This window comes from Dermacentor silvarum, chromosome 5 (genome assembly GCF_013339745.2).
Source record: "Dermacentor silvarum isolate Dsil-2018 chromosome 5, BIME_Dsil_1.4, whole genome shotgun sequence".
Classification (NCBI taxonomy): Eukaryota; Metazoa; Arthropoda; class Arachnida; order Ixodida; family Ixodidae; genus Dermacentor; species Dermacentor silvarum.
Genome location: NC_051158.1, coordinates 133,241,712 through 133,385,890, shown reverse-complemented (window position 1 = coordinate 133,385,890; position 144,179 = coordinate 133,241,712). Strand labels below are relative to the sequence as shown.

The window sequence follows — 144,179 nt, the reverse complement described above, 5'->3', positions numbered from 1 at the left end:
ACCGGGAGTAGAGGTGACGATACAATTATACAAACAAAGAAAGAAAAAACGTTGACAGCGCGCACTTTAACCTGAAATTTAAATGTGAAGTCATCATCATCATCATCATCAGCCTATATTTATGTCCACTGCAGGACGAAGGCCTCTCCCTGCGATCTCCAATTACCCCTGTCTTGCGCTAGCGTATTCCAACTTGCGCCTGCGAATTTCCTAACCTCATCATCCCACCTGACTTTCTGCCGTCCTCGACTGCGCTTCCCTTCTCTTGGTATCCATTCTGTAACCCTAGTGGTCCACCGGTTATCCATCCTACGCATTACATGGCCTGCCCAGCTCCATTTCTTCCGCTTAATGTAAACTAGAATATCGTCTACCCCCGTTTGTTCTCTGATCCACACCGCTCTCTTCCTGTCTCTTAACGTTACTCCTAAGATTTTTCGTTCCATTGCTCTTTGTGCGGTCCTTAACTTGTTCTCGAGCTTCTTTGTTAACCTCCAAGTTTCTGCCCCGTATGTTAGCACCGGTGAAGTAACTCCCTCTAAACTTCTCCCAGCAGCAGCGACTGCTATTTTTACATGGCTTGCGGAAGTGTGGGGCCACCGCTGTGTCGTCTGCTCCAAAACTTTCGAATACTACATAGCCCCCTATGGGCAACCAGCGCTGAAACTTCACCTGCCAGCCGCAGCGCCCTAACATACAGCGAGCGGTAGAAACAGTTTTCAGCAGCACATGCTGTGATTTCGCGTTATCAATTCCACCGCTCATCTTGAGGTACAGGGTCGTCCACTCTTAGTGCGAACACGGCGCCGCGTGGCCGCGCTCCGCGGAGCGCCAGCGCACATGGCGCGGTCGCGCATCGAAGCTAAGCGGCGCAAGCGCACAGGGGCTCGGAGGCGGGGCTTCGTGTCGTCTGCTAGAGCGCGCGAGCGAGCCGTGTTTGTGCCGCCTGTTGTCTGCTAAAGCACAGCGCGCTCGCGCACTTTAGCAGACGACACGAAGCACCGCCTCCAAGCCCCTGTGCGCCTGCGCCGCTTAGCTTCGATGCGCGGCCGCGCCATGTGCGCTGGCGCTCCGGGGAGTGCGGCCACGCGACGCCGTGTTCGTACTAAGATCGGACGACCCTGTACATGTGTCCAAGTTTTGGCCTGACTGGTACCCGCGTGCTAGAACGTATCAGCGCAAGCGCTTTCTCCACCGCGCATCAGGTATGGCCGTATGGCCACAGCTTGGCTCGATGCATAGAACGAAAGCAAACGTTGATACAGGCGCGCGTCTGCTATCATCCAAAATGTCGTACCATTTTCGGGGATCCCCTATTGGATGGTGTCAGCATATTTCAGCTGCACACCCAAACTGCCGTAGCGCCTCCTGGCCAGCGCTGGTTCCCCATACACACAGCCAGCATCAGTGCTGCTACCATAAAATGTTCCAGCACCGCGCACGTAAGTGCACCGCTATATGCAGCTGGTCAAGACACAAGACGAGATCACCTCCGGCTAACTACTTTAAAGGGCGACACACCAGTAATATACGTCCGCCCGTTTGGTTGCTCTCATCGCTTCTCTCGACCGTGACCACAGGTTCGTTCGGTTGTCCCTGGTGCCATTAGGTATACGAGCCGTCCATTACAGAGGGTGTGTGGCAATTCTGCCCAGCATCGGAGGCAGCCTACGTAGATAGCTAAGGCCACAGATTCGAGGCCAAATAATGGAACGCGTTCCGAACCGCCTGGAAGACCTATCGAAGACATTCTGCGGAATTCTTGTGCGCATACGACCTTGCGGTGGAGTTTCCAAGCGTCCAGATCAGCCCCCATATCTGTTTGTTTTTTTCACAGGAAAGTAGCCTGCATCGTTTTTTTACTTTAATGCTGTCTTCGCGAAGCTGTCTTCTTTGACGCCTTCGTGAATATTGGAAGGAGACTTAAGATGTCCGCTGCCCGCGTAGCCATCTACTTTGCCGTCTACGCGAGTGTTGGAGCACAGTCATATATCGAATGCTCGAGGACGAACTAGTCTTCGGTGCTCTTTTCCGGCTCCGCCGCGACTTTTTGCCAGTAGCGACTGACCATCACAACCCGAACGACACTTTCATTGCCTTCAGCACTCTACCAAAGTACTCCGACGGTTCTACCTGATGCACTCGGCGACCGCGACATCTTCGTACATCCGGACCTAGCGTCAGCCAAGCGCGTTTTGCACCAACGGGACGCAGTCAAGGCACCCCTGACTCCTGCCTATCGATCAGACAGGCCCTTTCACGTCATCAGCCGTACTGTCAAGTCAGCTACCGTCTTCCAGAATGGCCGAGAGGAGATTGTCAATCTATGTCGCCTGAAGACCACTTTTATCAAGGTGCCCTACAACGACCTGCCTCTCAATACTGGCCTCAAGCAGGAGCAGAGGACATCACACCACCTCGTCGAAAACTGCATTTCGACATATCGTCTAGGCGATGATGATGATTTATTGGCATCCCCTTTGAAACGGGGCGGCGACAAATAGTCACCTAGCCTGCTTGATTTAATCAGGTATACTATACATGTTCTTTATCTAACATTTTTGTATACCTCTCATTATTTTTATTTTTCAAAAATTTACCTTGTACCGCTGCCTATGATATTAAGAGATCAGGTCGTATCCATATTTCCCTGCTTTTTTTCCACCAGTACTCCAATCGTCTCTTGCTGATCTCTACGGCTGATCTGTTTATGTTTCCTTCCACTTTAAACCCAAGCGCTTCTGGGAGTTGCACTTTACCTACGGTTCTCGCTGGGTGGATCCCGTCGCATTCCATTAGGATGTGCTGAGTGGTCTCTGGATCTTTACTGCAGCATACACATGTCTCATCTAGTTCCGAATATTTGTTCCGATATGTTTTCGTCCTTAGGAAACCGGCTCGAGCCTCAAATAGCAAGGCACTGCCCTTTGTGTTATCGTACAGATTTTCCCTTCTAATTTCTTTCTTCTCATTCTTGTAAATCTCCATTGTCCTTTTCGTTTCCATTCTTTAAATCCAATTCACGGTCTCTATTTCTCTCACTTTCTTTCTGATGACCCCTGGTTGTCTATTTACAGTTTCGATTATCCTGTACTTGGTTGCCAACTTCCTTGACCTCTTCCTCCATTCTGTGTCCACGCTTTTCATGTAGAGATACTTGTGCACTTTAGCCGCAGCAGGCGGGGGGAACGCCCTCTGTTGGTGGATTGAGGAGACGCACATATCGGCCTGCATTACAAGACGAGGAAAATACCCGTGCGCGGGCTGTGACGTGCTCGTGTGCACAATCCGCCTTTTTTCACGGCCCGACGGCGCATGCGCCCTGCCCTGGCGGATTAGTCGCGAAACGTTTTGGAAGGGTCGCGCGCGCGGCCGTGCGGCCCCATCTGGGGGAAACGTCCCCCGAAAAAAAAAAAAAGAACGCTCGGACGCGCGCTACTGACAACTCGTGCCATGTACCGCGTGGAAACTCCACTGGTAGCTCGACGTCAGTGCAGTACTAAAAGTGTGCGTAGCGTAAGACTGGCTTCGGTACTGCGACGGGCTTTCTTGTCGACGGCACCGAGAAAATCACCGTGCCTATACCATCGTTCGACCGAAACCCGCGCGATAGGCCGTCGAACCGATAACGCGATAGCCGCAACGCCTTCGTTGGTATATATAAATAATCGCGCTCAAAGTGAGTCAAAACGTGCCTACGAAGTTGAAAGGTTGAAATGCGCAAGGCTTCGACCCTCTCAAGCCGTGCACATGAAGTTTGAGCCAATGTTGATTTCAGCGAAGCTTAGGCCTGGATCCGTCGAGTTCATGCACCCGCTACCGGCGGACCTGTACTGAAAAGTAAGCAAGTTAGGACGAAGGAAACTGCTTTTATACTTCAGTTCTGGCCTTAGCGATTTGAAATAAACTACTCTTGGCTTCGCACGGCGCCTACACAATAATCTGCAAGCAGCGACACAGCGCTGTGCCCAACGGCTGTGCCAACATGTGTAGGTCACCATTCCCGTAGGCTGCCGCTCGTATTCGCAACGTAGATGGGTCGGTTTGTACGTGTTGGTATGCTCACGCATTTCTTAATTCCTGAGATATACGGTTTATCTCTGCGTCAAATGCGAAACAAGAGACGTACGGTGCATTCGGTACAGCAGCATAAACAGCCGCCTCGCTCAGTTATATACCAACGGTGTCAGCGATGGCATCCGCGTTTTTGCGGGAGAACAACAAGGCCTTTAAATGGGCGCTTATGTGAGCACATTTTTCTCTAATAATGCTTTATGACACGCGCACACTAAGTATGATGAAGTTAAAGAAAAGCGAGAATCACTAATAAATTAACAGCCCGATATTTGTAACTGGATCACAGTCGCCGTTGAGTAGCTCAGGCGCTCATACTGACTCGTCTCACGGTGGAATAACGCGGCTCATATGAGCAGGTATGTGTGTTTTATTGCACCGTTTTGACATTTTTTTTCATATCAGCGATGCACCTTTTGCTAATTTTTCACGCTAACGACGATCTGTGGCTGTAGATGTCGATGTAAACAAGCGCACCGCTTTGCTAAATCCGACGCGGAAGAATGCGCGGTCGAAAACTTCGTATTTATGCAAAATGTCTAAAGAATGTGCAAAAAGACTTGAATGAAAAGTGAGGTGCAAGTGCAGGAGTCAGCAACAATAAACTCCAAAGCAGCCGCGCCGGCAGAGGGTACTCAGCGTATCTTTATAGGCCACACTATAAACAAAACAGCGCTATCACGCCTGCTCACCCTATATATATATATATATATATATATATATATATATATATATATATATAGTTGGTGAGTGCTACATGGCTTCCAGGAACGACATGCTGCCCCGCAGGAGCCATTAATAATTATTCTCGATCTACGAAATGCACAGCCGATGCGCACTCAACAAGGGCGCAGGTTCACAAATCAACCGGCGAAAACCCCGGCACCCTACGAAAACGTTTCGGGTGGCGTGCGGCAGAGGGCAGCACAGGAAAATGAAAAAGGCGGATTGGGCCTGCAGAACGCTTTCGGGCTACCAGACGAGCTTACTCTTGAAGTACGTTAGCATTTCTGTGTCGACTCACTGGGGAAAAACGTCGCTGACGCGTGACGCTTTCACTGCATAAGGAAAAATGTTGTAATAATAAAAATAAATCAACGTAGATCAACGTTGGCTTTGGTGACTTTCAAACCTACGACCCCATGCTCAGAAGCCGGATGTCTTAACCAAGGGAAAAAAATGGGGCTCACGCACACGCATGCAGAAGGTGACTATATCTCAACTATGTGAATGCGTTTTACCGGTGGTACGGAACAAATGTAAAAGGACAACACCTTCTATGAAGGCCTTGTTGAAATATTTCATGATGGTGGAATAAAAGTCATATTATTGACCCCATGTACAGCCGACTTAGCGCCTTGTAAACATCAGAAAAATTCCGGCTTTGCAGAATTTATGGCCAAACGTGCCACATCCACGATGCGTTTCGGTGGTTGTGGTTTGTGCCTATCGTTGGCGCGTTCCTTGACTGGCCGAAATTCCACAGATCTCTGAGGGCTCCTTTGTATTGTCGTTTGTACTGGTCGGACCAAGTGTCCTAACACTGATAATGACACCGGGCTGTGTGGAGATAAGCAAGTGGCACAATCCTTACGCATACTTGGAAAACTCCCAGAGGAGCTTCAGCGTGTATTTTTACTGGTGTGTCGGCCTTATAATTACGCGCGCTTCGTGACAGTGTGTCCTCACTCCCCGTGCTCAAGCGCCCAATGGTGCCGCAAGGGCATCAGCGTTGCATTGTTTCCGCAATTCGATCCCTGGAGGACACTTAAGCTTAGCCTTTAAGAGTGGAACGCGATAGCTTTCAAAGATCCCCGAATGCTTGTCAGGCGTCCCGGCAACTGCTGCTTTCTTTTTTCTCCACCTTCTGCGCACCGCTGCCGTTTTACGCTCCCTACGTTGTCGAGGAGGCGAGCGCCATCTGGATGGTGTGTTTGCAAGTAACCTACCCAGGCGCACCGCTGTTGTTATGGTAGAAATGATGTAAAAGTGGTTTGTGTTTGAGTTTCCTCGTAACAGAATTATTTATGTTTTCTCGTACATTCAAATTACAGTCTGTTGCTATCATGTCTGCAGGTTGTGATTAAGTCGTACTTTACCATTTATTGTAAGGGATTTTACATTGAGAAATTCAATTTTTATTTACTCGTTCGTTGAGCAACGCGGAGGGCCTGCGCGGTCGGGGTTGTTCGGGATGATTTCTCAACCACCGACGCTGGCGTGCCCGCGCCGACACCAGATTTTCTGCGACACGGGGCCCTAACGCTATTGCGATAAAACAGCGTACACCAGTGAACGCTATAGCACATGCTATCTCTGGATGACCGTTGATACGAAACAAAACCTCGTATGCATACACGGCCGCACACTGAGTGGGCAGAATGCACTCCACTTCCTCACCCACGAGCGTTTCCAGACTGCTGTCCTTCTCCAACTGCAATATGAACAAATTTAAATACAAATTGATAGCGCACCGATTGCGCTCAAATTATGGTAGCTTGATGTGGGCCGCGTACGGTTTAACATGCAAGGCATAAATAAAGGTCCATAGTTTGGTATCGTGGTTCCTCTAAACGTGCACCTATTTAGGAGGGACGACTACATTGGCGTCCTAGACAGCAAAACCGCAGCTAAACATCGCCGAAATTAACAGAAGTTAAGGTGTGGCTAGTACTATAAATAGGGTTACATAAAACACAATTGCCCAATACTGAGCTACCTTGTAGTGCTGTCAACGAAATCTAATTGATTAATGCGCTAACAAATGATGCATATACGAAGGTTGGTCTCTTGCTTCTGGCCATTAATGGTACTTTATCTCATGAAAACCCTGATATATATATATATATATATATATATATATAATTTGAAACGATTCTCGTTACGTTCAAGAGAATAGGGCGAAAAGTACCGGTTGATGCGACAGAGATGGACAGGCAGTCACTGGCCAAACCTTTGTGGCAGTTTACTGGGCAATTCAAGCATCGAAGGAGTCCGTTCGGACCACTCATTTCTCCACTGCGGGTTGAGCGTTTCGTCGACTTTGTATGGTGTGAAAGTCTTCTTTATTAGCGATAAAATGCGGAAGTTTGGCAATGAAGAGAGCCAGCTACAGGCTCATCGGCGTGCCACAAACGTTTTGCGGTGCATACGTGCGGTAAAAAAGTGTCAATGGGACAGAAATGCGGCAGGATACAGGAAGTATCCAAATAATACAGTAGAACTGCTAGCTTTGCCAAATACACCGAGCGCATGAAAAAGAACTTAGCAGTGACGCGGGCGATAAAAACTCGCTTCTGCAGTGAAGCGCGCGCTTTGCCACTAATGAGATGTGCCTTGTTTTCGAGAAACTTGGCAGCTGTAAATCGCTGCCAGGTGGTCTCCACGCTTTTGCTCCTCATCACTCAGGCACTTACAAGGCCTCTGCCTGGAGGCGTCGTAGAGAATCCAAGGGCGAAGCAACAAAAAAGAAAAAAGAAAAACAAAGAAGAAACTGGCAAGTGAGGGGAGGTAATGCCAGCTCAGCTGCGCAGGCAGCTCCACGACGCCATCGCCAAGTCGAGAGCCCACCGAATGTGTATAACGCTCGTCCAATTAGGGAAGCGAAAAGCAATTTGCTGACTTCCCCTTTGTCAATAGCTTTTTTTGTGTGAAGTTGTGGACGAGCTTGGCACGTGCGTGATCCCTTATTGCTTTAGCCTGCTCATTCTGTTTTTGATGATGAGTGTGTGACCGTTATTCATGGGGCGATCAATAGAAAACAAGTGGTAGTTTTGTCAGGTGCAGTGATCTTCAAAGATTGGGTTTACATTTATTTGGCTCAAAATAGGTGATTTAGCGTAGAAAGCGGAGCGGCATTCTTGCCTTCTTCAATTTTGTGGCTGAACGCGTCGCCAGCAAGTTGATACGACGGCTTTGGTTTTAGTGCGATCACGTTTTATTGGAGCCCACTATTGCTCCAAAATATTTTTCGGCATTTAATGGGTTGCATCTTTGCGTTCTTTAGAATGTTACGTTCTCTTTGCCGATTATGTATTCACTAGTACCAAGCCCGAGGTGGCCGAATCTCATGAGGTCACGGTGAGCGAACACAGGAATTTGAAGCAATTTTCTCGCTTTTAGTATTTTCCGGCGTACCAAGATTCGAATCACATAAACATGTACTTTTCTTATATTTAAAAAGCACAATTTAAAAACGGACCTGAATAATCCCCTTTTGTGTCTCTTTGAGTGAACCCGTTTTGCGAAGTATGCTTCGGAGATGTAATTTCAACCCTAGCGTCACGTCCTGCAACACTCTTGCCGATGCGAGTAGCAATACATCTTACTACAATCTGGCGCAATGCACGTGACGCTTACGGCGATAACATTTATATGTCCAGTAATGCGACATGCAGTGTTTTCGGCACCAGGTACGGTAGTGACTCCATCTTTTTTTAAAGAGACATTCCTGCCTAAAAGGACCACATTCTGATACAAAGCTCATCCTTCACAGTGTCTTTCCCACGGCGACGCCCACTGTTGTCGGTACAGAGAACCGCTGTTTACTAACGGTTTAAAATAAATTTTAAGGCCTTACGTCCCACAATCGCGATCTGAATATGAGGCACGCCACAGTGGGGGACGTCGAGATTAATTTTTACCACTTGCGTTTCTTTGCGTGCATGCATTGCACGGCATACGTCTGGGTTTGCATTCCTCCCCAAACAAAATGCAGCCGCCGCAACCGTTATCGAACCCGTGACGTCGTGCTGTGCAGCGCAGCGTACTAACGTTTCGCTGTGGTGCACCGTTCACCAGACTAAACACGAGAGCTGCCCATGAAGTTGGCCACAAAAGAAAGCAAGATCTTTGGAAAATAATTTTTTTTTCACTTCAAGCTATGTTAATATTAGAAATCGTTCGGGAAACCTTTCATTATAATTTAGTTTTAATTTGTATTTATGTATTCTGAGGTACTCTTTCCTTTTCCAGTTCGCATTTTGATATCTTCTCCTTCGAACTCGGTAAGATTTAGAGTGTCTTCATTTCAGCTGTTAGATACGTGACCTTACCGCAGTTTTACGTGCGTGCTCTCCCAGATGTAATACAGTATAACAATACCACACAGCGGGACAGGCCGAGAAAGACTGCTACATAACATAAAAATTAATAATGAGGCTGAAAAAGAAATGTTCGTGTTTATTTCTGTGTAAAAAATTGTTACTAGGTCAGCATCATCATCAGCCTATTTTTACGTGTTTATTTATTTATTTGGTAACTGTCAGGACCGTTGAGGCGTTACAGATAGGAGGGGTAAATATTTATACAAATCACGAAATAAGGTGAGTTTTAACATAGGTGATGAAGAAGCGCAGATTTCAAAGCTTGGGGTTCAGGAATGGAGAGGATGCAGGCGGGCAGGTCGTTCTATAGAGTCTGAGCTGGTCGTGGGGAAGAAATAATAAAAATACTGGTTAGTTCTGCACCTTCGAATGCTTACTTTGATGGATGGTCAATGCGGGATGATACGTAATTTGGAGCAGTGAAGAGATTTTGTTTCAATGATTTGTGTGCGCAATATATTTTTGTGAAAAGCGGAAAGCCTACAACGATGACGCCGCACGGAAAGATCCGGAAGGTATAGGGCTCTTTTCACAAGTGTGACAGTAGATGTAGAGAGTGGTTAGTCAAAATAAAACAAGCTGAACAAGCCACAGAAAAATTGGTGCATTTGGGAACCTGAGAACAATTTTGTTAAGACAGTCATGACAGCACCACCTAGATAGCACAGGCCTACGCACTCCGATCTATGACGTTATGGTACCTGGCCCGAAATTTCCATTGCAAATGCTGGCGTGACGAAAGCGGTGACGTCAAAATTGCTGTTGCTTACGCGGAAGCATCCCCGTTAGATTCTATGGCAGTCGGGCCAGGTAGCATGACGTCATGCATCGGGGTGCCTAGGCCTTGTGGTATCTAGGTGGCGTTGGTCATGAAGGTCATCACAAAAACTGCTTACTGATAGGGGTGATCGGTAACACATACAAAATACGGTCTCTTTATGGTTGATCTTAATACACGTGCACGGGATTCTAGCGCCGAGTGTATCAAAACGTCATAAGAACACAAGTCATCCTCAACAGCGATAAAGATCCCGCCACCCGAGCGCCCGAACCAATGTTGCCTATAAGCATAGTTCAGAATCATGAATTGTGCCTGACAACCAAGGGCGCGATCTTGTACGCGTTCCAAAATGGAACGGAGGTGGTCCGTTCCATTTTGGAATGCGTACAAGATCGCACCCCAAGTTTCAGTAATTTAGACCACATCGGCACCACACATGTCCATCAGAGAAGACAGGGCGTCGCATTTGTTCAAGATGCTTCTAATGTGCATGAACAGGAAACTAAGATCACGAGGACGTTCTGCGTCAACGGCCACTGATCCATAAGGACCAGCAGCAGACGAGTTTGAACAGCCTGCTGCGTCATTGACACTTGTCACGGTTGTCAAGGTGGGCTCAATTTCGCACACGCAATCAGTTTGTAAACAATAAACATAGTATTTTTTGTTCAGATATAGTTTGTTATAGCGCAAGTTATAAATTATCCGGTGCCTTTTCCGAATTCTGGAAGCCTTTTCCGAGATAGTCTGGTCGCTTTAAAGATATCTTCTTGCACATAAACGCGGGTCCTTTTTAGCTTTGACTTTTTCGATAAGATGTCTTTTGTCTTGGCAAAAATAAATTGGACAATTATTGGTAGGCATTTGCCTGTGACGAAAGGTCCCATTCTATGTGCTCGAGAGATGGCCTCCTCATTGAGCTCAAAGGAGAGGGAATCTGCCAAAATTGATCGAACTTATTGCTCAGATTGGGCCCAAGTCTCGGTTTATTCGTCAAGTCCATAAAAAATTTAATTGTCTTGGTGTGACCTGTCTTCACACTCATCGAGACGAAACTGGATCTTGGCAGTCTCGCCTTGAACAGCTTCCGCAATTACGCGGCTGAATTCAGCAGAATCGTGAAGCCCTTCCTTCGCGTCTACTCTATTCGCAATTGCTGCTGGCCTCGCGGTGATATCAGAAACACGTCCCTCGAAGTTCTTTTGGCTAGCTTTCACTTCGTTAAGTGTCGATATTACTTCTACATGACGTGATTCCATTCTACATGCGAGCGTTTTGATTGCCGCTAATGTTTCGCTGTTAGCGTCCTGCGCATTTTCCTGAGGGCCAGTGTTGAGTTCAACGTCCCCCGACATGAAAAACAACATCATTACATTCATGCTATCAACAGCAGATATTGACAGAACATGTGGGCATGGAATAAGCAGCAGGCACCGCTTACTTGTACGTTTACAATATGGGGAATAAGGTTGACCAACCTGGGCAACGAGAAGGAACGGTTTTAGAAGCGGCTGCATCCTTGCTGCTCTACCAGACCCACTTGCGCGCGCTTACGAGGGCAGGCAATTTAAAGGCGGTGTCGCTGTGGGCCCTGTCGATGCAGTTGTCTTGTACTGGTACTGGTACTGGACAGAGCACTGGTACTGCCCCAGTGTAGGAATAGTACACTGCAGGATGAAGACCTCTCCCTGCTATCTCCAATGAGTCCTGTCTTGCGGTAACTGGTTACAACTTGCGCCTGCAAATATCCTTATTTTATGACCCACACCTAGTTGCCTAGTTTTCTGCCGTCCTCGAGTGTTACTAGGTAAAGTTTTATAAAGCTGCCTGGTATTGCGATTCACTATAAGGGAAATAGCCGTTATTGCGAAGATGAACAAAGTATATAAGTTAAGATAAATCGTTTCCCGTCTTAGCTTCATAAGAACTGTCGAAATAGCTTTTGAGAAGGCATAACACGCATGCTCTTGAAGCGTCAGAACTATAGGTTTGTGTTTTGGCGACACTGCACATGGTATATGAGAAAAAAGTTGATTGGAGCGGTCTCTCGATTACTCTGTTCATTGTCACGTCTCGCCTTTCCATCGCGCTGTCGAAAAAATTACCTTCAAAAAGCGAATCGGAGCCTTTGTTTGTGGAAGCTTCACTGCATACCTCGTTAGCTTTGTGGCTAAGCTGAGAAGCGCTGGATGGAAATAGGTGTTGTAAAGCACAAGAGGCGGCGCCATCACGTGGCTCAACGTCGTATTAAAAAGAGGTCGTGACAATTCAGAATGATTTTATCATAACCCTGTTATCATTTCACAGCATTTCAGCCACTATTGACAAAAGAACAACGCTCGTGGTTGTCGAGAGAGCATGCGCTGCGTCTGCCCTGCATGCTTTGCATGTACGCGGCGTTTTCTTTTTATAGGTCAAACATCATCATCATCGGCATTTATTCGTGTCCGCTGCAGGACGATGGTTTCTCCCTGCGATCTCCAATTACCACTATCTTCGGCTAGCTGATTCTGACTTGCACCGGCAAATTTCCTAACTTCATCCCACCTTGTTTTCTGCCGTCCTCGACTGCCCTAGCCATATGCAACGAAACTGTACACGCGTACGCGGCATCATCATCAGCATTGGCTCGCACGTCGTCGTCTTCTTACGCAGCTGGCTCCTTGGCGCCCCGCGGGGTGTGCTCGTACTCGTGCTAAGCACGCGCTCGTGCCACTGCTCGCGCGATCGTCGTCGTCGTCTTCATCCGTCGGTTGGGGAATGAGATTAAAGGATTCCAGAGGAGCGTGGGAAAAACAAGAATAAAATTAATATGAAATGCGCAAGTGGACGTGATACTAATATTTACAGGTAAGATGGCAGATAACTTAGGCTTTTCTATAAGAAATGGTGAATCTTTAAAGCTTTTCTGGTTAGGCCCACTTCTGACAGGTATTTGAACAATAAATCCAAAACCCACCGCTGTTTTGAAGGGCCGGGCATTGGATCTAAGATGCTGGGTAACGTTAACGGATCGTGGCAAATCATGCCCATTTGTTGCTCAAAAAATTGTCTGTCGTCGAGGTACGTGGGGCATTCTAGTAATATGTGCTCTATTGTCTCTAAGTTACCACAGTAGGGGTTAGTGGTACGCCCTAAGCGGTACAGATAATTGTTCGTGTATGCCATGTTCAATGGAAGACGATGGTACAATGTCTCTAAGTGTCGAGGAAGTGGTCGTGGAATTTTCCATCTCATTTCTGGGTCAATATGACGCAGAAAGTTATGTTGTTAAAAAAATTAAATAATCGGTTTTACGGGCCAATACCACGATCTGATTATGAGGCACGCCGTAGTGGGGGACTCCGGAAACTTTGAACCCCTGGGGTTACTTAACGTGCACCTAAATATAAGTACACGGGTCTTTTCCCATTTCGCCCCAATTGAAATGCGGCCGCCGTGGTCGGGATTCGATCCCACGACCTCGTGATCAGCAGCCCAACACCACAGCCACTGAGCAACCACGACGGGTGAAGGTATGTTGTTGAAGCGCCAGATTCCAAAGGCGGTCTTTTTCTTGGTAGACATATTTCTTGTCATGTTTGAAGCGTCGGCATTGGTAAAAAATGTTCTTCTGAAATTCTGGTATTTGAGTTTATTTCGGGCAGCTTCATCCACGTTTTTAAGAATAACCAGGTATCCACTGGAACTTGATGCAATGCCCAGCAATCTTAGCCTTGTTGTGAAGATAAGCAATGTCAAATGTTGCAGGTTGGTTATTACGTAGAATTTCACTTTGTGGGGATGCGCGACTCACACGCGTCTCCCGTAATCCGGCTTCACCGCGTGGCTAAGTGCCGGCGGAGGTCGCGGTGGTTGCGGCGCATTGCGAGAGATGGCGCGAGTGTCGCGATGCTAACGCCACCGAACAGCGGGGTGACTTGGGAGAAAAGGGTGAAAGGGGCTTCCTCTTTGGCTTGGGATCGGCGACCAACGCGCACGAACGCTTCGTGCGTGCGCCGGCCCGCTTCGCGGGACCGTCTCGCGAGGCCAAGAGCAGGACACCGGTATGGACGAACTCTGATCGTTCGAACGCGCCACTGTTCGCGTGACCGTACACGTGAACGACTAGGCGATGGTGTCACAGCATGGGGCGAACGTATTCGCTCGCTATCGGGTCGTGGTGAGTCGGACTTCCTTGATTTGTGGCGCGCCCATGTGAATGTTCTATTGGTTGTAATTGGGCTAGTGTGCATTGGTGTATGAAAGGTGCAATAAATGTCCTTGTGATTGATTACATTACTGTATTGTCGTTCCTTTGTCCCAAGAGCACATGTGAGACCCCACAACTTCTCTTCTGTCATCATAATGGGCACGTCGCGTTTACGGGGTATGAGCCATTGCTTAAGGGGCCATTCATTGTATGCATTGCTTAAGGGTACGAGTCATTCATTGTCTTACGTGATGGAGAGATATCATTTTGAAGCAATTTAATTTCGAAGAATCGCAAGCGGCAATGGCGGGCGAATGCTGCGAACTACGCCGCCGAGCAAACTCGATACATCGAACGCAAGATGCAACAGCGACGAGCAGAGAATCGTACACCGCAACGGAAGGAAAAGTTGCACGAAAGGGAAGGAAAAGTAGTAAGAAAGATAAGGACAATTAGTACGAAAGGGAAGGAAAAGCAGTAGGAAAAGGAAGGAAAAGGAAGGAAAAGTAGCAGGTTAGGTACAAACACGACAAGCTTCGCTTACCCCCCTTTTCTCGATAGAGGAAGGGCTGGTGATTATTTTTATTCTTTTGATGAAAGGGCAGCTTTCGTCAGCGGCTTTTGCGGGAGGGCATATAATGTCAACAAAACAGTTCAAAGTGAATTTAGTAGACTAAATAAAAAGCCCGCTTATTGACGACCTCCAGCATAAATGCATGTGTATGGGGCATTAACATCCGGATCGGTTGCAGGACGTACCTCAAGGCATGTATTCGGAAGATAAGGCACGACATGCTGCGACGATGCGGATCTCTAACCACGTCAACACTAAAATTTGGCCCGGATATTCATCGGTACCATCGCATGTAGGTTGCCGGAACGCTGCGTATTCTTCCTCTATATTGTGACCGAACAAGAATTGCCCACGGTGTTTGCAGTTTCAGCGAGTTTTATAAGGCTACGATACGAATCGGCCCAGTATGCGGGGTGAACATTTTGAGCTCCACAAATTTTTAAAATTGCATGTTGCAGATACCATAATTCTTTCCCTTGAGTTGGATTATTCAGAGAGACGGACATTACTTGAACAAAAAATTCATACACATATTCAACTAATTAAAGAACATAACTATTTAACTTCTTAATTACATTACATTACGGCACATATGGATATTTACGAATTGTTGCAGTTGAGTTTACGAGGCGTATCCACTTGGAACGGATATCCAGAATGACGCCAGTTTGGAAGCATGCGCTATAAATGCCGCCGTAAAAAGTCACTGTTCTTCTTACTTTTTTTAAAGAAAACGCTCTTTCATGCATTGAAGTACAAGAGTAATTGGAACGCCCATGTATTGAGTCCCGCACATTGGGAAATATTATCTCGTAACGAGTGTCCTCCTGAAAATTAATTTCAAGTGAATACGTCTTGCAAACTCAGCTGCTGCAATTCGTAAATTGCAATATGTGCCGTGAAGCAATTAAGAAGTTATTTAGTGAATGTTTGTTAAATATGTGTATGTATGTTTCGATTTCTCATGCTAGTAATGTCCACCTCTTTAATAATTCTCTGAAAGACAAAATTGCGCTAAGAGCCACAGTCAATTCTTTTTAATTGCGGGAACCTAACAATGATGGCTATTCTTCTTTCTGGGGTTTTATGTGCCGAAACCAGTTCTGATTGTCAGAAACGCCGTAGTGAAGGGCTCCGGATTCATTTTGACCACCTCGGCTTCTTTAACGTGCACTACAACGCAAGCACACGGGCGTTTTTGCATTTAGCCTCCATCGAAATGTGGCCGCCGCAGCTGGAATTCGATCCCGCGATCCCGTGCTCAGCAGCGCACCGCCTTAGCTGACTTAGCCACCGCGGCGGGTGATGGCTATTCGTCGTTGTGGCACGTAAAACCACAGAACATATAATTTTTATTAAGTGAAAAGCAAGCGCCAGGCACATGTACGACCTTTCAACACTGATAAATAAACACCGTCATTGTAGCCATCTAGCCTAAATATACTCCCATGCGTTCGGCTTGTGAATATTTTCTCGCCTGTAGTGTAGTAGGAATTTTCTGCCTCTACATGTACAGGGTGTCCCAGCTATCATGCAGCACGATTTAAAAAAAGAATAACGGTGTTATGCGAAGCAAACCTATTGCGCACTGTTTGCAGTACAGTGGGGTAGCTGCCAGTAAATTTTTCGTTAATGCGATTTAATTGGGTAATAGTACTTAATTATCTAACTCCAGAAGTACTGTTCTAATTACCAAACTGTGAATGAGAAAATTGTAGAGCAAAATGTAAAACCACCGATACAGCTTTCTGTTGCTCAATAAGTGCTACATAAATGTGTTTTTTCTAGTGTGAAAGAAGCTCGCGAATACACGCAGAATTGCCGCCCGACTGGCCGCTCGAAGCACATTGCGTGTATTCGCGGGCTTCATACACGCTCGAAAAAACACATTTGTGTAGCACGTATTGAGCAACAGGAAGCTGTATGGAGAGTTTTTCATGTTGCTCTACAATTTTCTCATTGACACTTTGATAATTAGGACAGTACTTCTCGAGTTAGATAATTATTTACAATTACTTAGTTAAATCTCAGTAAATAAAAAATTGCAGGCGGCTACTCCACTGTACTGGAAACAATACGCACTAGGTTTGCTTCGCGTAACGCCGTTCCTCTTTTTTTTTTATCGTGCTGCTAGATAGCTGGGACACCCTTTATAGTGCCTACATCTTTTCCTGCAAACACATTTGCTTTAACTTTTGTTGAAGTTCCGTCTCCACGGCCAGTGAGCAACAAATCATGGTAAAGGCTGCAGAGGCATTTTGCAGGTCCCATCAAAGGTTACCAAGTTTATGTGTTGGTTCACACTGAGACGATGTGAATTGAGGCCGTACCTTTGAAGACCGCCAAAGCGGTTACCACCATTCAAGTACTTCAGGGCATTTTCGCACGTTTTGGACTACCGCACTGTTTAATATAGGACAATGAACCACAGTTTTCAAGTGCCACCATGTCCCGTTTCTTGCAAGGAAGTCACGGGAAACACGTGAGAACAGCCCCATACCATCCGCAGTCGAATGGGTTGGCGGAACGGCCCGTGCGATCAATAAACGAGGGGCTTCGAAAGAATCAGTGCGGCACATTCCACGACTGACTAACAAAGTTTTTTTGTCGTTACAGAAGGACACCTGTGGAAGGCAGAAAACTGCCAGCATAACTGTTGTTGGGCTTTCGTCCCCGAACCAGGCTGACTGCTTCCTTCCCAGACGGAAAGGAGACGGCAGACAATGGTTCCAAGGAGCCGGCGCCAGGAGCAACAAAAGCACAAGCACAGTTTCTACCAGGAAGGCATGTATGGTCGCGCTAGCATCGGTTAGGCCAGAGGTGGTTATCGGCGACAAATCTAGTTCAAGGCAGTTCACCACCAGTTTCTATTTCTTGAATCCGCAAGAGACGATGCACATAAACTTGAAAGCATTGACAAAGCAATGCTCAAGTTATGTACTTCTTATAAACGGGAAAACAGATCAGTCGATGTTTAGACCTGCGGCGGTTTTACTTTCATATTCAATCACCATCGCTACATAGGGTTTGTACAAACAGTACAAGTTTAAGTGCTGGGCCGCGACAAGACATAACTCCCCAAAAGCGTTTTCGTAACATTTGGATGCTCAATGTATGCGATTGTCGGAAATGACACATTGGGTTTGTGCAGGCTTCTCGTCGCCTCAATTAAATTACTTAGACCGGAAGCGTCTAGTGCATCGGAAAATTTCTTGAACACCGTTTCACACATAGACATAAATTTAAGAATCATGGCTTTGATGAACGAGGTTCTTGTCGACCTACTTCTGCGTTCTGGGTCGCGAGGAAATCTAAGGCATATGTGTCGTTTTTTCGTTGAGCTGGGGCACAAAGGTGCGCAGCAAACGGGCATGACGGAGTGTATTTAGCAATAGAACTGTCACGAACTTTTCATATTACGTCCGCGAGACGGAAAAGTCAAATTAGCGAACACGTGGAAATTACAATCACCAGGCAACAGGACCGCGCCGCACTGACTAATGCACGCGCATGTACGGCCGCTTTAGCAGCTCCGGCACAATATGGCAGACGTGTGGTGCGGTCCTGGTCAAGGGGTGTCACCGCCCTGAACGGCGGGAGACGGCGCTGACGTCAAGGAAACGTTATGGAAACGTTATGGGTGATGTGCAAGCAAAATTTAAAGTTTGAGTTAGCTACAGTCTTTGCAATAAATTATGAGTTCAAGTGTCCAGAGCATTGTAGGTGGGCTTTGCACACACCGCACAATTTACCCTGCTGCCTTGGGAGAAACGTCATCGAAATCATTTTTATGAAAATGAGGGGAACTATCCTAATTAAGCACGTGTCGTCAAACGTGTGTCGGGCAATTACAGCATATGCGAAAAAACTCTTCAGGTAATACTTGCGGCCAAGGTTTTCAACGAGTTGAAAACCTTGGCAGCATTTTGAAGGTTGTTGTTTAATTACAAGAAACTTGCCAAATTTGTGGAACCGCTTAAAAGAAACAGTTTTACTTGAAATTGAAATGTCTAGAATGGTTATTGTGTGATTGATGGTGATTACCCATATACTTTGGTCCATCCAGTCATAGCCTGTGTGCGGAACTGCTACTGTCAGTGATGACTGTGTATGAAGCTCTTATTGTGTGTTTGTTGGCAAGTGCTGATGTTCTCTAGTTCACCCAGACATAGCCTGCGTGCGGAACTGCTACTGTCAGTGATGACTGTGTATGAAGCTGTTATTGAGTGTTTGATGGTAAGTGCGGATGTTCTCTAGTCCACCCAGTCACAGCCTGTGTGCGCAACTGTTACTCCCATTGATGACTATGTGTGCAGATGTTATTGTGTGTTTGATGGTGATTACCCATATTCTCTGGTCCACCCAGTCATAGCCTGTTTGCGGAACTGCTACTGTCAGTGATGACTGTATGAAGCTATTAGATTGTGTCACTGATGGCAAGTGTCCGTGTCTATGACCATGTATCTAATGTACAGCGACGTTGTTGTCTATCTCCCTTAGTCCTTTGTTGTTTTTTCAGGTCAGCTGTTCAAACTTGTGTTGGTTATGTATGTGAGTTTGTGTCCCTCAGCACAGCCCATAAAACTCCTAAAAAACATTACACTTGTCTGCTGTCAGTCTATTATACTCCACCATATAAAGAGACAAGGACACACACACTGCATTTGTTTTGTCATTCTGTGCAACAGACCTTACATAGTCGTCGGCTAGACGTTCGACCAGGGTTCCCCGGTGGGAAACCCGGCGGGGACCATGAGAGCGGTGCTGTACTCGGTGTAGCCGGCCACACAATTACGTTATGCACACAACATTAAAGCTGTGACATTTCGCGATTTCCTTTTTACTTACTGGTTCTTACACAGCTGGAGCCAGTTGTTGGCTCTGCCTCAGCTGGAGGGCTGTGGGCCAGTGGCTCTGGAGAGACCTGCAGTGCTCCTATATTGGTTGAAACAGTATATTCACTCATTTGTTAGAGAAGTAGTATTTACGCTCCATATAGCTGAAACAGTTTACGTAAAAAGGCAGCAGGCAAGAACAAAAGCTCACTTTCACGTGAAAGGCCGCTGGGTGTTGTGCCCACAGACACGTTGGTGGCAGTCACATCCACGGCGGGCTCCTTTATGTATGAGACACGAAGAAGCAGTATTGAAAAGATTGCCTGAAGATTGCCTCTGAATATGCAACTAACGCAGTGTTCTGACAAGAGAAAAAAAATCTAAATAAATTCTAGCAGTAAATCGTGTTCTACATTCCAGCACCGTACAAACACACACGCACAAAAATGGAGAAAATCTATATCTTTTATACCAGTGTCACACAGGCACTTTCGATCGTAGTCGAGCCCGATCGGGATAAAATTTCTCGATTGCTATTGTCTCGCTTCCGCAGAATGCACAAAAGACCCAATCGCTGTGTAGAATTTTTATCCTAATTGGGCTCGATCGCGATTGAAAGCGCCCTGCCTAACTCCGGTATAACATTGCCTACGCGATACCGTATGCACGACGCGATTGCCAAAAAACAATGCTGCCGCGTCACCGTCTTTTTGCTGCGTTTATCAATGGCTTATCTCGTCGACCGTCTGAAAAAAAAAACGGATCGCAGACCCCCGTTACCGTGGAGGTGCCCAAATAATTGCAAGATGCGGTCACGAAGGCCCGGCATGGCGGTCTCCACCCGTGCCGCTGCAATTACAAACAGCATTGTAAGCATCGCGAGCAACAAAACCACTCCTCGCACTCACCTTTGGTATGTGAACACTGCGGCGGCATCGCGACGAGACAGGAATATTTCCTTCCTCCAAAAGACCTGCCATTGTTCAGCAGTCTTTGTGGCCGGGACCTCAGCGTTTAAAAGGCCAGCAATTTCGTTCCACAATTGACGCTTGCGCACCACCGTATCTTTGGGCTCAGCACACATGATGCCCTCACGAGGAATCGGTGTCCCTCCATGAAGGCGAGCAACAATGCGCGTTAGTGTGCTAAAACGGGCAGGCCCAGTGTCACGTTCTTGTGGAACGACATTAAGGTACATCGCAAGCGAGCAGAGGAAACGAAACTTGCATAAGAATGGATAGTTGGGCGAGTCCTGTCTTCTTCCGCCTCCGTCAGTGTCTTCTTCGCGCTTATATCAAGAATATGAAACGAAACTTCGATGGCCAAATAAACTGCGCACTGCCGCCACTTTGTTTTGGCGTGTACGGTACCACCTAGCGGGCTAAAACAAAATATACGCCGCTTAAATTCGTTTTCCTCTCTCGTATAACACTTCCGGCGCTGATTATATGTTGCAAGAATAAGACTTTTTATATTGCACGTTTAATTATTAAAGCATTACAAATCGTCTGCACTTAATGTGTCGTCCCCAATCGAAGCCCAAATTGGCGACGCAAGCTTCCGGGGCTGCGCTCGCTTGTCTATTGGCTGTGCTTTCTCTCCCGTTCTCACAAATTTTGCGGACGGCCCACTTTGGGACGTAGCAGCCCGACCCAACGATCGGAAAGCGCGTTGTTTGCGCCATCGCGCCCTAGTTGTAGTAAGACCATCGTAGAATGCATTGTTCAGCTGTCTCTTGATGACAAAAGGTTATGTTAGTCCAACCTAATGGTTATTCGGTCATGGTGGATGAAACGACTAGGCGCGCTTCCGTCGGATGTCACGCAAGTTCAATTGCAGTACCCATCGTTTTAACGATTTGACAACCCTCTACGGAGTGCTTACAGGATTAAAGTAGAAAACTGTGCTAGTTGAAATGCTTGCATACTTGAAATTAGCGTTGAAGCTATGGTGTTGTCGTCGTTTCCACACCGACTTCAATTAAGGTGGTGCCGTGAGCAATGACAACGACGTTGCGGAATGCAACGCACCAAATGTCCAGTGACCTAAGCCCGTGCCAGTGACTTCTCCGGCGCGAGCTAGAAGATAAACCAACGTTGTCCTACTTCAGACTGTGTTTGTACAGCGTAAGCGTGCGAACGCCACGGCACTGAGTTAAAAATAACAACTCCTGGAACAAGAATGCGTCTCGTGTTCGCAGACTACGAAGCGGCTGCCGTTCAACTTTCGTTCATGCAGATCGCATCACAACCATCAAAGGCACCAGTGGTAAAACCTCAGTATTCTACCCTCATGTTCTATCAGTACGAACTACGCCGAGTCAAGTAGACTGTTCACGTGACTGACGTTTTGCGAGAGTTCAACGACACTATGGTCACCCGATACGCTCCGGAAGTCCGTGTTTTTTCAGTGAAATGTCACCGCTTTGGAGTGGTGTGTGGATTATTGCATGTGCTTTTATTAAAAAAAGAAGAAAAAAAACGCTTAACCTTCTTTCTAATCGGCCGCGCAACGCTTGAGACAGAGAAGCTGGACAATCGTAGCCCAGCATTTTCCGCAGGTGCGCACGAACTTTCATCTTATTACTCATGATGATGATAATTTCTTTTCGCGCGTCTCGGTCTTCCGGCTCTCATAGCCTTCGCCTCTCAGAGCACGAGCGTGTGAACGCAGCAGCTGTGGACGAAGACGATGACGCTTGAACGCAATCATATGTTTCGCATAAATGCATGTTCTGCAAGCGTGGCTGTATATATTTCAGTCTTAATTAATGGTGAAACTGTAACGGCAAATTTTATTTCGTTGCTGCCACAGCTCAGTCAAGAAGAATGCTCTGACGTTCATAGACACATAATTATCAAACAAGTGAAAGCAACCGTTCCTTCGCTAACTAAAGGCAAAACTCCTGGGCCTGGTGGCCTGAGTGCGAAATTTTATCAGTGCTTTTGCTTTGTATTGGCTCACTTTCTGCTTAATGTGTATGAAGAAGCTTACAGATTGAATACTCACCTGCCACGCTTATCAAGGGCACACAGTACTTATCCCAAAAAAGCAGTGATGCAACAAAATTACAGAAAGTTGAGGGATATCGCCCCATATCACTTTGCAACGTGGAGTATAAAATATTTGCTAAGATATTAATTAGCTAAGCTAAGCTATTAGCTAAGCTAATATAGGCTAGTCGCCTTCAAGAAGAAATTCGATCATTGGTAGGAGACCATCAAACATGTGGCATTAGAGAAAGATCAATGCAGACAAATATCCACGTTGCACGGTCTGTGCTAGAGTGTGTGGCAGAAAGTGCGGGTCAGGTTGCAATAGTTCAGGTTGATTTGGCAAAAGCATTTGATAAAGTAGGTCACTGCTTCTTGTTTAGTGCTTTAGAGCACATATACATTGGGTCTCTTCTTTTTAAAGACATCTCCATCTGTTATGCTTATGGCACAACAAGGCTAATAGTTAATAGTTTTCTATCTGAATCTATCTACCTCAGGGCATCGGTAAGGCAAGGTCGTCCGTTGTCTCCTTTATTGTTCGTTTTGTACTTGGAACCGCTCTGCGCACCAATTTTGAAGGATCATAGCTTTCACGGGTTCAAATTGTTATCCAATGAGGTCGGGGTACTTGCCTATGGAGATGACATGGCCTTCTTCTGCGCTGACTAGAAAAGTGTGGAGACTGCCCTTGCCATAACGCAGCAGTTTTGCTCAGCTTCTGGTGCAACAGTGAACTTTGAGAGGGGTTCAGGGTTTTGGTTCCGTCTATGGTGGACAATGCCAAATCACTTCGCAGGTATTCAGTGGAGGCAATACTTTAAGTACTTAGGTGTACCCCTCTCTCAATATAGCAATAGTAATCCACACTGGTCAGCGGAAGTTGCAGAAGTACAACGTAAGGTTAACAACTGGCAGGAGCGGCAGTTGTCCATATTTAGCCGAGCTGAAGCTTGCAATCTGTTTCTAGCAGCTTGACTTATGTATGTCCTGCAGGTGCTCACGACTTAGGTTGCAAGCTTTCAATCGTGTGTTTGATACCTCTGTATGGAGCTCACGTGTTGAAGTCATGCGGCGTGATAACTTTTTTCTTCCTCTTGATAGTGCTGGTCTTGGCCTAGTTCACCTTTTTGTTAGGAAACTTGTCTCCAAGTTATTCTTATTTCGTTATGTAAACAGTTCATTTCTAAGAGAGATGTTACAGCTACGATTAGCCAGTTACCTTCCAGAAATACTTGTGTCGTCATCTGTCAGAGATGCACCACCTGCTCCTTGGGGCTTTTTGAAAGAGGTTGTTGAAGGCTTTCACTTTCTTAAAGCTCGCTTTAGCATGTTTTTTTTTTTCACTGCATCCCTTAAAGGAATTTCTGCTGCACTAATAGACGCATTGTTTCCTGTTCCCTATTATTGTGCGCCTAATTGGGAATGTTACTACTAAGATGTACTTAAGCGTACCGGTCGAATGATCATTCCACCAGCGACCAAAACTTGTTTCTTTAACTTACATTCGGCAACCCTTCCTGTCAAAACCTTGTTAGAAAAAAGGGGCTGTTTTGTGCCGTGGTCTACAAGCTGCCGTTTGTGTCCACATGCTGAAACGATTGATCAATGTTTTGTCGATTGTATAGGGATGCCGTGTTCATCTGGGACATTCTCCAAAGAACACTTAAAAAGATTTAGACATCACAAAATACACAATTCGTTTCTTCCCTTTTAAAGGTACCTGTAACCCACTATATGGCATGTTCACAGTACTTGGTCTACATAGTCTTTGGCACAGTAGAATGTGTGACAGGCACGCTGAACCACAGCGAATCACTAGGTCGTTTTTTCGGGAATCTCCTGCCTACGTTCGTAGTGTGTACGCTGCTCAAGAAACAGCGCCGGACTGGATGCCTTTATTGGACACTTGCACATGCTTGCCTGACTTTTGAATGTGCCTGTAGCGCCTTGTTATTTCTTGTGTTGCTGAAGATTCTGCTCCCAAGTAATAAAGAAAAAAAGTGGCTGTATAGCCTAGTGGTTACGACGCTCGCCTTGGGACCGTGGGTACGCGGGCTCGAATCCCGCCTCGGCAAGGCAGTTTATTTTCTTTTATTTCTTCATAGTTCTTCGTAGAACCACGAACCACAAATTACAGCTGGCTTAAACAGCTTCGCTGCTAAAAAAACTTTGGCTAAGATGTATCGGTGGTGCAGCCGCAGTGCGGTGCGTGAAACACCTTGTGAGTGCAGCAGAGGGTGTATATGCACTAGGGGCGCATAAATTACGTATCCAAAAGAATAAGTTACATTTATTCACGTATTAGAAAGCTTACAAGCGTAACTCATGATACATCTAGTGGGTACCCTATGCTCTATATGCTCTAATCTTGCAAGCGTCATCGCTCCCTGTGGGTCCGGCGTGGTCTAAGATTTGGGCCCTAATATGCATCCTCGGTCGTGCTGCCCGCGTCTCCTCACGCCATTTCTGCATCCTGCGAGTCGAACGTGGGGCGCCATGACCTAGCCAGCGTGACATTTCTGTAAAAGATTGCACATTTGTAGGCCTTATAACTCCTGATGAGCACAGGTTTGAGTTTGATGAATTACACCTACTACACCTGAGTGCGATCTCTCAAACGCGACCACTGCCACTCAGATCGACAAAACTACTGCCGAGCTACGTCTCTCTGAATGCCGCGCGAGAGGCTAAATTAAGCTCCAGCTGTGATTGTCATTGAAACATGCATGCGTTATCGAGTAATAGTCCACTGCACAACGATGCCAAAGACGCGTGGATAGTACGGTTAATGAGACATAAGCTATAATAGTACAACATTTTTACGTTGCATGTGGTTTGAGCAAGCGACCCCTTCTTACTTATTTTAAAGACGTGTTACGTAAAACAAAAGTATGACCTCACGATTTCTTGTTATAATGACATCTGAGGACAAGGAGAAAACATTTCTTTTGATGCATAGATGAGCATTGTCATCGGATGGGTAGTGGGCCTAATGGAAGAATCAAAGGCAACGAAACTTAAATTCGCATGGACACTGCAAGCTGTCATTGAGAGAATTGAGCCTTCACTAATAACACGGTAAATTTTAACCTGAAAGCATTAAGGACCCTGTGTCACAGAAAATCCGGCGTCGGTGTCGGCGCAAGCCCCGGCGTTGTTGGCGGAAATAATCATGCCGGTCAACATCGCCCCGAACCACCCTGACCGGACAGGCTCTTCGCGTGGCGCAAGGCGTTAGTGAAAAAATTTGACTTTCTCAAAGCAAAGTCCTCCAATAAAATCGTAGAGTAGCGACTTAAACACAACTTACAGACGCGTCGGATTTTAATTTGAATATCAGAGCAAAAAGCCTGATAAGCAGCCAGGGATCTCTGAATGCTATCGTGTTCCACTGTTACAGGCGAAACTTAAGCGTCCTCCAAATTTTTATTCCACCGGAATAAAGCATAGGAAACTGGGCTGGTACTACATCAAACGAGAAGGCCGACAGCTTTCGATTGGATGACCCACTCACGTGAGAAAAAGGAGGCGACCGAGGCGCTGTGTATAAGAAACGCAGATTCAGAACAGCGTTAGTAACCACGCATGATGCACTTCGAATGCACTGCTGCACAGAATCTTCCCGCGAGCTGTACGAGAGAAGGTCAAGGATTGAGTAAGATACGGTAACCAGGTCAAGAAAGAATCCATGGGTTTAGAGAGGGGTGAGCATCTCGTGAAACAATGCGCGATAAAAAGGAAATATCACGCGACAGGAAAGCATAGAATGTTGTCGAAGAAACAAGAAATATGATAGATTTGCCAGATGCTTACAAAATGAAGTAACCAGGCGCCTCTGTTGGAAGTCGCGTAGTGTAAGAAAGAGGAGCACCACGATGAAACCATGCATCGAATTCTGGCCCGGCAACGCCACGCTGAATATGCGAAAGTTCATGCGCAGTGCGCCATCCGTCCAACACTGTATCCTATAGTTCTACGGAAGACAAAAAAAAACAAACAAAAAAAACGGGTTTCGAGTACCTTGAATACTGCGCACTGTATCGAACTTTCCTGAGTGAAAAAAAAAAAGAAGACTGCACGCAGGGCGGCTTTACGTTACAGATTCGGTGCCCGCAGGGCCTTTCTTCAAGCGGAGTGGTTGAGAGGGGAATCCCTCGCGCTTGAATTTTGTGTACTTTGGCCGCTTCGGGCACTGGACTTCCGCACAAGGTACGTTATGCGGTTCTCTTTCTTTAGAAGCGTTGCGCAAAGTAAGAAGACAAACTGCTTTGCCGCGTGGTTGCCGCCGCGTATTGGGAGGCTAATTTTACAAGACAGACGGTAAAACCGCTGTCCAATTTGTCCGCCTCGAATCGCCGCGACTGCCGCGGGTCTCTCCGTCCGCTGCTTCACACCTCGAAAGCCGCTTTAATACGACGACATCGCCAAGTGGGCTGCATTCCTAGCGCTCTCGCTTTTAAATCTCTTGTGCTCGCTCAGAAGAAAAGAGCCACGAAAGAATAGAAAAACAAACATGAAGGAAAGAAGATCGAGATACGACGGCCCGCGCAAACACGCGAGCCGACACGCCGCGCCGGTCGGTGGGACAGTGTGTCGTCGGCGTCTTTTCGCCGCGCGATGCCCTCTCAGGTCGGGGCGAGCGCGCGCACTGGTTTCACCTCCGGGGCGAGGGTGCGCATCCTCGTCGGCGTGGCGTAGCGCAGCGTCGTCGTCGTCGACGTTGCAGGGTCGCGCTTTCGCCGCTGCCCTCCGCGCGCGGGATCCTTGGGCGGGCGGCGGAGGATCCGCTTTCTCCGCGGACGGGAAATGACTGCAAAGGCGCCCAGAAAACGGTCGCTGCCTCTCTTGCTCCTCTCGAGGGCGATACTTGGCATTCCCTCCGATCCCAATCGGAACCGGTCGCCGGCGGCGGCAGACGAGCGCTTTCCGCCGCGGCAGCTTCACGCCGCCGTCGCACGCGAGAGGACGACATGCTGAACATCGTCGGCGCCAGCCTCACCGGTGAGTTTCCCGTGTAACTTCATACTGGCCCCATCACGCGCCCTGCGCTGGACGCGTTTCGCCGTGAAACGGATGGATGCTTCCAGGCGGATTACTCGACCGACGCGAGCCGTCAACGGCGGAAGAACGGCTGTGGTCTAGCGTGCTATAGCATCTACACGAGTGTGGCCAGAGGGTTACGAAGAGAGCACGCCTTCAGCTGGTGTTCGCAGGTGGAAATGATAGAGTAATACATATCTAACGGTTTACTAAGATAGACTAAAGACGTTCATCAATTCAATTTTCATTACTTGTGAGTGCTGTAAAACTCTTTACCACTGTCGGCTGCACAGTGGTCCTTGTCAACACCGGAAATACTAACATTGCCAATTTTGTCAGGCACTGGTTATTATGTGATACTACTAAAACCCAATAATGCCAAGGTATTGGTGAAAGTCTTATTGTTTATATAGCAATTCTTGAGACGAGGAGTGCAGCGGAAGGTAAAGGACAGCTGAAATTGAAAGGACTGGCTATTGAGTTATGAAAAGGGCCCAGGACATCTGTATCCTAAATGAAAGGGAGCCAGAACTTCGCATTGGCGGCAGGTTATTCACAAAATGAGGTTCATACTTTAACAGCAGAATTCAATTTATTTGTAGTTCTCGTGTGTCTATTCGGTTCTGCACATAATTCAGTGTAAGAAGTCCTGCAACGAACAAGCTGACAGAACACAAGCCTCACGTGGAGAGGAAATCGTAATTTATGAGTGGTTGCGGTAAACCACTGCAAGAATCAACATAGCACGCCGTATTCATGTTCACCCGAATTTTTTATAATTATTTTTCCCAGCTGTGTATTTCACGTTTTGGGCCAGGAGATGCAGACACATGCCATTTTCTTGTCGGAAGAACAGTGGCAACGGTGGTGTACATTTTTATTTCGGATAACATAAACGATGGTGTAGTTTCGTGTGGTACATTGGGTACGATCATGCCGGTATGCACTTTACATTTAGACTTGCAGTGACTACGTTCGCACGTCAGTCGCACCGGCGTATTGCCACGGCACAAGGACAGCCGAAAGCACGCGTGGGGGAGACAATATCAGGACTGGTCTTGGAGCTCGATGCGTACCAAAGCAACTTCGTGTGCGCCCTTGTTTGAATGTCGTTCCCACGCGTCCTTACGTTATCTTTGTTGTTTCGCCCCGCTGCTCTACAAACCGCATAAACTTCTCCATATTGTTCTTCTTCCTGCTTCCATATACCGGCACATGCCATCGAGAAGCGAAAGTCCCCGAACCACTGCAGTAACTTATCGAACGTTCTACCTGATTAAATCGCAAGAGGAAAACAAAAATGGATAAGAAAGAGGCCATCTTTGGTGCCGCATACTCCGTACGCTAAAGTTAAGCTCGGTTCAGCCTCTATTCTGTCGCGAAAGTCGACTTTCCCCTAAGCCCTTAAGGACGCTCGCATCGCGGGCAACCCGTGCATTTCCTATATCGTTCCATGGTTTATTGAGCCGAGCTAATCGGCGCGATCAGTGCTAGTAGGGGATACGGTCAGATTTCGGACAACCCCAAACCGTAATTCGACTAAACCAGACGAGCGGTAGACTGCGGCTGATGTTTCACAGTCCATAGGACTGCAGTATTCCGTTTCAGCATCTCGCCGCAGAGCTGAAATCATGAGCAATCGCTTTTGCTCAGACAGAACTGAAAGTTTCCGCAGGGAAAAATAAATTGCTTTAAAAAATACAAAGCTTTTTCTGCAAATTTAACCAGAGTAAACAAACGAAGACTTAAGAAACAAATATACAGAGGAGTGTGTTACTTGCGTCCTCGTTTATTGCCGCTGGTTAAATTGGCAGTAGCTCGCACTAACCGGCCCGAACTGAACTACTCCTCAAAGCGTTTTTGCCTTGAGTGTTGCTCCCTAATGTCGCAGGCTTTGTGCTCAAACATTACCGTGTCAGCTCATGTATGCTTAACCACAATTATGCCATAGTGAAAAAAAAAAAAAAAAAAAAACGCGACAGGCTGCCATTCAGACGTGTCTTTCTAGACAACAATAAGAGCCGCTCGTTGTTATTACATTATCAATCGTGCATGCCTTCTCATCGATTCATAGTGCGTCTTTTCTGATAACCTGAAATTTTCGCTATGCTGGATAAGGATACGAATGCGTGGTGCTAGCTCCGGACGAGACTATTAGTACTGGACGCGGCTTTGGGCAGGAGAATCGTAATTGCCATTGGAGGTCACTTCTTAGAGACAGTCTGCTTTGTGATTGTACACACTAAATGACCCTCTATCTGCCACATTTACCAGTCGCTGTATAAGGAAAACACTGATGCTTCGTACTGTGGAATTAAATTGTACAGAGCTGCGTGTTTCGTCCTATCACCAATGACATACGTGGTAGATTCTTGCACCAATGGGTGGGAACTACGAACTGTATGTATTTGACGGTTAGTGACATGAACAGACCTGAAGTAATTGCTTCGTTTACGCGTCGTTGTGGTTGAGATTCATTGACACATGCATGCATCTATTTATTTTAATATTAGCTATTCAGTTATTCTAATGTTAGCTATCCAGTTATAATAGAGAAATGGAGGATCATATAACACAAAAGATTCGGCCGAACTCATTCGTGATGACGATGGAAGTATGGCAATAGCGGGAGCGCGCCATGTAATAAGAGTGTGCTGCAGACGGGCTTCTCTCTCGCGCTTCCATGTGTACAATGTTTCTTAGGCAACGCATAGCCAGTGACATATCACTGTGTCCCAAGTTGGAGTTATAAAGAGGTTCATCGGAGATTTACCAATACTCAGTGGCACATGCGCACATGAACGGCCCACGTCTTAGACTGCACTGCCCACGGAATCGGCCGACATTTTCACACGGGACTACCTTCGGGATCATGACTTCAAGAGTACCAGAAAGCTGGAAGAATGCCAACATGGAAGAATGCCGGCAATCTATAAGAAGGGGACGTTAAAGAAATCGAGAGCTATAGGCAGATTAGCTTGCTTTCGGTAATGTATAAAATATTCAGTAAGGTAACTTTAAGTAGACTAAGGGCAATCCTTGACTTCAAATACCCAAGCGGACAGGCTGGCTTTATGAAGGGATGTTCTACAATGACTCACACCTATGTCGTCAACGAGGCAATTGAGAAGTGCGCGGAGTACAGCAGATCTTTCTATATCGGTATCATAGATTATGAAAAGGCATTTGATTCCGTAGAAATACTTGCAATCATGGTGGCATTGCGTAATCCAAGGGGAAAAGGATGCATACGTGAGTATCTTGACAAATATCTACAAAGACTCTACCACTACTTCAATTCTCCACAAGGAAAGTGGAGACACAATACTGCAACAAAAAAGAAATGGAAGGAGACACAATCCATCCATTGTTATTTACGGCAATGTTACACGTATTTAAGATGAATTGGAACAAATGATTGAGGGCCTTAACCGTGAAAGTGTAAAAGTAACGGTTGAAGATCATCATGCAGAAGACAAAGGGAATAAGAACAAGAACAAATGTAATGTTCAATAGCCCGGCTAGAAAAACAAGATTCCATGACCGCCAGTGAGCCTCTATAGTATTTTCGGAAGTACGTTTATCTAGGTCAGTTACTCGCACGGGACCCTGATCATAAGAACGAAATGCACAGGACAATAAAAGTGGGTTGGAGGGCATACAGCAGGCATTACGAAATCATGACCGGGATCGTATAGCAGTGTTGAAAAAAAAGAAGCTTCAATCATTCTATTTTACCGGTACTAAAAAAATGGGGCAGAAACTAGGAGATTAATAAAGAATCTTGAGAACAATAAAAAGACCGAACATGGAGTGATAAGACAAAAATTGTTAGGCGTAACGTTTAGAGACAGGAAGAGAGCGGTGTGGGTCAGAGAGCAAACGTTGATAGCCGATATGCTAGTTGACATTAGGAGGAAAGAAATGCCGCCGCACTGCGTAGGACGGATAACTTGTGGAGCATTAGAGTTACGAAATGGGTGCCAAGGGAAGGGAAGAGGTGGGGTGATGAAATTAGGAAAATTGCAAGCGCAACTTGGGAATCAGCTAGCACAACACCAGGGTAATTGGACATGGCTGGGAGAGGCCTTCGTCCAGCAATGGACGTAAAAATAGGCTGATGATGATGACAATATTTGGGATCGGCCCACATTTTTGGTTGGATAGCTATGTATAGCCGGTAAAAATTTGGTCTGTCAATGCAAAAAGGTGCTATTTGCATTATGTTCGCACTAGATTAGCATTATAACTACCACTACTGATACAGTGAATGACAGTTTCTCAGGGAAGATAAACAGCTGTTGAAGGTCAATATCCGGCTCTCTTAGACAACGGATGTCAGGGCTGACGCACACCTGCCTATGAAATTTCTGAAAAGCCGAAATTCAATACGTGCAAACTACAGTTGAGACATTATTTGGTGACTCATGTGTGGGCCTTTAAAGTACACCTGGTCCATGGTGATGATGATAATGTCACGACCTATTTCTCGTTTGGTGAGCTTTGAATTTTGCAACTCATTATATGGGTTGGCGTGGCACTTCCTATGATATAGTAGATCCACTCTGGTACCTTTGCTCATATCTAACCTTAATGGTAAGTTCCTCATCTGTTGTCAGCTGAACAATTGGGCATTATTGAGCCGATGATGTAGTGAAAGCCAATTCAAAATTTTCAGCGCAGCTTTCCGCCCTAGATAGACACTTTTACGGAACGAACTTGTTTTGGCGGAGTAGCCATGCAAGCCAGAACATCGCAAGTCGGTATTGGCAAGTCGGTATTGGCAAGTCGGTATTGGCAACGCAATGTTTTAGTAACAAGACCTCCTGCCTGAACGTTTTCTTTGAAGAAGGAAAGTAGCCGTGAGAAATATGCGCTCGTCTGTTATCTTTCCTTCTAGTACATATTTTCGCGCCTAAATCCACGCAAGGACAAAATATCCGTATTTCTATACATAACTCGTTGCCACTAATAGCACCTGGACAGCACAGTCATTTACCATCAAAATTGTTTTGTCATATTTAGGAAGCGTGTTAAAAAGATCTTTGCTGTTCCAAGGTTGTCACGAAGTACTTCCGGTAGGTATCTCATCATACATTGACCTCCCCCATATTTTCATCGTCCTAACTGGCCCTTACGGCGCAGTCGGCTTTGACGAGTCCTTGTGCGTGTAAGCCTCTCTTGTTCTGCGCGTCCGGAGACTTAGCTGGTTAGATGAACCACACTGTAGACTTAATGCCTTACCACCGTTCAACAAATGATTCGTGTTACAGCACAGTGGCGAGTGCCACTGGCAGTTTCACGTTCGGCGTTCAAGGATCATCATCCCAAGGCGCCGTTAACGACCGACGTCCGTAGTCGTTAGATGTCTCGCGCTGCCCGGATTCTTCCTGGGGGGCGGTTTTGTCCATCCATTACTGGTGGTTTTATTATGTGTTCCCATTCACGACGCCGAAGTAAGACGCCGGATAACTTTGTGTTTGCTGCCGTGGCAAGATCACGTAACCAATGAGAACTGCGACAAACGTGTGGCTTGGCCAAGTACTGCAGCGAATTCATAGCCTGACCGCTTTGTGAACAGGCTAATTTATTATTGGAATCAATTTAAAATCGTCTATTGAACTGAAACATCGTTTCAGTGATGTTGAAGAGAGATCCAGAATAACTTTTTTTATATTCATTACTTCGTTATATCAATAAATGCATGTACTGAACTATGAACTTGTTGTGTGCATCAAGGAGAAATTCACCTATTTCTTTGTAAACACTGTTTCGCAATGCCCCGTATTTTTTTTTTTTTTACAACAAGGTTTCCTCTAACCCTATAGTTCTGTCCCTACAAAAGAGGAGAAACTGGATATCGTTGCGCGATTTTTCGCAAACAGTTTGATCATTGGTTTGTGATGCTCTTTCGGTGACCTAATTTTATCTCATGGTAACGGCAATGTGACATTCTAGCCTTAAAGAGACATCGTGTTTTTTTGCTTAGTCTAAAATTATTTTCATCGCCACGTAATATCACTTTGTCGGCGTTAATGGTGTTTTATATGCTTTGCTGTGATCTCAATAGTTTCAACAGGAGTCGATTCTACTCATGTTTGTATGCGTAGAAGGTTAGGCGCCTACTCCTTATTATGTATGTCTGTATACACCCGCATCTCGATGTGAAGTTTCCAATATGTTTGAAGTGTGTATGTGGTCTGTTTCTTTCATTTTTAATGAATGTGAACACTTTTGATTGTTTCTGTAATTTCATTTTATATTGTTGCTCTATTAGCTTTTTTTTTCTGAGCTACAATTTTGGTATAACGGGCTGTTCAGCAACCAAGCATTCTCAGTTCCTAAGCATGAAACCATTGGGCAGCATTTCTTCTGCGAACGCAGCTAAAAAAAATGTTACTAATCACGCCTAGAAGCTTCGCATCTAATATAGTTGTGTTAAAGTTTAGAAGGTATTTCTAATTGCGCAAAGAAAAGGATAGATCAGCTATTCAAACAATGAACATGTTTATATAATGAGAGTTGTTAAGTAAATGTCGCGAGGAAGAAGCGAACTTATTTTAACAGATCTCGCAGACTGTGCTGGCACAACGCATTTATTCAACAGTTGTGAAATCGAAAACATGTTTTTACCTTAACAAATCAAACGCATATATTGCATCTGGGAAATTCCTGTTAGTTTACTCGCCCATTTTTCAAGCTACGCGTCGCTAAGGAACGAGCTTATCGAAAGAAAATACGTCGAACAACACCAAGCAAGGATAAAATCACGAATGCATTCGTAATAAGGTTTGCATTTACCATAGGTAATTAGGCTGTGAGAATGGACTCGCCGTCACTTAGAGTTGATACTGTAAAAAATAAATTAATACTGAAATGCAATTCACTACTCCATCAGGGGTGCAGGAGAGTGTTTAAAGAATCACTTTTCGGAACAGCGCCGCCCTGTCTAATGTTTTTTTTTATGGAAATCTTGGTTTCTGACTGCTTGCGCAGCGCAATTTATTGTACCCGTAGCAAACGTGCCGGCCTCGGCGATGACTTCTCCAATGGTGATATGTCAGCGCACGGTGTTGGTCAGGTGTGGAGGACGTTCAGTCGATTCATCACAGAGAAAAAAGATGGGGAGGCTGGATAGCTCTCGAAGCCAATAGAAACATGCAGAATGTTGCTGTATAGGCCTAAACGTAAGCGCAGAATTTAGAGACAGTAAAGCAAAAAAAAAACTAAGTGGAACTGTATCAGTGTGTTCCACATCTGCAATACAAAAAAAGCCAGTGTTACCGTTAAGTAACACTAGCTCTTTGTGTTATTGGCGTAGGGTAACACTGGCATAATAAGCTAGAAAAGAGGCCCAAACGTAATACTGATACCGCCGCCGCTTTGAAGATCCAGCACCATGTCACCTTGACGTCATCGATTTTTGACGCTGCTTAATTATTATTGGTCATTGGTAAATGCAGAATACATTTTAAGCAAGCCTAAGGCGGAAATTGGCTTGTTTCGAGAACTTTTTACTGAACCACAACCGCCCAAATGCGAGAAAATATTGAAGTTCCTCACATCACACTGGCGAACTTTTTTTTTTCGTAGCAAGTAAACTTTTACCACGAAATTAAAGTCTGGTTTTGAAACAATACTTTGCAATTCTATGAATGATTTTGAGTTTATCTTGAGCGTCCTTTTATGATACGCGATGCCTCGGAAGCGTCAGAGCACGTGGAGGTCACCTCCGAGCGGGACTCGGGCCCTCGTGTAACTGCCGACCAGGTTGGAGGTCGCGTCGTCGGCAGCGGCCTTCACCTCTCGCACCGGACAGACGGGAGAGAGAACGCACGACATGGCGGTCGCGGCGGCTCGCCTTGGAATAATTGTAATGAGCGGTCTGTGCGCACGGCGCAGTAAACGAGCGCGGCCGATGCCCCGGTGGGCGCAGCGGTCTTCCCGCCGCGGTGGAAGCCATCGCGTAAGCGGCGTGTTGCGAGCGGAAACTGCGCGGCCTTTCTAGGGCAATCCTACGCAGACCGGACCGCAACGATGATGCGCCTCGTAGGCCGCTCGGTGGGAAGCTGAATCGCGGGAGAGCCTTTATGACTGGATTTTATCGCAACAAGAGTACGCATAGATGAACGCAGAAGTTGAGCACGAGGTTTCTAAACGCCCGTCAAGGTGATCAGAGTAAGTTGAGTTGAGAGGCTGAAAGAATGGTGGTGTGCTCTATAGCAGTGGGATAAAGTACTACGAAGTTGCCTGGAGCGCAGTGTGAAAAGAGACCGTAGGGTTGAGCGAAGGCAAAATACTCGAGCGATCGTCAGCTCAAATTGAAATGATAGGGAATGTATAAAACAACAGTCTGTGACCACCTGATATAATTTCGAACATGAACCAACGAGGCCAACATCGCATTCAGCGAATTTAGTCACTCGCTCTGTACTAGTGGCAAGATTAGGTATCCCTCTGCAGAGCACGCATCCTTACGTTGATCAACTATTCACGTGTGTATTTTGTTGGCGTTTCACCATTTCTTGTGTTTTATTTTACACTTTTGCAACGAGTATCCTCATTGATTTGATAATCCCTCAAAAAATTTAGGGGCAGTTCAATAACTGCGCTATAAATCGCAAACACATTTCTACAGGATTATAAGTATAGTCATATTAGCCTTCCGCAAATGTGCGGCTCCTAATGCTTCATATGTTACAGGCACACGCATAGATTCATAGTACAGTAACCAAGCAGTTGCCTCAACTTGTGTGCAGGGCAAGGTGCTACGGGATATCCGGATCATTTTTACGCGCACACACGATGACCGGCAATATTCCAAGCACTTGTCAAGCCCTGTCACTTTCCGCAGTGCCGTCCCCGCATTGTTATCGCCAATCTTCCTTTGTACTGACAGTCTAAGAAACTCACAATAAACTCCAGAAGGACCAAGGCATCATTTTTTATACGCTCATTTCGAAACCTCCAAATTTGAATTAAGGCCAGCGAAACTCAACGCAAAGCGTATGGCTTGAGTTTCGACGTGTTGGAGCGAGCATTTGTGGGTCGTCCAGGAAACAGATTATTATCTAAGTAATTGATATACGAATTACCGTGTTACTTCAGAAACATTTAGTTGTTTCTTGTTAAAATGTGCTCTCCAGAGCCAGATATGAAGGTCAACAAGTCGTTCTAATTCTAGTCGATGTGGATTGCTGTTATGGCCTCTTGAGTTTAAAAAAGATGACGCACGAAAGTTTAAAATTATCGTAACTAATTATTAATTAAAATACAAGCCAATAGCCTTCTATCTGCAAAGCAGGTTCTGTAATGCTATGCAGATTTCTGGATATACTCCTTTCTTTATACTTAGGTGAATATCCTTTTGTCGATGTCTATCACTATATAAAAAACGCTGCAGATGTAGAAGTACAGGGTAGCCATCTCGTCTCAGCCTTCTTAACATCCCTGCCTTTCCCATATCGATTCTGTCTTTCTCTTCTGTGCCACTTATCACCGTTACTAATCGCAGAAATAAAGGGACTGCAACGATGGTTACAGGAGGTGACATCACCGTCTTTTATTCAACGTCTTTAATAAGGATGAGGGACCCGAATACCACATATGAAATAAACAAAACGAGTAGTGTAAACACATTTTCTATGCTGTATGGACGTGCTTATGTGTACTGCAGGTATACTCCACCAGCCCAGCTGCTGTATTACTTAGTCGCATCTACCGCCAATGCAACCCGACTGTGTTTGCACGACAAGTCCTGTCCACAGACAGCGTATATATGGCACGAAGTGTGCCTATACTATATACATTAGTTAGGGCGTGTTGTTTAGATATTACGAATGCTTCTGTCTTGTACTCGGTGTCTTGCATGACATGCCGCTACCGATTGCCCAGAAAGTCTATAGACCTTTTAGTAGAACAGACACGGAACTGTTAGATTATAAAATTTATTATTCTATTTCCCTCGCAATCTGTTGAATAAAACCGCCAGTTATCACTAAAGAGGAAATAACAATGAATTTTTACGACAGGCCTGAAAAGCTTCATACGATGCATTTTTCTGCGTTGTGTGTAGCACAAGTGTATGGAGTGATGACCGAGCCATCCTTTTATGATGGAGGGAAGGAGGTGCTCAACTAACCTTAGCGCAGAAATAGGCGCAGGTCAAAGGTCTTGCGACGGTGCTCTTTCGCTTCTTGCCCAAAACTGGTTTGTCCGCAAGAGTACGGCTAAAAGCGAGCGCATCTGTAGGTCGCAAGCGGCTCGCACGTGCAACAACTGCGGCCATTTACAGAGCACTGGAGTGACCGGTAGCCTGTAGAACTCGTTCGGCGTGAAGCACCTGCCTTCTTTATTTCTGTTCTTGTTCTCGAGCAGAGCATCTGGAGCAAGCTTTTCCGCATTTAGTGTAGGCTGCTGTTACGTATCTGCAACCGCGATCTGTCCGGTTGCTGCCCATGACCATATGGGTGCGCATTGTGCTATGTTGCATTCTGGTGTTATTGTATACGAAGAGGAAAATTGGCATCCACTCGACCATCGCACAAAGCTGCGAAGGAAGCCTTTTATGGGTCTCTCAGAAAGAAAGCTCTCCCATAAATGTGTGCATCGCACTTGAGCGCATGACAGCGGACCTTTTTGCATTTCAAGGGCACATGGTCAAGCACAAATAAAATTACGTAGATAAATAAGGATATAATGCATACACACATACATTCACATATACATACGTACATGCATACATACATACATACCTACATACCTACACGCATACATACATAGAAAGAACCCAAACTCTTATATGTGCATAAATATGATATTGTCCATAAAAAAACATGTGAGTCACCAGTGTGTATGCTGTCCAGAGGGCCCATGATGTCGCTGAAGGGCTTGGCCTGACAGTGCCAACGTGGGAGCGGCCCACCTCGGCTTAAGTCGAGCCTCCGGACCTCTTTAAATAAAGTTTACACACCAGTGTGTATCGGCATAATTTGTTAGCACCTGGGTTTCTGTAACAAGCTTAGAAAGCAGGGCGTACGAGCGTTCTTTTTTTTTTTGCTTTTGTCAAAATGCGGCCTTTAATCGTGCCTGTGAACTCGTGCTCCACAGCAGGATGCCATATTTGCTGCGCCAAGACGGGCTAGTTCACTACTGGAGTCTAAGAACAAGCGCAAAAAGACGCCGAAGAAATAAAAAGCGTAGAGTAATAAGTGAAAAATAAAAATAAATAAAAATGTGTCAGTTTAGTTTCTTTCAAACAATGTCCAGAGTATGTGTCGCACATATATGTCGCTTTTTTATGCTCGTCTGCGTTATTTCAGGCTGGTTTCCTTTAAACCCTCGCTGGTACTTGTGATTTGCTACGGTTGTCATCTGTTTCTTGGCGGACCTACGAATGAAAACCAAAATGCACCCCGGGCAGAAAAAGAACAGGTGTTTTGGTTCGGTCGCTGTTTTGTCGGGTTCTCAGACTTCCCCCTCCCCCTTTTTTGGGGGAGGGGGAGGGCATTACTTGTCTGGCAAAGGGCTTCACTTCGTCGGCCGGTGAACACGACATGGACCGAGGTTTTAGTGCGCCTGCTATCTTAAAAGTTGTGACACTGACGGACTCACCATGAATTCTGACAACTCTGTCTGACCCACTGTCTAGCGCAACCGCGGTGTAGCAGCAGAGTATACCGTATCTTGTTTGCGTATAATGCGTGTTCTATCCCATGGTGCTTCATGCCATGTTCGTCCAATAAATATTTTGACTCCTAACCGTCGTGTCCGCGTTGTCCAGTCCTCATAGGGTTTGCAGTTACTTTGTTGAATAGTCGGATATTTACCAACCGCTATTGTGGTCGGCGTTTATAGCAACGGAAGTTGTTGAGCGAAATGGTACACATTTTTGAATGCGAAAAGATGAGCATGAAGTACGACAAAACAAGAAAGACGACAGGACGACTGTCGCATAAGTTTCCTAGATTTTATGTCCCTCTTTCCTTTGTGTGCCCGCTCTTCTTGGTGCAATATAGGTATTGTCAGCATAAAAGGAACGAACGAAGCGAAAAACAAGACAGAAGCAAGCTGTTTGGTCCTCCTGACTTTTTGACCTCGCTATTTATTTGCCAAACATTGCGGTAGATTTTCAGTAATTCTATGAGTGGAAGTGTGTGCGGAACGCTCTTGATTTCTTCAAAAATGAGAAAACGAATCAAGCTGTAAGTTAGAAGCATGTACAAGGAATAACCTCCGTCGTTCGCGAACTATATCTGGAACAGCGCGAGAACTAACTTCTTAAACGCTAAACGGCGTCTGACTGCCAATCCAAACGAAAGAAAAAAAAAAAGAACAGTCGCTTGCTTGATTTTTTTAGAGGACAATGCTAAAGAACGCAAATTTTAAGTAAAACTGTGCGTCAATGCGAGGCTTGTGTGCCAGTGACGTTGAACAGGGCTCATAGAGTAAATGTGTACGCCCGCAACACTGGAACACTGGTGCCAATTGTTTGCCAGTGTGGCTTTTGGATTGACACTCGTGAAGTTTAGTCACAAAGTGAGAGATCACGCCAGTTGATATACATTGAACAAATTTACAATGCCTTTTGTGTCCGGTACTAATGCGTGCTGAACAAAAAAAATCGTGCTTCACAGGAACGTAAACCGACTATAGCCTTTTTGAGCAGTGCAAAAATAACAGAAACAACTGCCTTGCGAAAGGCGACATGAGGTAATTCAAAATAAATTTTTTGTTGGTCTTCTATTGCTCTAATAAACTGAACGTGCTGTAAGGTTTGTCAAGGAAGCGAGTTCTATCGACTAACTGGCAGCCAGCAATAAGCGTATTGACGCTTGTGGCCACAGAGCGAGATGGAGAAAGGGAAGAATATCATTGAATCGTGGCTATGTTTGCGTGACCAAGCACGCCCATCATGTTACTTCGGATGACAAGGGTGATGTTTCAAACACCGCATGTATACACAAAACGAATGCCTAAAACACACACAACGCACACAGTGACAAGATGTAATTATGAGTGTGAAGCCTGCACGAACTATTTTTTACGAATGACGACTCCACGCATACGCAATTTGCAAAGCAGTTATACGTCAACGATGTCCTCGTTGCTTTCTTCGTCCACTGTTTGTCCGTGAGCGGTTAGCTGTAAAAAGGAAACCGTAGCCTAAACTACGTTTTAAAATGCGAAGATGGTGCTTTGAATAAGTAGCAAGTGCATGTTGAAGCGCCAGTGACTATTTTAGGTAAAGTCAAACAAGGAAGTGAAAGGAGCCCGCGTTTAGGATTGCTCGAAAGGAAGTGGTGTCCTCAACAATGACAAGAGAAGTAATTTGCAGGAAAACGCTAATATATAAACTGCAACGAAGGGTAAAACTGTAAGCGGAGAATCGCGTCGGCGTAAGAGGACCGCGCAGTAAACTTTAACAAAAATGTAGTACGTAGCCACAAGAGCAAACCCATATGGGTCTTTGAAAGACCTGAGTACGCGTGCCCACGAGCTGATGATCTTGATCTTGCAACTAGGCGCCCATAAATAATCGGAGATGGCTATGTTGCTGTTATTATGTTTATGTTTCGCGATGACCTCGTAAAGAGATCGAGAACAAATATGTAATATATATATATATATATATATATATATATATATATATATATATATATATATATATATATATACGTGACGGTGCACAGATGGACCGTGCATGGAAATTGAGGAAGATGAAGAATAAAGGCAGTGTTCGGGCGACCATGTTGTTCTACGTCCGCAACCTCCTGCTCTCGTCATATATATATATATATATATATATATATATATATATATATATCAATTTGTTGAGTTGTTGCGACATAAATGCGCCGCCTCTTGTATTAGGCTACCCTTTCCGTCCTAAAATAGTGCGCAAAGGCTTCCCGCTTACTTTTCTGCCAGAACTGGATGGGCAGTCAACATTGTACGCTAGCTTGGCATGTGGTGCATGTGTTCAAAAACGAATAAAAAACGTGTTCAACCAGTTTGATGGTGGATAAGTTAACACCGCGAGATTCTTTCTCGATCTTTCTTTTTAGATGCAACTGGGTTAACCTTGTGAGAGCCAAGTGCTTTGCGTTAAAGATTGCGAGTGGCTCAAGGAAGAGTTCGTAAATGCAAGTGTTCACCTAGCATCACAATTTCTAAAAGCCTTGAGATGGAAATCACCTAGAATGGCGGCCAGACATGTCCGAATGACCAGGCTGATCTGGTTTTTCAACTCCGCTCTTAACGTCCGCGGACAAAAACAAGAATTACGATCAATGACTTTTGCAAGAAGCTTCAACTTGGGGGCCCGCAGATATCAAAGCTGTTTGCCTCGATTATACTGTTCAGGTCAGCAGTGCCCTTCACCTTTGAATTGTGACCTCGAGGGCACTGCCACTATAAAGCTGGATTCCTGACTCTTTCGAACGAGTTCGCTCACGTTGTGAAGTTTTATGTATTCTACTGTATACCATCTCCAGTGTAGTGTCATTTCTCGGCAGCAGCACAGTATTAGAGTGATGTAACTCCATTAACTACACCCATGATACAGGGAAAACACGGGGAATGCGGGAGATGGAAATTCAAGTCGATGAGCAACACGAGAACAAGGTAAGAGCAGGAGCCAACGTTTCGACAAGTGCTGAGGAGAGCATATGTCGCCTTGGAAAAGACAAGCCCATTCGTCGAAACGTTGGCTCCTGCTCTTACCTAATTCTCGTGTTGCTGATCATCCGTGATACAGGCTTTTCAAGCTCGAGCAATAGCTTCAAACCAGGAACATTGGTTGATTACGAGTCATATTGAGCAAAACAAGGATTGGGCACAACATAGAAAGGTTGCATGTAAAACAGAAAAAAAAGCTTATTACGAAAGGTCCACAAAAAAGGCAGAGGAGGGGAAGAGAAGGAAGTGTGTGCGTTCTTACACGTGCCTTTTTAAGAAAGTCAGAGGGTTGGCGAGCCCGCAGAGTGGACGGAGTATCTGCTTGTTTCCATTGAAAAAATACAGTGCTAATACCCGGAAGGATCATTTCCAACCTTTCACTGTAAAACAGCGTTTTAGATTGAAAGACGAAAGCGGATTCCCTACGCAAGAACGGTGGTGTTGGTAGAACCTAAGCAGTTTCATTATTCTGATAGCAATTATATGGACACTCCAAAGCGCATTTCTGCCGTCGTCGCCATCACCATGAGGTTCCTTATAAAGTATAAAGCATGTGCGATTGAAAGTGTGCGAGAGTGAGCCGGTGATCGCAGCCGGTGACCATCACCGTGGTTGTTTTCCACTGTTTTCATAGTTCAGGATAATCATCTTACATGAAGATAAGTGCACGCGAGAAATGTTAAAAGCAAAAGCCATATTGAGCGAAGGTTCCGCGTTTGCTTTTGCGGCATCTGTTTCACGGTCACAAAAAATACATGCTATTCAAATCCGCAGAAAGATTGTGAGAACAAGGTTGGTTTAGAATCTTACGTGATTTACATAAATAAAGTTGGCACATTTTTCTCTCAAAATAAATGCGAATTTGCGGGGTGCGATAATTACGCAGCTAAACCTTTCTGAGCCAAATCAAGTATGGAAGTGGCTTTAAATCGAGGTTCTCATGCCAACCACTATAATCTCAAGCCAAAGGTTACTTCCAAACAGCGCTCGCCTTGTAATACTGCAAATGTTCTGCATGACGAGGAACTTGCAGACACTAGCTGAAACTAGGGTCCCTTCTAGTCAGTTCGAGGGTACGATGATTACTCGAGGAAAAACAATTATATTTTCATGATCTGGGAGTGGGTAGGGGGAGGTGCAAATATTATGCGAGAGCAAGCATTGTGTGAGTAAATACGGTATGAACATGTGAACAATTCAAATCGCAATGAGGTGCAGTTGCTAGTGAGATACCGTACTTTCTTTGTGTATCTCACAAACGATTCGAGCCTTTTTAATGTACCTAAGAACGTGACCAAGACGCAGTACTCTTAAAGACTGTCGTTTTTGATTAATGCGATGCAGCGTACACTTTGCGTGCGTGAAGTAGCCACCAGCTACTTGAACAAAATAACAATCAGTAAACAGCGCTTTTGTGCAGAGCATTGGCTTTGTGCAGAAGCTTCCAGGAGTTATAGCCCGGTGATACAGGCAAATTTACTCGTACATTGAACGAACGCACTTCTTCGCATCGAGTGTAACATTGGCGGCACGGTGCTGCACGGGAAGTGTAATTTAAAACTGATTGTAGTGTCGATGGACAAAAAAATAGGCGGTACTTATGTTCAGCAATATTTGCGAAATAAGAAAAAAATTGTTTGTGACTCATCTGGAGAAATCACCATTCCACCACACACTTAAGCTCCGCGTTTGGAAGTTCTTAGGAGCAAAGTGTTAGCTGTTTTCTCTACAAATAACGCCAGGACGCTTATTTACATTTGAGATTGTAAAAGGGTAGTCTCGTTTAAATAGTGCAGGCCCAGCATTGAATGTTAATTTTTAATGCGTTAACATTACGAGTGTAAAAAGTCACTGGTCTGAAAGCGAGTTGGAGCTCGAAAAGGGATACAGAGAGCAGTGCAGCTGCGTATCCGCACTTGAGAGAAGGAAAGGGTGGCGGCGCTGAATCACCGTCGCTTCAGTCTGCTCCGGACTCCCTTCAGTTGTACTTCGCTCCTTGAAGAGGCAAGACATGTGTCGATTGAGCTCCAGAACAACACTTTTACTGCGATAGCAATTATATGGACACTTCAACCGGATTTCTGCCGTCGGCGTCGCCGTCGCCGTGAGGTTCCGTATAGATAAAATCTTCACCGCGCGTCGTATGCCCAAGCGGAAGCATGCGGGGACGCGCGCTATCACGGAGAGCGAACGCACTCAATCTCCCACGCGCAAGCAACGAAGTGGGAAGCCAGCGCCTTAGGGAGCGGGGGGGGGGGGCACTTTTACTCTGCCAACAACCGCGCTCGTCGCTTGACCGCACCGTCTCATATCTCTCCCACGCGCAAGCAAGGAAGCAGGAAGCCAGCGCAGGAGGGAGCGGGGGGGGGGGGGGGGGGCGCACTTCTACGCTGCCAACACCCGCGCTCGTCGCTCGTCCGCACCGTCTCTTATCTCCACATGACTCTGACCTTTATGCGCCGTGCATTCGCCGCTCAGTTTCCTTTGAAGCGATAGACCGCACGTACCTTCGCCCGCTGCAGCGTATGCTTGCTGCCAGCGTTTTGACAGTCGTTGTCTGCAGTCATTCAGTGTGATCTATTCGTGTTTGTTTGTGCGCGCTCACACCACGCTTGTTCATTCAGTTAGTAATAGTCGGGCCACATTTTCCAACGCACGCTACACATGTAATACTGCCCGGATTGGCAGTGCAGCGCTACAGGTGTGTCCCTTCGCACGCGCGCTGCCCACGGGAAGCGCTTCTCATCAACACCACCGTTTCACACGCGCCTTCTCTTGGTCATCGAGTCTCTCTTCATGTCGGTCTACTTACGCCGCAGCACACCTGCTTACTTAATCAGCTCATGTTTACTACAATTCATATTGCTACGAAAGCCGCTCACCTTACTTCGTATGACAATGCGGTGTTGCTATCACATTCATTGCTTCGCCCTTAGGGCGAAACTGTGACATTTTTTCAATGTGGTGTACGCCGTTTAGGTTATGGATCCGGGACCACAAGGAGATGCGACGTAATGCTACTGCATTTCTCTTGTATGTATGCCGCTAGATTGCCACTGATATGTATGTGTTCCTGAAGCATTCCAAACAATGCTAGAGGCTTCAGCGCTGCCAAGTGAGTTCTATGAACACATTCGCAGGCGTGTACGTTCCACAGCGAGTGAGAGTAATCTTCCCGTGAGACATCCTCCTAATGACACTAGCGGAAAAGTAACAGTAAATTATAATGTCTGGACTTTTGCACGCCAAAACCACGACCTGATTATGAGGCGTGCCGTAGTGGGCGACTACGGATTAATTTTGACCAACTGGGGTTCTCTAGCCAGCACGTAAATCGAAGTACGAGAGCATTTTGGATTTTGCCGCCATCGAAATGTGTCCGCCATGGCCGGGATCGAAGCCGCGATCTCGAGCTGAGTGGTGTGACATCATAGCCACGGGTCTACCGCGGCAGGTCATCGCAGTAAGACTGAAGCTGCCGTCTGATAGGGGTGTCATTGAAGCGGCGCTTAAGATCTCTTGGAGATTCGAGGTGTACTGCAGAGTTCCTCTATCTATCACGAGGGAGTATCAAAGCATATCGAGCAGTCAGGCGCGCGAGGAAGGTACCTGGGTATCCAGCATTGTTTTGGGTTTCGCAAAACGACAACAGATAAACCAACGTGTTTCTGTGAATTGAGTAGTGTGTGCAGGTCGCGAACGTACGCGTAAATGACGACAGCTACTACGTTGTCAACGTTTCGTATGACGTAAATGGCATTATTTCTACAAAATTGCGATTTTGGGGTTTACATTGGTAGTGGACGAGCGTAAGTGAGAGAAACGCTGATTGTGACGTCACCAGCGACTATGTATTGTTCTACAGTCGTACGTACACATGTCTATTTCATGCGGTGTATGGTAAAACGATGATGGTATTTATGACTTGACGAAAAAATGTTAAAACTTTATTAACTTGGGTGACCTTCGGGTCTGTACAACTTCGCACAGTTTATACGTAGCGTAAGGTGCTACGAGGAAACTACTGGGTAAAGTGGACCGGCCCCGAAGATAGTGGTCTAACACGGGGCCAAAAAGCAAGGGCTCTCACATGCAAAGAAGACGACGAAGTGGCACAGGGTGTATGCGCCGTGTGTATCAAAGCGCTAGCTGGGTTTAGAAGGCGGGAAGCCTGCGTGCGCTCGTGGTCTAATGGTTAGAGCACCCCGCTGCTGTGCTCAATAGCAAAGATTCGATTCATACATCGGTCACACGTTATATTATTTGTCACCAAGCGAGGCGAGACAGGAACCTACTTACTTGCCTATACCTACCGCAAATTGCCAAGAATGAGCAAATACTGCTCCGCATTGAAAACGTAGCACGCTGCATATATTTTTGCGATTATGCGCTAGGTAAGTCAGATTAAAGTCCAGCCCCTTTGTCTGTCGGCAATGTAAGCCTAAATCGCGTAACTCTGTTCGCTTCAGATGGTAAACATGCGTCGAGGAGTGCGCATGAGGCAAGTATTTAACGCACATTGTATAATGACCGGTTCTCATAGGTCAGCTTTGCCGCAGTACATACTAGTTAAGTAATGAAGAATATTGGGAGTGCAACGGGGCCTCTGTCATTGGACTTGTGCGGGTTTCCTAGTTATACACGATCTCTTCGTTCACAGTACGAACGCCGAGACCTCTAATACTCGCAGCCATTCAGAACTTTTTCCCACGTTGCTATTGCCCAGGGAAAATTATAATTTTTTGGCATCGAGGACAGTATTATGCTATTGTTGTGTGCCGCCATTGGCGTAGCGCCACCACGCTTACGTGATGACTCGTAATATGCAGTGAAGCCATGCAGTGAAGCCATGCAGATACACAGAAAAATTCTTTTTTTTTGCGATGGCAATTTAGTGATGGCACATGCATGCACGCCATCGGCGCCGCTGTCGCCGTCGTCGTGGAGGTGGTGGTTAAACTTTTTTCCAAAAAGGGTCCTGAAGGACACCAGACTGTTCGTCAAGGTGTAGAGGGCACTTCCCACGTCGGGACGGGGAGCCCTAGGCTCTCCGCCGCTTCGCGGGCCTTCTGGACAGCCCAGAGTTTGTCTTGCAGCTCGCGGCTTCTAAGAGCGCCGTCCCACTTGTTCTTGTCCTCCAGATAGGAGGCCTGCGTCGCGCATCCCCACAACATGTGTCCCAAGTTCACATGTCCACCACACTGTGCACAATTGTAAGTTCCGTCGTAGTCTGGGTCGATTCGGCTCATACGCCAAGGATTGGGGTACGAGTTCGTCTGTAGCAAGCAGAAAGTCACTGACTGTGCCCTGTTAAGTTCCTTGTTTGGAAGGGAGAATTCTCTACGTTCTAAATAAAAGTGCTTGATGAGCTCATTATATGTCTGAAGCTGGTCCTTAAAGGTCTTAGGCGGAGACGAGGGGGTCTGCAGAGGAGCGCGGCTGGCAAGTCCTCGCGCGGCCCTATGAGCGGATTCGTTAAGGTTCCGCTGTCCTCCCACGAAATCGCCCATATGGGCTGGGAACCAGACTATAGAGTGGGGACTAATGCATCTACCTTCCAGTAACCAATAAACCTTCGCATCCACTACTCCCCTAGCAAAGGCGCGAGTAGCTGCCCTAGAATCACTATAGATTACCGAGCGCTCTGCATCTAGCAGAGCGAGTGCAATGGCCATTTGTTCGGCCACCTCCGTATTCTTGGTATAAACAGAGAGTGCGTTGAAGACTCTTTCGTGGGCGTCTATTACGGCTACCGAAAAAGCTTCGCGACTGGCCACCTGAGCGGCGTCTACGAAGGCAGCTTCTGTGGAATCGTAGCAGCCTCGGCAAGAAGAGCCTTCGCGCGGGCGAGCCTTCTCCCTTGGTTAAAGACCGGGTGGACGTTCCTGGGAAAAGGACGAACCACAGTCGCGTCCCTGATTTCTTTACTAAGATGTGTGACGTTATCCTTTTCATGTTCAGTAAACATGCCCATAGTGACCAGGATGTCTCTGCCAGCTGTGGTGCCTGACAACCGGACGACCTGTGCTGTGCGCTGAGCCTCAGCGATTTCAGCTAGAGTATTGTGAACTCCTAGTTTCGAAAAAAGCTCGGTGGATGCGTTCAACGGTAGCCCCAGGGCTACCTTGAAGGCTCGACGGGTTGTGGTATTGAGTCGTTTCTCTTCTGTTTTTTTCAAATCGAGCATAGCCGCAACATAAGTAATATGACATAGGACGAAAGCGTGTATGAGCCTAATGGCACATTCCTCGCTCATACCTTTATTTCTATTGACAATGCGTCGAAACATTCCTAGAGCATTCTCCACTTTGCCAATTATCTTTTGTATCATCAGTCCATTGTATCCGTTACCCTCAATAGTCAGTCCTAGGACTCTGATCGACCGTACTTCAGGAATGCGGTTACCATTCATGTCAAAGAGCACGATATGACGTCGACTATCTTGCTCCCAGCCCTTGGGTTTTCCTCCTGGCTTAGAGGGATGGTAAAAGAGCAATTCCGATTTCCTCGACGAGCATTTGAGGCCCGCTGGAGAGAGGCAGAGTTCCGTGGTCCTAATAGCCTCCTGCATTCGAGCCTCCAACTCTCCGTCGCTGCCTCCAGCGCTCCATAGAGTAACATCATCGGCATAAATGGTGTGTTCAACCCCTTCAATGTCCAACAATGCTTTGGCCAGCTTGGCCATCACCAGATTGAACAGGAAGGGAGACAATACCGAGCCCTGTGGAGTGCCCCTGTCACCCAGCTCATAAAGTTGTGATTTTAGGTCGCCAATGTGCAAGGAAGCGGTTCTGCCGCTCAGAAAAGATTGGATATAGTGGAAAAAACGTTCACCAAGATTAAGATCCGAAATTGCCTGGAGAATTGCCGTGTGGCGTACAGTGTCAAAAGCCTTCTCTACATCAAGACCGAGTAGGACTCTTGTATCGCGAGTGACCCTTTCTATGAGCCTTTTCTGAATTCTAAGCATGGCATCCTGGGTCGAAAGTCCTGGCCTGAATCCGATAATAGTGTATGGAAAAAGTTCATTCTCTTCCACATGGTTCGAGAGCCGGTTGAGCACGACATGTTCCGCGACCTTACCGAGGCATGACGTCAGAGAAATCGGTCTGAGGTTTGCAAGCCCAAGAGGTTTGCCCGGCTTGGGAATCAGTATCGTACGTGCGTGTTTCCATTCTTTCGGAACGCGGCCCTCTTTCCAGATTCTGTTGATTTGCCTGGTTAGGTAACTGATAGAATTATCTTCGAGGTTGCGCAGAACTCTGTTTGAGATCCCATCGGGGCCTGTAGCAGATTTACTGTTAAGTTCCTGAATCGCAAGGCGAATTTCACCCTCCGATAAATCTCCGTCAAGGTCGTAATTGGGAGATCCCGAGTATCCGACCGTAAGGGGGTTGAGCGATTGCGTGCTCTTCAGCGGGAGGTACTGTCTAGCTAGGTCATCCAACAGCTTGTCATCCTCCATTTCTTTTCTCGCGTTATGAATTATTTTACATAGCAGCGACCGTTGAGCGGGTTTGGACTTGCAGCCGCTCTCATCCAAGAGATGCTTGAGGAAGCCCCAGCAGCCGCCTTTGCGGATTCTGCCATCCAGGGAGTTGCACACTTCGTCCCACTGCTGTCTGCATAGAACTCTGCAGTATTCCTCGATTTCTTTGTTCAATATTGCTATTTTCTTCCGAAGCATCCTGTTCAACCGTTGACCTTTCCATCGTGCTAATATCGATTGCTTGGCCTCGAGGAGGTTAGCGAGCCTGGAATCCATCTTATCCGTTTGGACGTCCGTGACAATAACCCTCTCCGACGCCCTGATATCGGATCAGAGTTGCTCAACCCAGCTTTCGAGCGGGGGTTCCGCTGTAGCTGGGGGTGAGCCTTGGGGGGTTCTCAATTTACGGAATTTGTCCCAATCAATCAGCTTATATTCCCTTAGCTTTGTAGCGGCTATCTCGAGTTTGATTGTCATTATGTAATGGTCACAGCCGAGATCAATGTTGGTATTCTCCCAAATGGACTCACCGATCCCCATGACAAAAGTTAAGTCGGGAGTCGAGTCTCTGCACGAGGAGGTGCCGCATCTAGTTGGACATTCCGGGTCTGTAATAAGAGTTAGATGAAGGTCCGATGCGTGCGTCCACAGCTTATTCCCCTTGCCGGAGGAGAATGGGTATCCCCACGTTTGATGAGGTGCATTGAAGTCCCCCCCCCAACAAGCAGAGGAGCATCCCTAGCAAGTTTAGCGACCTTGGTTAGGATGGCTTTGAAGCACTGTCTGGAATATTTAGGACTGCTGTAGAAATTGAGGAGAAATATGCTGCTGCTATTGCCTACGTAACTGTTGGGAACAATCTCAACCGCAATAAATTCAACATTGCTGTGTATCGTGCGGAGCTCATGTCTGACATAAGGAATCTTCCTGTTTATCAGAATGGCGACACCCCTGCCTCTATTTCCTTGAAAAGATTCCACGAAAAAGATTTCGCCGTCGTCGTGCTATTCCGCTATTACCGGCGCATGCGCAGCGCGAGCGCGTGTGGCCAAAGGGTCTCCAGAGACGCGGAGCGCATTTGTATGCAAAGACGACGAAGTCAAGTAGATGCAACGTCCACGCTCTGCTGAATTGGCTTGGTGGTGGAGCCAGGACCTGCGCTGCGCTTTCCACGGCAGTATGAGTGTTGTACTTATGCACACTAGAGCACTGCACGGGCCGATTTTTTCAGCCCGAGCCCGGCCCGGGCACGTTTTTACGTTGGGCGGCCCGCCCGAGCCCGATCAAAACATTTATGGCGAGATCCGGGCCCGGCCTGGGCCCGGAAATAATCTACATTACCCGCCCGGCCCACCCGCCCGGCCCGGCCTGCCACCCCTTTACCTTAGGCCCGAGCCCGGCCCGAGCCCGGCTCGAAATTGGCCCGAACCCGGCCCGAGACCGAAAAATACATGTTTTTCAGAGTTGAGACGCCCGAGAATAACTCGCTGCATGTTACATGCACACCACCAGAAAGCCCGAGCCCAGCCCATGCCCACGTCAAAAAACCCGAGCCCGGCCCGGGCCCGGGTCAAAAAGCCCACGCCGTGCCCGAGCCCGGCCCGAGTCCGTGAAACAACTGCTCTACCCAGCCTGGGCTTTCGGGTAAGCCTGAGCCGATGCAGTGCTCTAATGCACACTATGAGCTCGCTAGCTTTCCTGCTAAGCTGCTGTGTGCATGCACTGGGGCGCTATAACGTAAAGCTGTTGGAAATTTATCTGTTCCACTTCTGCAATCGGCCCGCCACGATTGGTCAAAACGCATTTCAGGTCATTTCGTCACGCGACATGAGGAATACCGCGCACACTTGTCATGTGATTTCACGCGCAAACACTGATTGTGCATCATTACACCAAACACAGGGAAAAAATGTTTCCAAGGGTGCTATGCAGGATGCCCCGAGTTTGGCGAAACTCGGGATCTTCACGAGCTCTAGCGACGCCCAAAGATGAAAGAACTAATGGTAACAAGACAAAGTTTGTCCGTCGGCACACCTCCAGTTTCATTGGTTTATCTAGATTCACTCTGGGTGGCCATCATCCCTTGGGCGTTGCCATATGGGCGGTCGACAAACTGGGGTTCACGTGATCATACGGTCGGTGCATGGTCGTGCATTCTTTCACTTGTTGGTCGTTCCACCGAGTGCATTAGAGGCACAAGTAGGTTATCAAATAAATGCGTTTAGTACAATGATATTAGTCACATTACCGTAGGGTATAGGTGTTTTAAAGTTTACAAATTGTACACTGAATGTGTATTAGACTAATTTGTAGTTTAATCGTTTCGCGTTATACCACGAGGGCATGCTCGCCCTCCTCTTTCTTCCCCTGGATTGGATTGGCGCGGCTCGCTACGTGCTTGCGCTAGCATTTCCGAGCACAGATTGGTGTGCGCTTGGTTTTCGCACTGGGCTTTGAACAGATCGCTCGTTGCTCTTTCTCTTTCTTCTAGATTTAATTGGTGCGGCTCCCTACGTGCTTGCGCTCCCATTTCCGAGCACAGATTGGTGTGCGCCTGATTTTTACACTGGGCTTTCAACGGATCGCTCGTTGCTCGCGCTAAAGTAAGGCTTCGAGACGAAGGGAGCCTCGGCTAGCGCAGAAGTGGTTTGCCGCGCGCTTACCGTGTAAGTACTCAGGAATGTCGGAAAACACTCATGCAAGGATAAAAAAATTACGCTGTATTTTCTTTTACATTGTGACGCACCTTCATACTGGCAAGCGCCGAGCGATGGCTTCTAACAACCGCAGGAAAGAGTCTTTACACTGGGTAGCCCCAGTGATCGGCGGCTTCTAACAAACGGAAGAAAGGGTCTTTGCAGCGCACGTGGCCGTTGAGTGCCACCACATTCATCCCAGGTGGGACTCCAGCATCAGTGCAGTTACTCTGTACCCACTGCTGACGAGGTGGCGCTTCACTTTTTGACAATAACTTTCTCTTTTTTGCGTGTGAACGTGTTGGTTTCCAAAAAGTGCACGCTGTGGTTAACTGTCTCCCAATGCAGATTGAGGCATAGCCCCGTTAGCATCCACTGAATTTGGGATACAGTTGTATGCGGCCAAATCGTCACTATGAATAATGGTCCCCGGTTGAACATTGGCTGCAATAATGGCGTCTAGCGGCGCCGCCTTTCGTCAGTCGACCTTGAGAAGTAGCAGCACCCCTCAGGTCGCGCAGACCATGCCGAAGACCCATGGGCCACCATCTTTAACACCACCGTAGTTTTGGTGGCTCGGCGGAACGTTGTCGCCCGTCATTAGGCGGCCTCGATTGCACTTTTGCTCGCCGCGAAGAAGGCACTCGTCAATTTGCGCTGTCTTCCCGGGGCCACCTAGTGGAGCTCGCGCCAGCAGCTCGTCCCTCGCGACCTTACGGGGGTAGCTCCTCCAGTCGGCGATGGCGTGCTCCGATAGAGGAAACAAGTCTACGGTCTCTTTCAACATCTATATGTCTACGCTTTTGCTCACACAGTACGTGAGCCGAATCATTTGCCGCCTGGAGAGGTGGTCGTTCGGACGGCCGAGGCGGTCCGTGTTGGCGCAGTAACTTCCTTCGCCTCTCTGCCCGTGCCGTGCAGCGGTACCGTGTAACTGCCAAAACTGATTTCGGTACCTGTGGCACCGGAAGGCGGCCCGGCGTCCATTCTGAGTCTTCCAATATTGTCACGTACGAGTTTGTACCGCTGTGGACAAAATGACGTTGGTTGGGGAAGAAGAGGCTGAAGTGTCTCGGAGCTCGGTAGATGGTGTCACCCTGGCCACAGAGCTACAACCCTCAGTATATATTGTAAATACATATATTTTCTCCCCGTAACATTTTGGTGGAGGTGCGGGGTAATCTCGCCACAAGCCGGCCCTGGATCTTCGCAGCGGGCGTCACATCGGTTCCGCTGTTATGGCTACTGACGCTGCCTCCGACGCTGCCTCCGCCGCTCAGACACCGGCGGAAGTGGTACTAACCCAGCTACGTCACCCGGGAATCTTCACTGGCACTGGCAAGGTCGACGTCGAAGACTGGCTGACGTCGTATGAGCGCGTCGGTAAGCACAACAAGTGGAATGCCACACATTTGCTGGCCAACCTGATCTTTTACTTGGGAGGAACCGCGAAGGTATGGTTCGAGACGCATGAAACCGAAATTACAAGCTGGGACTCCTGCAAGGAAAAGCTACGCGATCCTTTCGGAAGGCCTGTGGGACGTCAAATGGAGGCCAAGCAAGAGCTAGCGTCTCGTGTCCAGACACCAACCGAATCATACGTCGCGTATATTCAAGACGTTCTGGCTCTCTGCCGTAAAGCGGACGCGGACATGCTAGAGGCCGATAGGGTTGGACACATCTTGAAGGGCATCGCAGACGATGCGTTCAACCTCCTGCTTTGCAGGAACTGCTCAACGGTTGAATCCATCATAAAGGAATGCCGAAATTTTGAGCAAGCGAAGAGCAAACGCATCGTACAACGCTTCGACCGACTTCCCAATACGGCTGCCACTTCCTCCTGCAACGACCCTCCGGCATCACATCCGCCTGCCACGCCAAGCTTGACACAGGTCATCCGCCGGGAACTTGAGGCTATGGCTCCAAGTTCTCACTGTCCCCATACGCACGACAACATGACGATCTCGCTCATTCAAGCTGTTGTCCGCCAAGAAATTGCCAACATGGACATCCAGTCTGCCGTCCGCCCACGTCCCACCCCTACCACTCCTGTCATTGCCTCTGCTGCACCTCGCCAGTCGTTCCCGAGTCGATATCGGAACCCGTCTGAGTGGCGAACACCGGATGACAGGCCGATTTGCTTTGCTTGCTCCCGGGTCGGTCACATCTCCCGCCACTGCCGTAGTAGCCGCTGGTACTCCTCGCCTCGACCATACAGTGATCGCCGCTTCAACCGAGACCCTCGGTCTCTGTCGCCCCTTTCTGAACCATACCATGCCGGCCTGCCCTCTCGGGGAAACACCACTAGCCGCTCGCCCTCGCCGCAACGCCGTCAGTCCCGCTCGCCTACACCTCGACGCCCCTCGTCCCCGTCCTACGCGGGCCGCTTCTCGGGAAACTAAGCAATACAGCCCCCGGAGGTGAGGCTGCGTTGACGACTCGGACTGCAAAACCTCTGCTGACCCCTGCTGCTCGACCGAACCTTGTTGAAATTTTTGTTGATGATGTACCCGTTCAAGCCCTCATCGATACTGGCGCTCAGGTGTCGGTTATGCGATCAGATCTTCGTAGCCGTCTTCGTAAATTCCTGACACCTGCCGAGTCGCCTGCCGTCCGAGTGGCTAATGGCAGTACAACAGCCGTGATGGGAATGTGCGCCGCCCGTGTTACCATTGCCGGTCGTCCTGTGTTAGTCCTGTTCACTGTACTGGCCGAGTGTCCCCACGAACTGATTCTTGGAATCGACTTCCTGACTGCTTATTCAGCACTTATTGACTGTGCAACCGGTACCCTTCGCCTTGAACTGCCCCATTACTTTGCCGACCCGACCGAAGACCACAAGTCCCGACTTCGTTCTGCTGAATTTGTTCGCCTGCAACCTGATGATGCGACCTACGTCCTCATGTCGCCTTCTCCTCCACTTCGAGATGGTCCTTACGTGGTGTCCCCACTTTGCGACGTTCTCCTGGCACGCCAAATCGCACTACCCAGCTCCATTGTCACTCTTGTTAACAATCGAGCGTGGCTTCCCCTTCTGAACTTTGGTTCGTGTCTGCAAGTGCTTCCTGAGGGTGTATCTCTCGCTTTGCTGTCCCCTTTGGAAGAGTGTGGAGTAGCTGCTCTTACGCCCGAACCACGATTCGACACTGCTGAAGCTTCCGACCGTCCTACTTCAAGCAACGACAAGTTTACGCCCATGATAGCTACTGACCTACGGCCTGCTTACGCCGACGCCCTTCGCCGTATTCTGATGTCCTATGAAGACATCTTTGATTTTGGAAATCGCCCACTAGGTCGCACCCGTGTCGTCACCCATCCCATCCTCACTGGTGACGCTCCTCCTATACACCGGAGGCCTTACCGTGTGTCAGCAGCTGAACGCCAGGTGATCCAAACGGAGGTGGACAAAATGCTCTCCAAAGATATCATCGAGCCTTCCTGCAGTCCGTGGGCGTCACCTGTCGTTTTGGTTAAAAAGAAGGACAATACCTGGAGATTTTGTATCGATTACCGTCACCTGAATTAGATTACGAAAAAGGACGTGTATCCGCTTCCGCGTATTGATGACGCGCTGGACTGCTTACACGGTGCCAGTTATTTTTCATCGATTGATTTGCGCTCCGGCTACTGGCAAATCGCAGTGGATGAACGAGATCGCGAAAAGACCGCCTTCGTCACCCCAGATGGTCTCTACCAATTTAAAGTGATGCCTTTTGGACTGTGTAATGCCCCTGCTACCTTCGAGCGCATGATGGACTCTCTTCTGCGCGGATTCAAATGGACCACATGCCTCTGCTACCTTGATGACGTCATAGTTTTTTCACCGACGTTTGAGAGCCACCTTCACCGACTCTCAGCTATCCTTGATGTTTTTAGACGTGCCGGCCTACAACTCAATTCTGCAAAATGCCATTCCGGCCGCCGCCAAATACGAGTACTTGGTCACTTGGTTGACGCTTCTGGCGTCCAGCCTGATCCTGACAAAGTTCGTGCCGTTGGGGAGTTTCCCCTTCCGCGTTCTCCTACCGATGTCCGCAGTTTTCTAGGGCTGTGTTCCTATTTTCGGCGATTTATCCAGAACATTGCCGAAATCGCTCGTCCTCTCACAGACCTTCTGAAAAAGGACACCACTTTTCGTTGGGGACCCGACCAGGCTGAAGCATTTTCAACGCTTATCAGTCGCCTTACCAATCCACCCGTGCTGGGTCATTTTCATCCGCATGCCTACACCGAAGTTCGCACTGATGCAAGCGGCCATGGCATTGGCGCGATCTTGTCCCAACGACAGCGGGACACCAATCGCGTGATCGCGTATGCTAGCCGTCTTCTTTCTGCACCAGAGCGAAACTACTCGATAACAGAACGTGAATGCTTGGCCCTTGTTTGGTCCATTGCAAAGTTCCGCCCTTACCTGTTCGGTCGACATTTCACCGTCGTGACAGATCATCATGCCTTATGTTGGCTATCCTCCCTCAGAGACCCGACAGGCCGTCTTGGCCGCTGGGCTTTACGCCTGCAAGAGTACACGTTTTCCGTGTCCTACAAATCTGGGCGGTTACATAAGGACGCCGACTGCCTCTCCCGCTACCCTGTCGACCCACCGGATGGCACCGAAACCGATACAGATACCTGCGTTTTGTCGATCTCCGACTTCTCACGGATCGCCGACGAGCAGCGTCGTGACCCATATTCGCGATCCATCAACGAACGCATTACCTCGGAGCAACAGGACGCTTCTCTCCGTATGTTTGTTCTCCAGGACGGGACCTTATATCGACGCAATATGAATCCTCATGGTGCTGAACTGCTCCTCGTCGTTCCCCAGCATCTGCGCTCGACAATTCTCTCGCAGTTACACGATGCGCCTACCGCTGGTCATTTGGGTGTCTCCCGTACATATGACCGTGTGCGCAGACGATTTTTCTGGCCTGGGCTATATCGCTCTGTTCGAAGCTACGTCGCTGCCTGCGAACTTTGCCAACGCCGCAAGAAGCCTCCATTGTCTCCCGCTGGCCACCTTCAGCCTATAGATATCCCCAGTGAGCCATTTTTCCGCGTCGGCCTGGACCTCCTTGGCCCATTTCCTACCTCATCCTCGGGCAACAAGTGGGTGGTTGTTGCGACGGACTATACCACGCGTTGTGCCATAACGCGGGCCCTCCCTACAAGCTGCGCAACTGATGTGGCTGATTTTCTCCTCCATGAAGTCATCCTACATCATGGTGCCCCACGTCAGCTACTCACCGATAGAGGCCCCTGTTTTCTTTCTAAGGTTGTCGACGACCTTCTTCGTTCTTGTTCAACGTCCCACAAGTTCACGACGGCTTACCACCCACAGACAAACGGACTTACCGAGCGTCTCAACCGCACACTTACGGACATGCTCTCCATGTACGTGAGTGATGATCACCGGGATTGGGACTGCACCTTACCCTTCGTGACGTTTGCATACAATTCGTCGCGTCACGATATTACTGGTTATTCCCCGTTCTATCTACTATATGGCCGTCACCCTCTCCTGCTTCTTGACTCACTGCTCCCTTCTGACGCCACCACTCCCACGTTCTATGCTCACGACGCCATTCGCGCGGCCGCAGCACGTCGTATTGCCCGTGACCGTCTTCTGGCATCTCAGACTATCCAGAAGCACCGTTACGACAGTCATCGTCGGGACGCTCATTTCAGCCCTGGGTCCCTTGTTCTGCTTTGGGTACCCTCCCGTCGCGTCGGCCTTTGCGAAAAACTGCTGCCACGATACGTCGGGCCATACCGAGTTCTTCGCCAAGTCACCAGCCTCACATATGAGATCTCACCTGTGAATTCAAAGTCTTCTACCACCCCAGGAACTGATATCGTGCACGTTTCGCGACTAAAGCCCTATAACTCGCACGCTGATTCGCCACCCTAAGAAGCATCGAGACGATGCTTCTGCCACCGGGGGGTTCATGTCACGTACGAGTTTGTACCGCTGTGGACAAAATGACGTTGGTTGGGGAAGAAGAGGCTGAAGTGTCTCGGAGCTCGGTAGATGGTGTCACCCTGGCCACAGAGCTACAACCCTCTGTATATATTGTAAATACATATATTTTCTCCCCGTAACAATATAATGTGACTACTTCGCCTGCGCAGGTTGGTTGGTCCGGGTTGAATGAACCCCAGGTGCTCGCAGGTGCTCCAGTACTCCGATGATGACGCCGGACATGGCCTGGGGCTGGGGCGCGGTGGACGAACTTGCTTGAAACAGGAGAGAGCCGAAGCGATCACACGAACTATTCCTCCGCAGCCTAGTCATACCAGTCTACGCTGGGAAAGCATAATTTGCCCGCCACCCTCTCTCCGCAGACGACGGCCTTCGCCTAACTCGTCACACAGCCAGCGCACTCACGTTTTGGAAAGGCAAAAATGACGCTGACACTCTACGTCGGACATTTAGGTGAGCGGGTCCAGATGGTCATATTGACGCTTGCTGCCGCTGGATGCGATTACACAGGCTGCTGCTGCCGCCACCATGTTCCCGAGTTCAACTCGAGGGGGGTTTCGCGATGTACGAGTTTGGCCCGAGTTCGCGTGTCAATCAAAACCATACGTCACGCCCCACTCGAGGCATGTAACTCTCGTGCGCGTGCCCGCCACGGTTGGGCCACGCCCAACTTATTTTCCGGCAACAGCGACGTGGTGCGGAACTGAGAGGCATCAACAATCTTGACCGCCGACAGAAAATACGCACAGCACACTGTCATCGCTGATGTACTGTAACTGAGTACCACTATCAAAAACAAAGCGGCGACTTTCGCTGGCTCATGCATCTATCTTCTTAGGCTGTGATGACCCCACAACATGGTTCATTGTCTGCATGGTAGCGACGTAGTGCACAGCAAATAATTATCGGAATGACACTGTAGCTGCTTACAAGGCGTCAATGCGCCGTGGTGGATGACGATGCTGAGCAGTGCGTAGTGTTTTCCAATGTAAAGGTATCGCAGCTGTTGTTTGAGTGCTTTGTCATCAGTGGTGTGCCGGATCTGCAGTGTCGCAAACACGGTCATCGCCAAGAAACGCTCGCTTTTTTAAACCCAGTGCGATGGCATTTCTTCATCACAAGCACGGCACAGTAAATCGTTGCAGCCCCTTCCTGCGTTCGAAGTTTAATTTCCTAACTGCACACAGGAGCCATCACCCGTCAAAATGCGATTGCTGCGCTGTCGTTACTATATCTATCTGCGATCGCTGTTAGCTCAGCAGCAGAGGCAATCGGCAAGCACATTGGAGAGAACAACTCTGCGTATACATGCGAACGGAGGCACCTTCACTGGGCAAGCGATGACAAGCGATGAATTGTGTCACTGGGCAGCGCGCTCTTCTTTGCAATGCATCGCGGAGGCTTCCCGCTCGCAGATAAACGGGCGAATTTTTACTGTTCTGCCTCACTACGTACCCTAGAATACCGCACAGACATTTTGCAGTGACAACCGTTGCTCCCGTCGTTTCAGTTGGTAAAGCGGCGGCCTTAATAGCCTAGGTGAAGCGCCTAAGTGAAGCACCTGCGGTGAACAACCATGCCGTAGCGCTGCGTTGCCATTCCCCTAATAATCAGGAAATGGAAAGATCACTGTCATGACTGACTTTATCAATGATTAGAGTGCCTCGATGCGCGCGGGCATCAAGGCACCCTATCAAGGATAGCACTGCAGTGCCCCTGGCGACTGCTCACCGTATGAACTCCCTGGTCCGTGCGACCCTCTAAAATGTATCCGCTTGTAAGCTTTCGCCTCACTGTCGCCACTCGCGGCAAAAAAGTGCAAAATTTAATAATTCGCTCGATCTCTGTTTGTCATCAAACATTTATGGCATTCCAAACGAAAAACAGATACTTCAAGAAATAAAGTGTTTCATATTTTATTTGTTGTATTTGAGCGTAATCGATTGAGGGAAAGTGTAGGCGCAACAATGCACTGCATGTGCCCTGTTCGCATTCGACGGAGGATAGAAAGATAATGCTCGAAAGAGGAAGCACGCCCTTTACGCGCCCTAGAAAGGCGTGGCAAGTGGCTCACGGCAAGTGTGCAGATATACAGCGGTACAGTCACGGTATTGCTAAATGGTGATAATACGTTGATAACAATACGCGGCGCTGGCGCGTTTTGCTGCGCAGTCTTCTGTGCTTGAAGCACGGAATCACTGTGCCACGCAGGGTGCGCTCATGTTGTCATACGCGGCTTTATTTCGACATTTCTTTTTGCCTGCTGTTCTTGCACGTTCCTTGCTATCTCCGTTCACTGACTGCCATCGAGCAAACTCGGGTGAAACTCGTGCGAACGAGAAACTCGGCGCATCCTGCATAGCACCCCAAGTCTACATTTTTTTTACCATTACGCCCCGCTATTAGTCAAAAGTTTTCCGCAGCGCCCACTTCGCCTGTCTGTCACGCGTCGTCATATAACCGCGAAAACCCACCATGCCAAAGTGACGTGCGCGCATTCAAGATACAGTAATAAGCAGAAAAAAACTGTTTTTTGGGGGGATAGCCAGCGACTGCCCCGTGCCGAAATTAATATAAGGTGGCCGCCCGCGGATCGCTCAGGCACTGGCTACTCTGAGTTGCCGGAGAGAATGAATATATATAAGATGTAATGAAAATATTTACGTCGCAGTATAACGTTGTCGAGCCCTTTCGGCACGTAAACATCGCTCTGCCATTTTGTCTTTGCTGAGGATCCGTTATAGCGGCATTTCTACCCTACCGTGGCACGCCACCGCGATTTTCTGCCATACACCGCAGCGAAGCACGGAGAAGCGGGCGAACCTCCAACGCCGGCACTGCCCTCCACATCCGGTTCTCTACTGTCCCCAGGCTAGCGACCGCCCCCCCCCCCCCCCCCCCCCAGATAAAGAAAAAGACACCTTTCACCTTTGGCGTGCTCCTCATATCTGGTCAGGCACCTAAATGTTCAAAAATGGAAGAAAAAACCTGTAGGCAATCCGATTAGCTTTGAAAGCAAATAAAAGTGGCCTACTACTACAGTCGACGAGGGCTTTTCATTGGCCCTTTCAAACAACTCTGTGGGTCCCCGCCCGATGCTTGCGTCGGCGATTACGTAAATTTGACGTCACGAGAGTGGAATCACAAGTTGGAATATCTTTACGTTATAGGGCCCCTGGTGTGTGTGACAAGGCCACTAAATGCCGAACTGACGTTATCTAATATTTTACTGGGCGCTTACTAACGGTGAAAGTTTCATGCCTTACACATCTTGTGCACCGTCAAGGTTCGACGCGTCTGGTGAACCTCGTTGTTTGACGCCTTGTTGTCCGGAGCGCTGTTCCTTTTTGCGTAGCAGCAGTTGCCTTGTGTGCTGCGTCACGCCAACATGTCAGAACCTGGAATATTTAGAACACCTTTCGATGAGTTCAATCGCATCGCTAAACTGTGCGATATGTCAGTGCTTCACCTGTCGGGCCAGACTGCCAAATGTTTTCTAGTTGACGTTGTTGGAAAACACGCATGATATGGTGTGCACTTTAGATAGGGAAGGGTTAAACGAAGGAAAGTGTATTCAATACAGAAACGCTTGGCAACCTAAGCGCTACAGGCACTCATGTACCATGTTTTGCTTAGCTTGCGTTGGTATAAGTTGTACAAATGCTATATGGAATATAAATCACCAATGCAAACGTGCGAATTGTATTACCTTGAAAGTGTGTCTACTGTACACTGGGACACCACAATTCATTAGCGTGTTGAACTTCTGTAGCTGTGCTCATGTTAAACCACCGACGTTTTGCCGGTCATTTATCTGGCGTTTGTAAAATATTTGTTATACGCTATTTAGTAACTAAAAAAAATGGCAGCGATAGAAAGCAGGCGAACAACATCGTCGTTTGCTTAATCTGAAATTATTAGTGGTGACAGTAGGAAAAACAAGAAAGGTATTTTATTGCGTTAAATTGTCATCAAATGTCTCGTTACAATTGATTCCGAAGGTCAGTGTGCAGACTCTTCTGGGACTTTCCATAACAGCAGGGCTTATCCAGCCCAGCCTATGGTTCCAGCTGCATTCAGGATCACTCTCGGCCTTCCGGCATGGTATACTTCTACCATACACGGTGTTCTTGATCCGGTGGCACTGATTTGACAAATTTGATCGTAACGGTATACCTGTCTAGTGCCAAACATGTCTAGCACCAAGGTGAATATGTGCGAGGGATAATTGAGGCTCAGGCAATTTGCCGAGGTATTAAAACGGTGCGTTAGTGCCCCTTCGGTAGACTTGTTAGATAAAGAGACGGCCTTTTTGGGAGGCTAAATTTGGATAATGTGGTGCCACTGTGAATCGGGTATATAGGTGGGTGTTTCCTAAAACTTAAGTTGTTGAAGCTGTGCTGTCGTCTCCCAGTCCGCCCTTCTCCGCTGGAGCTAAACATGCTAAGTCAGTTTACCAACACGCCCAACAAACGGCAATGCTGTCTAGTGACTTGGCATCACACATCTTTATTCCTTTTATAGTGAATATCTAGGTATGGATTATCATCATTATCATCATTCTATTTTAGTGCCGTCTTAAGTACGAAGGTATCTCCCAGCGATATCCAATTACCCATGTCTTGCGCTGGTTGATTCCAAGTTGTGCCTGCAAATTTCCTAACTTCATCAAACTAATTATCTTCCTTTTAGCTATTTAGATGTAGAAACATTGGAAGCCGTCCTCGTACACGCTTCGCTTCCCTGGCACCCATTCTGGAATTAAATAATAGACCACCAGTTATCTGCCCTACGCATTACATGACCTGCCCAGCTCCATTTCTTTTTCTCATACTGTCTACTGGAATATCGGGTGCCTCCGTTCGCCCTCAATGCAAACCCCCGTCGTTCTGCCTCTTAGCATTACGCCAAACATGTTTCGTTCCATCGCTCGTTGCGCTGTTCTTAACTTGCTCTCGAGCTTCTTTGTTAACGTCGAAGTATCTGCCACATACATATGTTAGTACGCGTAGAATGCAATAATTGTACAGTTCTTTTCAAGAATAACGGTAAGCTGCCAGTGATGATTTGGGTATGCCTGCCGTATGCGCTTCAGCCCATGCTTATTCTTCTGTAAATGCCATTCTCATGACTAGGCTCCTTTGTTAGTGTCTGACCTAAATAAACGTACACTTGCACATATTTTAGAGACTGACGGCCAATCGTGAATTGTTGGGCTATTTGCAGGCTATTAAGCATTACTTTTACCGTTGGGCTATTGGCAGGCTATTAAGCATTACTTTTACCTTCTGCATAATAATCGCTAAACCTATATAGTCTTACACTTTCTCTGCTAAGGTCCTGAATGATTTGCTGGAATTCGTCCCCATTGTTGTTGAACAAGACAATGCCATCCGAAAAACGTACGTCGCTCAGATATTAGCCGTTTTTCTCACGTTTAATTCTTCGTAGTCTAGGAGCATGATTACTTCTAAGCATGCAGTGATAGCACAAGTTTGTGCGCTTGCCTGATCCCATATTTGATAGAGATATCTATGCTTTTGTTATGTAGAATTCAGGTAATTTCTGAGGATATTTCGCAAATTGTTGTCGTGTGCGTCTGGGCTTTCTCCGTTAAAGGTACGCGCTCTCGAGGAACCTAGGGCGCGGCACGTTCGTCGCTGCATGCCAAATATACAGGGTGTTTCACCGAACACTTTCAAATTTTATTTAAGGTTGCCTGTAGCAGATAGCCCAATGTAGTTAATGATCTGGTCTACTCGAAGAGGCGTCATTACTTGCAGAAAAATTGAAACGCGTAATCCACTAATCAACAAAAAATCTGTAGTTAAGATTTCAACTAATTACCTGATGGCTCCATATTGCAATTTATTACAAATTGTAGCCGCGGAGTTCGTTAGGCGGATCCACTTGGAATTTATTCTCAGGATGCCGCCAGTTTCAAGATATTAATTCCCGAACCTTGCGGGAAAATGCATTGGCGTTCCAGTTGATTTTGTGCTTCAATGCATAAAGCGACGTTTTGTTAAGGAACTAACTGGAACGCCAATGCATTTCTCCGCAAAGTTCGGGAATTAATATCTCGAAACTGGTGTCATCCTGAGAGTTAATTCCAAGTGCATGCGCCTTGCGAACTCCTTGGCTACAATTTGTAAATTGCAATATGGGCCATCAGGTACTTAGTTAAAAACTTAATCAGTGAATTTTTGTTGATTATTCGATTATGCATTTCAATTTTTTAAGCAAGTAATGTCCGCCTCTTCGAGTAGACCAGCTCATGAACTAGAATTGTGCTATGTGCCACAGGCAACCTTTAAGAATTTTTTAAAGTGTTCACTGAAACACCCTGTATATAGTTCTTTGAGACGCATGTGCTGTCGCGCGAGCTAAAGCTTTGTGGCCAATTTATTGGGAGGCCAAACCGCCTCGTTAACTAACTAAACGAACTAAAGCACTCCGAGCGACTAGCCAATGGGACACTGGCTAACCAAGTGGACGCTTTCATAAGCCATCACTCATCCTCTGTGTGTTGCGGTGGAGCTTGGCGTATTCTCTGTCGGTACAGCTCGGTGTGTTTTGCATGTCCATAATCGCTGCAACTCGAGTAGAAATGCGAATAAAACACAGCTGCTTTCTTCTTGGGTTGTATGTATGCTAAAAGAGCCGCCAAAACCTTTTCAATTAGGTGCACCAAGGAGTGCTGATGTGACAGGGTTCCGATTGGTTAGTTGTGCTGGGCGCGGTGTTGTGCCTACGATGCACAGCTATGTCTCCACCACAATTTTTCACAGAACCAGCGGCGCCTTCGCATTTTTCTAGCAGGTGGAAGCGTGCACTTAACGTCAACTTACGTATTGCTTTCACTTGTATTTTTTTATGCCGTGAAAGGCAAACAAAAGCTTCTATCGCTCCTCGGTTCTCGTTTGTCCCGTACGCGTTACTCGAAGATTGCCAGGGGGTAGTTTTTTTTTCTGTTATAAACGAACAAGATCGATTGTATGGTGAGGTTGCGAAGTGTCACGGCTTCTTGCGTCTCGACTCTCTTCACGACTCTCTGATACGAGTCGCTGCATGGATACCATTGTAGAATAATGTTTGCATAGTCTCGAAACGTACATCAACAACCATGAGGTTTTAGATACACTAACTGGTGCATTGGAAAGGTTTTGTGTTTATTACGCTGGGCAATTTGTTGCACAGTAGCCGTCACTTCTCCGGCTATGCCTCATGCGCATTTAGCATTTATTAGACAGATTTATTTTAGTATACGCAATGTCGTTACATATTTTATAAAAAAATGGTTCCGAAACGCGCATGAGTTGACCTTTACTAGAGCTTTGCAGATTACATACGTACTCTTTCTTTGGAATTTAGCAATGAGGGCTCAGCGCAGCTATTGTAACAACATGGCGCGCCGAGGCCACCGGCTTTGATCCAACTTCGGCCTTGCTATCCTTGACCTTTTCTGTACCCGCTGCGGTGGCTCAGTTATCAAAGGCGTTGCGCTGCAGAGCACGAAGTCGTGGGATCGAATCCCGATCGCGGCGGGCGCTTTTCGATGAAGGCGAAGTGCAAAAGGGCCCGTTTGTTTGCGTTGTAGTGCACGTTAAAGAATTAGAGGTGGTCAAAATTATTCCGGAGCCCTCCACTACGGCGTGCCTCATAAGAACTGGTTTTGGCACGTAGAACCCCAGAAAGAAGAAGAAAGAAGGCCTTTTCTGCGGCAACAAAACATAAATAGTGAAACAACTTTTTGGATTATGGCCAGCGCTGTTTGATTACAAAGTATTATCGACGTTCTGATGTCACTACTGGGATTGGCTGTCCCGACCCTGCCAGGCTTAATAAGAGACGCCGTCGTTTTCAATATGCCTGCTGGCACAACATCATTTGAACCTAGCCATTCGTACTCCATGCGAGCACTGTGTTAAATGTGTGAACGAGGACAGCCGTCTCGCATGTGTGTAAGTAAACTGCCCAAGCGCTATAGTAAGACTGTGATCGTGCTATACTATTCTGTCATCGTAACACACACACAATATATATATATATATATATAGAGAGAGAGAGAGAGAGATAAAGAAAATAGAAACCCAATTTCGCGGTTATGTTCGCTTAATTTACCAAACAGTTGTTTCGGTCCTCCGATCGAAGCTGTGGGGTAAATAAACATAAGATAACCGCGCACTTGTGCTTCTCATTTTTTTAAATACGCTTGGCCCTTTGAAAAATCCAGTTACTATATGTATATATATATATATATATATATATATATAGTCACTGGATTTCATATATATATATATATATATATATATATACATACACCATCTGGATGCAAGCACCAGCTCATAGGTTTATGTAGCACTGGACGTTGTAGAGCGCTTTTTATTCATTTCCGCTTTACAGGCCTTATCCAACGCGTGCTAGACTAACATCGGCACACTACAGAGCACGCACGCCCCAGCACTTCAAACATGTCTTGGCCTCCCACCATGTACTTCGACAGCTGCAGTGATTATTATTCCACGGGAGCACCTAGTCACCACATACATAACAAGTGAAACCATCAGCGCGCACCTGCGACATCGTTAACTTTACCTTCACACCCCTTAGCTTGTTTGACAGCACGGAAGCCACACGCTGCAACCTCCCGTGTTGTGGCCAGTCAATGAGGCTCGCTACCAGCCTCTCAATTCGTGAGGTTGCCGAGAAGGTTGACTTGTCGCCACTAGCCTTGAAGTGGCTGTGCTGTTTTTTCATAAATGATTCATATTTTGACGTCGTGCATATCTAGACGGATGGTTCCACCAGGTGCAGCAGTAGTCCCGGAGCTGTGATTATCCCATCGAGCTCCGTTTCTACGCAGCTAAAGTTTTCGAATGCTATGAGATCGGGAACAGCGGGACTTGCGGCTCTCCAGCGTCCATTTGTGATTCAACAGTCGCCTTAATCGACGGGTAATCTTTCGGTAGTTCCAAGGCTGCCCTACAAACGCTATGGTCATGGCACTCATGAGTAGTTGGTATATGAAATGCAACGTACGCACCACCAACCTTTCGAGAACATCAATGATATTGTATATCAGTGGCTGCTGAGCAAACTGCGGAATATCCGCTAACAACGGGGCATATGAAACAGTACGCCCGGCTCACCAGCACTATTAATGCGTACCAATACTATTGTCGAGAATGGACGAGGCGGGCCAACTTTACTCACTTGCATGTACAATTGCAGTTTGACGTGGGAATTCAGCGTATCGTTACCGACTCTCGATTATATTCATTAGACCCTGACATGCTACTTCGACTGCCAGCTGGATTCTCCCGTCGTGAAACGAATTTCGTGTGCCATGTATGGTTGGACGTTGCGTGCACGAACGCTTATTTATTTGTCATCAGAATGGCCAACAGCGCCGCGTATGGAAATTATGCGAATGGGATGAGGCCACTGAGCTCATTCTGTGTAACCGACTAGACTACAGCTCTCAACGTGATGTTCTCTCCGTATGAGTCTTAGCCGCTTATGCGACAGAGCGCTCTCAGGGCTAATATCCTGGGAGACTTGCCGCAGACGTCTAGTAGACACAAGGCCATCAAATTGCTAATGCCCTTTTTGAAGACAAGCGGACTAGATGAGCGCTAGTGAGTGAACATGGCGAACAGTGCTTTGTGAGCGCCAGGACAGACTATAAGAAAAAAGTGGCACCTATGTTTAATGACTGGACGAATTTCACTGGTAAACATTAGTATTTAAATAATTAAAATAGAATCTTATGATAGCGACTTAAGTGTACAAGTTGACATTTCTAAATGTTTTATTTCAGTAGCCACCTCTAATAAAATACCTAGACATTGTTCAGGTTGTATGAATGGATGTTTGGACAAACTGTACGGTGTATTACGCAATTATCTGCAAACACACCACGGACAATATACACACACCCTTATGAAGAAGTGCTTCGTTCCGACGCGCCAAACGTCGTATTCATCCTCTACAGTAATACGCGCAGTGGCCTCCGAAATACATCCAGGGCACGGTACTCATCTCATAGTCTGCGTGACGCACAATATCCAGCGCTGATTGTCAAGATAGATAGATAAACTTTATTACGAAGATAGAGTTTTGTCTTGCCCCGAAGGGGCATCGCTAATGGTCGGGGCCCCTAGTCCAGGACTCCGCTGGCTCTTGCCATCTTCTCTGCTCTCTGGATCAGCCTGAGCTGGTCGTCGAGGGCCGAGCTGGAAAGCAGTGCCTCCCATTTCTCCCTCATGGTGTTCGTGCTGTGGTGTTCTATGTTGTGTAGCATGCACTCCCACGTAATATGGTATAGGGTTGGTGTGGCCCCGCACCACAGGCATTAGTCCCTGTAGGCTATGGGGTGCATGCGATGTAATATGTGTCAGGCAGCGGCATCCTCCGTCTTTGGGGTGGGGGATATCGTAGCGACTCCCTCTGTGGTAGTTCAGGGTTGCTGAATACTCGGGGTCAACTGGGCCCGGGTCATCTGTAGTCGGCGTGATGAGTGCTCGGTTATGTGAAAATTCTCGATCTGCTCTGTCGGCATACAGGTTACCCGTGATGGCAGCGTGGCCCGGTATCCACATTGTGCTTTGGATGGCGTTGGCGTCAGTGTCCTCCTTGTGTATTTGGGCTAGGATTTGTGCCACATAGGTCTTGCGATTATTCCCTGTTAGAAGTTGCGGCAGGCCTGCTGGGAATCCGTGAGGATCTTCAGTGGTTTGTTAAGGTTGTATGTTGTCGGACATCTGAGTGGTCAGAGCGTGGAGCTCTCAACCACATATTCCTGAACGTCAAGTTCGTAGTGGGCAGTGACTTTCTTTTGTTCTAAGTGATTGGGAAGGCTTTTGATTATTTCATTTTTTTCTCTATCTATAGTGCGTTCTCGTTTAAGCATCCTTTTTGTTTGCTTTAAGCTACTGCTTTGGGATTGCGTGCTCTTCAATAGCCAGACTTCTCACACTGTCGCAGTTTGTTTATTAACAATAACAATAAGTAGCCGGACAACGACTTGTAAAGGGAGGCAGCGTCACAAGGGCGGTGTAGCGGAAAGAAAGAAATCGACACATCAAAGCAAGGTTCTACATTATAACTGGTGTTATATTAAAAAAGAATATGCATTGAAAGAATTGAATTTATTTTAAACGGATTCTTCGTGATATGACAGCAAGCCTTAAACCAGCACTCCATAATTCTACGTTGGCTTTCAACAGTAAGGCCGGTTTGCACGCTCAATTAGAATAAATGTGACTTGACCATTGCGGTAAAATTAAACGTTCGTTTGTAGTGATGCTCCGAGGCTGAAGCGTCACAGCGATGGCGACAAATTGTTCTATCTGTTGTGGTGTCGTCCACTTCCCCACAAATTTCGTATACACTCGTTTTAAGCCTATGATCTCGTGTGCGCGCCTTGTCTTCAAAACATTTTCATGCCGTATAATTGTGCCAGTGTTGACGTCGCATTACCAAAAAAGAAAAAAAGCAAGGAAAAAGACATATCTTACGGGTTTGTGCACTGGCACTTGGGTTATAGCTTCAGTCGACACCGAAGCATTTGATTGTGAGCTCTGAAACTCTTTAGGATTAGTGCCCGTCAAGCAGCCAATGGGTCTTTTTATCTTACGCACATCTTAACCCATCGCTCACGGTTTTTCTGTTGTTTAAGGCCTGTAACGCATGCACGATTCATTTTCCAGTCAACAAGCGGCGTAACAGCATCGTAAGCGAAAACAAATTAAATATAGAGCAGGGCCCAATCACCATGGTCGTGGTTCTGCGAAGCTTACACGCATACCGTGATAAAAAAAACGCCATAAGTCGTCTACAGTCTCAAGCATCTCGTCCCAGAAGGCGGTCTCGATTGCGTCTCTGTCGCTGCTTTATTGCAGCTAGCCTTATCTCAGAGTACACCACGCAGTAGTGGATAACTGGGTTAAGCATGCGAAACACATCTGCATTACCCGTTGTTATTTTTTGTAATTCTAATTTCTACCCTCCTCCACCCGACACAGTCTCTCTCTCTCCCGGCGCAGTAGCACGTGGATGAGCTTGCTCCGGCGACGCTCTCCGGTTTTCGATGAACAGATTAATATTTCTCTATTCATCGTTGTTTTATTACAGTCATATGTCGTGCTGGCATGCTTGGTTCGTCTGTTTAGGCATCGTGCATTATTCCGGCCTTCTTGTTTTATCGGACCTATGCCAGGTGGCAGCTTGCGTGGGCTGTGGTATCTAGTATAGTGATCGAACGAGGCATGCGTTTCGACATCCACAACGTGAGCGTGTGCGTTCTTGGCTGTGCGCGCCTTTATCGCTCGCTAAGATCGCTGGCTTGACGGCGTTATCCTTACCTAAATCAGTTTTTCTTCTGCGTCGTGATATAATTCGTTCCAGCCAGCTAGCACTGGTGCTTTGTTCGTGCGTGCAGCATGCTAGTATGCCGTTTTCGTTAGCGGTACTCTCTCATTTGATGCTATGTGGCAGCGGCTCTCCTAGCTTAAATAAATGCAGTGCTCTAGGAATTCTTCGGAGGCGACGAAGGACAACGGGGGAATAAAAAGCACAGTAAAGGCGCGAGCGTTATTACGCTCCTCAGGGGCGCATTCATCCGTCACTTCATTTATCAAGATTGGAGAGTTCAGGAAACAAAACTCAGGCGCTCAAGAGGAATCTTTCGCTCGAGGGCTCCTATCTTAATCCATGCGAACGGAGGAATAATTTTTCTCGGGAGCCACTGGACCACGTTTGATCGGGTTTGTCTATACAAAAAAAAAGGTATAAACAAGTGGCTGTACCAGCTGTATTTTTTATTGAAGCCGTAAATTTTTTTTTTACAATATTGTTCAAAGATGCAACATCACGACAACGAAAATATCAAGTGTACAATTCTAAAACTGTGCGGTAAATGCGATATTACAGTTGTGGAAACTGCATCTAAGCATGCATCTAAAGCCGAAAAAATTTATGTAATATACACCACTCCGAATAATACAACTAACTTGGGACTAGGGCTCTTGCAAAGTTCTTGTACACATCGTAACAAACTCTGGTAAGCTGCAAATTCATATAGTAAATGCATCCGTTTTCGATGCGCCAACGAATACAGTTTGCAGAATTGCCATGTATGTTTTTGGGGCAGAGTCACGGATTCGTGAATTTCGTGCTTCAATTTATTTTTAATGCGAAAGCATTGTGTGCCCCATTACGCGAAAATACGGCGTCCTCGTTGCCGGCGTGACCGAGCGATAGTACCAAAAGAAGGCCGACGGCGCAAGGAGTAAAAACACGTCAAAAATGCTCGCATTGACGTCACATTTCTCGGAGAGGACCCTGTAAACAAAATGAATTGATGGCTTTGAAAATAACATTTCGTACATTTCGCGGTGGGTGGGAAGCGAACCCAGGCCTCCGGTGTCACGCTTCTCCGACGCCACGGTGGCCCCACGGTTCTGACTAAATGTGTGCCTAGTGCGTGTGTCATTGTGCACGTGACGGCGCAGCCAATGGAGAGGAGGTGGCGCCACGTCATGAGTGTTTAAAATTAGCGCGCTGCCTCATCAATTGAAAACATTTCACCAAATGGGCTATAGTGTTTCGCATTCGCACCGGTGAGCAGTCTTAAGTGTCTCTGTCAAATTTTTAAAGTTACATTTCACGTCGTTGCATCTGCTTACGTAATAGCACGAAGAGGCAGGTTACATGTACCACGTCAGAGACTGTGCACAGCCGGACACTGTCAGAGCAAATTACACTAGGACAGTGGTCACAACTGATATCAGCGCCAAAGGCAGCCAGAGTGTTAGTTCACTTCCTGCGATTAGCGGGGTAGCAATATAGACTCTGACAGTGGCGTGTGCCACTGTAATTGTGTGCGCCGATTCCCGTTTCTGCACTTTTTCTCTCTTTCTATCTATTTAAATCCCATTTCCATTTTCCCTCGTGCCAGGTTGCAAACCAGACCTTTCCTGGCAAACTTTCCTGTATTTAATTTGTCTCTCTCTCTCTCTCCGGCATATTTTCGCCAATTTCTGTAAACAGTTATACGCCCTAAACAAAACTCTCCTTAGAGTCACTAGAACTTTCTGTTTCAAATGCAGCAAGCGTCATTCAAATCGGGCCTGCGGTTGTCTCTTAGAAGCATTTGTGTGTTTTACAGGTAATTCAATCGGGAAATCTTAGTAGGCCCCGAGCTAAAGCGTCCCCTTAAAGAATACCTCAAGATTATTTCTCCTTTTCTGTGCCTTCACGTAGTATTTGAAATTGCAACCACGGGAGGCCAGGGTCGCCGTTAGCATGTGGTACATATTCGCAGCTGCTGCTGTTGCCGATGATGACTGTTAATAATGCGGTTGAGGCACAGGGAAGGTATTACCGGCATACGCCTCTAAAGAAGTGTTAGCACGCTCCGAGGAAGTTTTGTACCTGCATTATGGCCGCACGCTAAATATTTTATTCCAGAAGAAGCGCTGTCCATGCACAGCAGATAATATTATTAGCATTTACGGCTCACCAGTACAAATAGCCCGTTTGCCGGTACTGGTATTCGGCGAACACATAAACTTTGTGTATACTGTATATCCAAATATATCTGCTGACATTACGACTGACCCAAGCTGCACATAAAAACCAGCAGCAACGCAGAAGCACAAAAGGCTAGGCAAAGAAAGCTTCGCTTTAAATGTCTTGACCGCCATGCAATGTGTTTCAGTCCTGTACAAGCCATGACACACAACCAACAAACAACGTTACGACAGCGCCAGCTACATGCATGCCACAGTCACTCATTTTCAATTCCTCACTCACTCAGCAAACCTGCCACCTTCCCTACCAATGTTTCTAAAACCATCATACCTCCTCCCCCTGCATAGACATGGCCGCACGTGTGTTTCTGTTTGATGACAACAGCTGACAGGCCCGTATGTACCCGCGTGCTGCACGGCGAGGAGTTCATCGTCGGGATAAGGAGGGAAATTGAGAGAAAGAAAAAGGAGATAGAAGCCGAAGCACGTGTACAAAAAAGAAACAGAAAAAAAGACATAATAATAATAATAATAATAATAATAATAATAATAATAATAATAATAATAATAATAATAATAATAATACCTGTATTGCAAATAATAACATCAATACATTCATACAGGCCTGCCAAAGCCTTCGAAGGCTTGAGCGGCAGAGCCTGGCAGGCAGCAAAACCATACACGGTACACTAATAGATAAGCAGCGAACTCGAGTATAGCACAGAAGAAAAGTTGTTCAAAGTTATACAGTGTCTATGAAAAGAATTCCCGTTGAGCATAATTAAACACAGACACACAGAAATGCGTGTGAAAAAAAAATAACCATAAGATAATATGTAACCATACAACAATCTGATCGTCAGGCAAAAGAAAAAAATGTACAATAACATGAATGAACACAAGCAATAACGGTAAGCAAAAGGAACAAATACGCTTTTACAAACAGATATGCCTCAGCAGTCTCTTTAACTTGTATTTCGTTTTAGCACAGAAGGTGCTGGGGGGTAATTTATTGAAGTACGTTGGAACGTAATGGGCGCGAGCTCTAGTGCCGTACCTTGTGGAACAGCGTGGCCTCCAAAAGGGATCCCTGGGCCTTAAGCAACGGGAAGAAGTGTACGGAACTAGGAATTCACTGGACCAGAAGTGTTTTAAAACAACCGTTTGCATTAAGAGATCATTGAAATTCGGCATTGAAAGTATTTTGAAACGGTCTGCGTCAGCATTCAGGCTCAGATCATAAGTTATGTTTTTTAATAGGGAGTGCAGTATAGCATTTATTCTGTTATGCCAGCGAACAGCACAGTGCCCGTAAATTGTTATTCCATACCGCAGCAGACTGTAGCCTAAAGCGTATGTTATTGTTTTCCTTACTGATAATGGCATGTAATATCTTATAATGTACAGTAGACATGATACGGCGCGAAGTTTTTTCCAAACATAAGCAAGGTGGCTGTTCCAAGAAAGGTCGCTATCAAGATATAAACCAAGATACTTTACCACAGATGAATACTGTAATGGTCTACAAGAACAAGATAAACAATCTGAACAATGCAAAACAAGAGCATAATCAAGCGTTACCTTCCTCAAAGGATTATGGAAGCAGATTAATTGCGTCTTCGATACATTGATATTAATTAGATTATCTCTAAACCAGTCCATAGCTTTTGTGGCAGCAGACTGTAAAGAAGCAGTTGCTTCATAGTAGCTGCTGGCAGAAGTTACGATCATCGTGTCATCGGCGTATTGATAAAGAGAAACGGGTATCATGCTACACAGGTCATTCACAAAAATATTAAATAATAATGGGCTGAGTATAGATCCCTGCGGAACTCCAGCATTAATAATGGAGAATGCGCTATGAACTTGCCCAACTGAGACGACCTGGCGCCTATCCCCAAGGAAATTAGCTAACAACGACCAGAAAGCACCCCGAAATCCTAACAAAAAAAGCTCTTATCCATAGAGTCGAACATCAAGTGCTCTCTCTGAGACAATCTACAATGGCCTTAATCGTCTGAAGAGCACATCTATTCTGGCCACCCGCCCGAAATAGCGCTTTCATCAGATAGTTGCCTGTGGAGATGCGCCAAAGATGTTATCACTGAATGTCTCTCTCTGGGCACAAAACCCGTGGCGTACTGATGGAGAGCGCCACTGCAGGTTGGTTGTCTCGTGCGGGCGAATACGAGCGCAAACAAGCGGCTCGTAAAAAAAACAAAAAAATATACTGGCCTGAGTTGGTGGTAGGTGGTACATCGGTAATGTGGTATCATAGGTGGTAAATCCGTTTTTCTGATTTAGCAAGGCTAGTTCATCAGTGGCTAGCTTGCGTGTAAATTGTGTCTCCCTTCGCTTTATTACCTTCAGCAGTTGCGCTTCTTGAACCATGCAGTCATCAGTGTAGACGAGCTAGTTAGACTGGAAATCTCGCTATACTTCTCTTTCATTCGGCGAGGTTTAAATTGGCTCTCGGACCGATGGACGGACGGATGGACGGATGGATGAAATTTATTCAATTCTTTATTGATTAATTGGATTTATTGAACTGGATTCGATGGATGAATAGATGGATATCATGATCATCCCCATTGAAACGTGGTGGTGACGAAGGCCTCGCTCGCCGCGTTTACCTTTCTTGTGCCATAATCTTCGGTCTGTGTCACCGACAGTCCATGTAATCAATCATTGCGTCTGCAAGGACGTTACTGTTTTAAATAATTCCCTCTGTCCCCTACATTTGCAACACAAATACTGCAGTTGTCTTTTGCTCTTCTGCAGGACAGATTTAATAAACCTTCATTTACTATCGGTCAATCTCACTGCCTCGGTCAGGGCTACTACGTCCAGACTGACCTCTGGAAAAGTACTGCGACATGATAGCAAGATATACCCTGTGGTTTCCCCGCGCTATCTCTACACGCAACGCTAGTATTGTCCTAATTAATAAATTTTCTCCTATAACACATTGTTCTCTAGCATGATCATCTAGCTTCTAACAGTAGTGCGCTGCTATTTGAATAGTGAATTTTTTGTGTTTTGATTACGTTGTTTAGATAAGGAAATTCACGTGGGAAGTTGAAAGGACGTCCAAAGGATAACGAAAGTTGTAGTGCCGCCACCCATACCTCTCTCATTCTGATTTAGCCGTAATGCCGAAGGCGTTATGGCTAAACCAAGTGCACCATTTTCAACAATAACCTACGTGGCCATATAGTATCTCGGGCTCGTGCAGACGACATTGCTTCGACTGTCAAAGCACACACACACACACACAAAAAAAACATTTGCATCGCGACTGAAGTGCAAAATGTTAGATGGTTGTTTGTGAGACACAATTGATGCTATGAGTCGGGCGATGTGTCACTTGAAAAATTCAGTACCCTTAATATATCCAGCGTTGATGCACAGCCACTGCCACTATCTGCTCAAGAACTGGGCCCGTATTAAGTTACGCTTACAATATTCGCAAGAGCACTTCGAACCAATCCTGATGGTGGACATGATTGTCGCGAAAGCGACTAGTCAATGGTGAAAGGTCACTTTTTAAAGAAAAGCTTTCTGAGTCTGGCCTCTGATTTTCTTCAACAGTAATCTACTTGTGAAACCTTTGTCATCGTGTTGCGCACTTCTGTTTGTCTCATTCTGGGCCACATGCACAGCCTGCTTTGTATAAGTACTATTTCTAATGAACAGTTGGACGTTAGTGCTGTGTGTTGCTGCTATACATACATACATACATACATACATACATACATACATACATACATACATACATACATACATACATACATACATACATCATCAGCCTATATTGATGTCCACTGCAGGACGAAGGCCTCTCCCTGCGATCTCCAATTTCCCCTGTCTTGCGCTAGCTGATTCGAACTGTCGCCTGCATACACACACACACACACACACACACACACACACACACACGCGCGCGCGCGCGCGCGCGCGCATGTCTGTCTGTCTGTCTGTCTATCTACCTGCCCTGGCTTTTCTGGCACTCCGTTTCCTATTACAAAGGATAACCCTGCCTGTAAAATTGCGCTTCGCTTTATCGGCTGCGGTGACCTCATTCGTGTTCGCGGATATTTACAAGCATATTTGCAGGCTAAAAAAGTTCAGGATAAGGATAATCTACATCCCACTGCACTTTCTGTATCTTTAGTACTACTGTGCCTGCGTTTGTGAAGTGAGAGCTCGAGCCTCGACAGCTGCTGACCTTGGATAGTTGTTCACATGGCTTATTCATTGTTGCTAGAGACTCTGCACCTTCAAGGCACCGCGTCCTCTGGTTATGCAATCTGTTACGGTAGTGTTTTACAGAAGCATCACAAAAGTACATCACGATTTTGCGGGGCAGTTTCAGCTGTCACTGACTACAAGGTCGCATTAGACTGGATCACATCGATATTAACTGGGAAAATCAGGAAATGGAGCAACATATCGGACATGAAACAGCCAAGCCATAATGCGCAACTTTAAAAAATGCGAAGGAGTGTACAGCGCATTATTATAAGTAACCTTTGCAGTCCTTTCTTTTTTCTTCTTCCTGGGGTTTTACGTCTTCCAATTCTCAGACTAATTTGTGACTATGGCTTTTGCAAAACGCTTGTACACATTGTAGCAAACTCTGGTAAGCTGCAAATTCATATAATAAATGCGTGCGTTTCCGGTGCGGTAACGAATGCAGTTTACAGTTCTGTCGGCGTTATATATGCATTCTTAGACGCAGTTTCCATATTTGTAACTATTTTTCTAAAAAAAAACATTTACGGCTTCAATAAAAATACAGCTAGTACAGCCACTTGGTTATACCTTTTTTTAACTTGACAAACCCATCAAAAATTTTCCAGTGGCTACCGAGGAAAACCCCCAACTATTCATTCAAAATAGTACTTAAACAGAGCAAGCTATGTGTGTGGCCGAATTTTTCGCAGTCCTTTCATAATGTAGTTAGTAAGACATTGGAAAGAAGGCAATTGTGGTTAACGAATGCGTCATGTTTTGCAACATAGGCACGACTACGATGGCTAGATTGGTAGGTGTGCCGACCGACGTAGTTCACTGCTTCTCCGCGTCATGACAGCAGGCGTGGCGCTGCGATCGGAGATCTGTCGCGAAACGCGTGTCGTCTGCTTCTCAGACTAATGTTATTGCGCGCCTGTAAGATTTCAAATACTTTGTTGTTTCTAACTAAAACTTGAAATAAAGTGGCAAATTTACGCTGAAAAAGACTATAAACGTGTGATGTCTTTTGTTTTTATCAGTCAACCTCAAAAATGGTCATTATGTCGTCCGCTATGAGGTAGACGGCACGCTGAGCTGCACTCGCAGCCGGGATATTACGCCGTTCTTTTATCATTTTCCCTCAATGCTTAGGTGGTGGAATGAATACCGTGGATAACACTCGTCATTGTCAAGCTCCTCAGGATCCAGGATAAAATGTCGCTACGCTGAAGAAAACCAGGATGGACACCACTTGCTTTGCGCCCTATTGTAAGTCCGGCTACAAACATGCGATTCAAGGGCAGAAGATATCGCTTTTTGCGACGCCGCGTGACCAAGCACGGTTCATAAAACGGGAGCAAGCATTTCACCGCGCTCACAAAGAACTTCAACTGCATTCGGTAGTGTGCGAGCGCCACTTTGAAGACCAGTTCGTTGAGCGTCACTCAATCATGTGATAGGCGGGCAGGTTGTAGATCCCGAGGGCCTATCCGCGACTAAGCGAAGCTGTTCCATCAGTACTAGCCGGCGCGCCTGCTAACCTATCAAAGACCATTCCCGCAAAGCGAAGAAGCAAGACTTCGACGGGATGTTGGCCGGTAAAATACGCCAAAAAAGAAAGCGCACCTGAACTTTGACAGATTTCAACCGAATCACTTGCCAATGAAAGCAGCGCTTGTTGTGATCCGCCTGTTGTAACCACTCAAGATAACATTGATGTGACGGCCTGCACTTTAATGGACGCTGCATTCAAAGAACGATAGCCCAGAAACGGAGGCGTTTTCAGTTTGCTCAAAGTATGGCCCTAGTAAAGGATGTCCTTGTACAGTTTTGTGGCAGCGAAATTCTCGATAGTGTCTTGTGTTCACGGAACAGTGGGACTGAACAAGACTTTGCACACACTTGAGGAAATGAGCGTACTTCTCACGAACGTTGAGAAAATGGTCCCGTTTCAAGGAATTAAAGTTAGTGGCAAGCTTGAAGATGTGCTGGCAAGAACGACACCAAATGCACAGAGTCACAGCAGTCGAAGCCTCCAGGAATGGTCGGCTGTGACAAACACAAATTTCAGCTTACAACCAAAATTATCAAATTTTATTCGATAACGCACTTTCAGTTTCTTGTAAAGAACAGGAACTTGGCGTCTGGACGTGCATGGGAAAAGAAAAAGCACATGAAATTACGACATGTCTTGTGACCGCACCAATGCAGTGCTGTACTTTCAAACCTTGTTTGCTGTCATTGATTTTCTCGTAGTGTTGTTGGTGCGTGTGTGTGCTCGAAGCATGAGTAATACATTAAAATATACTTATATGATGATCAAGAGGCTTAAGTATTTTTTCCATTCTATAACCGACATCTAGTCTACTATGACATGAGTATTGCACTCGTATACCTACCTCGTACAATAACACACAACATTGCAAAGAAATTACACTAGAAAGTCTGGTTGTTTGAATCCTAATATTTATTCGACGGCGGTCTACGTTCATTAAAAGAAATCCTCCCACGCGGTCACGAGAAAGCACACTTCGTGCGCGAATGACGCTGCCACACGCCACTCTAGAGCTCCTGAATATAGGCTGTCTCGAAATATGAATTTTCGTCTTTCTCGCCTTTAGAACTTCCGCAAAGCTATTACTTTGATTCACAATTAGTGTCATTATTAATAGTCTTATGTGAAAGATCTTTAGAATTTTCAACACAGTTATATATTTTACCTCCCGATCCTGGAAAGAGGCAGCCGACGGACGACTCAAATACGATACTTTCGCCATTCAAGTAACTGACATGCATTGATAAAATTCGTAACTGTCCCTGATGTCACTTAAAGACAGCTTCCAGTTTAAATACACCGATAAGTGCGCCGAAGTTCCACTGCAGAATGGCCGCAGGAGCAGACGACGCGCGCCGGCTGCGACAAACCTCCGACCGCAGCGCCAATTTTGTCGTCATGATGCGGAGAAGCGCTGAACTATTCTTCACGCCCGGCGGACGGCACACCTACCCATCTAGCCACCGTAGGCACGACCACATTCTTAGATCTTGGAGCAGTGCTGTTACTCAACTGCGCACAATGACGGCGCTTTCAGGGCCTAAGGAACGCTCGTTTGAACCGCACGCTTTAGGTAGTTACTGCATATGCTTGTGCTAGTTTCTTGGCATGTTGTGTGAGTGTGTTAATTGTCTGTGTATGAGCAAAACATACACCACGAAATCTCATCTGGAGTAGCATGTTGAGCGCATGGTCAGGGAAACATCTCCAGGACTCATCTAAGAATGACTCTCACTTAGGCACGACCACATGGACCATGAAAAGTTAGCAAGCAGCATCTGCTGAAAAAAATGAAATTATGCGGTCAAAAAGAGGGCCTAGCATTCAAATGGCGTGTAAACGTGTTTTTCCGCAACGTTTTCCCAGCGTGGTCAAGATGTCGGTGCAAACACTTGCGGAGTGCGTTGCATACGTGGTGCTACAAAAATCGTCCAAGTTTGGCTGACTTCGATTCTTTTATGTAAACGTTTTTCTAAAGGCTATTATCTGACTTTATGAATAGCAAATTTCCAGGCTTAGAAAAACCATCGGGCGAAAGTGTAGAACTTGTGCGCGTCGAATAGACCACCAGCACGAGCAGTGACCCTAATGTTGTACAGCTGATATATATTTATTTATAACACAAATGCAAGCAATCACGCTTGTTTAATTTTGGCGTATACAATCCCTAATGTATTCGGGTTGCTCATGAAGTTCGCGGACTTAAAGAACGCCGACCTAGTGGCTCGTTGCGTGAAAATTCGCGTGGCACATCGGACATTCGGAGTCCTAGTGGTGCAAGTGGAACTAGCACGCTCAATCACTCGATCGGGCTTCTGAAAGTACAAACGCTTCTTAGAACCGAGATTTGCTTCCATATAACCGCTGCTCGGTAGCCCCGTTACGTAATCCCATAAACATATCATTCTGAAATATCAATTTTTTTCGACGTACATCTCGTGCTGCTGAGGAATGTAAAGTAGTACTAAGATGATATTTCGGACTTGGCTAAGCCAAAACAAAATAGTGGTAAGCTTCAAAGCGTTCAAAACAATTGATTAAAATAGTTTTTCTATTCAGTTTTGCTTTTCTTTCTACTCTGTCGGGACGTGATGAGGCAGAAGATGGTCCCGTGGAGTCCATATTGCGGCGTTTTGACACTAGCTCCGGCTCGATCAGTCGCCTGTAATGCTAAAACATGTGAGGGCTGATGTAGCAGTGTAGGAGGCGACCGAGTGAGTTGGAACGAGTATCAATAGGCAGCAATGTCCTCCTTCCGCGTGACAACATTTTGCCTCAAGATGTCAAACCACAGTAGACATGAAACCGAAACTGACTGTAGAAAACGTCTGTTATATATATTAGCATTATATTTATCTATTTTCATATCTTCAAGGCCGATGCTGCATTGCACTAGGGAGGAGGCATGAAATAAGTTCACATGCTTTTACGCGCGTACCAGACAGATGCCGGAGGAACAGTAATACGAGAAGATCTAGCACACACAAGAAGTAATAGCCCCAGCAGCAAATGGTAGTAAAATATAAATTGTACTAGGTAATCTTCAAGTGCATCTTCAAACAAAGATAAATCTGAAATCGCAACAATGGATATAGGTATAGCGTTCCATTCCGTGCTCGAATGACGTGCCTAAGGTAACATGGGAAAAGAAAAAGCACATGAAATTACGCACCATGACGTTGCCTAAGGTAACAACTAATTTCGTTGGAACGACGCCAGAATTTATGAGCGCCGCAGTTTAGAACATCCGCTATGATAACCAAATGCTAGAAACAATATTGAATGTGCTTCTGAAAAAAAATCAGCTACCACTTATTACCAATGCGTTACAAACACTACACGCGCATCTTCACAAGCTACGTTTTCCCCCCGAATATGGCGTTTATCTAATAAAAAATACATTAAAAATAGACATGATGTTTATGATATTTGGATTGCCACTGCACCTACTTGTTTTAGTTATTTTTGTGGCTTTCGTATTATGTAATAAATTTAGTCTATAGGAATACCAGCGGCCGTAAATGTTTTATTGCTAAGAAACAATAGGTAGGTACGGTTCAACAAGTTTGTTTGGTCGCAAGTGTTTATTTTGTAGTTTTACAAGTCATGAGCTTCGAACATTTTACCAAGTAAATGGCAAAATGAATTAAGAAACCATAAAAAAAAGAACAGGTGCCAATAATTGTTACGACGCTACTTTGCGTTAAAAAGTGCATTCAAGCTTTGTGACGTTTAGCTTGCGCTCTTTCGCTATCCAGAAGTCGAATTCACGAAGCTTCTCTTTCGAAAGTGCTCTTCACCATCGACTGGCCACTTTCGCTACAGATATGTCTAGCATTAGGATTGTCTAGAATTCGGTATTACGAACAATTCAATCCTAAGGTATTTCCGTGAATACTTGTCCAGATTTCACTGTCTGACAATAGCGCTCCACTTTCTCGTGATGGTAGTCTCTGCTGCATCGTGTTCTTTAACGGAATACAAGTGCAGACTACACCTAATTAATGAGGAGTAATGCCAATATTTGCTCCGAAGATACCAGGGAAGGCAGCGGTAAATGAAACATAAGGCAACGTATGCAAATTTCAGAAATTAAAGCAACGGAAGTGAGTGAACTGCCCACACGGCTATATAAAATACGCAACCTACAATATTGTTACGGGCCGCCTTCTTGCATTAAGGAAGAAGACGACGATCGCCGAAAAACGCTGCGCGTGTTCAGCCATCTTGGCCATCTCTGCCAACAATCCCTGTAGATAAATACTATCCCTTTTTCGTCTACTTGACGCCCCGTCACACATTGGTGGAGGTGCTGGGTATTCTCGCCAGACGACGGAGCTCCGAAGCGGTCGGCGCTGCGGTGCGACCACCATGGCACACCAACCGGAATCTGCTTCTGCGCCGCGGACACCAATTGTAGTCGTCCAACCCCGAGACCCTGGAATGTTCAACGGCACCGATGGTATCGACGTTGAGGAATGGCTCACGCTATACGAATGGGTGAGCGATTCCAACCACTGGGACCTGACAGTCATGCTGGCCAATGTGGTGTTTTATCTTAGTGGAACGGCGAAGTTGTGGTATGACAATCACGACGCCGACTTCGGAAGCTGGGATACATTCAAACAAAAGCTCCGTGACCTGTTCGGTAACGCCTCCAGTCGAAAAATCATTGCGAAGCAACAGCTGTCAACTCGCGCCCAGACGTCCACGGAATCGTATTTGTCTTACATACAGGATGTGCTGGCGCTGTGCCCTAAAGTTGACAGTAACATGTCAGAGTCTGACAAGGTTGGCCACGTCCTGAAAGGGATAGCGGACGACGCATTCAATCTGCTCATGTGCAGAAATTGTGCTACCGTCGATGCCATGATCGAGGAGTGTCAGCGCTTCGCGCCGTATTGAATGACCATTCGCCCGGCTTCCCAACACCGCTGCAACGTCTTCGTGTGAAGAGCGGCCGCCATCTAACCTTTCACCGCCGTCGGCCGAATTGACGAGGATTGTCCGTCGTGAAATCGAGGCAATGGCTCCCGCTAGCCTCTTTACCAACTCTAACGCCGGCGACTCGAGCACACCAGCGGTTTCGCTAGTCCAAGCCATCGTGCGAAACGAACTCGCGAATCTCGGGGTTCACGCTGCTTGCGCCGTTGTCAGCCCTACATCCGCTTCCGGGGCCCCGACATCGTTCCCTCGATATCCGCGGTTCGCTCCACGATCGCGAAACCCTGCTGATTGGCGAACTGAAGACGATCGGCCTATCTGCTTTCACTGCCGCCGTGTCGGGCACGTTGCTCGCTACTGTCACAACCGCTGGTCGTTCCCGCAACGTACTCCATCCGTTGGCCATGCTCGCCGCCTTGATCGCAGCCCTTTTGAGCCACTATCTGCAGCACACCCCTACAATCCTGACGCTGCCACGACATGGTCCAGCCGCTCGCCATCCCCTAGAGGTCACCAGTCGCGTTCGCAACCGTACCGCCGTCCGTCCTCCCGCTCCCCGCCACCTTGCCGCGCCCCGTCGCCGAGCAACCGTGGCTCCTTCACTCCGGAAAACTAAACGATGCAGCGCCCGGAGGTAACGCTGCATTTACGACTCTGCCCGAAAACCCTCTAGTTACTCTGCCGACTCGACGCTGTGTGTTGGACGTTGACGTTGATGGCGTGACGATTTCTGCACTTGTCGACAAAGGGGCTTATATTTCCGTCATGAGCTCTGGTCTTCGCCGTCGCCTAAAGAAGGTGGTCACACCTGCTGTTTCCTACGTTGTAAGAGTGGCCGATGGAGGAACTCCCACCATCCTTGGCATGTGCACCGCCCGCGTCACAATCGCCAGTCACCCAACTACTGTTTTATTTGCCGTTCTTGAACAATGTCCGTACGACGTTATTCTTGGTCTGGACTTTCTCGCGACTCATTCTACCCTAATTGACTGTGCAACTGGCGTCCGGCAGCTTGAACTACCTCACCTAGCCGATGCCCCAACCACCCCTTCGGCACGTCTCTGCTCTCTCGACTATGTGCGCATGCCCCCGCAAGCCGCCATATATATCACCATGGTCTCGAGCCCTCCTGTCGCTGATGGCGATTACGTGCTATCCCCGGTAACGGACGTTCTGCTCGCCAAGAACGTCGCCATGCCTAACACCCTCGTGACCGTCACCGGCAACCGCATCGCCATTCCTATTTTAAACTTCAGCGCCTCTCCTCAACTGATTCCGGCAGGCATGTCACTCGCCGCCAACACTGCTGCCGAAGAATGCGAGATTTGTGCGTTGGATCCCACCCGTTCCTCCAGTTCGTCCTTCCTTTGCACCACAACCAGTTCGCCGCGCGATGTCTTTGTCAGAATGATCCCTGCTGACCTTCCTCCTGATCAAGCTACTGACCTTCGCCGCCTCCTGGAGTCTTACCACGACATTTTCGACTTCGACGATCGTTCCCTGAGCCAAACGTCTGTTGTCCAACATCGCATCGACACGGGGAACGCGAGCCCTATCCGTCGCCGTCCATATCGTGTCTCCCTCGCCGAACGTCGTGTGATCCAAGGCGAAGTTGACAAAATGCTCACAAAAGGCGTTATCGAACCTTCTTCCAGTCCGTGGGCGTCCCCTGTGGTGCCAGTAGAAAAGAAAGACGGCAGCTGGCGCTTTTGTGTTGACTACCGACACTTGAACAACATCACACGCAAGGACGTCTACCCTCTGCCCCGAATCGATGACGCCTTGGACTGCCTCCACGGCGCCACGTACTTTTCCTCCATCGACCTACGCTCCGGATACTGGCAGATTACCGTTGATGCCATGGACCGTGAAAAGACTGCGTTCGTCACACCGGATGGACTTTACGAATTCAAGGTTATGCCTTTTGGATTGTGTAATGCCCCCGCGACCTTCGAGCGAATGATGGATTCTCTCCTTCGGGGCTATAAGTGGTCTACGTGTTTATGTTATCTAGATGACGTGATTGTATTTTCGCCTACTTTTGAGGACCACCTAGCCCGCCTGTCGGCCATTCTTGATGTGTTTCGCCGCGCTGGCCTACAACTCAACTCCTCCAAGTGTCGTTTCGCTCGGCGTCACATCACCGTTCTCGGACACCGTGTTAGTGCTAGCGGTGTCCAACCTGACCCCGACAAGGTGCGTGCCGTCCGAGACTTTCCTGTTCCTCGCTCAGTTAGCGATGTACGGAGCTTTGTCTGCTTGTGTTCCTACTTCCGCCGCTTCGTCAGGAATTTTGCCGACATTGCCCGGCCGCTTACTGACCTACTCAAGAAGGACATCTCTTTTTCCTGGGGTCGTGCACAAGCTGCCGCATTCACCACCCTTGTCAGTTTACTGACTTCACCGCCTATTTTGGCGCATTATGACCCGTCGGCCCCTACATAAGTTCGCACCGACGCTAGTGGCCACGGCATAGGTGCAGTACTCGCCCAACGCCAGAACGACCAGGACCGTGTCATTGCCTACGCCAGCCGCCTTCTCTCGTCGTCGGAGCGGAATTATTCGATAACTGAGCGCGAATGCCTGGCTTTGGTCTGGGCTGTGGCAAAATTTCGCCCTTATTTGTACGGCCGAACTTTTTCCGTTGTCACGGACCACCATGACATTTGCTGGCTCTCGTCGCTGAAGGATCCTACAGGAAGGCTTGGCCGCTGGGCGTTACGACTACAGGAATACACCTTTGACGTGCTCTACAAATCTGGCCGGATGCATCAAGATGCTGACTGTTTATCCCGCTACCCTGTCGATCCTCCCGACACCACCGAACGTGATACCGGTGACTTCGTCATGGCTATTGCAGATCTGGCCAACATACGCGCTGAACAGCAAAGTGACGACACGTTACGCTCTATAATTTACCGCCTCAATTCTCGTCAGCCCGACCCATCGCTTCGTCTGTTTGAGCTTCACGACGATATTCTTTACCGTCGTAGTACCACTCCCGACGGCCCAGAGCTTCTGCTTGTTCTCCCCAAGCATCTTCGTGCTACTGTTCTCCAGGAACTCCACGATGCTCCGACCGCTGGCCATCTTGGCGTATCCCGCACATACGATCGCGTGCGGCGCCGGTTTTTCTGGCCTGGTCTGTACCGATCTGTTCGACGCTACGTTGCTGCGTGTGACCTTTGTCAGCGACGTAAACGGCCCTCAGGGTTGCCTGCAGGCCTTCTGCATCCAATTCACATACCCCAGGAGCCATTCTACCGCGTCGGTCTGGACCTACTCGGCGCATTTCCTTCGTCTGCTTCAGGGAACAAGTGGATCGCAGTTGCGACCGACTACGCTACGCGTTTTGCCATCACGCGAGCTTTGCCGACTGACGTCGCCGATTTCCTCCTTCATGACGTCATCCTTCGTCATGGTGCTCCTCGGCAACTGCTCACAGACCGAGGCCGCTACTTCTTGTCGAAAGTTGTCGATGACCTCCTTCGTTCCTGTTCTGTGGAGCACAAGCTCACTACTGCGTACCACCCGCAGACCAACGGGCTCACCGAAAGGCTGAACCGCACCTTAAGCGATATGCTGTCGATGTACGTGTCTGACGATCATCGGGACTGGGACAGCGCTTTGACATACGTCACGTTCGCGTACAACTCCTCCCGTCACGACACCGCCGGTTTTTCGCCGTTTTACCTCCTGTATGGCCACCACCCTGCATTGCCTTTTGACACGCTCCTACCTGCTGTTCTACAACATACCACGGAGTATGCCCGCGATGCTGCCGCGCGAGCCCCTCTGGCACGTCAGATAGCCCATGAGCGACTATCCGACTCACAATTATGCCAAAAGGACCACTACGACCGCAGCCACCGGCACCTCTGCTTTTCTCCGGGATCTCTTGTGCTTCTCTGGACTCCTTCTCGTCGCGTCGGTCTCTCCGAAAAGCTTTTATCGCGTTACACCGGACCTTACAAGGTTTTACGGCAACTTAGTGACGTGAATTATGAAATCGCCCCACTGAACAGTTCTTCACCATCTACCCTGCCATCTCGTGACGTCGTGCACGTATCCCGACTGAAGCCGTACTTTTCCGTCACCTCCTCGTGTAATTAGTCTGCGCCGAGACGGCGCTCAGCCCGCCGGGGCGGTTAGATGTTACGGAAGAACATCTTGCATTAAGGAAGAAGACGACGATCGCCGAAAAACGCTGCGCGTGTTCAGCCATCTTGGCCATCTCTGCCAACAATCCCTGTAGATAAATACTATCCCTTTTTCGTGTATTTGACACCCCGTCACAATATGAACGCGCTCACCGTGTAAACTCAATCGCTTCAACACGAACCCATTTTGTCCATCGTGTTCTTTTTTTTTTCTTTACCCCAATTGGCCATACCGAGACTGGATGTTCGACCTGTTGGCACCTATACGGGAGCATAGCTGTCGGCGTATGCAGGCAGTACAGCGGGAACGCTGCAGGCTTCCGCTTGCGCAAGCCTCGGCACGCGGGCTAACGGTGTAGGTCAGCGGTGCGTCCGACGTGATCGGCATGCGCAACACAGGCGACCGCGAGGGGGCCACCCGCCGGTCGGTAAGGCCGGCGCGCTGGCGGGAAAGTTATAGCGAGAGGGCGGGCTCATCGGGATTCCCGCTCTTTATTTCTCCATCCACTTTTCTTTTTAATGGCCATGCAGATATAAGTTTGCTGGTTACGTCTTCCCACTTTGAGGATTCACAGACAGAGAGGGCGCGTAAGAATGAGCCCGATCCAATGTCTTCACTCTCTGCCATCCACTGGGGCAGTAACTCTTCACGGACAAGGTTCCGCAGTGAAAGCATCCTATACATTCAAGGTGTCAGTCGACCGACGTGAGAGACTGCAGCAAAAACTGCTTTCAATTCTTGTAATTAAGAACATCGCACCCCCTGAAGGGCTTGTGAACTTAACGAGGGCTCTGATGATTGGTACTGGCTCTGATAGGTACTAGGTCTTGGCTCTGATGATAGGTACTGTACTGAGTGTCACTTTTGTGGAAAGGTTGAATCTCGAGGTACGCGCTCTTGCCGGTGTGAAACGGAAAACGGGAGTTGGATATAGAGAAGCTGCACTCATGTTTTGTTGTTTTGAACTAATAACAACACCACCAATAGCTCTTTCATGAAGTACTGAATTGTACGCTGTGTACAAGCGCAACTAAGTAAAGATTTTCCTTTAATGCATCCGCCGACATTTTAAAATATCGTGCAACGGAATTGTGGACAGGCTATGTATAATTGAATTGTGTTAGGGAGAGTCAGTTGTACTCTGAAGTTAAGAAGGGTTGCGTCGGTGTGTAGGTGCGTGATTTGTTACATTGATAGGTATGACGGTAATTGCTACACAGAATCAAAATCAAACCGGCAACAATGTGAATCTACGCGAAGGGGCCCCAAGAGCAGTAGCCGGAAGAAATGAAAATGTTTGTTCTAAGGTCGTGAAACGGGCCATGAACACACTCCTCCAGAAGACCCGAGCCCTGACACGTTGCCTAACATGCTCATCCGTTTGCCCAAAAGGGACTGTACGGACACGCTGCTGTGTTCCGTACAATAAACACCATTGCTTGAGAAATAAAAATTTATTCAAACTTCTCTTTTGTGCATACATACCATACATAGATGTTCATATCATACATATTGTGCATACATTTACATATATAACACTGTTTAATATATGCGAGTGTTATCTAATATGGTTGAGGCATATCGGGCTCTTCCGACGCTAAATTTCCCGTACTGTCGCTGTGAATACACCTAATAATAAAACTACGAAACCGTTGCCAGACCAATGATTTCGTGCTAAAACTCACCTTGAGAACGTTGAACTTCGTAGCCAGAATTACCACGTCTAGACAACCGTATGTACGGCCTGTTTTACTGCCATGCCGAATGACAGGCCCCGTAGAATTAATTCATGAAACTGTACTGCCCCAGGTACCCCGCAGCACGGCAGGGATGAAACCGTCGTGTTATGTCTCTGATCGTGACGTCACAGCAGAGCAATGACTGTCGTTTTAGGCCCAGAGTGGGCACATGTGACATCGCATGGCGTGACGCAAAACAATGTCAGTGCTTCCCGCTCTTGCTAAACAAAATAAATTGGAGTAGCATTCATCCTATTCAGATGATATTCATCCTATTAGATGATGACCTCTTATGAATACCCCTACTACGGGGTCGTGAAAATGGAAATGAAGGAAATGAAAATAAAATGAAATTGTAGGCGGCAATAATGCAATTAGCATTCTTTCTTGCGATATGTGTACAAGTGTGTAATTAGTGGTTATACGTGATGGATTCTTGTGATGGTGGAGTTAACGAGACAGAGTTATGATTGTATGATATCTTGCGTTTCAGAATGCTTATTAATTTTTATGTAATATCGTTAATTTCTATTATATCTTCAAATAAAATGACGCACATTCAGATATACACAGACGATATAAAATATACACAGACGATCTATATTCTATACATCAGCTGCGCCAACTTCTTGGTGACCTCGGGACTGATGTAGACGGCGACGACTGCGACGTTTTGGTTGGTGTATGTTACGTGACCCATGCAGAGGTCTCCGACACTGTTGTGCACTAGCTCAATGTCAACGCATGATGGATTCGGCAGTGAAATGGCGTATGAGAACGTCCCTCTGCAGAGGTTCCCCGACACACCTTGTCTTGAATCTCTTGCTGTGTCCGCTGAGGGGTGCAGGTTTGTCGCTTCAGATTTCGGAGAGCTCGAGCAATTTCTAACCCTGTTACCTCTGCACCGCAGACCGATACTCTAACCATTCGACTATGGACTACACAGTGACCCAGGCTGGCGTGAAAATGCTTGCAGACAAATAGACAGACAGAGAGCCCCTGTGCAGTAGCCTAAGACTTCTTATCCCATTAATGAAGCGGGAAAGCATCGAAGACCTTTTCCTTCCTTAAGGTAACATAACTCAAGCCTAATGAGAAGAAAGTCCCTGTCCTTAACCCTTGGACTGTGTGGGAAGCTTTCCAAGACCAAAATAGTGGTAGTGGGCGCCCGTCATGCGTGAGCCGTGTTAACGCTGCCTTTATTATGTCGATAGTATATCCGTGGCATCATATGGAGCCATTAGGCACCGCCGTGATTCGGTTGCATCAAAGTATTCTTCAACCCCTATGAGTGAGAACCAGAAATAATATTATTTTGAGGTACTACTAATTACGCCTAGCACTTGAGGCACTCTTGAGAGGCGACTATAGCCTAAGCACCTGGTGCATGTTTGGAGGTTGCTTAAAATAATATATACACAAAATACACATTGCACAATACTCTCGCGCATTACAATGCAGATGTGTGATAAGCGATTATTGAAGAAATAAAAATAATACTGACTCAACGCCATTACTGGAACCTATGTGAAGGAAAGCGGGAATTTTCATGAAGCGGTCCGTCAAATGGTAGAATTGGGCCATTTCATTCCGGCGCCTTTGGCGTACAGGAGCCAATGGGAGCGCATGTACTCTTACTCTCGCCCACCAATGCTACGCAATGTGAAACACGTGGTAATCATCTCAAGGTTTAGTTTTGACAGTTGGCAAAATGGAAGCATATGTTTTATTGTGAGATAGTAAAGATGTGGGCTAATTGGTATTGGTTCATTGTAAAGGAGCGCGAACAAATGGATACAGGACACCTAGACATCACAAACGCTCATTCGTAAAGCTTTTAGAATGCCAAATCTCGTTCCTTGATGGCACGTGACATACGTCATTTTCTTCCACTTTTTTTGTCCTCTTCCTTTTTTTCGGTTTTGCAGTTCTCCTGTATAATTATTCCTTGTTCGAATAAACCAGTTTTAGTAAGTGCTTGTGCTGTATAGGTGTTCCGTGTTCATTTATTCGCGCTCTTTTACAATGGAGTTTTGGCGTGTCCGGTATTCGGGTAAACGCAACCGGATTGGGCGTTCTGCCGGATGAGCGGAGACGCAAACGTGAATGGCCTGCACGGTGCCCCAGCCGCTTGGTGGCGCACAGCTCAATCAGACAAGCACAGAGCTGATATTGCGATAACCAAGTGCATTCTACATCACTGCTGGTGTAAATTTTTAGAAGCAGAGTACTTGTGTTGCCGCCGATAATTTACGCCAGCAGCAAGGGAAAATACACTTGGTTGCTGCAACATTAGCTGCGCTTCTCTGGTTGAGCTCTGCGCCACCAGGTGGCTGCACCGTACAAGTCGCTCACGTTTGCGTCTCCGATCATCCTGTAAAACGCCCACTCCGGTTGCGACGCGCTAGAACTCTGTAGTGAATGTGTGATTATGACCAGTGGTGATCGAGCTGCTGTGCTGGGGACATGTGTTTGATCCCACGATAGGGCCCGTAATTCAATATTTCGGCAGAACAGTGGCACCCAGCAGCTATGGCAAGTACGGTGGGAGGATTCGCAAAGAAAGCCTGACATTATTACTTATACGTATTTTGTGCTGTATTTTTATTTTTGGTTAAAATGTCTAGCCTAATTTTCAGGGTTGGAGAGAATGCAACAACAGACGTGGATGGGGATTGGGGGAGCTGCGGGGTATTGGCCATCCTCATGAAACTTCATGCGCACGCCTATGGGAATAGCAATAGTTCAAAGCATCAAAATTATACCACCTAAATGTCAAAAAAAACCTTATAGTGATTGAAAAGAACAAGTGCCTTTTGCGGGAGCTTTGGTATAGCACTCTAAAAAAAAGTTTACACCCTTTGGGTTGTATCTTGTCCCCACAGAATAAACGTCATCTGCCTTGGTTGCGTTTCCTTTCTTGAAAACTCAGCGCTCGCTACTTTCCTGCCGACAATGCTGTGTCAGGCTGATAACGTGCAAGCCTTTCGTGACTATGATGTACCGGGCTCGCAGCGTTAAAGAAAGGAACCGCAAGCAAGGCAGATGGTGATCATTGTTTGGGGACAAGATACGACCCAAAGGGTGTAAAATGTTTTTAGAGTGAGACAGTTTTACTTTATCTCTTTAGCAGGATAACATGCTAACAGAGCAGCGCAATCAAAAGGGGCATGCGCGAAACGCCAAACTGCCTATATAGCGTTTTAGCGGACGCATGCTTCTTTTCAGGCTTAAAGTTACTAGCTTTCCGGGGTATAAGCACATAGCGGGAGTAAAAGGTGGCGTCTACAGCCGCCCGCTTCGAATTGATTTCGCGTCGGTGTTGTGGAAGTATCTTTGTTTCAAGTAAACTATTTTGTGTAACAGCTGTCGCCTAGCCTGAGGCGGCTTGAACAACAAAGCCTTATAGACAACTTCGTGGAGTTTCTGAGTTAACTTATAGTTTCAAACGCTGCGAGGCCGAACAAAAGTAACGCTCCAGACCACCATTCCAGAGCATAAAAGTTTCCACTTTCCTAAACACCGCACATATCATCATTATCATAAATGTTTCTTTTTGGCGCGTTACATTATGCGTGAAAAGCCGGAATACTCCGTGCATGTGCGGAGATGGAAGGGTTTTGAGATTTTCCTTCGTACGAAAGTATAGTTGTGCTCTGCTAGGCGAAGCCACTGGTCACGCCAGGGGCCCGGAAAATACGCCAGCCTACCGAAGTACAGGGTCGTCCACTCTTAGTACGAACACGGCGCCGCGTGGCCGCGCTCCGCGGAGCGCCAGCGTACATGGCGCGGCCGCGCATCGAAGCTAAGCGGCGCAGGCGCACAGGGGCTTGGAGGCGGTGCTTCGTGTCGTCTGCTAAAGTGCGCGAGCGCGCTCTGCTTTAGCAGACAACAGGCGGCACAAACACGGCACGCTCGCGCGCTTTAGCAGACGACACGAAGCCCCGCCTCCAAGCCCCTGTGCGCTTGCGCCGCTTAGCTTCGATGCGCGGCCGCGCCATGTGCGCTGGCGCTCCGCGGAGCGCGGCCACGCGGCGCCGTGTTCGTACTAAGAGTGGACGACCCTGTACATGTCCTCTATCTCATATCATGTCAACATTGACAGGTAGTAGCGATCGTGCAGAATAGGCTGGGGAATCGTTTCAGCCGGATTTTAGTTTACTCACAACAAACATTACATAGTAAGAAATTTCTTACACCGCGGTCCAGAAACGGCGACAACCACAGAATTAGCGCAATTGCACATCGCGGTTTTTCTTTAGTATGGCTCGCTGTGGCTCGACATGGCGTCCAAAGGCATTTCTTTATGTTATTTTTGCGCGTTTATGATGTGTTGAATGTGTACGATTGGTCTGTACTATTAACTGGATGTAAACATTGTCATTAGCAATACTGAAACTTGTCCGCCTCGGTAACGCAGTAGGCAGCGCGTCAGTCTCATAATACTGAAACTCTCTTTCCGCAATGTTCGTACGCGGAACGTTATAACGCTGCATACTTTGACCCTGCTATCAAGCTAACGTTAAACCAAAGCTGCCTATAGTTGAGCATTCTTCTATTCGTCACCATCACCAGAGCATTTATGTTCGTTGCAGGACGAAATCTTCTCCCAGTGATCTCTAATTACTATTGTTTTGAGCCAGCTGACCTTCGGCTTACGCTCAAGAAAATTCCCAGTTTCACCACTCGGCCTAATCTTCTGCCATTCTCGATTGGGGTTTCCTTTCGCTTGGAATTCATCCTTTAACTCTAATAGTGCACCGGTTATCTGCCCTGCGTGACTATCTGATTACTAGAGCGCAAGGACGACAACGCGCACATGTAAACACGTAAGGAGTACTAGACGACGCGCGCTGCATTTGCACTATCCGCGATTCCGCCAATGCCCGCCAGGCGGCGACTCTGCTCGATCTCCCGGCCAATACTCGCGGACAACTTATCTTGGCTATGAAAGGAAGGCTGCGGAACCAAAGTCCGCCTCTTTCACCGCTGCTGGAAGTAGTCCCGCAGTTTTGTTAAAGTTTACTCAACTTGGAAATGGAAAATAATCTTTTTTGGTTATTACAGTGTCTAATATGAAAGGACACGTAACGTCGGTATTTTATTGGTATTTTTAACAGCTACTGGTATTTTATGGTATTTTTGGTTTGACCTTTCAAGTTCTTGCACACCTTAGACCATCGCATGTGTTACGCATTTCTGAACGGCAAAATGGCGCCCGCGTCTTCTGGTGAGCGTTCGTCATTTGCTGTCCCGTCAATCAACTTCCCTGAAAGGCTGTTGAACAACTTCAGCAACAACAACAAAAAAAAACTGTCGAAGCAAACAAAGCAAGTGTTTGCAACGTCTACGCGGAAACCAAGCGAACCCATCTGGAAATTGCGAACGTCGGTATGTACAGTCTGTTTCACACTTAGGGGGAAACTCAGAGCGCCTTGCAAGGCGCTCCGAGTTTTCCCCTAAGTCTGAAACTGACTGTACAAACGAGTGAGCGAGCTGACTGCGACGCTGGCTGTACCGACGCCGGCGGTTGGGAATTCTTGGCAGAGCTGGCGCTATAGCGTCGGTTGTGCCTACAAGTCCTAACCGACGCCGATGTCGTATGGCTGCTTCGGTGCTCCAACACAGGTGGCGTTGTTCGCTGGTTGGAACTTGGTAAATATCGGATGTGTATAAACATTGATTGATTCAGGCCAAGCTAACTGTCAATCTCTGCCTTCATAAAAGTAAAGAAGTTGCGCGAGGTCGGTCAAACCGTAACAGGCGCGCAACTTGCCCGGACTACACTGCGTACAAATACATTCATGTGCCGAAGCTAGGCCGCCGTAGCTTTCGCTTCAGAGCCAAGAAAATTTGTGTGTGAGTTTAGTAGCTCCTGGAGCTTGGCTTCTGCTGCAAAGCAGAAGTTTGCTTGCTTGCTGCCAATATGTTGCATCCACGTATGAATTATAACAACATCCTATAGGCAGCTTCGGGGCAACGCTCAACGTTTCTCTCGCTTTCATCACTTCGCCCTTCGTGCCAAATTACCCAATTTGTTTTCGTTCCATCGCTAATCATGCGGTTCCTAGCAGCTTACCTCACAAGTCTCCTTACACGTTCTTACTTTCACTCACACAAACCTGGTACGGATGGAGCTCACTGGTAGTATGCTTTTCAGTAATCAAGATTACCGAATAATTACATCTAATCAACAAGCATTTATTATTTATTTTGTAATAAAAGCTGTCCACCTCATTTCTGCACACTGATGGTGCAATGTTCAAAAGAGGACAATGTGGAGGACACATGACCTGACGCATAATGCAAGGCTCAATAGAAGCCAGCGGCAACTCAACTTTTTAACAAATGCTGCAAGTATATGCATAGAAAAAAAAGATATCCGAGGGAAGGGCCGTGAGTCACAAGTACACGCGCGGCCATTCCAAATGCCGTCGGACGTTGCTTCAACCAGAGCCGACAACTAAAATAGCATTTTTAAACAGAGGGAAAGGGCCCGTGTAGACAGCAAAGAGAAGCGCTGTCGGAACGGCACTTTAGCGGTGACTCAGAACTGCGCACTTTATTCCAAACACGTCGTCGCGTGTAAATCGCTAGACGGAAAGGTACGTGAAGCGGAAAGGCCGGACCTGCGCCTGAAAAATATACTGACCGCAACTCGCTCTTCTGAATGTAGCCAACCGGGAAAAACGTTTGGAGCCGTGAAACGCCGCCCCCTCGTTATAGTGTGAAGCGATGGAATGCCCGCTAGCTTGATCGTGCGACGCGGCGTCTTTACGGCATGGGCGACCCGCCGATCCCGGAATCCCGGCTGACCCTTATGTTTAAAGAGCGTGCGCGTACGGTCCAGCCGCGTCGCAGTGGCAGAACCACATTAACGCTGGTCGGCGGCTAAGCGGCAGCATGGCAAGCGCTGTGGTGACGCATCCACTATAACGGATCCTCCATATGCATGGACCGTTATGTAAGCACGCGGCCGAGTCTAAGAGGAACACGAAAGCCGCATTCCAGCCGTTTATACACGTCGATTGCGTTTGCTTTTGCTTAAGCCTATAAAGAAAATAATTCATCGCCCAGTTCACCTGTTTGCATGCGCATCCGCATGCAGTTAGCATACATGGCTGCCGGAAAACCAAAAGCTGGGCTAATTTGGATCATTAAGTTTAAACAGAGATCCAGCGCAACACGTATACAAAGAAAAGGGGGGATGAGACAGTCTTGCGCAAAATTTATCCTATTTTCCATTTGTCGGCAGTTGTGATCAACAGCCACCGCGACCAGAGGAGTGAACGTTCTGTTTCGAAAGGGAAAAAGAGGACTCTTACTTTGTAATACGCGCAAGTTTTTCGCATATCCGATGCTTCTTGTCCTGCACAACGTCACAGCGCCTCGCAGGTCTCAAAGGAGCTTGAAGCCGATAACCGAATACCCATGGATCATCTGCTGACAGGTCCTCCATTATACAGCCACTGCGTTCAGCGCTTCTGATATTTACTTGAAAGCTCTGCGGAGTCTTGATCGCAAAACTTATTACGGATGCGACGGATGGAGCACCGTGACCTAGAAGGCTCCTCGTGCTGCGGTGTGTACAAAAATGCTAGAATGAGAAGCATGTATACCATACTTGATTAAATCCTGCAGGCTAGGTGAATATGTGTCACCGTCCCGTTTAAAAGGGGATGCCAAGAAATAATCATCGTCATCATCACCACTCGCGATAAGTTCTGTCTGAGGCACCGTGGCCCGAGATTCGTGATATGCCGTTCATAATCAGGAGACAGGCTTAATCAATTTGGAGATATATGAGAACAGGTGAGGTCAGGTGAGAAACAGGAAGGTATTACATTTTTATACAGTGTCTTAATGTTTCCCTAACATTGAAAGAAAAAAATTATGCCAGGTACGAAAATACTGCTTAATAAGGTGGTTTGTGAGCTTGGCGGACGCAATATTTGCGAGCAAATGCAGTCCACGAGTGCATAATTTATGTGTTTATGCTCGAAACTTTAGGACAAGTCGGCTAATTACGATCATTACAGCACATTTTCCTTCACCACTCGAAGGCATACACAAGCGGTATACGGACTTTGTGTCCTTTTCAGTGCATTAATACTACACAGCTCGAAGGCTTGTAGAGAGGTAAACGCATGTTCTGGCATCTACAGGCCAGTGAAAGGTGACATTTATTTTATGAGTATCATCAGAAAATGGCAAGTGTGGGTCATATGCGGCCGGAATTTACAGTGTCTGGTTTTATAACGTAAATAAAAAACATCCAATAATGCAACCGTTTCAAAAAGCCAAAAAGAAAAAAAAAATAACAGATTCATTGGCGTTTGAACCCGCAAGGCGGCACAAGTGCTTTTTTTTTCCTCTTCTTTGGGCGCTAAAGTATAGAGAACATGCAAAGCAAATGGTTATGCGCAAACAAAAACACGGACACAGTAATAGACACGGACTTGCGCTCGTCCGTGTCTATTACTGTGTCCGTGCTTTGTTTGCGCATAACCATTTCCTTTGCAAGAAGTATGAACCAACTCGCCCAGCAGAAAGTTTTACTGAGCCATAGAGAACATCTGTACTAATTCCTTTAGGCCATTGCTCGTTCTTTTTTCTTTATTTTTTGACATAGTGACGTGTTGGTTTAATAGCCATGGTGCGTAAGTGCGAGAAGTCACGACACAAGTCATGGAAAACGCGGACAGTGCTGAGTGTGATTTCATCTGTTCGATGGTCGAGCCTTCGCGCGCTCTTCAATCTTGATTTATTAAACTGGACGTGCTCGGTCATTTCGCTTTGCCGTCCTATGATATCGCTTATTGTTATTATTTTTTGCTGCACTTTAGTACGTGTCTATGTCCACACGTTCGACATTCCATCTTGATGAGAACAAGTCGAATCAGGTCTCGCTATATGGGCGCACTTACGACGAGCTGTTGCAGTGCATCTCTTGAGCAACGTTTATTTTTGCAGCCAGACGTGAGGCCAGGCGCCTTCTACCTGCTAGCTTATACAGCTTTCAATAAATAATGCAAGCTTCTTCGAGGCCACGAAGAATGAGCAATAAATCAAAATACATTTTCCCCCGATTTTCTCGGTTAACGAGCAGTGCACACTGTAAGCCCTGGCGTTCCGGTTTCGCGGGGGGAAAAAACCTTGAAGAAAAACGTTCTTTCCACTTTCGAGACCGGCTCCATCATCGACGAGAACGAAGGGGAAGAAAAAAAGAATAAAGGAGAAGTACCGTTTTGTCTGCGTTCAGTTTTCCGTGATGCATACTTTTCTGACGACTCCCCGGATAACGGGAGCCCTGGAATGTACACGGGTGAGCAGCCAAAGCTCGCGCGGTCACTCGTACTGTCAAGGCTGCTGCTCCATTTATGCAACGGTTACATGAAAATAAGGGATCGTTCTTTTTTTAACTGCGATGCACTGTAGGGGCGCGGGCTGTCGGCGTCTACTGCGTGATCAGGCTCAAAAACAAGTGCTCAAAACAGGGCCAAAACAAGTGCAGCATATATCAAAACCGGTTCAAAATAAACTAACATAATGCAGAATAATTTAAAAGGCAGAAATAATCGAGTATTAGGCGCATTAATTAACACAAATGTGTTAAAACCACTTCTATCATCATCAAAGGCTTTGGCTCCATGCGCTTGGTGGTCTGGCTCCATGTGCGTGGCGGTTTCCCACCAGTTGTTCTTTGGCACAGGTGTCTAAACGGATGATGGATTGCTAAACGCAAGATCAACATAGGATAAACCAAGATAAACACAAGGAAATCACAAGGGAAACACCGGCAAATCACTGCTCCGCACTTCCCCAGCTTTCACGTTGAGTGGAACTGCATTATCGCCGAGTTTACCATGGCATTTTGCTTTCTTCACATGAGCAAGCATGGCGTCATCCAGAAAAATAAAGCGAAAGAATTCTGGCCGAATCTATTTCATAGCGAATATCGACGGTGATGCGATTAGCAATGAAGTAATGCAGCGGTGTCGGAATTACGGGGTCTGTATAGGCACGCCTATGCTCGGTAAAGAAGCTTTAGAACGCGTGTGGGTGTGAAAGGTTCCCTAGCCGCAAATGACCCATTGTGCCAAAAGTCCCTATATAAGAAACGTACCGCCATGTTTTGATCAACGCCGCTTCGCTCTCTCCTGTATCACCGATTGGACGATGATAGCGCGCGATATATATATATATATATATATATATATATATATATATATATATATGTTTCTTCCGCCTCAGAGCCATGTTGAAAGTCCCCTGGGCAGCCGCAGTTGCCGGTGGCGGCGGCGGCGCGCGCCCGGCCTGAAAGTTTCAACGTGGACTTTCTAGGGCCGCCACAGTCGACTTGCTTTCGCAAGCAAAAAATACAGAAAAAGGCACGCACTTTATGGGAAGAAAAGACGATGGAGGAAAGAGTAGATGGCGGTATTTTCCTTATTTAGGGACTTTAATTGCGCCCAGCCAGCAGCGACGCAGCGAAGTGCAGGCGTTGCGCGTGTCTGAAATTCTGAATATGCAGGGCATCCCAACGATATATCATGCACCAAGATATACAAATATAGAAATTCCACGTAGCTGGACCGAACCAAGGTAGAGTTGTTTGCCGGCGCTTGGAGATACCCAGATTATTTTTTGCATTCCGACTAATTACACAATTAGTCCTAATTAGGCAACTTCTCAATTACAATTATTATATAAAAACTGTCAATGAGAAAATTGTAGAGCAGCATGAAAAACTCCCGACACAGCTTTCTGTTGCTTAGTAGGTGCTACATAAAAGCCAGCCAATACACGCAAAATGCCTCGAGCGGGCAGTCGCGCAGAAATTTTGCGTGTACTCGTGGGCTTCTTTCAAGCTCAGAAAAAATCCTGAAATGCATGCGCAAACATTTCTACTTTCAGTGTTTGTGTGGGGCGAAAAACCCCGAAGAAATTACGCAGCGCTAAATCTGCATCATGCCGCGCCCACTCCCGAAATGTTTGCTGGTTCGTGGCGTCATTAGAAATGGCAGTGGTGGAGGGAAAAGTTTTGTTCTCTTTTCCTGTGTATCACGGGGACGAGCCGAGATGATGACAAAGGCCGGCGTTGATGGCGTAGCGGACAAGAACGAACACAGCAAATCCAGTTTCCTGCTGTGAAATATTTTTGCAATTTTTCAAATTGAGTTATTAAACAGCGTTTCTGTGGCGCCAACGGCTCCTGAAGGTGCCACTATTAGGTGAGCACGACCTCGGACTCTCCATACAAGCCAAGTCACGACAAGGTTAAATTATCACCTTGCTTTTCCATTGGCTTGAAGAACTTGCGGATACCACGCACCGTGGAAGTCGGCTCAAGTGAAATTCTCTATCGACATGATGAAGAACACTGTTTTTGTCAGCAACCATTTGTTAGTATAAACCACACGACGGGGTTGCGGGCATATTAGAGAGTTTTTGAATAGGGACTGTTGGGACTCGGGGTAGTGTCCTTCAGCCACAGGGATGAGTACGTCCAGGAGTAAGAGCGAGAGAAAAAAGGGTTTATTCTACATATTTACAGTGGCTCCAAATATGGAAGCCCACTCCATGGGGGAGCATTTTGAAAGTCTCAACTCACTACACGTTGGAGCACATATCGGAACACGTCAGGACACCCCCACTGAACCAAATGTGTCTGCTTATAAAACAGTCGTCTTCCCTAGTTTAGGCGACTAGGAAATCTGATGACCTTGGTGCGGCCAATCAGAGGGGTATTGTTCACAGAGCTCCGCGTCTAATGTTGCACCCTCGGAAGCAAGGAAGAGGCAATCTGGAAACAGGGGATTCACACTCCTTCCACGAAAGTCGGCTGCTTGGTTTCTTGCTCTCCGTGACTTTCATCTTACCAAGGTTCGGAGAGTGACCTCCGCGCTGGTCCCCGCTTCTACGAAGGTTGGCGGTTGTGGTCGCTTCGTGAGCTTCTTTGTCATCGCGTCCCAGCCAGTGTCGGGCTGCGTCGTCAGGTAGGCGGCCGCTGATGAAGGGGGTGGTATCGGGAGAAACACCCAAACGATGCGCACTGCCGATTTGGGGCGCTTGTTTGAACGTCACCGTCGGTGTCAGGCACTGTCGCCCTCTGGGCGACGCTGATGAAAGGGCGTGCCTCGATGGAAACAACCAGAGAATGCGCCCGGCCGATTCGGGACGCAACAGGCCCCAAAGAGCTTTGCGGGTGTTAGCGTCGGGGCGTGCAGGTGTGTAGAGTTTTCGAATAGGGATTTGCCTTGTTGGGCTTTGCGTTTGCGAATAGCGTCTTGCGCTTGCTGCGCCACTACGATGTCAAAGAAAAATATTATAAATAATAAAATAAACTATACCCTTTTATGATAAGAAGAATAATTTTGACTTTCGGGTTTTTGCATTTATTCCCAATTTAGAGGTTATTCTATTAGCAGCATAAGCGATTTGTTGCGCTTAATTTTGAGTAACCAACTTTACGTGCCTTCACCAGCCAAGCTAATCCATGTTAGGCCTACGAGCCATGAAATTGACAGTCGAATTCGGAATCAGCGGCGTCTAACGAATCAAGCTTTATTACACACGTTAATTGAGAGAAAGCGATAACCGCAGTCACTTCTACTAGCTTACGAACTTCACGCGTTACCACGAATCGAGCGCTGTTAAGCGCCCGGTTAGAGCTGTCGCTTCGATGGATGCCGCCATGTTTCTTGACGCAAAGCTTTTGGGGCAGCTTTTGCGGCACCCGCTAAATCAGTGAAATAGCGTGCCCGACGCAAAACGCAAACGCTCTTTGCGTCTCGCGCATGCGCAGTGGCTTCGACGCTATTTCTTTGGGGCCCCAAAACGTTTGAGGCCCCTATTCTAAAGCTCTCTATTGTCAAAGGGGAAGGCCTCGCTTACCGTAAACTCGCGGCCCTCGAATACTGCAGATACAATTGACAGGAACCAGAGTATACATCGGACACGCTACACACCGAAATGGACTGGTCCTGCGCTATGTATTGCTCAAATGTTTCGTTTCCATCCGTTAAAGACCATTGTTGGGCTTCTGTCAGATCACTTCGCATCCAAACCACTGTGCTTCGCGTTCACGAGCAGGAGCTCCCTCCCAATCCAAGCACTTCTCCGCTACGTATCAATATTGCTACGCTTCGTGTTTCGGGGGAGATGAGGTTGCATTAATACCCACACACGCAAGCAAGCTTAAGCGCTGTACAATGCCTAATCACACGTATGAAGGCTCCCTATATGTTCACTGCACTTCTAGTAGTTAATCGCCGTCACTGTACGCTGCTTGATTTCGCGTTTTTCAGGCAGAATGCGCTCGAGGTTCTAAACATGTAGCTTCGCTGTCTATGGAAGACGTTCCCGCTCCTCTGCTCGACGATTCCTCATGGGCCGTTGTCTCTTTCGTCCACGTGTTGTTTGAGTTGCAAATAGAGTCTGCTTTGGCAGCATTAGACGCCGCGATTTGTACCGGGTTGCGCCGGTTTGAACCATCTCAGGAACCGGTGTGTATTATATCCAGGACCGGCTTGCACTAACTCTCGGACTGGGCCATCCTACGCGCAAGACCGCACCTAGCACCTGCAGAGTCGAAGGAAGAGGCAAACAACGCTTAAATTTAAAGGTCCAGCACTACAATATGTCACCCTGCAATACCGCATGACCAGTTGGATAGTTCGAGCCCTGACCGATCGTGACCAATTGTGCAAAATAAGTTAGAAGCCAGCCCTCGTAAACTGGGAGCATGAGGCAGAGAAAGCTTCGCTTAAAAGAAAAAAAATGCAAGTTTTGGTGCCTGCTCACTTGTCAAAGCTGTGTTATTTCTACACATATAAATATGCACTGAGTTTTGTTATGAATGCAAAATACTTAAAAACAATGCATATAGCTGTAACACGTCACATCAAAACGCGAGTCCATTAGGGCCTACTATATTTCATTTCATTCGCTGTGCGGCCATTTTGCTCATCACCTTCCTAATATTGCTAAGGTGGCTATCGCTGGAGTTATTGAGGCGGACAAGTCGGATAACAAAGTATTGACCGTTAATGAGCATCGCTGTGAAGCTTATCGATAAAACTCTGATCCCACATGCATTTCTGGAAGGTTGCCACCGCAGAGCCGACTTTTGCGAACGCTCTTCTCTTTGACCCGCATGTCTTGGCGAGTACGGAAATCATTTATCAGCCAAAGTGGAGCGAGGACGCATAGCTGTCTTTAACAGATGCTAAGGTCGAGATATTCTCTGTCGAAGAAGGCGCCATTGGAGTCTGTAATTTGAAGGACTCCAGTGTAGAATGCATAAGATGATTATGCCTCTACGCTTCCGAAAAAAAAACTTATTGAATAGGTACATGAAAGAAACTTCAATTTTCTGTGTTTTCGTTATTAGGAAGGGAGAGATGTGAGAAGATTGACGTGTACAGTCTGTCATAAATAATCAGCTAACTTGAAGCGCAGCTGCCCTTGTCTGTCTTACTTCTGTCCTCGTGTGCCGGTCCTACCGCGCAGTTCGCTTTAAAAAAAAAGATCAATTCCGCGTATATTAAAGTCCCGGTTGGCAAGAAGTGATTTACGCGTGCTCCTGCGCTCTTGTTTCTGTTTTCTTTCTTTTTTTTACAATCAAGCACAATATGGTGCCGTGTAATCGTGTTTACCATATTTTTACAACGATAGGCGTGCGAGAGGCGTTACCTTGCTTTTTCATCAGACAGAAATTCAGAGCTTTTAGGCCAGGATAAGCTCTTTGAAACATATCGGGCCCCCAACTATAAGTTTATCTATGTTGCATGCATTCTCTTTCATCAACGCAATGCGCACATTACTTTCCTCTCACGAACGCTATGGGACGCTAATACGCGCATCCCGTTTGTGACCTCTGGAAATAGTGAGAGTACAAAGTTACAGAAACGAGGTGCGCGGAAGATGGTTGATGATTATTTTTTGGGGACTCGATAAACCGCGAAGAGTGCAATGCTTTCTCGGAGTTGAAGACGTTTTCTATGAAAACAGAGCAGGCAACCATCCCGTCTGTGTTGCGAAATGCGAATGAAAATAATATACTATTGGTTTATGAGCTTTATGAACTCATCTTGAAAGTCAGAGAATGGCTGAGAACTCGGACAAAAAGAACAATGTGAACGTCTAGGCTCCAATCCGGGTTTATTCAAATATAATCTGTTGAAGTCTAACTCGTTCTACTCGCTTATACACGTGATGCGATTCAAATGAGACCCTGTGCTCAGGTCTCTCATTTTTTTTACCGTGGTACGTTCAGTCTCAATTCCGTCATTTCGCATGGCGTTACAATCTATACATGATGTCCCAACCATGTATTGCCCTGGACTTTAAGATAATTGAGGCGTTATGAAATAAGGTAATTAAAGAAAGTTGTTCAGGAGACTAGAGAGCAAACCGCAGCTTTTGCATTCGATTAAGTCCCTATTTATTGCACATTATTTATAATTTTACCAATCGTTCAAAAAAACATTCAATGAGAAAGTTCTAGATTGTTTTAGGGAACGACGGATTAACCAGTGTTTAGCGACCTAGCAATTGCGCAATGACAGTTCTGCGTCATACAGGATGTCTGCACAGTATGAAAAAAAAATCACTTCGCTAGTATTTGCACTTCGCAATTGCTTAATCTTCAAACGTGCAACGCGTGAAAGAACAGAACTTTTATCCCTGCACGCTGCCGCTGAAAAGTAACAGCGCAGTAACCCAGCTGTTATCTTTGAATTTCTGCATTTACATGTTTGTGGGACAATAAACACCGAAATTCACGGCAGCGAATGGTCTCGGTTGAACTGTCCAAAGCAACACCTGCACCGATTTACTATAGCAATAAGGAGAATTCTGAGCCGGGAATTGTGAAGAACCTGAAATAAAGAAGCACAAGGCGTCAAAACAAGTTCGGGACCTTCATTTTCGGCGTCCTTCAAAGCGTTGTGTGTAAATTTGTGAAATGAAGCCCCAACACATATCTTTGAAGACATCAGTACATTCGTAAAGAGCAAGGATTAGGCTGAGCGTCATAGGACATCCTGAAGGGACGAAACTTGGCAGTCTGGATCATACAGTGTTGCGGACGTCTTTGGGGACGCGTTTAGGTTTAACCACGCATCAGGGGATGCGCTCGGCGATGATTTTACAGACACAATAAACCTAAACTTAAAGCCAAGCTAACAAGAAGTATTGGTGTTAGAAGGTGTCAAAAGCGTAACGGTTACATGAATGGACTTGGCATTATGAGTAGTACTTTCTGCTGTGTTCGTGTGTTTCTCCTGCCTTCATGTTTTTTGTTTGTTGGTGATGTTAGTGTATGCACAGTTACCCTGAACCGTGCCTTCATAAACTTGGAAATGGTGGAAGCCTGGCACAGTATTGGAACTGCCACTGTGAACATATTGTACAAGTTGTTATATCGGTCTAAAAGTATCAAATCTCGTCCACTGCCGATAATAATAAAAATAAATAATTTTGTTGCACTTCAACACGACGGAACTACTGTTCGTACAATGTTATTAGATTTCCGCACAGAACAAATAACTGTCTACAGTTTACGGTGGTGTTTAGCAATATCGGTGCGTACCGATGGGTCAAAACATGGATACCAACACATGGAAGAGCATGGACTCCAAGAGACAAGCATAGCACCGGCATGTACTGCTTGCTCTGAGTAGGTTCATCTACTTACAACAATATATCACGCCTTTATACAAAGCCATATGAACTACTGCATCTCATCATGGGGTCATACATACTCGTTCGCCTATGCAAAAACGCGCGTGTGCTTGCGTTTGCACGTTAAAGAACCCCAGGTGGTCAGAAATAATCCGGAGCCCTCCACTACGGCGTGCCTCATAATCAGAACTGGCTTTGGCACGTAAAACCCCAGAAAGAAGAAGATACGTGTTCACCTTTCCCCATTGAGTAAACTATAGAAACGGGCCATTCGCATTATTAAATCCGCTATATGGTTGTCACGTAGTTTTCCCGTTTGTTTAAGCTTAAAATTTTGTCTTTGTTCTGCATTTGTGTTTATAGTACAGGTGTTATGTTCTTTAAAATTGATAGCGATATTTTCAATTTTGGCATTTTCCCACGACATGTGCTTTCTAATCCTAATCCCACTCGCTTCGCTATCAATGTTAGCTTGATCTTGCCTGGTACTGATACTAACTATGGTAGATCCAGTTTGCTTTTTTCTTCAGTATTATTCGGGAATAGTTTACACACATATATGGTATCTGTCGGTTCCTTGCAAATGTTGAAATAAAAAAAAAACTAAGAAAATGTCTGTTCTTAAACCATCAATAATCCCATGTAGCAGTCAACGTTATTGAAGTGTCGTGTTTTGATGCCGTTACATGTATTCTTTAAGTATGCTGTCGTTCGTTTGCTTTGCTTTTTTACGTTGTAGTTGCACTCATTTTACTTGCACAGGAGGTCCCGCCAACGGTGATTAAACCTTAGGACATTATTCTGTATATGCACAACTATGTCGTATTTTTAATGTATGTAGTAAGTTTGAATTTGGCAAAAGAAAAGACCCGCTCATCGCAGGCTACTTGCATTGCAGGAGGATAGTGAAGCCCCAGCAGTCATGTTGTTTTGCCAAATAGTACTTGTGTAATAGAACATGTAATAGAACAAAAGAATTGTTGCGCGATTGCTGGAAGATGAATACGAAAGTCGAATGCATGAGTTTTAATAGAAATAAACGGATATGAAGAGCCATCTAAATGTATTGTACCATGCGCAGGCTGGCTGCTGGTCTCGTCCGCCGGGTTGGTGCTGTGCCTGGAGCCTGGGCTGGTAAGTACGGGGAAAACTGCAACAACTATTTATTGATAAATTATTGAAGTTCCGTACATTACAATGCACTAGATGAAATGTTGAACGTGCTGATGCTACGAAGTTGGAGTCAGCAGAAATAGCATTAAATTAGAGTAAAGAATGTTATGGGCAAATATCTCAAGTTCAAAATTCAGAGCCCTTCCACTACTGTGAAGATGGAAGCCAGCGAATCTGGGACTATGGTGCGTCTGCTGTAGTCAATATTGCCTCCACGATGAGAATGGGCGTATCGTCTTTGGGCATCACCCAACCGAACATGTCTATCATGAACGTTTCGATGTCTTTCGTAGGCGTTGCAGGGGGAACGTGCAGTGTCGCGATCACCGTAGCGTCAAAGCGTTTTATTAAAGATGACTACGTCAATCGCGGCGCGCATAAGCACTAACGCGCTGACGTGGTCGCCAGGGTGAACGTTACTAGACTAGCTTCAGTTGTAAAACTCGGCGGCATTGCGCGAAACCGCCACCTGCCCGTGCCTTCATGGCGCTGCTGTCGCACCCAGCTTCACTTCTCCACTAGCTGGCTACGCGAACTGGCCGGACGAAACACGCGGTGCAGCGTTGGTGTATTATGTGGTTGGTTGTTGACGGCGGATTTCAGGAAGCATGTCATCCGCGAAACTGTAGCCTTCGCCGCGATCCTTAAGGATATTGGCAGATGATGCCGACGTGCTGCGTTCCTGACTGCAACAAGCCGCTATCAAACGATGTCGACGGTTCGGCGCGCCACGTGTGTGCTCACAGCAATGCGACACTTAGCTCGGCGTTGAACGGGGCGATTCCTCGTGCCGACCGGGAATTCTCTGCGAAATCCATGGTGTGTGATGTACACGTTCATGAGCAGGCTATCTTAAAGTGTTCGTTCATATTATCAATGGACAGACGGTTAAGGCGCCACGACACAAGTGGACACTTGCCGAGGGTGCAGTGCCGAAAGTGTTCCCGAATCTTCCCTCGCATCTGTCGAGCCAACCGGGATAAAAAAAAACGCAAACGAAGAGAGATGTTTGGTGACCTGTTGTGGGTTATCTTAGAAGAGCTGTCAACGCTGAGCTGAATACGCTGAGTCGTGTTGGGTGCCCCTTGCGCTTTCATTACTGAGTGCATGCATCATTAAATTTTTAACAGCGGAGCTCTTAGGCTTTTTGCTTCCCCGCGTAGTGTTCGCTAAAACTCGCCTAGCGATGACGTCACTGCGCACAGCTGCGCCTCGCATCACCTTGCGATAGCAAATCAATAGCTAATCGATAATCGATCAATAAACAATGAATTCCGGAAAATTCTAGGGATGACTTGGTAGTGCTTAGCCGAGCCCGAATACCTGGTCAATACTTTGTGATAGCCTATCAATAGCTAATAAATAATCGGTCAATAATCAATAAATTCCGGACAATGCTGGGGATCACTTGGTAGTGATTAGCCTAGCCCAAATACGTGGCCAATACCTTGCGATAGCCAATCAATAGGTAATCAATCAATAATCATTAAATTCCGGTAAGCCATAACCTGTATAAGGCCAGGACCAGCTAGGTGCCGATCAGCTCCGCTGTTTGTTTCGCTTTGCGCCACTTGTGCAAGCTACGCTAATTTCTATTTATTCACGCACATGCATACACGCATACCTTCTATAAAAATACATTCTTAGGCAAGGTTCAAGTGGCGGGGATCCCGTCTTGAAGTAAAGGCAGTAAGGAAACGTGCCAGGCTGTTGTAGGTGGAGTTGGTTTTTACGTAGGCCCAACTCATTTGCCTAGATTATGTCCCTTGTGACAGTTTGAGCCTTAGCTATATATAGGGGCATACAGTTCTTTTTTTACCAGTTTTCTTTAATAAAGCATTCATTGGTTTACAAGAAACTTGTGCTGTTATTTTTGTGGATAACAAATTTGGTCTCGCTAGTGGCGTATAACTGCCCCAGACCAAAGCGTTAAGCAAGTAAAAGCAGCGAGAAAACGTGCCAAGCTGCTGTATGGGAAAAGTAAACTACGTGAAAGGTTTAGGCGGCAGGAAGAAACACACGACACTTAAAAACGCAGCTTCTGCGCTTCGTCGTATGCGTTTCGTCCTATCGTGCAGTTTACCGTTCTATCAGTATGAACCAACTAGCCCGGTATATGTTTTCCATGTAGGTGAATACCGATTTCGCATGGTTTCACTAATTCGGACTGAAGGGAGAACGCTAACGAGCGTGAAACACGCGCAAGCTGCCCGTCTGCACTAGCTCAAGCCTGCGGCGAGGCGTCTGCAGTGGAGCGCGATGGAACGGCGCCGCCATCTGGCGGCTGCCCAAGGAGTGGCGACAGCGGCGGTAAGCGCTCGGACAGAGAGTTTTACAACAGAAGCTAGTCTAGTAACGCTGGCCAGGGTGACCGAAGTCACGTAATGAAAAAGCAAACGTAAAATCCAGCAAGAACCGTGATATGACACACTCATTTTTACAATCCTAATTTCGAAAACGCCGCAAACCCGGCGTTTTCATACGACTCCACGAGGTGGCGCCGAGGCGGAGGGACGCTTGGTGGCGCAACTCACCACCCCTTTTCGAGGGGACGCTCATAGCATCCATCCATCCAGCAAAGAAGGAGCGCCGCCGGCCTAGCCTTGCTAGCCTCCCAGCAGTACTCAACTCTAGTTGGGCGCAACTTTCACCAGGCTCACCAGGCTTGCCGCGCTAGCCTCGCAGTCGGACCCAACTCCAATTAGGGGGGAACGCGGCGTAAAAGAAGGTCAACTGGCGCAAGAGAGCCGGGACTCAGACGGCCTGGAGGGAGGAGGGGCCATGTACTCAAAAAGACGATGGCGCACGAACCAATGCTGATGCTGATAGTACTTTTCTACACGCGGACACGATCCTGGGGAACCTAGCCCTTAACAGATTCGCTGTAAAAATATCTATTTAGGCAGTGGTACGGGAAGAAAAGAAGGGCACATAAGAAGAAAAAAAATGTATCTACGTGCATAAGAAGTAGCACGCACTTACCGATCCGCCGCCTCACTTTAGTCAACCTCCACAACCCCCGCGACATCCCCGCCCCCCCCGCCTACACGCACCTATTGTTTGCACGTGCGCGCGCGGTCGAATATTAGTCCTAGTCAGTGCGATAATCAATGTTGTTAGAATATATTTGCACACAACTGGTTATCTAGCGTCGTTTCACGTCCCACAAGGCGTTACAAGAGCGCATAAGATCTCATTGTTTGGCAACAATTATGCGTGTGATGTGCACGTGTCTGTGAAGTCAACCGCCACGGAACAGCATGTAGACGCCTTGACGATGTCGCTGAAAACGTGTCGGCACTACGGCGCTGTGGGGCCTCGCCTGCGACATGCCAGAGCGTCGCCGTAAGCTAAGTAGACATACGGCGTCCTCCATCTCTATCTCCGTGAGTCCCGTTTTAATGAGAAGATGAATTCCAGACGTTGAAGGAAACGCATTGGTTTATTTTACATATTACATCAAGGTATGGCAGCATACTCCATGTTAGAGCAGATTACATGTATGATCACACTACATTTCTGAGCACACATTGCATCTCTGAGCACACTTCTCGTAGCGCCCAAGATCCGCTTTTAAATGCGAAGCATTTCTTGGCGAACATTTGCCATTTTGACAGTATTATCTATCTATCTATCTATCTATCTATCTATCTATCTATCTATCTATCTATCTATCTATCTATCTATCTGTCTATCTATCTAGCCGCCTATGACTTCGTGCTCTCATAGCCGTTTCATTAACTTCCATATACCAAAATTGCCATAGTATGACAAGACTGTATGACGAACATAAATGATAGGTCATGACATGAATGCCATGACATGTGTGTCATGTAGGTCACGAAACAGCCACCTGCGTCCAGTTGGTCTCATGGTCTTTTCGTTAACTTGGTACGTACCAAAATTGGCATAGTATGACACGAGTGTATGTCGAACATAAATGATAGGTCATGACATAAATGTCATGTCATGCGCGTCATGTAGGTCATGACAATGACTCAGCGAAAATATATTAACACCCAAAAACCACTGAAATGAGTTCTAACGTGGGTACTAAGTGAAGAAAACACTAAAAGATGATAGTAGAAATCATACTCATGGGCATGACTCAACAAAAGTGAGAATGACTCAGCGAAAAAGATTAACACTCAAACACCAATGGAATAATTTCGGATGCAATACCAAGTGAAGGAAAAGGCTAAAGGTTGATGATCGAAGTCGTAGTCATGAGCATGACTAAGGCGTTTGCCTTAACGTCTCTTAGGCGTAGCTAAAGAGTTGCCTGACTACTCATGACATGAATGACCTACATGCGTGTCATGTAGGTCACCAAAAAGCCGCCTGGGTGCTTTCTGGGTGCTTTCATGGTCGTTTCGTTAGCTTGGTAGGCTCCTGGCACACTGCTTCGCATAACATCGATTCCCACAGGGCGTGGGATCTGCCGGCTTTTTAAGCCCTCGCTTTTCCCAGTAGACCAGGTGAAGGGATCCAATGGCATTAATACAGAAAATTGGAATGGTTGAACTGTTCGAAGCACTCCGCCCATGGTCACACCACCTTGCTATCTCCGCCTCTGATTTTGCACCTTCGCTTCCGCATGCGACGCAACCAAGAGGGAATCGGGGAACCTGGAGTCGATGCTGATCGCACGAAAGTCGTCGACGGTGGCCCCTTGCATAAATTAGGGGGCTCTCCGTGAAGGTCGCCTTGTAGCGATTTGAATAGCCTGGCTTTGACGGTCTTTACTGCTTCCACAGATTTCAGCGGTTACTCTCACCTCGAAGGGACCTTCTTGTTGACCCATCAATAGTCAGCCCCGGGCTCCGCCGTCGTCTAGGCCGGGCGCTGGTGCAATAGTCGCTTCGTGTGATGCACACCATTGATACTCTTGCCGTTTCGAGACGCAACCTCATATAATTTAAGTTCACGATCGGGGCATTTAGGGCCTGTTGTTATGCCATAGTAAACGTTTTTAATTTCACAAGTATGGGAGAATAATATCTGAAAGTTGGCAGCTAGCACTCACTTAGCAAATGACGGTGGAAGTTGGTGCTATGTCCTTTCACATATTGTTCTCACGCAGTTGTGCTATTCCAAACCTTTGCCATAGAATTTCTATCGCAATAATACGCTCCAGTACAGTGCATGTTTCTAAACATTGAGAGACACTCAGACACCAAAGGAGCGTCGAATCGAAAGACCAGATATTGGAAGCAAATCGACTGAACGTTGCATGAACCAGTTAAGGGACCCATTATTGCATTGGTGGCCTGACGCATTGGAGAATTAGATGGAGTATTCATGCGTTACACGGGGCATATACTGGTATGCAACCTAATAACGTATTAAACATTTGAATATGTTTTGACTAAAAGTCCTTAAAATAGCCTTCTTGTTGTAAACCGACTGCAGTGGAAAGACTCAGGTATAAATATTATACTGAATTAAGCAATAACTTTCTTAAGCTACTACATCCACTTTTAATGGTTATTGCTTCTCGTTATATTGACGGAGACGATAACCGGATGTATGATGGAGGCTCGAGGAGCAAGCGTAGGGGCTGATCCGGAGAAAGTGGAACACGCGATTTGAGGGCGTCCGATTCAAGGTGTCCTGAAGAGTAAGCTTTATCTCGGGGCCTCATATCTAAATACATGAGAATGGAGATATTGTTTTTCTCGGCAACTGATGCATCAAATTTAATAAAGTTTAGTGCGTTTCAATAAAGAAGTCAAACTCCCGTGAATGTACGCAGCGGTTTTTTTTTATTTTGTCTGTTGATGTTTTGATGAAAATTGCTGAGGATTGCAAAAATCGAAACAGAAAACTCAAGTATACAACTCCACAACTCAGCAATGAAAAAAAAAAGGATGTCACATTTCTGTAAGCTGCAGCTAATCGTACATATAAAGCGGACAAGTAAAGCTGATAGAATATACATCTGTGTGCAATTTATAACTTGTTTGTGAAAAGGCCTTTTGCAAAACTATTGTATGCATTGTACCAAGTCTACGTAAGCTGTAAATTAATTTTCGAAATTTGCCTCCTATTGTAGCTGTAATGGAGGTAGGTCAAAAACATTGATATGTGTTTATGGCGCCATGTTAGGAAATTCTAAAAACTTCGTGCAGCTATTTTTTTTCAGTGCTACCAATTTCCAGCAATTTTCGTAAAAAATTCAGGCTCCCAGTCAGAATTTCGCTTCTTACACTCGCTAAATTTTAACTTTTCCTCTCAAGTGCAACAAACTTGGGTACAATTGGTCGAGGGTGTTCTACGTAAAGCATTTCTGCCTTTTATATTTATATGAATCGGCCACATCGGAGTTCGGCCCGCGCTAAAGCATCCTTGATCTTTAGACAGATTTTAGTACTGGCGTCATAATTGAGTATTGTTCTTCCGATGCGAATGATTATTCTTCATCTTTTAACGATAATAATTTATGTAAACTACTGTATTGGTGGTTGTTTAGCGACGCAACCGCAGCATGGATAAAAAATGCACAACAGATACGTTGTTCAGCGTTCGAGTGTACTCGTTCGCCTTTCATTCGCAGTTGTTTAACCATGGCATTTTGAATGAGCCCAATATCTAGCAGTCGTGGTTAAACAAAAATGGTGAGTATCCGCCTTGATGTTATGGAAGTATAGTTTACTGCTGCCAAGGTACATTCCGATATAACGTAGGCAAAATTGAGCATCTGTTGATCTCTTTGATTTCTCTCTATATATATTGGACACGTAAAACTTATATCAACGAGTACGCACGTAGTGTGCGTAACACCTGTTCAATAAATTCAGGCGGCTCACGTTACTTGCTGTCTAACTAAAGGTCTGGGTCTTTTAGTAATACTTCTTTTCGAAATTGTCCATGCATCAATCCAACAAATATGTGGTACAGGTCCGTTCTCACACAACGGCATTCTGATCTCAGTGATCGGGTGCTGAGATGGCGGACCGTGAGCTTTGGATGGTTACGTCTGAGCTAGCTAGGTGCGGCGCGTCAAATTGCGCTTGGGGTGACTGGGCTGCGAGCAAGGCGGCCGATGAGGCCGAGAAGATTGCACTTCTGCATGAGGTCGGCGGTAATGTCTTTTAGTCTTCGACCTCCGGAGGTGGGGCCTTATAGGCTGCGCAGCGATTTTGTAACCAACGGCTGCAGAGTGAATTCATTGTGGGGTCACACAATGTAGTACGCGCGCAGTCAGACCGCATTCCTTCGACACAGCTTGCGTCCACGGCCACTGCATATAATTGGCTACGTACCACGGCACGTTTGGCAGTGCGTACAGTTAGGTACGTTGGTGCTACGAAATGCGTAGTACAGCGACCTTCGGAAGAATGTGTAAATGATTCATTCATCGTTCTTGCACGTTGGGCATAAGGAACACCTGCCGTGAAAATTTGTGCTTTTTGGTATGGCGAAAATGCTCGTACTACGAAAATGCTCGTAGCACAAGTACACAGGAAAGGAGAAAAGATAGTCGATACACACGCTCTGTCATGATTATTCTTTCTTCTTCGCCAGTTAGTTGAGCTATGAACATTTCAAAGTCTGCCGAAGCAGTGATGGTTGATATACTCGCCTGTATAGCGCATGTCTGCTTTCTAAAGCAATCATCAGGCAGTTTTGTGCAATTTTTAAGCATCGCCTGTTGTAGATAGCATACTTGTTGTCCTTTAACTGGATCATTCGGAGAAGCGAACATCACTGGCACGACAAATCGAAACACATATTCAAGTAAATAAAAAATAACTAATTAACCTAATTGATTAAATTACGCGGCACATACTGAATTTTCCGAATTGTAGCCAGTGAGCTTGCAAGACGTATCCACTTGAAAAGAATTTCCTGGATGACACCACTTTCGGAAGTTTATTTCCCAAACTGTGGAATGAAATACATGGGAGTTCTAGTTACTTTTTTGCTTCAATGGATAAAAGAGCATTTTGTTAAAAGAGTAAGTAAAACAGCGCATTATTACGGCAAGTTTGATGGCTCATACCTCCAAACTGGCGTCTTTCTGTAAGTTCATTCCAAGTGAATATGCCTTGGAAGCGCGCCAGCTACAAATCTTAAAGTGCAATATGTGCCTAAGCTAAACAAGTCATAAGATTATTAGTGGATTCTTGTTAATTAGTAGAACCGCCTTTCCATTTCTCGTGCAAGTAATGTCCGCCTCTTTGAAAAATCCAGCTCAAGGAGTAGAATTATGTGATCTGCACAAGCACCCGCCACCTGTGCGTTGAAACAGTTCCGCTCTGAATTTAATCATTATCGTTTCTCCTGCATCGCAGTCGGGAGGCCTGTGCGAAGGTCGGCCGGACTCGGTGTTCGCCGACAGCGACGGCCTCGGTTTCGTGGCCTGCCGACGGGGCGCTGCGCATCACCTGCGTTGCCCGCCACGACAGCAATTCCACGCGGGCTACTGCCGCCGCCCCAGGGCGGACGTGGAGGCCCAGAAGTGCTCCGAGCCAGACGGCGTCTACCCGGACTACGGCTCTGGTTGCCGCCGTTTCTTCTTCTGCCGAGGTATTTGACCCCCGCCTCCGCGACCCACAGGCTTCTTCGTTCAATAATATTTTGTTGTATTGGTATGTAGATTTCGTTTGACAGTGTTTTGTAACTTCGTTGCTATTATTTCCTCTTTGTAGATATTTTATAAGGTAAAATTATTGTATGGCAATGAATTGAATTGGCCATACTTCCATATCTGATAGGCAATAAAAAACGAAATATACAACTGGTGTTACGCGGTGCATACGGAGTTTACCACGTGATGACTTCGCCACACACCCATGGCTAAGTACTAATGGTTCGTAGAATTTGATAGCGATTGATATTAAATTTAATAACACCGAGTGCAATATTTTAGGCCTGGCTCATTGTAATCGTGCGAACCTACTGAGCTGATTGAGCTCACAGTGCTCAACGTATTGGTGTCCGAAGGGGTAGACACATGGGCGCCTTCTGGCGCTTTACTCAAGGAAGAGCGGGAAAGCCCCATATTGGCTACACACCGTGAATGATTGGTGGGGAGAGGCATCCAACCTGCGATCTTTTTTTTTTAGCTCTGCAATCTGTCTTAACGAGCTCAGAAAAATCTGTAAGGTAGGTCATTCTCCGAAGATGTGCCGTTCTTCAAAACAACTTTAGACGTTTCTTATCCTAATGTTTTCTAGAATTTACAAAATCACATCCGAAAGGGATTCCCGTGGTTCGCTTAGAACAGAGGCATGCTCGAGCAAGCAAGGGGGGCGATGGCGACATCGAGTTGAGACCGCCATAACTTGCCCGATAGTTTAGGCAAAGGAAGACGCAAAAAAATACTGTAATTTGACATAAAGTTGCAAGATGTTTTGGTCATCACAGAAAAACAAACGGAGCTTCTCAAGACCTTCAGAAAATTATTTGTCTGTCTGTCAAACTAGCAAGGTGTAGCAAAAACATTAAAGGATGTCCTTGTTTTATTGGTTATATCTCCTTTTAAGAAGAGATTTTTTTGCGAACCTTTGAGGACTTTTATGACAGTGGCTGAGTGCTGCTGTCTTGCAGAATAGCTCACACGTGGGTCAGCACTACGATATCTACTATCCTTATAGGTTTCCTGGCTGCTGGCCTTGTTTTCTACGGAATTGCTTAGTGATAAAACAAATGATAACTAAATATCCCAATTGCAACAGATATACGAAATCAAGACCACAATTCCTTTAATAAAACTAGCCTTTCTATGCTTATTAGGGTTTAAGGTTTGGCGCATTTGCGTGGTCGGTCGTGCGCCGAGTTAAGTACAGTTTACTGTTGCACTATCTCCACGATCGCGCCAGTCGGATGGCCAAACCTGGATACAGTGTCGTAGCAAAGGAAACCATCCCCCGGACAGCATAATGCGTAGTCAAGGGGGGTCACGTCGTGGAAGTGTCCGCGTCTTGCCGTCCTTACTGGTCAGTAGGTAATCGCTATAGTGCAAAACGGCTGTGCAGAATATAATCCGTTGCATGGCTTTTATATAACCACTTTACGAGAGCTTCGCTTCTCAGATTGCACCATGTGCGTGGAATCTGTATATATATTGTTTTACTGTCGTTTCTCCAATGCTCTTTTGTTCATTATTTCTCTTACCTTGTCACGGAGCTTATCAGGCTATAACGCACAAGCTTATGACCAACCTTTCTGCCTTTATCCTCTCAAAAGTATGCGTCCAGCCCATGGCCAACAGCTTTCATAATTTTCAAAGTTAAACCAGGAAATATAAGCTAAAATTATGTGCTGTTACATCAAGATAGTTGCAGGTGATACCACATGTCAAGCGTGTATTATAATTTCCTTGCCACTAGTTTTTGAGACAATTTATACTTTGTATGTGACGTATTCTAAATCTCCCACCGATGACGAAAAATGACTGTTTAATGTTTCCAATGCCACCAGATGAGGCGGTAATCCCGGATGAAAAGTCAAAGCGATCGAGAAACCCTCATGTAATCTTAAGCCCTTATATATGCGTTTAGGAAACAAAATACGCATTCATATGAACGAACTGGGCGAATGAACTTTATTCCAATTTATGGACCTGCTCATGCGAACATGTACTCGTGCAATGTGATAAAGCGTTGTTTTTTTTTCAGAATCATAACAGAGAGGATGACAATAATAACGGACTTTAAAAGGTGTTGTGTCACTGGGATTGAGTTAGGTCTGACGAGGTTGCTTGAACAAATTGTTCTCGCTTTGAACCATGACCTGCTTAACTTCCCGCTACTGGCCTGTGTTCCTTCTGGTGCTCGGCATGTCTGCAGTTTATATATGAACTGGTGTACCAGTAAAATTTCTTTACCATTGGCTGCTTCAGTACATGGCTAGTTGTGTTGCGGAGTTGAACGTAGCGCTAATGGCGTTACTGTTTCGCGTGGCAGGAGGCCGGAAGACGTCGCTGTCCTGTCCGGGCTCACTTCTCTTCGACTGGCGTCTGGGCCGCTGCCGTCCGGCTGGAAAAGTGGGCTGCCCGAGGCTACGGTGTGATGCGGACGGCGTGTTTGCTGACCGGGTGGGCGGGTGCAGACGGTATTTCCGGTGCCAGGATGGAGAAAGGGAGGAAGCGCTCTGCCCACAGGTAACCAACACGCATGGGAGAGGAGGACGCATAAGAAAGAAAACAAAGCACGGAGATGGAGTGATATATTGATTGATGGAGTTTTAATGTCTTACGGATGCCTTGTTCAAAGGCTGCGGTTTCATATTTGACCACATGTCGTTCTGTAGCGTAAGCCATAATAGGTGGTGTTGCAACATGGTAGCCATGACTGTTTCCGGCTCTGAAAGCTCCTACGCGTGCGACCCGCAAAGGCACAGTTTTTGACATCTGTTTTTGTTACTATGAGGCAGCCATTGCGGCAGCACGGATTCGGACACCACCCATTGCAACCTTTGCAGGACAGTGTGTATTTTTTTTACAGAACTCGTGATTTTTTTTTCTTTTTCTTGTGGTATGAATAAATGAGGTACTGAGCTTTCAACGAATTTGATTTCACTGGATGAAGCCGTTTATATTACCAAAGTGGAAACTATTTGTCCCGCTGACACTAAATTATCTTTCGAAACGTGGGACGCAAATATCCTATTGACCCTCTCGGGTCTCTTAGCGAAATGTTTAAGGGTTTGCGAATATTCATGTCTTTCGAATAACGAATCGAATACTGTCCTATTCCTACATCGCATAGCCATTATTCATAAATGCGACTATTTTTCGGCAACTTTTTGAATATTTCAGAACGCCAACTCACAATTGAATATAATGTTGAAGCAAAAGTACAGTTAGGTTTCACCCTCGCGAGCACAGCATGGACATAAAACATGAGAACTTGTCTAGTGGAGCAGGCAACGTCGCCTTAGGTAGCCACACTTAACAGGCTATATGCTCGTATGCAGTTATCATTCGCACTCTTTGAAGAGTGCTGTGCATGCGAAGAAACTAATTGCTTACGCCTAATGCTACATTTGCACCTTAATTAAACAACGCTTCAAAACGTACTGGGTACGGGCGCAACCTTTATGATCTTAAGAATAGTAAGATGTGAACACAGTTTTATAATAAGTGTGTAAGGCTGTTAATTATTCGAAAACTATTCGATATTCGAGTCGAGTCGCTTCGCTTCTGGCACTATTCGCAAATAATAAATTCGGTATCAAAAACCACAAATCGCACACCCATAAAAATTCTGTTTGCCTACTTGCCTCGGGAACCCTAACCCTCGAAATTGTTTGTGTTGTAAAGTAAATGAGACCCTTAGAAAAAGCAAAAACCTAACTGCACCGAATTTCGCTTCGGCAAACGAAGCCATTTAATCATAAAATATGGCATGTATTGGTCCCACTGACACTACATGGCCCTTTAGAAAACTGGAACTCATTCGTCTCACTGACCTTCGAGGGTTACAATTAAATAATTGTATGTAACCACTTACCTCGTAAAGCGTGCTGAAGCACGGCGGCCAAAGCTGCAAAGCGGAGGGCACCCAGAAAAAGTTGTTGCGCAGTTCTCAACCGAGCGTCAAACACCAACGGCAGCAGCGCTTTTTTTCTTTTTTTTTTTGCATGTGCGTGCTTTTGAACGTGCATTCATAAGGATGCACCTTGCGTCCTATCGCCTCAAGATGCAAAAATGGTTGCTTATTGCGAGATAAAGGTGCAACGATAAGTGTATGAAAGAGGAATAATCTACCAGGAATATCTAGAACTGTTTTCTTGCGAGCCCATGTGGTCCAAGTCCAGCGATCATTTTAACAATTGTAAAGAATGTTTTAACTGTTGCACACTTGTCGCCACTTGGTAACCATTCATAAAAGTTGTCTACCATGAAGTGTTGAAGCATGTATATAAAAGGCAGCAACACACAAGTGGCGAATGCGCTCCTTTGCCGCTGAGAAGCGTTGTCGCGCGCATCAGAAAGTGGGACGTATATGTCCTGTTGTCCTACAATCGGTTAAGCACGCGAGAGTTTTACTATCCCATCCTAATCAGAACTGAAGTCGTCGTGGGTGTGTATAGAACTCGAGTCGCCACAGCCACTGAATTAACGCTGTGAGTCAGCACATGACGGAGGAAACACAGATGCGCATGCATGCCCAACGTTTTGTTTACAATCACTCTCACTTCTCCAAGGAGTTTTTCAGTGAACGATGCTCCTCTATGTTATCAACACCCGTGGCAGTTTTATTACGAGCTCTACATCCTCTGTCCTGAAAGCTTGAAAAGCCGGAGATCGAATTTGCAATGCTTTTCTTTTGAAAGTTTTATATTTGTCATTGCTTAGTAACATTCGCTAATCTTTAGTGCAGCATCAAGATTGGTTGGAATTTGCTATTACGAACATTACTAGCGTAAGACTATGTGTTAGACTGTGGTTATTGAAGTAAATATATGTGTCATCAGGTAGCATGTTTTCTTTGTTGTCTTATGACACATACTCTCACGCACCCGCCGGACAACGCTACTGTTGTGTCGGAAGAACGCTATCGGTAGGTTACCCATATCTGTTTGAAACTGCTTACTATGATGTAAGAAATAAACAATACCAGTTACTAAATTTTACGAACATCTCGAAGTCTGGTACCTTGTGTTACCTGGGTGTATTGCACGAAAACGTCCAATGCAACTAGAAAGCATAAAGAGTCGACCACTACTCAGGTAGAGTATCAACTTTCTTCACAGTGTGATTTCATTCTGTCAAGTCGTCAAGCACATACTTGACGAGAATTGATGAGGGGATCAGACTCACGCTCATTAGGCGGCCCGTGTACAGAGCATGACCCAGATAGAGCAGGAAGTAAAGTACAACAGCAATTTTTTTGTGAATCAAAGGATCCGAGTTGCGTGTAGTTGAGCGGTGTTGCCGATAACCCTTCGCCTGTCAACCTCCCGCAGGGTCAGCTGTTTGAAGCAGGTCGCTGTCAGAACTCGACGGGCGTGCTGTGCGAGGGCGATAACGGGTGCGCCAGTCTGCCGGACGCCTTCTACCCGGCGCCGGGGTGCGCCCAGTTCGTGCTCTGCGTGACCGGCAACGCTCGGGAGTTCTCGTGCCCGTCCGACCTCATCTTCAGTCGCAAGCAGCTCGCCTGCGACTACCCACGGAAGTAGGTATCTGTCTCTACTGTTCTGCAATGCACTCGGTGCTGCTTACGATAACGAGTTAATGTCAGTGCCCCTGCTTTCGAAGGCAAAACGTTGAACGTCTGACCGCGTTCGCGTCAAAGTGGTAAAAAATGCCACATAAATAATGAGGTGTAGGTGGGCTGCCCATATTCAAGGTGCGCAGAACGGGTGCCAAGGGAAGGGGAGCACAGCGAGGACAGCTCAGAACTAGATTGTGTGATCAGACTACATTTTCTGGTATAGCTGGGCGTCAGCTGACCAAAGATAATTGGTTACATCTGGGGGAGGCTTCATCCTGCAATGAACTTAACTCCATTAAAGCTCTCAAGAAACAAAGTTAAAACAACTTGATCACCTATATTTCTCGCCTCGGAGGCTACATGCGCAAAAGCTATAAATATAATACCCAAACTGTTATTTCAAGTAAATAAATGGCTATGTGTTTTGATTAATTAGCAATAGTTTTTTGAGTGGTACACAGTTGAAAGTTACGCATCCAACGTGCAAAAAAAAAACGCTACTTTAGACTTTTGCGTAAATTTTTCCACACTGATAGGATATGCCGGGCTTTGTGCGGTTAAAATAGGCTGATAGTGATGTGCGCTAACGTTGTTGCAATTACAATCAGTATTGCAGTTCCAGTTACAAGTTGGAATACGCTAGCGCAAGACAGTGGTAATTGGATATCGCAGGGAGAGGCCTTCGTGCTGCAGTGGGCAGAAATATAGGCTGATTATGATGGTGATGGTGATTATCATTGGTGATATTCATTGAGTTAGAAGAATGCTGCAAATAGGAGACGGTTTGCTCAGTCATTATGCTTACATCCGCTTGGCTGTCGGGAAATTAATTGTATGTACGTTTTGTGACATATGCCCTTTCGAATTTTCTTTACATTAATCGTCGACGTCCTCACGGTTTTCTTCAGCTTTATAATTATGAACCTTTGTATTACATATATATTGAGCCTATGCTTGTCATCTCTTCTACACCTAAGCAAAACACGAGTACCCGGCATTACCCATGATACCAGCTTGGCCGGCACTGAAAAAGAGGTAATAAATGTTTGTCGGTTGGGTTGCGCGGGTTATTCCGCATGCGTCGGTGTCAAAACTATACTGTTCAAGATAGGAGAAAACGAAACGAAGTTAAAATTGCAGGGAACTATAGCGGTAGCTGACTGACGGTAGCGTCATTTTTACTAGTAATCAGTAATTCGTACAGCTTCTATACTACTCTGATGTCCTACGCAGTCACAGAATGGTACTTTCTTTTTATCCGCATGGGCGGCGACAGGGCACATTGCGGTAGGATATGCTACCTTCACTTATTCCTAACGATGTCTTTGAAAGTTGATTGAAGAACATATTTACACAGAGTCTTGCGCGTACTGCGCTTATCTCATTTCAAACTGCGCAATTTACGTCCTTGAAAATTCTGCAAAGATTTCTTGAGTTACAAAATTAGACCATTTACTTCGCTCCAAATAGAACTAAATTAAGCTAAGCTTCGCCTTTAAGAGTGGAACCCGGTAGCATTCCCATAACCCTGACTGCTTCTCACTCTTCCCGGCCACTGCAGCTTATGTAGCCCTAATGCTTACCGGGAAACCCTAGCAGTGAACGCTATGCACGAAGGCGAGCTTCCTGGTAGAAGCGCGACCACTTGCGTGGGTGATCCCGGAGGTTGTGCACAGCCGCGCAAAAAAATTGCATCATGTTGGGGTTTCTGTTATGGTTTCGCACTTTTAATATTTCAGTCTGACAAGATTTAACATAAAAAACATGTGCTGTCGGTGGTTTGTTTCATGGCATTTGTTTACAGGCTGTCATTCTCAAAATTTCGAGGAATAACTTTGTCAAGAATGTAAGACAAAGTATGATCAACATTACTGATAGAATGGTGTGGCAATATAACCTCCATATAACGCATGTCATGTAGCAAGGGGTGGCATATACGTATAACTTAATATACACGGAAATTATCGATCACGGAAATTCCGCCACCGAGCTACGATACAATCAAATCGACACCAGATTTTTTGCGACACTGGGCCCTTAACGCTATCGCGTTTGAACAAATGTGAAATGGAGCAATCTTGGAAGGAGCGAAGGTACCCTTCTGTGGGGCACAGGAGACTAAAATAAGCTTCTCCCAGAAATACAGATCGCGCGTTTACGAATTTCGTCAAGAATAACGCGACACGGTTGTTAGTAATGCATGTGGAAGTGTTGTCTTTAGTGTTGGCAGATGTTCACCCATCTGTTAGCAAGTCTTCCATCCCTGCTTCGTCACCATGAATGTTGACGCAATATGATCGTAAATGCTAATATTGTGTCAAGATAAATAACGCAAGGACATAAAGTATAAACCAAATGGGACTATTTCGTTTATCCAGATCTGCAGCAAATGGAGACATTTTGAAGCCCGTAAGGCGCCCTTACTTGTGCGCACATAGCAATTTCCAACACCGCCAAACCCTCAAAGTTCTCGGCATGGCCCTATAACTGAAATAATACTTTTTAATTATTGTCTTAGAAGTATTGTCTCACTGTTTTTATAATTTCATATTAGCAAAGATATTGTCGGCCTGTAGTGAGGTCGGGTATTAAGAAATAGCCTATGTTGCTTGGCTTATGCAGGTAGACATCATGGCTACGTTTGATGTGATCAAAAAGGATAAGTTTAAAGTCAAATAAAGAAACTATTGGCAGCCACAACTTCAATCAAATGCTACGCAGTGCGAATCATTTTATTTGGCCGTTGAAGGGAATTGACAAACCGGGGTAAATATCTGAAGCAGAACATATGCCAAGGTTGTGAGGATGAAGTGTTCATATGGGGATGCATTGTTAGAGATAATGATTATGCATAATTTTACAGTTTCATATTTGTAAAGTATGCACAATTATACATATACACATCACTTTAATCATTACGTATAGGTCCACTGATTCTGGTTTCGATGATGTCTTGACCGGTGACATCACTGGTGTTTTAATTGGTGAATTCACCGGTTAGGGCTGATCAAGCCCAATCTGCGTCATTGCTGACGTCAATGGGCATTTGTGCAATAATCCAGATGTGCTATGCTTAGATTCCGAGTGCGGATGTGTCAAGCAATAAGTTATTGCACATTGATTCATTGGCGCTCTACCGCTGGTCCGAAGGCCACATTGAGCGCTGTCTGGACGTTTGATAACGGCTGGGCGCTATAAATTCAGCGCGAGGTCTCTATTTAAAACGCTGTGTTAGACGACACTACCTTCGAGATTGGTCCACGAAAACGGTCAGATAGTCGGCAGAAAAAGCCGGTCTAGATTAGATAAAATGGTTGGCATTAAAAAAATTTGCCGCGTATCTGCGTGCTTCGCTGCAAATGTCGTCGAAAGACGATAGTCTTCTGCGGGCCGTACTACATGAGTGCTGGTCTGAACCGCGGCCACCCGTGATGCTGTTCCCGTACCATTTCCGTCCTGGCATGAAGGTTTGTTTGAACAGATTTCATTTTACCGCATTATTTCATCAAGCGGCCATTTATGTTTTGCCCTGCCTCAGACAGCGCTTCCTTTATGTTGAATCGGCAGCATCTGGCTGGCATTGATAAAATTGAGGAGGCGCTGCGTGAGACATGGACGCCATCTGGCAATACATCGGGAAACATGAGCTTGTGCAGAGGGTTTCCTTCCTCCATGGCAGAGGGCGCTCGTCGGCGCACAGTCGGGGAACGTCTTTCGTCGGCGCGCATAGCATGGCATTTTCAGCGCAGCTTAAGAAACTAGGGTCTTTAGAGTTACGTATCTATGTATTTGCTATTAAAGGAACACACCTCCTAATACTTACCTAGTGATGTTGCGCCTCAGATATGCGTAATATTTACTTTGTGATCGATAACGTTCACAAGTATGAACAGCCGTGCCAGTTTAAGTAGTGTGGGCGGTAAGCAAGTGGTCCAACTTTGGCCGGGTGGCTGAATCGGGTGACAGACAGACAGACAGACAGACAGACAGACAGACAGACAGACAGACCAAATTTTCAGCGTTTAAGTTCCCCAAGAAAGACTATCGTCTTTAAAAATTAGGGTATGTGACCAGTCCGGCAGCTTATTGTGCCCATTCTGGCCAACAGGGCGAGCTGCGAGGTGCAAGATGCATCCTGCGCCCCTGGCTCGAACGGTCTCTTCCCGCTGACCGGCTGTCGAGAGTTCGCTGTGTGCCGGGATGGCGTCCTCCTCAAAGTGGGCAGCTGCCCCAAGGCCACCGTCTTTGACGCCAACACCTTGAACTGCCGGCCCGCCGCGGACGTCAAGTGCACCTTCGCCGAAGAGTACGCAGACCCGGACTGCGTCGGTCGCCCCGACGGCGTGTACGCGGGCACGACAGCGGATTCCTACTACGGTTGTCTTGGCCAAGTCAAGGTCTGTTGTTTCTAAGTGCATTTATGCAAAGTTGGCATACATCGCGAAATGAAAGGCGGCGTAATAAAAATGGAGTACCAAGTTGCAATGCTCAAAGATTATTCAGTGGCCAATTAGCGTGCCCATATTTGTGTTATAAAACTAAGTTATTCACAAGAGAAAAAAAATATCTCTCGTGTAAGTCAGAGTTGTAATATTCTAGCTCATACTTGCAGAAAACATTCCATCTCCTTCTTCATCATCGTCGTATCGCTGTGGTCATCATCACAATTGCTGCGACCACAACCAATATCACCATGAGTATCCTGTATTGCTTGGAGAACAAAGACCGCTCCCAGTGATTTCCAATTGCCTCTTGTGGTGACGGACACAGGGGCCAATTCTTGTGCCAAGGTGGTGGAACTCTAAGCCGAGGACGAGTTCCTCCTGGTCCGCGTATCAAGATGACTGTCGCGATATATGAAGTCACTCTCAATACCATATAAAATAACGAAGGTTACCCGCAGTGTTTACATGGCGTTGCGCAGCTGAGATCGATGTCGCTGGTTCGATCCCGGCAGCGGCGGCCGCGTTCCAATGGCGGCGGAATGCAAAAACGCTCCTGTACTGTGCATTGGTAACACGTCGAAGAACCCCAGGTGGTGGTCAAAGTAATTCCCGAGTTCCCAACAGTGGCATGCTTCATAATGTTGGCACCAAAAATCCCGATACTTATTTAGGTCCCTACGTGGCTTGCCGGTCCCTACGTGGGACTAGCCGGGTGGCGCGGGTGTCCCCTGCGTCTTCTCTGGACCTCAATAAAGTTATTTCACTCACTCACTTAATTAGGTAACCAGATCTGTAGCGTAGACAATCACACTGTGATGGTCTCTGCCGGAATAGTTTCTTTAGCACGTATGGACATGCAAGCACGCTCACGGGTGACTTTCCCCTCTTTGTGAATTACAAGCGTGGTGGCTGCGGCAGGGAATCAAAAGCAGGTATGGTTGCTTTGTCGCAGAACGTCCTGTGCGTAGTGAACTTCGCGATGTGGCTTGCTTCTGACTATCACCAGTGCACCATGCCTGAGATGAAGGTTGTACTTTGCGTCCCTGTTTTGGAGGTGACGTTCTCGAAGGAGCTGATGTGGCGACAAATATATCTCGCAACCAGGAAGCCCTGTGGGGCCAATTATTAGGCTAAACAAGCATCGAAGACATCAGGGCGGCGATTTTTCCAAGTCAATAATGAATGCAAGCCACGTGGAGGCCGTAGCGACGTGCCTGGTGACAAAGAGTGGCGCTAAAAAAGCAAGAAAGCAATCGAGGTACGGTGTAAGTGACACGACAACTGATGTCGATTGCTTTAAAAAATTTGGTATTAAGAGTACCCACTTATCACACAATCACACATTTCTCAGTTTCCAGAAAAAAGCGCGAGAAACAGAACACTTGTTCACGCTCACTGTGTACGCATTGGGCAATGTGCTGGAGTCAGGAAAGCCGCCACAAAAAAGTAGTTTCCCTTATGAAACACAAATTGTCCCTCTTCCATAGTTATAAGTTTCAACTGTTGCTCTTGTTTGAGTATGTTGATGCATTTGTGGCAGGACTTGATACTATAGGCTGTTATGCGGTAGGAATCATACAGACACTCTAGGCGCGTAATCGCCGTCTGGGCACTATCGGAGATGTCGCCGCCGTCGTGCTCTCGATGCTCTGGAGGTTGCGGTGGTGTACGTGCGGCCCAGCTCTCTGAGACCGGCTAACATAACTTCGGCGTTGAAACAGCGTGGCTGGACAAGGACGAAGTGAAAAGGAGAGGACACCACACGAATACTTCGGTATTCCCGAACAGTCTGTCCGTGTCCAATCGTGCTATTGTAACCACGAAGCTATGCCGACTTGCCCAATTTTACATCCTGCTGATATCACTAGACCCGCGCGCCACGCGTTGGAGGTCACATAATCTGCAGCGGGTGCCAATGGTACTGGCGCCAAACACGAGGACGGCAGGAGGGCACGGGTGAGGTCCAGCCAAGAATCGCGGTAGCTTGATGAAATGGCGCATTAAGGTAGTGCTCATTAAGACTTCTTGATGCCCACTGCTTCTCCCTGCTCCTAGTCAGGCTTCCAATGTTTGAAGTCACCAGTGCCGCTGAGCTTTGGAGGCGTGAAATAGCTTAAATGGTTTAGAGAACGGCAGCACTGAACGATTGCTTTGGGACAGGCGCACGCACCTCCGCTGCAGGCGCTACTTACTAGGTCATCGTTGCCTCGCGGTCTGTTCATGTGTATGCCTCTGTTCACGAGCTCTGTTGATCTGTCTGCATCTTTGAGCGCGTGACAACACGCTTGTTTAACTTCTAGGGGAACTTTGACTTTGATTTGTATTTGCCGATAAAACTACAAGACTCGCTTTATGTCATTGTCTAATACTACTTTGGTATCCCTGTAAATTCTTCGCCCCTCAGGTGAAACTTTATAACAACGATACGAATCCGTTCTTACTTCTGGTTAGTGTGATTGATATTCTACTCTGCAATGTAACAAACCTATAGGGACTATTTGTATTCCACAACGCATTTTCAACTAGTTCACCCACGTACTTGCAGCCAGTTCTCTTCTCTGGTAGGCTCGTCTTCATCGTTTTGCACCGTGTTTTTAGGAGCGAAGCTCCTTAGGCTTTCACATGTCCGTTGTCGCCGTCGTCGTCGTAGCTCCCCGTCGCACACGCAGCGCTCATACCTACCGCGCACAGGTGTTGCGCTGCGCCGGCGCCACTTCGAAACCCCTCTCCGAGAAAGCGCACGACGTCATGCGCAGAACCGTTCGCTAAGCGCACGCAGCGCGCATACCAACCGCGCGCAGGTGTTGCGCCGGCGCCGCGCCGCGACACTTTGCACTGCAGTATGCAGGAGCCCGAACGTAAGCGAAAACGTCGTGACTCTGATCCTACACTTCGAGAACGATATGCGGCAGCCCAACGGCAACGCCACGAAGCTAGCTACGAGCACGAGAAGCAGCAGCACGCCCGGAACGGCAGCAAGACCCCGAAGCGAAAGCTCAAGCAGCAGCCGCAATTGTCCAAGAAGCTTCGCTCCATCATCAGCATTCAGCATTCATCGGCTGCCAATTTTTTTTCTTTGAGTGAGGCCGACTACAGGCTAAAACTAAGCCCTCTACATTCTTTGTTCGTTTAATCACTGACGCGGAAACGGAAAAGGCTACATACTAAGGAAAATGATAACTGTATACGACATACTCTCATTTCTGCAGGCTTCCTTCACATCTTTTTATGCGATTATTGTGTTTAGCTGTCTTATAGGCTACCATTGGCCACCGTTATAGGCTACCATTATGTCGCTTTGTTTCATCTAAATTCTTCTCTGTTGTTGCTAACATTGCTTGCTTTGTTTCAAATATAGGCATGTAGAGGTTGCTGTTTGGTTAGGTTGGTGAGACCTGTGTGGCAGCTAGCACATGCTTTTTGTTATCCACTAAATACAGGTTTTATTGTTTCAATTCATAAAATGCCGTAAAGCTAAGTGTTTACGCTGTGATAATCAGGTACTCGAAATGCTGAGTGACTTGAAGCTGCTATGTCAGGTCCCTCCAACAGCACTGTTATGCAATGAACATTTATTTTTATTCGTTAATAGACGGGTCCCCGAAATAAAAGCACATGCTGTTTTCTAAAACGCCGCTAGTATGAAGACATGAATTAACGCATTTAACGTACAGAAGCAATCACACTTATTCGTAACGCGTTTAAAGCTTCTTTGTGCATCTCGTGCACAGGGTGCTGGATGTGTATAGTGACAGCGCTTTGAAAATGCTATAGACTAATGCGTCCTACTTCCGCAGCATTCGCTGTTTGCTCCTTACAAACCGCTTTGGTTTCATTTATGCAATAATACACGTGTTTCATTGCTGCGATTAAGTCTGATGGCGGCTGTTCATCCAACTGCTCGAAGTTCGCGTGATCACACTCCACCATCGAAATTCGAATGGCGGCAGTGAGTACCACACATATCAGAGTTCCATACTAAGAAAGGTCACATAAGGACAGGAAGGGATCGTCTCAGTAGACAGTTGTAATCAATGCGCTGAGCTGCGCGCTCGCATTTTAATGCAGTTTTACTGGAGTTCTATGGTTCATTAGTACTTCAGCATGGAAATCATTGTGTTCGAAAGGGCCTAAATGCACGTTAGCTCTCTATACCTTACTTGATAAACTCAGCCTTGCTTTTAATACAAACTTGCTGCGCACAATGGTACGCGAATTAAATAAGCGGGATCCATCTTTTGCGAGAAAGCTGAAGGACATAACAGGGAAAAGCACTGCTTTACCCTTAAGCCATTAATAGGCCTATGGTTGGCCCAGAAAACATCAGATATGCAGCACAATGCGGGAACCTTGCACGTAATTAAACTGAAGCATTTTAAAAGCAACTGATCGTTTGTTATCGCTCTATGGCATGAAAGGTAATCCTGTCTAAACCCATGACTGTCGTGCAGGTGGCCACCTCATCATGCCCCGAAGGATCGGTCTTTGACCCCACTCTTCCCGGCTGCCAAACAAAGGGCCCTGTAGCCGCGATTGATGGAGTCTCCTACGGCCAGTATGAATGTGAAGGTCGGATCGGTGTGTTTCCTGACTACAGGACGTCGTGCTACAGCTACCGCATCTGCGCCGATGGCTTGGAAGTGGTCCAGGACTGCGGGGGTGGCCTGAGCTACGACACCGAGTTTGGCCGCTGCGTTGAGGACGCGTCAACGCCGTGCCGCCCGCCACGCGTCGTCGGTACCTTCAAGTACGTGGATAGACGCAAAGAAATATACTTCAATAGGGTCTGAATATGAGATTGTTGGTATGGCTTCACTACGGGGAAACACCGCGAAAAAAACTAGACAAGAGGGCAAACACCAGTCCTGTCCTGTCCGTCTTTCTTGACTCGTTTTATGGCGCTGTTTCTCCGTACTGAAGAAACAAAGACACGTGGTCGCAAACATATCCCCCTGAGACCCGAGCACAACTATGGGATATAATCGGACTTCAAGATATGTTTTGTTGCATACTGTTATGTTGTGAACTTGCAAAACAGTTTTTTAAAATTTAGGTACCACGGTTATATGCCAAAAGCTGCGTCTTCATGTGCTTGAAAAAATTATCTGCGTCATCTCCTCATGTTCGCTATGGTAAAAACTGCGTTTCAGTGCTTAAACGCAGAGTGTGATGTGTTTTGTGTCACTGATCTCGGGGGCGTGCGGGTGTTATGAGAGATGGAGAGGGAAGAGGCATGGCAACACAGCAAACAGATTTTTCAATTCTCACACGAAAGCCAAAAAACCTCAAACTAAAACTCAAGTGCACACCGAACTAAAAGACAATGAATAAATAAAGGTTAACAAAAACAACCTAATGAATCACTAAATATCCTTAACTTCACCTCCGTTAGTCTTAGGCCCTTCCTACCCCAAAGTCTGGCATCACTGGCCTACTGTAGTGACGATAGAGGAAAGTCTTTCTTACGAAAGTCCGTCGATGCGCGTATTTTCCCGGCCGGAGTCTTGTCAACTCTTCAATGTGGTTGTTTCGCCGACCGTCGCATAAAGGTTGCTGCGTAGAAGTCGGTCTTTCAACTGGCTCGTCTCGGAAGCCTGGGTACCCCGGTCGCTGTTGCTGACGTGGCCGGGAGAGGTGACGGGTTAGGCCTAGCGACGTCCTCGGCCGCTGCTTCCGTCTCGCTCCTTTCCCGAGTGCCGACGTGGCGTTCCGGGGATCATCGAGCGTGCCGGTCTGCCGTGGAAGAGGGGTCCTTTCTGGGGTGCCCGGTCCTGCCGTGAGAGGCTGCAGCCGGTCCAGGAGCCTCACTCGAACTTGCCGAGGTCGACGGCCACACCGTGGACGGCCAACGTCACGGACTCGGCCAGACCCCCAAGTCTCCCGTCGCCAGTGCGGTGCTGGCGATGCGACCTTCCTGGCCCGGAACCACGTCGATAATGCTCAGACAACGCCGTTCATCCCTCGATCACGCCTCGGCTCACGCGCCTCGCGCGCTCGCGCCGTTCAGAACGCTCCGCTCACATCGTCTTTGTCTTCTTTATGGCGCCGTCGGCGCCTTACTCATGACACAGAGATTAAGATGGAACTACGTGTCGTACATTGTCAGGTGGTTGCCGCGTTCGGTATTTTCACACAACCTCAGCGATTGCGAAACACACGTGAAGGTTGCTTTCGGCCATCTAGCACGACACAGATGTCTAGACCAATTCAGTGTCAAATTTTTCGAAAGCGGATGACAAGAATTTGAGTAAACCACTTCTTTAGTTACATATGCACCGTACTTCATATCCAGAATGAATATTTTGCGTAATCACTTCCCAGCGAACTTTGAAAAAAAAAAAGTTGAAAGGAATGTGCAATGTGTTGTACAAGTGGTCTTAGGAGGATATAGGAAGGCATACAGCGGCACATACACATTCCACTTCACTTGTCTTTATGTACGGCGTCCTTCAATGAACTTGTACCATGCCTTAAAACAAGCGTGCCACGCGAACGCAACTAACTCAATTTACCTGGATTACCAACTACAAAACGATTGAATAATATCAAATACCTTCATTGGAGACGTTGCGAAGCGTATTCACAAATGTGCAACATGTTTTCTTAAGTTAACTAGAGCGCAAGATAAAAAAAAACGGTGCTACCGGACTGGAGACTTGCACGCAGTGAATTTACGATCTTCAAACTTCAAACATCAAATCAATAATCAATTGCCTCACGCAGCCACAATCTATGAATAGACCTTGAGCAACGGAGGTGATCCACCTCCGTGATCCACCTCCTGTACCGTATACAAGGATTTGTGGCTTCAATTTCGCCCACATACCTTGTCCGCTGAAGCGATGGAGGAAATAGAGCAATGATCCACTTCGATAAATATGAAATGTGAATTCTTGAAGCTGTAACCGTTCTTGCGAATAAAGTATACTGACTGTGCAAAGAGCCGGGAATTTTCGGGGATGGATGGTGATGCATTCCTCTCCTGTTGCGCGCTGTCAATTGTAATACCGTAAAGCGCCAACAGGTCCCATGCCCCGTTGCATCCGAGGCGATGGTCGTGGCCGTTGTCTCACAGCAATTATTTTCACTTCAAACGTTCGATTTCTATGCAACGCAGAAAGTTGTTTCGATTCTTGTGAAATGGCAAAAATTACACGGTGCGTAAGCACTATTCCAGTGTTGATAATCACGAGGCTTTTACTTTTGGAAAATCAGGAAATTGAAACCAAGGCGTATATTTTGATGGAAAGAAATAAGTTGAACATTTCTCAGGTGATTCTGCAACGTTTCCACTGAGCATTCTGCGTTGAATGGAATACCTTGCTTTTGACACTGATTTGAACTCAGAGTAAAGAATAATATGCTTACTCAAGAGGAATGTGAGAAATACCGAGTTTCTTGTAATATGTTACATTTAGGCCTTGGCACAACTTAGGAGAAACACCTTGCATGTGCATTACAATTTTTTTAACCATGCAGAATTGAAAAAAAAATACTTGAGGTAGATAGTGTTGCCTTTCAACCTGGACAAGTGCATACCTTGGACGATTCCCATGAGGCGATTCATTCATCAGCGCGGGCAGCGACAGCAATCGGGCGTGTCATAGACGGTGACGCGTTAACAAAGGCGCTCGCGTCTAGTCAACCACAACCACCACCATCGATGGAAACAGTAATTACCGTGAAGAGTACTACCTAATCCTGATCTTCACAAGAGGGCCGTAACGCAAAGTCCGCTAATTGATGAAAGGGGGCATCGTCGCCCAAAACCGCGGGAACAGCTTCGAGCTAAGTTTTCCAGGTGGCCACGCAAACTCAAGAATGCGGGGGCGGGGGTGCGACATTGGAGGCAGGCGCGGAAGAGCGGTGCATGAACATGGGAGGGATGTTGCGACCGATTCAACGATTGGTATTGGCCGAGCTACCGACATCAGATTCCCGAGTCCAGTCTCCTAGGGAAGACGACGGCATTGAAAGCGGATACGTGTGGTGCAGTGGGGGTGTTTCTGACGTGTCCTGATGTGAACTCAGACGTTTAATATGCCTGATGGAGTGGGCTTGCGTACAAGGGGCCAGTGTAAATAATGTAAATTAAATCCTTTGCCTTCATTCCTACTACCAAACCTACTCATCAATGGGCTTGGTGGATTCCTGGCCCAAACGCCACTTCCAGCCGCAAGAATAGCATAACTTTAGTTATTGAGCTGAATTTCTCGAAGGAGTTAGCATAATTTGCGTTATAAATCACTATGCGTCATCGGACGTTATCAAAATTTTAATATAAGGTTTTTATCTAATTACTTTGCAGCGCATAATGCAATTCACTAACTGCAGCCGCTGGATTTGCAAGGAATGATCACGTAGAAAGAATTTTATAGCGATAGCAGTCTATGGACACACTAAGCGCATTTATGCAGTCGCCGTCACGGTGATGTTCCGTTTAAAGTGCAACCACGATAACATCGTCGCCGCGCACCATACGCTGCATGGGAAAGTGAGAGCTTGCGAGAGTCAGCCGACAATCGCAGCTCAATCGCGCGCTTGAGAGAGGAAGGCGGTCAGAAGCGCACCGTCTACCGCGCGAGGCACGGGGGCGGGGGGGGGGGGGGGGGGCTATAAAGAAGAGGGGGGGGGGGGGGGCGTTTCACTCCGGCCGCTGGTACTTCCACGCCGTATTGTTGAAGCGATCTGCGATGTGGACAAAGTACGCCACGCCGAGTGCCGGTAGTTTCGTATGCGGTGTGCTTTCGACGTTTAGTGCTCGTTGAAACGAGAAATAGCACGAAGGTCAATTCGCTCGCTGCTGTTGCCGCGCTTCTTTACAGCAGCGTTTTGACAGCGAGTTTCCGCGGTCATCGAGCAAGATGTGCTCATGTTTAGCTACCGTGCTTGTTAATTTCGCTAGTAGGCAAGTGTTTGCAAGTTAATACGGCCGATAAAACTAATATCCTTACTACTTAGAGCTCTCGACAATTTGCAATCGCAATCGATGCTTCGCCTATGGGGAGAAAGGCATTGTAGATGGCACCGGTTTCCCCGTATGCACCGTTAAACCAGCCATACAATTGCCCTGTTCCACTTTTTTCTAAAGCGCCGTTTTATACATACATTGAAGCACAAAAGTAGCAGCAAATCCAATGTTTTTCGTCGGCCACTGTGGGAAATCATTTTTCAAAACTGGTGTCATTCTGAGACTTCGTTCCAAGTGGGGGCGCCTCGCAAAGCCACCATGTGCAATTTGTAAATTGCAATATGGCGCTTAACGTAATTATTTAACAAGGTAATTGGGTGATATTTCTAATTAGTCGATAATGCATTTTGATATTTTTGGCCAATGCCCATATCCGCGCGGAATGTTCTTCAAGGAATGGAATTGCGCTATCTGCTGCAAGGGGCTTAAAATATTCTTCATGCTCTCTACAAACAACCGATATAGATAGTATGTTCGACCAGAAAGATATACATGGCGTCCAGTCATTGATTACTGTCGAGAGAAAAGAGGCAAAAGTTCAGCTACCAAAAGAGCCAAGAAATTGACATATTCTGCAGCGTTTTCCAATTACAAAAAGTTCTTAGGACAAGCGACGCCGCAAGAAAAACACGAACTGTGTACTCTAGTCACAATAACACAGAACGAGTGAAATTTCGAATCGTAAAGCACCAAACCTGCTGAAGAAAGAAAGTGGCAATCAGCAATATCTTTGAGTGTTAAATATAATGCGCAGTTTTTATTGTGCCATCAATGTTCAATGAGATACAAACTAAAGTCCGCAAACTATTTTTACGTATTCATGTACACTCACATTCAAGATGAGGTACAACATTATGGCCATGGTGAAGGGTCCTCCCAAGACTGCGCGGCGGTGCTGACATTCGAAAAAAATTTGAGAACATAATTGCACTTCCTGCTATTTGCTAAATTACTTTTTTATATGTCAGCGTGGTCGTAAAGTCATGGAAGCCCCTTAGACCTCCACGGACATTGTGTTAGAGCTCATATTCAACCATTTCATTCGTACATTTGTGAATGGATGTTTCAGCGATGTTGGCCTTATATATATATATATATATATATATATATATATATATATATATATATATATGCGTCTTTTAATGACGAGCAGTACTCTGCATGCCGCGTCAAGATACTTGAGCTAGCATAATTTCAGAGGTTTTAAAGTTTTAACTATGAAGGGATCATAAAAAGCTAAACAATAATGCAAAAATTGCACTTTGACGTGAAATTTCGTGACATTTTAACGTGCAGGTGTCCCGAGGGCTCGCCGGGACTCTTCGTGGACGAAAACAGCGGATGCAGATTCTGGCACGAGTGCGTAGGCTCCGAGGGCGTCTCGTACGCCTGCCCAAAGGGTCACTCGTTCGACCCTGAGAGGATGCTTTGCCGCCCTACTCTAGGTTGTTCCAAGGCTGTGCTGCGACCACGGGCCTCCATCTCTGTGACTGGAACCATCGTACGGCTCAATGACACGGATTTCGAAGTCGACTGCGGAGACGTTGCCGAGGTGCTGCCATCCATTGACCGACGGGACTTCCACGTCTGCGCTCCTGCTGGAGCCTTCAATTTCCGCTGTCCCGCCGGCACGGTCTTCGATCCTGACAGGAACGCATGCGACATCGACCGTGGCACCGACGTGACCGGCTTGGTGCTTCCAGGGAGTGCCGTTGACGACTTCAGCTGCGACGGCAGGCGCGATGGCCTGCACCCCGACGAGAACAATGGGCACGACTGCGCGAGGTACTACTCGTGTGAAGGTGGTCGAAAGCGGGTCATGTTGTGCCCTCCAGGTACTAGATTCAACCAGGTGCTTCTCCTCTGCTCCAGCTCCGTCCTGTGTCACGTGGACCGACACTTCTCTGTGACGCAGCCACCAGTCTCACCGGATCCACCGGCTTCCACTACGCAAGCTAGCACTACAACGACTACACCGACCTCTACACAGCCAACTACGACGTCGTCGAGGCGAACAACTGCGCAATACACTTATGAGTGGACGACGCCAGCGCCGGTGCCCGTAACTGCACGAGCGTCTGCGAGAGGAAGCGCTCGTGCGGCTGCAAGAGGAACTACATGGGAAGCTAGTTGGCAAGGTGGTTGGGCAGCGACACGAGCGGCTACGCGCGCGACTACGCCATCTACTACGCCATTTACAACACCAGTGACTACGGTGCGATCGACTACGCCGACTACAACTGAGGCTACGACGACGACAACAACGACGACAACGACGACGACTACAACGCCGGCGCCTACGCCTGAGATACGGCCAGAAGTGGAGCCGGAGTATGAAGATTATTATACAGAATTTTTGCCAGACACTACCGCAGAAGTGACTCCAGGAGCTGCGCGTGAAACTCAGCCTGTGACAACACCTCAAAGCATTCCAGAAGCTGTTCCAGGACTCCTTCCAAGAAAGATTCCCGAAGGTGTCCCACTACCTCGACTGGAAGATACACTAGTAACTCTGCCTCCGGCCACGAAAGACTACAGGCCAGAAGCTGAGCCAGAAAGTGCGTTGAAAGCGAATACACTGCCACCGGTTACTACGCCGCAGGTTACTGAAGTGCTCGCGCCAGAAACTACACCACCGACGACGCAGGCCAACACTACGGAAGCTACACGGAAAATTACACCGCAGTTTGTGCCCGAATACGACATAGACTATTATTCAGAATATTTGCCGGAAACAACTGCACGCTTCACAACAGAAACGACACGGGCTACCACCGCCGTAACAACTGAAAGAACTACGACGCGCCAAACTACGCCTGTATTTTCTCGGGTAACCACGCCGGGTCCTGTACCGTTAAGCACAGCAACTACAAGAGCGCCAACAAGAACAACTGCCCGAACAGCTGCACGCAGAACCACCTGGTCTGACTCGTGGGATGGTGCGTGGGCTGCAACCCGAGCGCCCGCATGGGCAGCTACGCGGGCACCAACATGGGAAGCGACACGCGGACAGGCGTCGCGAGCACCCGTGACGCCACCAACAGTAGCGCAAGCACCAGTGACGCAAGCCCGAGTCACACAAGCACGATCGTCGCAGGCACGGGTGACGCAGGCACGGGTGACACAGGCACGAGTGACGCAAGCACGAGTGACGCAAGCACGAGTGACGCAAGCAGCTGTCACTCACGTACCAGTAACAGAAGCAACGCTTGCCCGGTCATGGGTGACGCAGACGCTCCCACAGGATGTGTATCGTGAACCGACGCGGGCACCAACACAGATTCCGACAGAACAACCAGCACGGGAACCCTCTAGGGCACCGACGGAAACAACAAGTCCACCAGCGCCTTACCAAGAACAAAGTTATGACAGCAAGCCAACAGCTGCACCAGAAATCACAACAGCATCACCGATTGCTGTCGACGCTCCCACCTCGCAAGGCGGTTCAGTCAGAGCCGAACCTTCCCCACAGTTTTCAGTTGGTGGAGCAGCCCCTCCAGCGACTGCTCCCGGGGAGGTCACCTTGCTTCCTTTCCCGCAACAGCACCTGGGCGGGACGAGACGACGCCGCATAAAGTGCGTGAAGACGGGTGTTTTCGCCGATTTCAGGTCTGGCTGCCGAAGGTATCACGTGTGCACGAAGAACAAAAGCAAGACGTACGAGTGTCCGCAGGGTCTCCTGTTCAGCCCCGTGAAACAGACGTGCGACGTGCCCGAGAAGGTGACCTGCGCGCCGCCCCGTCACAGGGGCTGTGTCAACTGCAAGCCGTCCAGAACGTCGACGTCGAAGACGCCTGCTGAACGCTTGCACCACGCTCACGGCGTGCCTCCGGGCTTTCACTTCGAGTGCGACCAGCTGCCAGACGGATTTTACCCGGACGTGGCGCGTCGGTGCCATGTTTTCTACCGCTGCCACAGCGGGCAGACGTTCTCGCACTACTGCAAGGGCGGCCTGCTGTTCAATGCCAAGACCGGCAACTGCGATTTCGAGGGCAGCGTCGACTGTTCGGCGCCGGGCGACGAGGAACCGTCGCCTAACGAGTCTGCATGAGTGTTTCTCGCACACTTGTCAACGCGGCTAGTCAGTGCGATGAGCCTCGCGAACGCCGAGTGGCTGCTGAGCAGCGCAACACGTGCCAAGTAGGGATGCTGGGTTCTCCGGAAGGAAATGTTAGACGGCGCCCGTCATAGTAAAATGCAGCTGACACGCTTCTACGCGCTGCCGAATACCGAAAGCAGAGTGTTATCTCGTACCATAGAGAACTTAGCGAGACTGAACATTTAAATAATCACTATGGTGATGAAGCGTAAAAGCATTAACGGTGTTCTGATGACGGACATTGCCCCAGTGTTGGCAGCGTTGAAGGAGAGCTTATGAGTCTTTTCGTTTATGGAGCATCATGGCAGTTATGATGGCAAAAAGACGGAACTGCTTTCGAAGGCTGATACACTCCCTATAAAAATTATTTGGGCTTGATGGAGCCCGGGTACCCGATAATAGCTAGATACAAATGAAGACAGGCCAGGTGCATCGCTTTTTGTGAACTGCTTCGCTTTCTGTGACGTGTCTCGCGTTTTGTGAGGCAGCATCATAGGTAATCCGAGCATAACCTGTTTTAGTATTTTGTATGGCTGTGCAAAGTTTGCAGAAAACGTATGTCTGCAGTGTTAAGTCCCATTTTTTTTTCTGCTTTCACCCGCCATCGTGCATTTGAACGTTGGCACCATTAAAGTCTCCTGTGGAAAAAAATTGTAACAAAATATGGCGTCTAAACGAAAGTTGCATATTTTCTAGTGTCTATACAGCACTTACTTGCGTAGAAGCCATATTTCGCGCAGATGAGCAATATACGTGCGCGGCACTTCAGATGGCCTACAAAGCCAAGCTGACTTATAGATGAAGCTCCAAACAAGATGCAGTTGCCTGCGCCACCGTAGCACTTTGTGTACAGTGCATTACGGTGGCATAGAAATCAGTACCAAACTGTTACAAGCAAGAGAAAAAAACTGCCATGACGTCCTCTGTAAGCAGCACTTACAGAATGCCTACGATCAAGAAGAGTCCTTTGTTTCATCCTTATTAGCCTCTTCGGCTAATACAACAGAATACGGGACCGAAAGCAAAATACGGTATTTGCTAGAAGAATGACTTTCGCACTCAATTTTACCAAACAAACATTGTCATTGTTGTAAAATAAACTGCACATGTTTTTTTCAAGGTTCTGCGTGTGACATATTTTACGCTGGGTTACACATCTACGAATTTTCCCGAAGAAATGGTCGGAGAAGTCGCTCGTTCTGCAGGAAAAAAAAGGTGAGCAGTTGAAGACTTGCACCCATTGAGTATACACACGTGGCTATTATATATATATATATATATATATGTATATATAATTATGAAACATGTATCATTCTAGTCTGATTCTAGAGCTTATCACTGACGTTTCTTGACGTTGCGTCGAATGAGTTGAATGAGGCGTGGCCTTCAAGGCCTGTCAGGTTGAAACGTATCCAAGGTGCAGGAGGGAGGAGGTTTTCGTTCATTTGCCTTATGGCTTTCTGTGTGCCGTATACAAAGGGAGGAAAGAGTGGAGAAGGCAAGGCAGGGAGGTTAACCAGTTCAGCACAAACAGTGCTGAAATAAGTAAGGTGGCACTTGCAGACATCTACCGTGTCTCAAGCACACAACGTCAGGTGATGATGATCATGATTTCTATTAGCGTCACCAGGGGGCGCCAAGGAAATGTCACCGAGCCTGCTTGTGCTAATCTGCAATCAACGCATTACACTAAAATAAAAGATTTCATGCACCCGAAGTTAGGGCGAAGCTACAAAGGATACCCGTAGGTCGATGAGGTTAGCAATAGGGGCTGGTTGGTATGGCATCTTCCATTTTGTTGTAGCTCAAGCTGAACGACAGGGACAACAGAAAGGCACATTTGACACACACACACACACACCACAAACACAAACAAAGCGCTAAGTGACACACACAACTAAGCGCTGTGTGTGTGTCCAATGCGCCTTTCTGTTGTCCCTGTCGCTCAGCTTGAGCTACAACAAAATAGAAGATACGATAGGGTTTTCGAAAATGAAAGCGTCGCAGCTGAGAAAAAATTCGTCCTGCCCCGTGTTGAATTTTTCCTCAACTGTGAAGTTTTCTATCTGAGAAACCCGCAAGCATTTTCTTAGTAGCTTCGTGGCTACGTTCGGGTGGATGGCAATTTTTCCTTTCATAAACCTTCCCCCACCTTGTGGGATTGTGCAGAACTGATTTGACGTAGTCAGATATTACACTACAGCAGTTTACCTACAGCACTACTTCACGTTCCATCTATTCACGAAAACATCTACTTCTATACTGTAAAATGTCCCACAGAAATAATGACACCGGCGCTATCCATCTCTTTCCTGCTTTTTTACACTAATACTAGAAGCGTCCGTTGTATACCTCCACTGCTGACCACTTAATGCTTTCATCCACTTTGAGTCCCAGCACTTCTTGAAGGCGGACGTTACATTCGGTTTTTATTGGGTGAATGGAGTTTCCGGACTTTTCTACAGAAGACACAAGACTCAACATGTTGCTATTATTGGCTCCGTTATGCTTTGGTTTTCGGGCGCCCAAGCCTTAAATAGCATGGCTGCTTGAAGATTGCTATACCGACCTAAAGCCTCTGAACTACGCTGCCCCGCCCGCTCTCCACTCGTTCTCCACTCTCCCACGCCTCCTCAGCGAAGGTGGCGTCGCCAAGATTTGCGCATGTCGGGCGGTAACTGTGTAGTCGGGTGCTTTTAATTTGACTGCGATTTATTTCGTTTTTCTCAGAAATAACGACCTTGATGCTTAACTCTGCATTAGGAATGAGAAAGGCGTGTGTTGCCTTGTTATCAAGCGGACGTATGCACTCTTAAGGAAGCCACGGCATGCTAGACTCCGCGCGCGTGCGTCAATTTCTCTCTAATTTGGTTGGGTTTGTGGGCAGTGTGAAATGCTTGGTATGTATAAAATCCCTCAGCAAGCACAGCTGACGTGAACAACCGGACTTCCAGTCGCGTCTTCTCTTCTGTGGTGTGCCTTGGCGCACATTGTGCCTGATCTTGGTACAACTGTTCGAGTTAATTCACTTTTCAACATCCAGCACAGTCGGCGCAGCTAAACGAACTCGGATAACGTTGCCCACTTTGATGTATGCGTCGAGGTAGAACACAGTAGAATAAGTGGGACGTCCTGAAGGTCAGTTGACAATCTCGGGAAGTTTCGTTCACAGTTTTTAACTGCGGATTGTGCTGCCTCATACACTTCCGCGTACGTTATTTCTCATATATATTTCTCATATATTTCTCGTTATTTCTCATATTTCCCCATACACTTCCGCGTACGTTATTTCCGCGTACGTTTTTTAAACTCGGCACCGGGCCCAGACTCGATCACAAATTCAATGATTCGAAACATGGATTCGGTAGCCCTAGCGAAAATAACAAAGGTATTTAATAGCGAGTGCTGGGCCAAGGGAGACTTGCCCCAAGAGAGGAAATTGGCTAAAATAATCATGATCCCCAAAGCAAAAAAGAATCCCTCGATCGATACGCTCCGGCCGGTATCGCTCACGTCCTGCCTGGGTAAGCTCTATGAAAGAGTGATCCATAGCAGATTGCAGCGATACCTGGAAGAGCGGAGCTGGTTCCCGGACTCAATGATAGGATTTCGCACGGGTTTATCTTGCCAGGACACGTTCCTCCTACTTAGAGACGAAATTCTAACTAATATACCGTACGCGACGAGAGATTAGTCCTAGCACTAGACCTCAAAGGAGCCTTCGACAACGTCTCTCACGCCGCAATAATGGGTGAACTCGAACTCGCGGGTTGTGGTGAGCGCACATATGATTACTTAAGAGCGTTTCTTTCCAACCGCGAGGCGAGCATCAGTATTGGCCAAATCACATCGGATTTACTTAAAATGCCTAACAAAGGAACACCTCAAGGAGCGATAATATTTACTCTGCTCTTCAACATGGCGATGTGTCGTCTCGCGCGTGATCTGGATCGGATACCCGACCTAGGTTACACGCTCTACGCGGACGACATCACGCTGTGGACGAGCAGAAGTTCACTAGGGGATAAGGAATATACGCTCCAAAGCGCAGTATTAGCGGTAGAGAAATTTTCCAGATGGAGCGGCCTGAAGTGCGCGCCCGAAAAATCTGAGGTCATCCGGATACACGCGAAAGGCTACAAATCCAGAGGATCCATTAACATCGTAGTTGAGGGCCAATCAGTCCGAGAGGTACCCACGATGCGAGTCCTCGGTTTGTGGCTGCAGAGCGACGGGAGAGCAGTACAGACGATCAAAACCCTAAAATCCACAACCCACACCATAGCTCAAATGATACGTCGCGTGACGTATCGAAAAGTAGGAATGCGAGAAGACGATACCCTAAGGCTCGTACAGGCCTTAGTGGTTAGTGGAATCACGTATGGCTTACCGTACGAAATCCTGAACAGGGAGGAGGAAAGGCAGGCCAACACAATAATCCGAACCGCTTTCAAAGCTGCTCTGGGCCTGCTTAAATGTACTTCCACGGAGCGCTTGTTAGCTTTGGGATTGCACATTACTTTCGACGAACTGAGGCAGGCCACTCTGATGCGACAGAGGGAACGCCTCAGCTTCCTAAAAACTGGTAGAGCAATATTGGTTAGACTCAATATCCCAGCATACCCCATGTATCTCACCGAACAGGCTGTACCTCTCCATCCTTCGGTGAGATCCAAAATTACAGTAGCCCGAATTCCGAAGAATATGCATCCCGAGTACAACAAAGAAAGGCGCAAAGCACGCGCACAAAACATTCAATCAACGTAATCTAATAACCATAGGTACAACACGTACTACATGGACGCAGCTGTGTATGCATAGGCGACCGGCCAGCGCTATCAAAGGAGGTACGCACTGGCAGTCTTGAACGTGATCTGCCAGCAGCAAATAACCGCATCGGCCACGGCGGGATCCCCCACCTCGATCGGCCGAAATATTAGCAGTGGTGATCGCACTCGCTCATGCGGAGCGTTCGCAAAGGGACTCGGTCATTGTTACGGACTCGCAGGAGACGTGTCGCA

The 144,179-nt window shown here is 46.9% G+C and overlaps 1 protein-coding gene across 1 annotated transcript; it reads left to right on the top strand.

Moving 5' to 3' along the window:
- Window positions 1–27,319: 27,319 nt before the first annotated feature.
- LOC119453764 (uncharacterized) lies at window positions 27,320–140,274 on the top strand. The gene is made up of 8 exons (XM_037715817.2): window positions 27,320–27,558; window positions 107,384–107,436; window positions 115,773–116,007; window positions 118,389–118,585; window positions 121,396–121,604; window positions 125,752–126,040; window positions 130,540–130,835; window positions 136,356–140,274. The coding sequence occupies exons 1-8, from the start codon at window positions 27,528–27,530 to the stop codon at window positions 139,108–139,110; spliced, it is 4,065 nt and encodes a 1,354-aa protein (XP_037571745.1). The 5' UTR covers window positions 27,320–27,527; the 3' UTR covers window positions 139,111–140,274.
- The last annotated feature ends 3,905 nt before the right edge of the window (window positions 140,275–144,179 follow it).

What these genes read in the sequence shown, in the direction of transcription:
- LOC119453764 (XM_037715817.2), top strand. Translation starts at nt 27,528, where the DNA reads ATGCTGAACATCGTCGGCGCCAGCCTCACCG. An exon ending in TGTGCCTGGAGCCTGGGCTG is followed by an intron (nt 107,437 to 115,772) that starts GTAAGTACGGGG and finishes CCTGCATCGCAG; the next exon opens with TCGGGAGGCCTGTGCGAAGG. An exon ending in CGCGTCGTCGGTACCTTCAA is followed by an intron (nt 130,836 to 136,355) that starts GTACGTGGATAG and finishes TTTAACGTGCAG; the next exon opens with GTGTCCCGAGGGCTCGCCGG.